The sequence below is a fragment of the Oryza sativa genome, chromosome 5 (genome assembly GCF_034140825.1).
Source record: "Oryza sativa Japonica Group chromosome 5, ASM3414082v1".
In the NCBI taxonomy this organism is placed as follows: Eukaryota; Viridiplantae; Streptophyta; class Magnoliopsida; order Poales; family Poaceae; genus Oryza; species Oryza sativa.
Genome location: NC_089039.1, coordinates 14,634,047 through 14,758,031, shown reverse-complemented (window position 1 = coordinate 14,758,031; position 123,985 = coordinate 14,634,047). Strand labels below are relative to the sequence as shown.

At 43.5% G+C, this 123,985-nt stretch overlaps 7 protein-coding genes, 2 long non-coding RNA genes, 1 other non-coding gene and 1 pseudogene across 13 annotated transcripts; 5 read left to right on the top strand and 6 right to left on the bottom strand.

Annotated features, from left to right (window-relative positions):
* Positions 1 to 13,653: 13,653 nt before the first annotated feature.
* On the bottom strand, positions 13,654 to 15,179 carry LOC4338394 (ethylene-responsive transcription factor 3). Its single transcript, XM_015782027.3, has one exon. The coding sequence runs from the start codon at positions 14,818 to 14,820 to the stop codon at positions 13,975 to 13,977; it is 846 nt and encodes a 281-aa protein (XP_015637513.1). The 5' UTR covers positions 14,821 to 15,179; the 3' UTR covers positions 13,654 to 13,974.
* Positions 15,180 to 17,976: 2,797 nt separating this feature from the next.
* LOC107280951 (verprolin-like) lies at positions 17,977 to 18,582 on the bottom strand. Its single transcript, XM_015783099.1, has one exon. It carries the CDS (start codon positions 18,580 to 18,582, stop codon positions 17,977 to 17,979), a length of 606 nt encoding a protein of 201 aa, XP_015638585.1.
* A 12,003-nt stretch (positions 18,583 to 30,585) lies between these two features.
* LOC136356468 (uncharacterized) lies at positions 30,586 to 31,394 on the top strand. Its single transcript, XR_010741302.1, has 2 exons — positions 30,586 to 30,693; positions 30,810 to 31,394. It is a non-coding gene; the product is annotated as an uncharacterized lncRNA (long non-coding RNA).
* Positions 31,395 to 55,572: 24,178 nt separating this feature from the next.
* Positions 55,573 to 57,811, bottom strand: LOC112939003 (uncharacterized). Its single transcript, XM_026025455.2, has 4 exons — positions 57,552 to 57,811; positions 57,354 to 57,477; positions 57,133 to 57,268; positions 55,573 to 57,029 (listed from the first exon to the last, which is right to left on the bottom strand). Exons 1-4 carry the CDS (start codon positions 57,721 to 57,723, stop codon positions 55,695 to 55,697), a joined length of 1,767 nt encoding a protein of 588 aa, XP_025881240.1. The 5' UTR covers positions 57,724 to 57,811; the 3' UTR covers positions 55,573 to 55,694.
* Positions 57,812 to 58,210: 399 nt separating this feature from the next.
* On the bottom strand, positions 58,211 to 63,776 carry LOC4338392 (uncharacterized). The gene is made up of 7 exons (XM_015785093.2): positions 63,554 to 63,776; positions 63,161 to 63,430; positions 62,982 to 63,054; positions 60,933 to 61,264; positions 60,028 to 60,169; positions 59,482 to 59,607; positions 58,211 to 58,848 (listed from the first exon to the last, which is right to left on the bottom strand). Exons 1-7 carry the CDS (start codon positions 63,633 to 63,635, stop codon positions 58,467 to 58,469), a joined length of 1,407 nt encoding a protein of 468 aa, XP_015640579.1. The 5' UTR covers positions 63,636 to 63,776; the 3' UTR covers positions 58,211 to 58,466.
* An 8,165-nt stretch (positions 63,777 to 71,941) lies between these two features.
* LOC4338391 (putative zinc transporter At3g08650) lies at positions 71,942 to 80,097 on the top strand. 4 transcript variants are annotated; one of them, XM_066310524.1, is made up of 6 exons: positions 71,942 to 72,146; positions 73,085 to 73,658; positions 74,240 to 74,524; positions 78,709 to 78,837; positions 78,938 to 79,035; positions 79,120 to 80,097. In XM_066310524.1, exons 2-6 carry the CDS (start codon positions 73,251 to 73,253, stop codon positions 79,931 to 79,933), a joined length of 1,734 nt encoding a protein of 577 aa, XP_066166621.1. In that variant the 5' UTR covers positions 71,942 to 72,146; positions 73,085 to 73,250; the 3' UTR covers positions 79,934 to 80,097. The 4 variants fall into 4 exon arrangements, with proteins under 4 accessions (XP_066166621.1, XP_015639768.1, XP_015639766.1 ...); XM_015784282.3 differs by having other exon boundaries at positions 71,942 to 72,206; XM_015784280.3 differs by lacking the exon at positions 71,942 to 72,146 and adding an exon at positions 72,679 to 72,801.
* On the top strand, positions 72,306 to 72,388 carry LOC112939144 (small nucleolar RNA Z159/U59). Its single transcript, XR_003242686.1, has one exon. It is a non-coding gene; the product is annotated as a small nucleolar RNA Z159/U59 (small nucleolar RNA).
* LOC107276963 (uncharacterized) lies at positions 76,708 to 78,317 on the bottom strand. Its single transcript, XR_003242267.2, has 2 exons — positions 78,175 to 78,317; positions 76,708 to 76,918 (listed from the first exon to the last, which is right to left on the bottom strand). It is a non-coding gene; the product is annotated as an uncharacterized lncRNA (long non-coding RNA).
* Positions 80,098 to 84,432: 4,335 nt separating the features above from the next.
* Positions 84,433 to 90,178, top strand: LOC4338390 (uncharacterized). Its single transcript, XM_015785075.3, has 8 exons — positions 84,433 to 85,118; positions 86,154 to 86,230; positions 86,668 to 86,836; positions 87,461 to 87,549; positions 88,407 to 88,571; positions 88,690 to 88,767; positions 89,042 to 89,145; positions 89,547 to 90,178. The coding sequence occupies exons 1-8, from the start codon at positions 84,515 to 84,517 to the stop codon at positions 89,650 to 89,652; spliced, it is 1,392 nt and encodes a 463-aa protein (XP_015640561.1). The 5' UTR covers positions 84,433 to 84,514; the 3' UTR covers positions 89,653 to 90,178.
* A 13,673-nt stretch (positions 90,179 to 103,851) lies between these two features.
* Positions 103,852 to 105,389, bottom strand: LOC107275914 (benzyl alcohol O-benzoyltransferase). Its single transcript, XM_026025830.2, has one exon. The coding sequence runs from the start codon at positions 105,332 to 105,334 to the stop codon at positions 103,901 to 103,903; it is 1,434 nt and encodes a 477-aa protein (XP_025881615.1). The 5' UTR covers positions 105,335 to 105,389; the 3' UTR covers positions 103,852 to 103,900.
* A 4,738-nt stretch (positions 105,390 to 110,127) lies between these two features.
* On the top strand, positions 110,128 to 111,007 carry LOC136356743 (uncharacterized; annotated as a pseudogene).
* Positions 111,008 to 123,985: the final 12,978 nt, after the last annotated feature.

Below are 123,985 nucleotides of genomic sequence, written 5' to 3'. Positions count from 1 at the left end.
GGGGCTAGGATCTGAGCTTATTCAACCAAGGCAAGTCAAAGTCCAAGAGCCTTATCCTCCGAGAAAATTCCTCCGACGACAAGGCTAGGGGCTAGGGAGAGTGTACGACTCAAACGACGGACTAAAGTCGTGAACTGAGAACACACTCTTACACACGACATCCGGAGTAAGAAAGATTTGTTAAGATAGATTTCTTTTCTATTTCACAAAATACTCCTTACAATTTTTTACACAAGTCTAAAACTATATTACACTTCTTCCTAAGATATCTATCACAGGGTACGAAGACTACCAAGAAGGCCAACGCCAGTCCATAGACTGGAAGACCTTCTCCGCCAACGGCGCCATCGACTTCGCCAGGTGGTCTATCTCCGTCTGAGTCCTCCGAGAACGAGAAAAACCTTCACGGAGAAAATCGAGGTCCAGGCGCGGGCGATGATCTCGTAGGCAAGCCAACACGTGCCCTCCAGCATATTAGCTCGATCGACGACACTCCTGCTTCAAGGCCTCGTCGATGCGTTTGCCGACGCCATCGAACTGAGCACAGGCCCCGTTCAGCCACGAGATGTATCCGGCCGCCGACTCCTTGGGATCCCCACGGGGTACTCGGAGCTCTCTACAAACCTTGGCCATGGATGTGCAGCAACTCTTCAAGTACGAGTTGAACCACACCTCACGACCTCGGAGCGTTTCCACAGCCTGCTCTTTCTTCACTGCAAGCATGGTTCTCTCGAGTTCCACTACTTCAAACTTTGTCTTCCAATATTGGATACGACGATCTTGACCAGCAAGAGCAATCTCGAGATCTGTTCAATGTGGGAACAACTAAGTCAAGCTGTACTCCTCTTTCGAGAACATAGCTGATCTAGTCGGAGGAGCAAAAAGGGATGAATGGACCACTAACCTAAGGAAGTCGTCGCCATCCCCGTCCCCGTAGCTAGGATCTGGTCTACATTGTCTGGCGACGCATGTGGTTCAAACGCGAGAGCCAGAATGATCGCCGGTGACTCAGGTTGCCCACGCTGCTGGACATTCTCGTCATCAACATCTCTACAAGGGACAAAAAGTACTCAAAATCAACATGCAAGAGTAAGCTAGGATAATAACTGCACGCACAAAGGCGGTTGAGATCCATCAAAGTTTTACACAACATGTCTAAGGAGTACAAGAGATCCTACTCTTCAAAAAGAGGGAGAACAGATTCCCCCAGATCGCCGACTTCTTCCAGCACCCCCTTACGCGTGTCGCTAGCCGCCCCCTGATCCAAGATCTCGCGCAGATCGAGTTCAGGATGCGCCAGCCTCACACATGCAAGGACGTGGCACGCCCCGGTGTAGATCCCGTTGGACGTCTCCTCCCCGATCCTAGCCGCATGCTTGGAGGGGATCTCCTCCATCGCCGCCGCCAGCTCCGCAAAAGAAGATGTCAGCGAGAACTCATCGGGATTCGCCGGGATGGTGGAATTAATGCCGCACTCCCCGGCGAGCTGGTGCAGACCAGTATAGGTGACCCGCAACGAGCCACGGATTTCCGACAGATTGTTCCCGAGCTTCGACATGCGGTGCTCGAGCCCCTGTCGTTGTCGCTCGTTGCCGGCCACCAACTCCCTCATCTTCTTGAGGTCTTCACGAGCCTCCGCCAACTCGTGTGCCAGCCGGTCAGCGCGCTCGGTCGCCGATGCCGCCGCCAACCTTGCCTCAGCAATCTTGCAACCAATGCCGCGAGCACCAGCTTCGAGGAGACGCCCCATCTCGACCTGGAGCTCCTCCCAGGTGAGGACAGCAGCCGATGGACCACGACCAGCCGCGAGATCGCTGGCTGGGCCACTTGGTGTCGCCTCGCGGCTCCCGGGGCAAGCACGACATCCGTCGAGGTCACAGCGGGAGATGCGCCGAAAGTCCCTCCGGACTCATCTTGCACCGCCTTCGCCCGCGCCGCCCTATGAGATAGCCATGGTTCAGACAACGCTCGAACAAAAGCACGAACACTTAGATTCATCCACTTACTTCTCGCCATGTGTCACAAGTTGTTGTCGTCGTGGAGGCGGGGGAGACGCGTCCGAGGCCTGGAGAACGGTTGATGCGAAGTAAGGCGAAATTGTTCTGGCTGTAAGATCAGACAACAGGATAGCTTACTGAGGGGGTAGATGCCTTGCGACGATGTCCGCTTACAGAGGAGAACTTCCTCCCCTTTGTCGGAACATTGCCACCACTTGTAGTAGCAGCAGTAGCAGCAGCAGCATCGGATGCCTCCTTGGCGACTTTCTCTTTCAATGACGCCGCCACCTGATGGTCCACGAGCGGCCCGACGATGTCAGTCAGAGGAAGAGCCTACGCTTCATAAAGTCACAAAGTGATCTCAGAAGAAAAACGCAGAATGTCTATTGAGTACACTTACATTGATGGCAGCGTCGTGTTCGGCCGCCCCCTTCTCACAAAGGGGAACGGGGATGTTACTCGCCGTTGTCGGGCCACTGATCATCACCTGGCCGACACGACGTCCCACGGTTTCATTGTTCAGACCTGTAAATCGAGAACCAAATTTCGATAAATCAGGAGGAACGTGCACACGAGCATGTCAAGATAAATGCAAGAAAGATACCCCGAGGAGAAACCCGGGTCGCGTCCTCCGGTCCGGAATAGTCAAAGGCTAGATGGACTCGAGCCTGGAGCGGCTGGATCCGTCTACCAACGAAGTCAGCAGCGATTTCATACCTCGACAAACCTCGTACTCGGAGATCGTCGACAATATCGATGAACGATTGAAGAGAAGGGGTCAAAGGGGGCTTTGCGGTCCAAGACAAAATCTTGTCCGGTTGTTCCTTAGGAACGATGAAGACAGGATCCAAATCTTCGATCTGAAGATAGAACCACCTCGTCTACCATTTGCTGCAAGAGGAAGGGCACTGGAAGGGGATATAACGCGACTTCAGGCCATCCCGAAGTCGGAACCCGACGCATCCAGATACCCTGTTGGACTCCATCCAACGCAGCTCATAGTAGAAGCGAAAGAGATCAAGAAAGGGCTCTACCCCAATGTAGGCCTCACAAAGATGTGAAAAAATACTAAGGAAGGCGATAGAATTGGGGTTCAGATAGAGCAAAGAAAGACCATAGAAGTTCAAAACCAAGAGAAGAAATTCGGAAGGCGGAGGGAGAAAACCGCAGAGAATGTAGTCCTCGATCGCAACCATGCGACCTAAGACGGGCTGGGGTTCAGTACCTCCTGCTTCCCTTTCCATGGTTCCACGACTGGGAAGGGCGCCGTCCTCCTGAAGCTTCTTTAGCGACGCGTTGGTGGAGGATGATTTGCCAAGATCCATCGCCGATCGGAGATCGCCGGAGAAAGGGCTAAGGTCGACGAGCTAGGGTTTCTTGTGGGAGCGGAGAAGACGAAGAACGCTTGCAGGCGGGATGTTTTCTTCACAGTAGGCGGACTTCAAAATGGATCCCCAAAATTCCTTTAAATAGACGCACTACTGACGGTGCGAATTCCAAGGAAAGGAGAGAGATGGCCGCCGGAAATTTCTGGGTCCGTTACGCGTGGTAGTTTCTTGGACTTCAGTTTAAATTCACTCGTGACCGTTGGGCTTCACATGGTGTTCTCGACTACGTCCTATCTCTACGGTCCTCACACCGGGAACAACAACAATCTCGACACAAGAAGTCGCAAATGGTTACACGAGTTCATTTAAGCAGAAGTCGGGGGCTACTATCAGGGTTACGAGTTAGGTATACCCTTTACCCTTTGATATACGTCGCATATCGGTATGGCATACCCACGCGCATACGGATACCCTCCGCATGCATTAAGGAAATCCTTCACGGAATTTACGGATGGAAAGAGTCCTACTCGGACCAGACTGGGTCGTCAACGTATCATGTGAGGTTTGATGTCTCCGAGTTCTACTTGGAAACCGCCTGACCTGCGATATAAAAGGGACCCCCCAAGGAGGACCTAAGGCATCGAATCTCAGAGCCAACACAACCCCCACAGCCTACAAAGTCGGAGCCTGCAGGAGCCAAATCGCCGGGGATTTAGTCGAACCAACTCGACTACGATCTCGCCAGATCCATCGAGTTCCATTGTTCCCTTTGTAACCTGTGTTTTCCATCATATAATCCCACATCAACTGGATTAGGGCTATTACCTATCAAGGGGCCTGAACCAGTATAATCTTCGTCTTTTGTCTGCTTGATGTCGTACTACGTAGACCCTTGTACCAACGTACCCCAATACCCTCTATATCCGGTCTACGGGTATCACCCGTCGACAGCCACCCTTTTACTTTCGTTTATTTCTACGAGTTCTTGCTTTCGGGTTGAGCTGCATCGATTCGATCTTCAACTAGAAGTAAAACTTGTTATGGCGGCTTGCGTTATCGAGGTTAATGCTTCCATCTCTATGATACTTTAACCCTGTTTATGTAATCCATCGAGTTATCATATACATGTTGCAATCTATGCTAGTGGCGCTATATAACTTGTTATCGGCTGGTTCTTATCGTTAGGAAACAATCGGTAGAGTTATGTTTTATTATTAATTTAGATTGTATCATATATCTACCATCTCTTGTAGATTTTCATCATCCTGCTTAGATCTCATACTTGTCTTTATGTTTAATGCTGCATCGGTTGAGTTCGATCTATTAAGTAGAATTCATAATTGTGATATCTAGCTTGTTTTATGATCATCGAGAGAGATAGTATCGGGGTTTCAGCCGATCTTACCTGACTTAGCTTTATGTTTTATATGCTTAACTAATATGCTAAGTCTGCCCTTTATATTAAGATTTTATCGCAATAAAGTATATCAGACTTCTGTTTGATATATTCTATCTGTTTTAATATCTTAACGTAGAGTAGTATCGGAGTACTAGCCGATACATGCTAGATCTATCTGATCGGCTATGCTATAAGCGTTTATAATCTTCATGTTAATGTGTATTTTGATCTAAGTGATTTATACTATCTCGGCATGGCGACCGATCTATCCCAATCACTTGATTTAAATATACATCGACAGAAAGATTATGTAGCGTTAATATCTATAGCCGATTGAGTAGATTTAGTCTTACTTTGCTTATTTACAATTGCCGATTGATTCACATGTGACACATCGGCTCGAGAATAAATAATATGTCGGCGGCGGCTGGCCAATCAGCTATCATTTATGGATTCAACCACGGTTTTTCTTGTCTCTCTTTCTGGTTGATTGCAGGATCAAATCAACTGGCACGCTCACGATCCTAAAGGCAAGATTTTGGACCTGCACTGAAGTTAAGCAAATCTTCTAGGCCAATGTATGTTTTTCGCATCAACAGCGGCTCACTTAAGCGCCCGTAGGCCACTTAAGGAGCCGTATGCGAAAAAAAATTTGAAAAAATTGAAACTAGTTTATCTCACTCATATGAAATCCAAATTAGATGGTTTTTTTTCCTAAATGTTTCTAAAATCATGCTCTATCATGTTATTGTGTTCTTACTTCTATTATTTGGGTCATTTTTCTTGTGACTTTATTTAATTATCAATTAAAAATTTGAATTTCAAAACTTCAAATAATATTTTGAAGCAGTAAATGATTTATGATGAAAAAGTCATCAACAACAAAGTTGTATAACTCATCAAGATCTATATAACTTCTATCTTGGTCATTTTTTCATCCGACAAAGTGATGGTAACATTTTCACAAAATTTATATATATATCTCTCTATAGTTTATAAAACTATATAAGATATGTACATTTTGTGAACAATGTTACAAATAACTTTGTCGAATGAAGAAATGACCAAAATAGAAGTTATATATCTTGATGAGTTATACAACTTTGTTGTTGATGACTTTTTCAGTTTAAATCATTTAGTATTTGAAATTGTTATATTTTGAAAAATCAAATTCAAATTGTTCAAATAAAGTCATATAGAACAATGACCAAAACAAAAAGTTGTAGATCTTGATGAGTTATACAACTTTGTTTTTAACACCTTTTTCATATGAGTTCATCTAGTGCTATAAAAATCGATTTGAAATTTAAAAAGCCACGTATAAAAAATCAATTTTTACATGCGGACGCTTAAGTAGCCCGTATGAAAAAATGGTCCCTCTTCCGCAGTTCAAAAAATTTCACACTTAACCCTATCTTATCCTCTCCTCTCACTTTATCCTCTTTGCTCCATGTTTCCAACCCCTCTCCCTCGTATTCCGTGGGCACGCTTTTCAAACTGCTAAACGGTGCATTTTTTGTAAAAAAAAATTCAAATTAATCCATTTTTGGAAAAAAAATTGTTAATACTTAATTAATCACACGCTAATGGACCGCTCCGTTTTTCGTGCGGAGGAGATGGGTTCCAAACCAGGGCATGCGAACACAGCCTCAGTCTTCTCTCTCACTCTATCTCTTCTCTCTCTCAGACCGAGAGTGGCGCAGGGCGTGGCGGCGGCACTGGCCAAGTGCAGAGGGAGCGGCCGCGGGCTCTGGTGCCAAGGGCGGCGGAGGCATGGATCCGGCGGTGGCGGCGCAACCTCGCGTCGATCCGGCGTCGGCGGCCCGTCTCGGCGTGGATCCGATGGCGGCGCGACGACGGCGTCGATCTGGCGTCGGCGGCCCGTCCCCGCGCGGATCCGCCGCCTCTACCTCCCTCTGTTGTCGCCGTCGATTTCCCCGCCCTCCTCTGCGGCGCGACGACGGCTTCGATCCGCCGGCGGCGGCGCGACCTCGTGTCGATCCGGCGTCTGCGGCCCGTCCCTGCGCGGATCCGGCGCTGACGACGATGGACGACGGTGGGAGCGGCGGATTGGCCGACGACGGCGACGAATCCGGCGGCGCGGAGGCCGGCTGGATTGGGCAGCAGTGGGCTAGGGTTCAGCTTTTTTCTTTTTTTTTATTTCGCTGAATTCATTTTCGCATGCGGCTAGTATAGGGGACCGCATGCAAAAATTGGATTTTTACATGCGGTTGCTCTAGCCGTATGCAAAGATGACGATCTTTGCAGGCCTAGCCGTATGCGAAAATCGTTGCCATCCGTATGCAAAGACGTATTCTGTAGTAGTGTCTGGACATAGATTTGTACAGATTAAAACACACAGTTGTACATATTAATTACATCCAGTTAGACTGAAGGACCTTTCAAGAAGCCATATAAGTTTGTACAGATTAAAACACACAGTTGTACATGTACGGATGTACCCCTCTCGATCAAACCGGGGTTATTAGGTAACAGCTTATTGCTAGATTAATTACGGATCACCGCCCATACATGGAACATGCTAGATATGAAGGTGACACGCACAACACAATATACTATGATTATTCCATTGCAGATTTGATCATGTCACTGTAATTGGATGTTAGGTTGAGCAAGATCTCAGGATTAGGACAGTTTAGCACTTTTGTGCCTTTCGTCGTAATGTCGTGGTTCCATGTCTCTGGTGACACTATAGTAATTAACAAGTACATTCCCATGCAATGCAAAAGGCCAGGCAAAGATAAGAACTATAGCTATCTAGCTTGGTAAAGTGCTTACCTCGAGAAATCTCGTGTTAGGTACTTGCATGCTAGGAGTTAGGCCTAGGTTAGTTGGTTTTCCTACCCACCCATTTTTTAACTGGCATATGTGCATCAAAACGTACTAAGGCTGTGTTTGTTGGTGGGGTTAGGAACCATCTCTCACGTACAGAAAACCAAGCGGTCCATTAGCACGTGATTAATTAAGTATTACTTTTTTAAAAAAAAATAAATCAATATGATTTTTTAAGCAACTTATGTATTGAAACTTTTTAAAAAAACATACCGTTTAGTAATTTGAAAAGCGTACGCGCGAAAAACGAGAGGGGGAGTTGGGAATAGGCTATAGATATTTATATATAACCATCGTACGAATAGGCTATAGATTGCCTATAAATGATTTGAATTAGTAGTTGGCTATACTATTAAACTTGCTCTAATGGAGTAGCATTAATCTCTGGAAGATTAATTACATGACCAATAATTAGGAAGATTATGTGATTGCTACAATTAACTTCAGAATGAGGTTATTCCTAACCCAATGACTAGAATGATATCCATAGCATTAAATAAGCTGCCATCTAAGATAAAAAAATGATATGACAAGTAAATAAATGAGGAAAGAGAAGGAAACCATGTCTTGCATGGGATTTGGTTTCTACACAACATCCAAGTCATCATGTGAAATAAGAAATAGTGGTATTTACATTGGAAGAGTAGTATATAGTACTAGTTTCTTGATTATGAGAAGTTTATGAAAATTATATATAGTGTTTTAGGTTGGGAATGGCTTGAGGGAGGCTGTGGTGTTGTTGGTCTCGGCGTATTTTTTTCTCCCATAATAATTAAAAGAGAATGGAGGGATATTCGACATAGAAATCACAATAATGGCCACCTGCTGTATAGTTCCACGAAATACGGCGAATTGTGTATTGTACACCACTCAAATTGAATTAACTAATTACCGGACCGCACGGGTCCAGCAACCTACAGCACGGTGCACGTACCATTCAATTTGCAGCACGTTCGCGCACACACCGTTATCTCCATGTGATGTGCGACGACGAACCAGAGGAGTTGCCGTACGTACGTGTCACGGCGCCACACACCCCTCGTCCTCCCTGCAACCTAAACCGTTCCACGCACATCCGCCTCGGTCGATGCTGCCTCCTCCTGCTTGCGTTCGGCCCTCGTATTCCGGCTCGACGAACCAGGACCAATATAAAAAGCTATGGCCTCAAGAAAAAGTAAATGTCAATTAGGATAAAACCATAATGTGATATTCTTTACCTAATATGAAGCCGAGCATTGCTAATTTGCTATACGTTCGATAAAACTTCATATGATCAGAGTACGATATTTCGTAGCCTCTGGTGTGTGCTGCAAATATGGGGCATAACATGTTTCCACCCAATCAAAAATCATGGATGGTAGGATCGTATTAAAATCCTACAAATATCATCGTACGCAAAGCAATTTCCATATGAAGCCATAGCCACATTATCTTTTCTTTATCCATGTCAATCGGTTACTTTTGTATTAAATCCTCACTTTTTTTTTCTATTCACACATGCAAGTCTAATAAATTAATAATCCACACCCTGAAAATCATATATAAGAACCCATCCCTTCCCTTTCATTCTACCTTTCCCTCATTTCTCCCTGTAACTCCTCTCTCATGTCCCACGGCATCACCACCTCTCCCCTCTCTAGTGGCGATTCTTTTCCCCTCTCTTTCATCAACAAGGCCACCAAGGAGACTAGATCGGAGACAGTGAGGGTGGATATCAAGACGGCAGGGTGTGGATTGAGGGGGCAAAGGTGTAAATCGGGGTGCCACAGCGTGGATCAGGGTGGTGACGATGGATCTGCCCAATGTGGTGGAAGGAGCGGTCGAATAGTAGGTGGCAGTGTAGATAGAGGCAGCGATGGCAGGCAGAGCTTCGAGGCGACGTCTTCCCGCAATGGAGCATCTCACCATCGTCCTCAATGAACCGTCAGGTAGGCCCTTTTTGACCTCATTTGTGATGGCGACGCGTAGAAGTTTGTTTGCAGCAACGGCACGGGCCGACGGCATGGGGCGAGGCCGCTTCCTAACGCGTTTCCTCGCATGATTCTCGCCTACCAGCAGAGGCGTGGCTATGCTGAGGACACATGGACCTCCTGCATGGTTCGCACACCTCTGTAGGGTGCAGTTTCTTTATAGTTGGCGTGAATATTTGTCTCGGATGGGGTAAGACAACATGCCAGCTAGGAACGTTTGGCATTGCCTTAGGCCATGTACAATGCATGGTCTCCGACTTGTGGTTCCATCCTCCAACTAGGCTAAGATGCCACAGTGGAGGTTCGAGAGTGTCTTCATTTGTTCTAGAATAACCTATAGATGTCACAGTGGTTTGAGGAGAAAAGCAGTGGTTTTGGGAGAAAAAGAAGTGGTCCAAGCCCCTGATCGGAAGCCATCTGAGAAAGTGCAAGAGAGAGTGCACCTCGTCTCACTGTTAAGGGGACTCCCACCATCGCCATCAGCGACTGCAAAGCTCGCCGACTGCGCCGGAGTGGGGATAGGAGAGGTGGGGGCGTCACCATCCACCAGATGCGCGGCGAACACCTGGGATCCCATCACGGTGACCAAGGAGGGAACCTTAATCCGCGCCAATAACAGTGACCGAAGGAGAGGCGGCAGGGAGGGAGCTCGATCGTCGTGGCGGCGGAGAGGGAGCTCGATCGTCACGGAGGCGGGGAGGGAGCTTGTTGTCCTCAACAAGCAGAGGCCGGATCCGACGACCTTGCGTCTAGATCCAGTGGTGAAGGGGAGCTTGCCATCGTGCTCCCACCATGTCCCTTCTCCCCCAGTGGCAGACGATGCTGCGGTTGATGGGAAAGGTAGAGATGCGGAGATGGATGACGAAGGCGTGGGCATCGGCGGAGGCAGCAAACATCATCAAAGGTGAGGGCAAGAAAAGGGGATAGGTGTAGGAAGGAGATAAGAGAGAGATTGTGGGGAGGGATAAAAAATATATGATGGGAGAAGATGACAGTGGGACCGTGTAAAGGCTAAGGGTACCTACGTACTCTTTTTGTTATTAGAAGATCCAAAATACAAATGTTGATAATAAAATATATTAGAAGTACTGACACGTAAATAAGTAGGGACTGAAACACAAATATACTTTACAGTGCTTTCCATAGTGAGTGTTGTGATATTTGTGTAGTTCTATCCTATATGACTTGTTGAGACTGCTGATAACAGTGGTCTTCGTTGTATGAATACATAGGAGTACATTACTTTTAATCTTTTTTAGTTATACATATGTTTTTTTGAAAGATACGAAAATATACGTGTACCGTGATGTGGAGGCGCGCAACCGGTTCACTGGTGCTGCGTGGACGTGCGGGACCGATGGTCCTGCGGCTTGGCCGCATGGCACCGCGCGGTGGCGCGGTCCGGTCGCGCGCCACCGGGTACACGAAGGCAGCGCACGCAGGCATGCATACATGCATGCACGTTAGTCACATACTCACATTAGTCGGCTGCACTCGGTGGGGCACGGCCAGGCCGCGGTGTTTTCCTAGCCGTTGGTCCCACGCGTCCACGCTGCGCCACATAATTTCGTAAATCTTTTAAAAAGACATGTATAAATGCAAAAAATTAAAAATAGTGTATATTTTTTTCCTTTGTCGTACATACCCATGGGGTGGGGGTTATTTAGTTGGTGAAGATGTAGTCGCCCGCGGCCGGTGCCAGGGATCACCCCGCCGCAGGGCAGCACTATCATGTTTTAGTGGGGAAAGCGACGGTGTCGATTGTAATTTTTGTACCCGCATATATATATAGAACAACTCGGCAAGATTAGTTCTTTTAGAAATAATATTTTTTTAATAAATAAATTGTAAAAATAGATGTTGATTGGCTAAAATCGTAAATTTAATACCCTGTCGAGCAACCGCAGTTTGACATCTATATTAAAATCTCCACGTAAATCATTTTTTTACCTCCTATTAGCTCTCACTTAGATTCAAGTATCCAAATAATAGTATGGCATAACTGTGTAAGGACAAATTAATGACTTATAACTGATGATATGCAAATATGCTATATTATATATTCAAATTAGTTCATTTAAGATTCCAAAATATATAAAATCACCATTTAAAACAATATTAAGGATAATATGGATAGTATTGTAAAGTTTAGGGACTGGATGTCCGGTTTGAAAGTCTTGGATGCTAGACGGATTTCCATTCAAAGTTTAGGGAGGGGGTACTTGGACTTTTTTATAAGGCCCCATTTAGTTCCCAAAAAGTTTTTCCCAAAAACATCACATCGAAGTTTTAGATATATACATGGAACATTAAATATAGATGAAAAAAACTAATTACACAGTTATGATGGAAATCGCGAGACGAATCTTTTGAGCATAATTAGTCTATGATTAGTCATAAGTGCTACAGTAACACACATGTGCTAATAACGGATTAATTAGGCTCCAAAGATTCATCTTGCGGTTTCCAGGCGAGCTATGAAATTAATTTTTTCATTCGTGTCCAAAAACCCCTTCTGACTTCCGATCAAACGTCCGCTGTGACATCAAGAAATTTTCATTTCGCGAACTAAACAGGGCCTAAATTGTAATCGTTAAAATGATCAAAAGAAAATTTATTTTCCTCCAACTTAGTACTCCTTTCGTCCTAAAATATAACAACTTATAGCATTTAAAATTTAACCCAAAATATAATAACTTCTTCATCCACGTTGTATTCTTAACCAATCACAATCATTGAACATTCATTTTTTTTCCACATACCTCCACTTTTCAACCAATCACACACCTCCTATCTTATTCTACTCACCTTTTAATAATCGTGTTTAATCCTAAAACTTTTATATTTTAAGACAGAGTTAGTAACATTTTGTTAAAATTATGGGACATGCTTATATTTTAAAATGGATATTTCCTTGATAAGAAAAACACTTCTAGAGTTAAATGTGAATACGACGATTTTTTTTTTTACGGAGTACCGACTTGTAAAAGAATCTTGGAGAAGACAAAACTTTTTATCTATCATAAAACCATTGTACCCGAAGAATCCTGTCCAGTGGAGCCCACCCGACGAAATCAGATCTCCTAAACCAACAAAAAGAAAAGAAAAAGGAAAAACAAAATTCCTTGTCTCTATCAGGCTTGACCGCGACTCCCCCACGAACCGGTGGCGCCTCCTTTCCTCGCCGCCTCGTGGGCCAGCTCCCAGGGGGGCATTCCCGTCATTTCACCTCGGCCGGCGTGGCGGGAATTGGCGCGAAAGCTGGCCTCACCCCCGGAGACGACGAGACACGTCGGGCGTTTCCCGCCCAATCCACACACCGCGCCGGAGGTGGGCCCCACTACCCGACGCCCAGGATCGCGCCACGTGGCGCGCCGACGCGACCGAGGCGCGGGGCCCATAAACCCGGGGAAGGCGCGAGAGTGGGGGAGCGGGTGCGGTGCGGAAACGTGGCGAGGTTGCCGCTTTGTCAGCTGTCGTCTCCTCGCTTCGCTTCTCCTGTTTGCGTTGTTTTTCTTCTCGTCGCAGCCGATGCGATGCGATGCGAGCTGTGACACTGACACATGCACACACCGCTGCCTGTGGCCATGTTCACTTGATCTGGCTCTGGCTGCTGCAAGTACTCGGCTTGTGGAATAATAACCTCTTCTGTTCTTCACGTTCTGACTTTTCTTCGCACGTTCTTAAAACACAATAATTCGAGACGTAATACTGCTAGTGATTAGTAAAGAAAACAAAATCCACTTGTTCGAAAGAAAGCTACGGAAGCGTGGAAGACTGTTGCTCCTCATAGGAGATTCATCCAGGAGACGGGACAAAAGTAGTAGTAAATCCGGACATCCATTTTCCCTCATCAGATTAAAAATCACCAACCACATTAACAAACCCCCGTTGCTGTCACCGGTCGTGACTCGTGAGACGACCAGGGTGTGTAATTAACAGCTAATCACCCGCATCAGCAGCCACTAGTCACACCCGATTCTTTCACTCCAACTGCGGCTGTGAGCGCTGACATGGTCTGACCACTGCGCACCACGTGAGACGAGAGACAACGCCACACCACCATTTAATTACTCCTCCCCCACTCCACTCCCAACAAAAGCAAAAAAAAAAAAGAAAGAAAAAATAAATATCTGCCACGCAATTACACTGTTCCGTTTCCACGCGGGAGACGTGCCATTCAAGGCAGCTCACGCACAAAGCGAGCGCCCGCCTTGGGCCCCACGCCACCACCATTTACTACTACTGCTCACTTCACTAGGGAGTACAAACTCCGCTGGGTTTTTTTTTACTGCCACGAAATAATAATAATAAAATTAATATAATACTAGTAGTAATAACATTGCTGCTGGTTGCTGCTGATGCGCCGTCTCCCGCCAACTTTTCCCGCCCCGAGAGCGCGAAATGGGTGGAGGGGGGCAGCGGCGTCATTTCACGCTGACGGCGTTGCTCGCCGTCAGCCCCGCCGTCACGAAGTCCTCCCCTTCCCACCACGGCAGCCAGTCGAACTCCGCCGCCTTGGTGGAAGGCGGCGGCGCCGAGAGGTCGCCCAGCTCGACGAGGAGGTGCTCGAAGGATGGCGCGGTCACCTCGTCCGCTGCCGCGTACCGGAGCACGGAGGTCGGCGACGCGAACGGGTTGAACGAGCTGTCGTTGGCGCGGTCCTCCTCCGGTGGCGCCGGCGTCGGATCGGGGACGGAGGCCTTGGCGGCGGCGGCGGTGGAAGAGCTTGGGGTCTTGTCCGGGGTGGTGTGTCGGCGAGGGTGGAGCTTCATCTGCTTGGCCTTGGCGGAGGGGGTGTCGGAGTCGGAGGGGAAGTTGGTGACGGCGTGGGAGCCCTTGATGCGGAGCGCGGCGTCGTCGTACACGGCGGCGGCCTCCTCGGCGGTGTCGAAGGTGCCGAGCCACAGCCGCTTCTGCAGGCTCGGGTCGCGGATCTCCGCCGAGAACCTGCCCCACGGCCGCCGCCGCACGCCGCGGAACCGCCGGCTCGCCGCCATCCCCGCGCGCCGCCGGGCCAGCGCCGCCGTCGCCGTCGGAACCAGCCGCCTCGGGTGCTTCGGCGCCGGCGCCGGCGAGGCGGCCCCGACGTCGATGTCGATGACCTCCCGGACGCGCGGCCTGGAGCGCTCGTCCCCGGAGGAGTCGGTGTCCGTGGCGTCGGCGTCCACGAAGTAGACGCGGACACGCTTGGGCCGAGGCATGCTAGCCCCAACACGGCGGCTCCTGCCGGCGGCGAGGGAGTCCGCCGGAGACATCGCCGGAGGACGCATATCCACCGCCCGCTACGAGGACGTCACCCCAAATCTCATCCAAGAAAACGCACGAACCAACCCAGCAAACAAACTCACCCGAATTGGAGGTAAAACCCAAACAAACAAGACCTCAAATTTCTCCTTCAAACTTCCCAAATCAACTTCAAAAAAACACAAAAGAAAATCCCAAAGATTTCTCAGATCTAAGCACTCCCCCAGTGAGTGAACTATCACTACCACCACTAGCTCACCGCTCACTCTCCAAGAACCGGGTCAAACAAGCAAAGGCACCCGGAAAATCCCAAACCCCCAAAACCTCAAAACCAGAGAGATCCAAGAACTCCTCAACCGAGGCAAAAGAAAACACGAAACCCTCCGTCGATCTCAGGATAATCCGGGGGGTTTTAAGAGGGGTTTTAGCTTTGAGGTTAAGGGCGGGAAAGGGAGAGGAGGGGGATTTGTTGGCTGTGGGAGGAGAAAGGGGTAAGACGAGGTGGAGGATATATTTATGGCACAGGTGGATACCACTACCACTGTAGTACCACTGTTCTTGATCTTATCACGCTTGGGGAAATTACTGTTTTGCCCACCTGCTAGGTCCAGCTGGACCGCGCTGAGAGTGAAACCGAGTGCAGGGGACAGTGTGGGCTTCGGTTCATGTGTTCAGTGGAAGTTTACTTCTTTGCCCCTCCCTGTCTGGTTCATTTATTGTTTTTTTTTTATTTCCCAAAAGAAACGTGTGTGGTTTTGAATTTGAAGTTGCTTGAATTCAACTTGATGATGTATTGATGTTCATAACCATGATCCTTCATGGTGTAATAATAAAATCCACTTCAATCAAGGTGTACTTGTTAGTACTCCTGTTTAAAAGACATGATCACGGGGAAGTTTCACATGTGCTCGAGGGATTTTCCGTGTGCTTCACCTCGTTTTTTGATGGCTTGTTCACATACAATGGCTTGAAACTTTTGTGTTAGGTAAGTGACTGGATTGGCATGATTGGTGAGTTTACAATAAAATAATTAAGTGACAGTTGTTTCTTTTTTTAAATACTATCAATATCGTAGGCTGAACCGGTAAATATAATTAACGAATAGGTGAAAAAGTTATATGTGTACAGCAAGTCAATAATTTCACGAGTAAAATGGCCATTAGTGCAACCAGAGGCACAAGAGGCACAAGACCCAAATGTACTTCTACTAAGACCCTGTTTCTTTCAGCTTGGTATTATTATAATCTAGATTATTAAGCCAGATTACTATAAGCTATATTGTTATAATCTGTAGTAGAATAAGCGACTAGTTGTTTTTTTTTCTAAATTATTATAGCCTAGATTATTGGGTTTGCAAGTCTAAAGAGTGAGTGGGGTGGCATGGTGGGTAATTTTTCACCAATAATCTGGAAAAAGCTTACCTAAATGAGCTTATCAGATTATAATAAGCTGGGCTCCAGATTATAATAAGCTACTTCAATAAGTTGTGTGTTTCTTTCAGCTTACTCCCAATAATCTGGATTATAATAATCCCAAGCTGAAAGAAACAGGGCCTAAATAATTACTCCATTTTTCAGTTCTTGATATAACGTTTGACTTTTCGTCTTATTTAAAAATTTTCTATGATTAGTATTTTTATTGTTATTAGATAATTAGATAATAAAATATGAATAGTATTTTATGTGTTACTAATTTTTTAAAAAAAAATTATATAAGACGGATGGTGAAACGTTGGACATAAAAAACTAAAAATGAAGTCAGACGGAGGGAGTAACTATCATCAAATATAAATTCTTTAAGCCCCATCGTTTTGCTTATCCTTATACTTATCCGCACCACTTATTAGCAAATTAAAAAAAGAGTAGTTTTGTAGCAAACTGAAACATATGTCGCTATTGTTGTAGCAAACCGATAGTTTTGTCACTAAAATTGTAGTTTTCTAAAAATTACTAAAAAAATTGTAAGTAAAACTTTCATACGTCTCCTTAGTGGTATAATAGCAAATGTTGTAAAATAAACATGATGAAAAATCACAAAATTAACTTTAAAATTTACATTTAAAATGTAAATTTTAGCTTATAAGTATAAGCATAAGCGAAATAATGATGGCCTTTCTGACTATAATGGTGAACTGTCCTCATATAAAACTTATTTTATTTTGTTTTCAAAACAAGTATAAACGCAGAAGCTCATCTGCACGTGTGCACACACTGAACCTTATGAAAGCACACCCTGTAAATTTATAGCTATGAAAGAGGACATAACTGAGAAAATATTATTCGCTTTGATTTCAAACAACCACCATCGCTGTCTAATTTTTTTAACTTTGACCATAATTAAATTTTAAATTATTATATCATTATGTATGAAAGTTTTCAGGACTGGAATGCGACCTATTTCGTTGACATGAAATATTTTTCAGTATTTATATATTCTCTTCAATAAAAAAAATTCGAGCAGACAATGGTCGAAGACAAATGGGAGTCCTATCTAGGAGTAGCAACAAGTATTTAAAGACGGACATACCAGTGAGTTACCACAGAGTATAGTGCTGCCGTTCTAAACACAACAATATATGTGCACTCAAACATGAAAAAGAAAATTAAAAAAAATTGATATGTGCAACATAATGCCATGTACCATCATTAAATAAAATCAACTCAAAATTAAATTTACATATATACAAAGAAACACAGATTAATTTCAGGCTCGAAGCGGTGCACAACACACACCACATATTCATCCCAAAGGAAAAAAAACAGCACATATTACTGTTAATAAAAACACATTTTTTTTTATTTTTACCAGCTACGTTCAAAAATACTTCATCTCTGGTTATTCACCTCACAAGTGCTTGTCCATGTGCATATTCATAGAAATCCTTTTAGAAAAATTGGTAATATATCAATAAGTTGTAACACGTCATATAATGGCATAGTTCCAATTTTCCCTATCCGTTTCATGTATACTAACTTTGGGACAATTATCTATTTGACCCTACTTTGAAGCTTAACTACCAATTTGACATCGTTTTTCCCAGTTTGCTTATTTGACCTCGTTTTTCAAAATTGAAGTTACCGTTTCACCCTGTTTCCAAAAACCGTCAGGGTTCCATTTAGAACAAATTAAAAAAAATAAATTTACAAGCCTAAATAACTAAAATGCCCTTATTTACTCATTTCTTATGCTCTGTATCCTCTCTCACCAGAGCACAAATGGCTGGAGGTGCGACGGTCATCGCGGCTGCAGCTGCGGCGGCTACGTTGGCTCCACGGCGGCGGCACGATGAGGAGGACCGCCAGCGGCAGCGGCGGCTGCAGAGGGGCGACGAGGGCTGGCAGACCATCGGCAGTGGTTGTGTCAGCTCGGGGGGCAGCTGGGCTCGACGGCAGCGGCGCGACGAGGAGGACCACCGGCAGCACGACGGCTACAGAGGGGCGAGGCGACGAGGGCAGGAGGACCACCGGCGGCGGCGACCGCGGCGACACGCGGTGGGAGCAGCGGCGGAGGCGATAAACCACGGTGGGAGCGCGACGGCAGTGCGTAGTGGGAACAGAGGCGGCCTCGGCGATGGTGGGGAGCGGGAGAGACGGCGTGAGCGGCGAAGGGGTTGACCCGCGGTGGGAGCGGCGGCGACGGCGTCGGCGTGCGGTTTGAGCAGGGACGGCCGTGGCGACGGCGGGAGCTTTGGAGGCGCCGACCCGCGATGGGAGCGGCGGTGACAGCGCCGGCGCACGGTGGGAGCATGGGCGGTCGTGTCGGCGCACGGCAGTGACCGCGTGGAGCATGGTGTGGGAGCTCGTTGGCGCGCGGAGGCCAGATGGTTGCCGACAGCGGTACATGCGAGGGCGGGCGGCGGCGCGGGAGCTTGTCGGCCCGAGGAGGCTGGGCGGCGGCACGAGAGCTCGCCAGCGTGTGGAGGGCAGAGCTTGGCGGCTCGGGAGCACGCCGGCGCGTGAAAAAAAAAATGTTGAATAAACAATTTTAGAAACTAGGGTCAAATGAGCAAGGGTATAAACGTCTATTTTTCCCTGAAGTTAACACTGTTAGCTTGCCCTTCACATAATACGGTTAGATCCGACCTTCATTTTTTAAAATAAGGGTCAAATGAGCAAACTTGAAAAATTAGGGTTAAATTGGTAGTTACACTCCAAATCAGGGGCAAATACGCAGCAAATACGCAATTACCCTAACTAACTTTTTATTTTTCATGTTTGAGTGCACTTGATGTATATCGGTGTAGTAGCACGCGCGTGAGATTCTCACCGTCAGACATGACGCACCTCGACTTTGGGGCTGTTCAAATTGATGACAGTTTCAACCATACCATTATTTGGTAAAATTGATAATTATGTGGTTATATTTAGTTTGTTACTAATTATTGGCAATACATATAGAATTTTGGCAACACTATTGAACTAATCCTACCAAAATTTTGACAATGTTATTAATTTGCCAAAATTTTGGCATTACTAAATTTTGGTAGCGTTCATTTTGGCACAAACTGAACAAACCCTTTATTTTAAGAGCAAGGGTTTTGTCGAATGTTTATTTAAATCAAGATTGTTCTTAAGGGGTGTTTAGATCCCACCCCAAAATTGTACGCTATGTCACATCGAACGTTTGAACACCTGCATGAAATATTAAATATAGGCTAAAAAATAACTAATTGCACAAATTGTGACTAATTTGCGAGACGAATCTTTTAAGCCTAATAGCTCCATGATTTGATAATATGGTGCTACAGTAAATATTTGCTAATGATGGATTAATTATGCTTAATAAATTCGTCTCGCGATTTACTGGCAGATTCTGTAATCAGTTTTTTTATTAGTGCCTGAACACCCTATGCGACACCCTATATAATAACCGATGTGACACGCCAAAACTTTACACCCCTGGCTCTAAACACCCCCTAAATGCAACTAGTGCATGTGCATTCATGCATAAATATCACCCGTACCACAGGCGAAGCCGACAATGAAACTCGCCAATATCATAGGGTGCTAATGCCACCATCTCAAAATAAGCAAACTTTTATATATTATCAGATTCATACATAAAAACTAGTTAAAATCAATCCACAAATCTTATCGATTTTGGATCACTAAATGTGCTTTACGATCCGTGCTCTAGACCCTTCTCCTCTATATCTGATGACCTCATCTTCTTCTCCAGTGTCAGTAACGTCCCAAACTCTCACGGAGGAACAGATTAAGATCCTAAGTTGGAATAGGGGTGAAAGGGGATGGGAGGAGGAGGAGTTCACCAGCTTTAAAGGATGACCATGAGAGACGCTGTACGATGGTGGACGCGCGGCAGAACGGGCCGGTAGTTAGACGGCGACATCACTGTTGAAGTTGTAGGGGTCGATGGTGGATGTTGGGATGGTGTTTGCGACGGGGATAAAGTGGGGCGAAAAGGTTAGGAGACAATGACCCATGGTGGCGAATTTGGTAGCGGGGAGTCATCGGAGACGAAAACGATGAGATGCGGGTATATCGCGGGCGTCAGCTCGAGGAGGATGAGAGGTGGGGAATGAGAAGAAAGGAGAGGGAAAGGGAGGCCTTACCGGCACGGCTTGCACCTTTCCGGCGTTGGCGAGGAGGAGAAGGGATCACGAAAACGGTGTTGCATAGTCGGTGGTGTTATGCAAGGGAAGTGTGACACACGCTACAAATCTCAAGACAACTTCAACAGTTAAAAATTATATAATTTAAATTAGGATTTTCTGTCATGTCATATAGGTACTCATAGTATAAAGTGAACATCGTGATGAACTGGATCGAGAAATTAGGAATTCTGAAAGAACGAAAACATTTTCGGATAATCGAGATCGTTAATTCGTTATCCACTAGAGGGGACGTACGTGCATGTAAACGTGGAAGCGCACTAGGCCCGTCGTACAGGAGAAGCACGGAAGCTACGGAAGCTGGAGCAGTGCATTAACACGCTCCAATTACTTCTCGTGTGGGTACTAATTAAATACGGATCAGTACTCCAATATTAATAGGGATCGATCAAAGATCACACGGCACGTACGCGCGTACCCTGCACTGCATCTGTACCGTCTGGCTTGGGATGCCCTCGATCCATGCATCCATCGATCGATCGGGTCCGGCCGGTCCGGACTGCCTGCTTGTACCTGCACAGGATATATGAGCAGTGACTGTAACTGTATTGGCTACAAATGACCTGGCCGGTTTCATTAACCCTCCCATCACATGTGAATCAGTAAGTGCGTATTAATTGTGCAGTAGTAAAATCGAACTGTACTGTTAGAAGCCTAAAAAAAAGCTTGATTTTAAATCATCTTAACTACATTTTCGGCACATGTCCTGAATGCATATATATTATATTGATATATATCATGTTAAGATGTACTGGTACGTGCTTTCAAGCCTAATTAACAATGATACGATAAAAACAGGTGTAAGACCTCTTTACCTACTCCCTCCATACCTAGGAAAGCTTATAATTAATATTATAAGAATTTGCTGGTTGGTAACCCGTTTTTATAATCTAAAGAAGTTTGATTTTTTAGTTTTCTTTAAGTTTATTTTCTGTATTCTACAACTATAAGTGTTTATATTAATACTTAATTTCCATTCCGAATTACTTACATAGAACCATTATATCAATTTTTAAGATGAAATATGGAGTTGTGATAAATTATGGAGCTGCCCCTATTAATTACAACATTAGTACGCCTTTGAGCTGGAGGAGTGGATTACAATAAAAAAGCAGATGCATTGATAAGGCGCAGAGAGAGAAGATATTAGCCAAATGTTTTGAAACATGGGAATGAGAGGTATTTTGAAAAAAAAAAGGAATGTAATTTGAGACCGACGGAGTAGCATTTCACAATTCCTTTTTACTAATTTCACATATATGTATTCATTTGGGCTAAAAAAAATTAATAATTTGCCACTAGTTCACATCACCATAATTTTTTGGGCAAACACGATTAATTCTCATGGTGGAGTTATAGGCATATAACTCTATTCATCAGGATTGAAATCCTAATATCTAAAAATAAATTGCGTGTATTTTTAGTTGGTGCACGTATTGAAAGTGATACTCCATATATATATATATATATATATATATATATATATATATATATATATATATATATATATATATATATATATATATATATATATATATATATATATATATATATATATATATATATATATATATATATATATATATATATCTATTTATTTGCACGGTCTTCAATAATATATTTTGACAATTAATTTATTTCATGTTATATCCCCACAAATATGAAATTACCATCACATGAAAGTAATTTAAAATATAAATCTAATGATATAATAAGTATAATACTGTTAGTATGATTATTAGTTAAAAGTTATTGAGTTTATAATTTAGGACGGAAGGAGTATTGTCATTATTAATAAAAAACCGAAAAAAAGATTGAGGACACAAAGCACTAGGATAGCCAGCAGGTCGGCCATGTTTGAGAGGACTCTCGCGGTGCATGTTTTCATGGATTGGGGGATTAGAGACGGTCTGTTATAGCAAGTATAATAGGGGCTGAAGAGCCGGCGATAACAAATTCAAAGGCTGAGTTGGCAAAAAGCTGATGAGAGAGAGGACCAGCCGGCGACTAAGAGCAAGGATAATAATAAAGCCCACTTTTTACTATTAGCCTATCTTAAAGTCAACATATATAATAGATTAGCTATAAGGTTGGCTATAATTTTCTTCTCCTCTCTCTATCTCTCACTTACACATTTAATGCATTTGTCTTGAAGCTTGTGATAAGCTAACTCTTGCATAAGAGCCAACATCCTTAATTTTTCACTACCTCTCTCCTCCACCTAAGCTTATAGTACGTTTATAGCTCACTATTATACTTGCTCTTCTTGCTCTAAGAGCAAGGATAATAGTAGAGCTTACTTCCTACTATTAGCCCATTTTAAAGCCAACATATATAATGGATTAGCTATAAGGTTGGCTATAATTTTCTCCTCCCCTCTCTATCTCTCACCTATACATTTAATGTATTTACCCAGGAGTTTGTGTTAAGCTAACTCTTGCATGAGAGCCAACATTCTTGATTTTTTTGTTATCTCTCTCCTCCACATAAGCTTATATAGTAGGCTTATAGCTCACTATTATACTTGCTCTAATTAAGCGCTAGCGTCACACTCTCCAAAAAACTCTCCAAAATAAAATGTGGGACCCGTTGCATGCTTTCTACACCATACAGAATGAAGATGTGATGTAGAATGAGAGAGAAGATAGAATAAATAAATAATAGACTATTGCAACTAAAAAAAGATGGATAGACTACTTGTTGTATGTATTAACTTTTTACCATGGCTATAGCAGACGTGGAAATTACTGGAGTAAGCAGCGAGCGCTTCTATTAACCTTGCTCTTAGATCAGGTACAATAGCAGGCTATAAGCCAGCTGCAAACATATTTTAATAAGATAAAAGATGAGAGAGAAGAGCAGCGGGCTACAAATCTGTAGCCAGCTGCAGCACGGACTCCAAGACGCAATGTGTGTATGACAGTGGGACCATATGCTAATAGTATAGTAAGCAACTATTGTATAAATTGGCTATTAAATTGGCTATAGATGAATTAGAGTTAGTAGTTGGCTATACTATTAACCTTGCTCTTAGCATCAGTATAGAAGCCCACTGTTTCCACAGATCGCTGCTCGACAAAGTTACTGCTATTAGCACTAGTATATAGAACAGAGTAGGGGTGACATCTTTTAAAAAGGAAAAAAAAGGGCACAATTTGCCACTGGATATATGTAATTAGTTGGAAGACAAAAAAAAAAAAGTGACACTGCCAATGGACATTATAAAATTTTATAATTTGTGTAATTAGCTGTAGTACACCCGAGACAATATTTTATCATTTCCGGTAAAAAAGAGGAGAGAGAAATTTCAAAAGGACAGAAATGCCCTCGGCCTCATTAACATGTACTCGAAGCTGAGCCCCACGGCACCGTCGCCGCCGCCGCAGGCCGCGGTCTGCAGGTTCAAGGCCATGGCGATGTTGTCGCCCCTGCCGTAGCTGCTAGGCTGAGCACGTAGAAGAAGCAACAAAGGCCGACAGTGACCACCATGGCGAGCGGGCTCCGGGTCCTGTTCTCCACCGACCCGTCGCCATGGATCCACCTCAAACCTGCACACACATCAACAAGAAACCAATCAACGGCAACAAATCGATCAAATGCAATGCACAAATCACAATGGCGATGGACGCCGTCGTGACGAGTTGCTCGTTGCCGTTGGAACTTGGAACGCCGGATCCATCTGTTGAGGTGGAGGCGGACGCCGCCGTGACGAGTTGCCCGCCGCCGCGATAGGTGGTCGACTTCCTGCTGGTTTTGTGCCGACTTGGCGCGTCCTCCTCCGCATGGCGCCCCGTAGGTGAGTGCAGAACGATGCCCAACAACAACAGCTAGCAGCAGCAACGCCGTGAAGCCGGAGATGGCACCGAGGCCGACGATGCCCTACGACCACCACCACCCGCTGCTGCAGCCGCTCTGCAATGCCGCCGGCGCCGCCACGGCGTAGTGCTCGGCCAAGTCCGCGCCACCGACACCGCAGCCGCACTAGCAGCTGCCCGCCGCCGCCGCGCACCTGTCTGCCACGGTGCACCTGTCCGTCACGCTGTGCGTATGGTGGCCGCCGCGCCTCGCCGTCGCCGACGGTGAGACCCTGGCGGAGCGCCGCCGCTTTTTCCGCCGCGCGCCGAGCCGTCCCGACTCGGGCCGTCGCGCCGGCCGCGCACCGTTTCTCCGCTCCGCCGCGTGCGTGAGGAAGAAGAGGATAGGAGAGAGATGTGGACCCCACTATGATTAGCAAATAGTAATCACCCTACTAATTACGAATAAATTAATCCATGACGCGTGGGCCCAGGTGGTTAAAAACCTATTAAAAATTAGATTAAACATACACTGTCCATGACACGTGGAACCCACCGAAGTTTAAAGAAGGAAAGAGAAGGGGCAATCTGGTCATTTAGATAAATATCTCACTCTTTTGACCCGAAAATAATAAAATAATGATACTTGTGTTCTACGGCTAATTACATTTTTTTAGTCTTCATCAGCCGTGTCACGTTTTCGCGGTCTCTCAGTCAATTACACGATTTTTGCATGCCGTGTGGTAAATTTTGCCAAAAAAAAAAAAACTACAGAAACAGAAGCTTTGGTAGCCTTGACAGGAGAATAGAAGAAACTACTACTACTCCAAAAGAGCTATTGTTCGGACAAGTGCACCATTAGGTGGCTTATATTATTATTATTATTATGCTTTCCATTTCAAATTACTAATAGAGTATCATTATAGCAATTTTCTGATAAAATATGAAGGAAAAAGATAAAATATGGAGTTCTGATAAATCACTGAGCTACCCCTATTAATTACAATAGTATTACGCCGTGTTTAGTTCCAAAGGATTTTTTCAAACTTCGAACTTTTCCATTACATCAAAACTTTCCTACACACATAAACTTTCAACTTTATCGTTACATCGTTCCAATTTTAACCAAACTTCCAATTTTAGTGTGAACTAAACACAACCTTAGTACCACTTTGGGATGAAGGTGGGGGTGGAGTATTGATGAGGGGCAAAGCATAAAATATGCTTTGAAATGTGAGAGTGATATATATTTTTAATAAAAATTTGAATGCTAATGACAAATAATTTGAGACGAATGAAATAGCATTTCATAGTTTTTTATTACTAATTTTCACATATATGTGTTCATTCGGGCTAAAAAAAACTTACAACTTCCTTCATTTTAAAATACATTGTTTTAATCTCCTATTAGGTTATTATATTTTTAGTGCGGATGGAGTACATATTAATTTGCTACTAGCTCACATCAGTAGAAAAAAAATATTTGGGAGGAACACAATTAAACATGGTGGCAGCCATGGACGTATATACGGAGTAGCTCTTTCCATACGGGTAAAGTTCCTAATATACAAAAAAAACTAGTATATGTGTATTTTTAGTTGGTGCAAATATCAAAAGTAATACTCATTACAGTATTAATTAAACTAAGGGTGCGTTCGATCCATGGAAAATGAGTGAGATAGCACATCTTTTTCCGCGCGCACGCTTCCCAAACTACTAAACGGTGCGTTTTTTGCAAAAATTTTCTATAGGAAAGTTGCTTTAAAAAATCATATTAATCCATTTTTGCAATTTAAAATAGTTAATACTCAATTAATCATATGCTAATGGCTCACCTCGTTTTACGTATTTTCCCAATCTTCTCAATCCCCTATTCCTCAAACTCACCCTAAGAGAATGTGTTGGAAGTTTATGCACAAAGTACTAGGACAGCCAGCAGGTTGGCGATGTTTGAGGGAAAGACAGCCAACTGCGCTGCCACAGTGCCACTCTCGCAGTGCATGTTTTCTTGGATTGGGGGATTAGACACGGTCCGTTAACATCAGTATACAACTAGAAGCCCGCTGTTTCCACAGATTGCTGCTCGACAAAGTCACTGCAATTAGCACTAGTACACAAAACAGAGTATGAGTAACATCTTTTAAAAAAGGAAAAAAGAGCTACACAAACAGATGCTTTGGTAGCCTTGACACGAGAGAATAGAAGGAACCACTCCTATTCCAAAATCCCTGCTCTCGATCTCCCAAAGCAAAATCACCGATCGATCAGGATCAAAACGTACGTACGTACGGTCTCGATCTCCCCCCTTTCTTTTTTTTTTTGCTCAGCTCTCGACCCAAACCTTTCTGCTTTTCTTTTCCCCCTTCTCTCCTCTCTTTGTGATGCTGATGATGCATACTGCTACGGTCCAAGACGTCCTTTGGCCGTCTGCCTGTCTGTGTTCAAAAGAACGAAAAAGCACGAGCCTGCCTGGCTGCCTGCCCGGCGTCCGTCCTGGGGCGCCGTATGTCACGCTCTGCGGCGCAGTACCAGTGCGGTGCATGCATGGCACGGCACGCGACGACCAACGCTACGCTGCGCAGCGGCTCGATCGCCGAGCGAGCGAGACCGTGATTGGAATCACCACCCAACCGCGTGCCGCTGCCCGCTGCGGCTGCTGCCCCCCCTACTACTCCTAGCCCTTGATGTCCGAAGAGGATTTGGATTGGATTGGACCGGTCGTCGCCCCAGGGGTGGGGGGCCCACGCCTCGCACTCTCGCTGACCTGGCCTAACCGAATCGCTGTGCCGACGTCACCCGTGCTGCTGCTCTGCTCTGCTGGGGTGTGAGGGTAGATGGGTCATTTCGCCGCGGTGGGACCCGTGGGACGTGGGACCACCTGGGCCCCTCTTGCTACCAGGTTTGCGCCCACGAGACTTTTCTGTTGTTTTCTTTCTCGCGTACTCTGTCCCATGAAAACCATTCATTGTTAGAGGTTATTTGGGAGCTAGTGACTAAATAACATCGGATATTTTGACACTAATTTAAAGTATTAAATATAGATTAACTATAAAACCCATTCCATAATCTTGGACTAATTCGTGAGACGAATCTATTGAGCCTAATTAATCCATGATTTGATAATATAGTGCTACAGTAAACATTTGCTAATTATGGATTAATTATGCTTAAAAATTCGTCTCGTGGATTAGTTCTCATTTATGAAATTAGTTTTTTTATTAGTCTATATTTAATACTCCAAATTAGTTTCTGCACATCCGATATGACATGTACTAAAAAGTTTTAGCCCCATCTAAACACCTCCTTAGTATTAAACGTGGATATATCCTAATAGTACAAATATAGATGTTTTTTAATTAAATTTATAGTACTAGCATATTCAATATCTAATACTAGATTTTTTTTTCTTATGAAGGGTGTACGGGGTTACGGTCAATCTTTCACATATTTCACGAGGGGTTACAATGTTGGGAATTTGACTCTCAGATTATAATAAGAAAGCAGCTACAATGCTAGGCCATGTTTTCGTTGGTTATTGTTGACGGTCGTTAACGATCAGTTTCGCCCGTCAATAATACCAAAATAGAGGAGAACTAGTTATGGTTGCAATGCATATCCATGTTAGAATAATAATATTCCACTAGTATTTGGATCACTAACCTTTTGCAGAGAATAACCATAAAATGGAGAGGAATCGGCATCAAACCAGACGATAAATCAATCGGACGATGTCGAGGATCAGACTTATGTATGAATGAGCCAAGAACTCAGAAATGACATGACCAATTAGGCTAAAATTCACAAGCCTGCAGAGAGGAGAAGTCTAGGAGGACGCTAGCCGAAAATGGGCTGGATTGGACTAGTCCATGGTTTGGCCGAACCAGGGGGTTCGGCCGAACCCCCATCTGCTCCGTTGGACATAGGGTTTGGCGTGGACGTCTAGGATTGCTCCCCAATGACGGTTAGAGGGCATTTCCGACCATTCCAACTGCCATGATCGTCATTGGGAGGCTATAAAAGGACTTCACTTCCTCACTCTTTTCACACACCTCAAACAAGAGTTCTCTCATATTCTCTCAAGTTAGTTTAGTGTTCTCAAGCTAGTGGAATAGGAATAGAGTAGAAATCGGAGTCCGGAAGCCTTCGGAAGAGTTTGGGTATGGCTCTAGTAGCTCTTCTCTTCTCTTTTGTAAGCTTTGTACTTTTTATTAGAATACTCTTCTTTATACATTTATGGTATTGGAATACTTTCCGAGTATATGAATGCCAACTTTACCCTATGTTCATGTTATACTGAGTATACTGCTAGCTTATCTGGGAGATGATTTGGTACGGGTATAGTGTTTGATTATGCAATTACTCTATGTCATGATGATGATATTAGAGTAGTATCTGGTAGTTTAGGAGTGGTTTCTAGATTACGGGATATCATTATTTAGGGTTATATGCTGCGGATGAGAGGTGGGCCGCTGATGGTGACAGATCAGTAAGGGTATTCCTTCGCGCGTGTATATAGTCCTAAGTTAATTTCCAGGGGAGGGTACTCCTCCGTATTTAGCCCCGGTTGTATGGTCATGATGGGCTGTCGTAAGGAACTCGACAGTCAGGGGTGGCTTCTCGAAGTACCAGGAGGGCATCGGATAGAGGGTATTAGCTAGTATGTCAGATAACTAGGATGTATGTATACTATGTATACTAGAAGTATATGAATAGATCCTCTTTCTCTTTTTCTTTCCACTTGGCTTAGATATTTTAGTATGAGAACGAGTAGCTTCCTGCTTGTGTGTCACTCTACCTTTGGATTTATCTTAACCCCTGCTTAGACTATGATTATTACAAGTAACATATAAATAATTAGTCAGGTTCTCTCTACTATGATCTTTCCACAGGATTAAATAAATACGATACCCTTGGAATACTCTCGGGTGAAATGCTACAATAGTATATCCGTGCGCTTGCGGATGAACTCTGTAACCAAAATATACCAGGAGTATTTCTGCGCCATTACTAGGAATTATATTTCTGGTAATGTCGTTAAGAAATACCAACAGTTATCATTTTTAACCTTAAACAATACTTTCATTTCATATTATGAAACAATTTAACTTCTTTCTAATCAAAGTTATTTAAGCTTGGTTAAGTTTTTAGAAAAATAGCCACATTTAAAACACAAGATTACATTTATTAAATCTAAAATTAATTTTGTTTTGATAGTATGTTTGTTTTCTCTTAAAAATGTTGCTATGTTTTTTTATCAATTTAATCAAACTTGTGTCAAACCGTCTTAATATAAAATGGAGGGAGTATTAACATATAATAAAATTTGGTAGTTCCATGCACCTCTATTTGTAAAATTAGTTAAAAAAACAACTAGCTTATTCCCACGCTCCAAAATACCAATAAGTAGTAAAACATATCCCTAGTTAAAATCCAATCACAAATTCCAAGCTGGATGCTTTTTACCTCTCAACCAAACAAACATTTTGCATCGGTAAACTTACACCATTATGGTCTTATCTTATGTTATGTTAATCCAATCAATAAGGGGGAAAAAATGATGGCTAGTCCACATGTCATGCACTTCTCTCATTTTCTTTCTCCGCATAAATTAATTCAAATTGCAAGATCCACGCAAAGCTACTCAAGTTCTTTTAAGATCATTCTTTGTTCATGCATCTCTTCCTGTCCCCGACTATTTAAGATCCTATTGGGGAGCTTTTGAGAGCTGATGTCGCTATCAGAATCTCTTTCTTGTCTATATATATTTATATTTAAGATTCTCTCTCAAGATATTACTCACTCCATCTCAGAATATAGTAACTTGGGATTGGATTGAAAGTTTTGTAGCAGTACGAATCTAGGATTGTACAAATCCTTATATAGATTTATAGTACTAGATGTGTTCAATTTAGTCTTGGGTTAAAATTTTTAAACAGAGGTACTAAGATTTGGTAGCTAGAAAATACAGAAAATAAACTGTGGCTATAAGTTTGAATGCTTAACAGTTAGCTGGCATAAGTCCATTTTACACCTGATCACAGCTCTTGCCTTTGTCTAAAATTTACTCTTCAACTCTAAAATCAGGCATCTAACACCTCTAACTATTAAAACCGTTCCATTTATCCCCCAGACCAAACTAAAGTGGTTTTTCATGGGCGTGCTTACGTGGTGTCTACATGTCAATCTTAGTCAGCATAACTATTAAAAGTAATAATGGCCTCACATGTTAAGGGACATCTCTCTCCCTATCTTTTCTCTCATCCACTGGTCCCCCCCTCCCCCGCTTCTTGCTAGCCTTCAGCGGCAATGACCGCCACCAACGTCCGCATCTATCTCCTGGACCTACCTCTAACAACGAGCACCTCTTGGCCATAAAATCGGTGTTGGCGAGCTCAAACTCTGCCTCTCCAAGAGCCTCTTCCATGCACTGGCGGCCTCGAGCTTTGACTAACCGCCTCCTCCTCAATGTGCCGGTGAGCTCGAGATCAACCTCCTCCCCACTCTCCCACCCCTCTGTATCAAGGTCCAACTTAGCCACTACGTCTGTTGAGCTTGCTGCCCTGGTCTTGGTGACGGGTCGCTTAAACAGGAGGAGGTGGCAGTGGAGAAGGAGCTATGACAATGCATCGAAGGGAAAAAGCAGTGTCGCCTGACTGCGTAGGTGCAGCATGGGGAAGGAGGTGAAACAAGCTGCTGCGGCAAGCATTGATGCAACCTACACTATCCTCCATTTCTAGGAGAAGATGGTCAGCTGCAAAGGTAGAGGAGACGGGGAGGAGGTAGCCAACAACGGAGGAGATGGTCGGCATCAAGATCCAATGCCAGCTTGCCCAACATTATCGTAAGCCGGAGTGGAACGAGCTCACCGGCCAATAGGTGAGATATAAATTGAAGAGGAGACGATGCGCAGAGTCACCTCCATCGAGCTCATCATGGACCCTCATGTCAGGGGCAGCAGGACAGAGAGGGGGGAGGGAGATGAGAGGAACAAGAAGATATGGTGGCAATGATAGGTGTGACCCCTCTCTCTCCTCGCTGAGGTGGACTATTGTGTACATGTGCATTGATATCCTACGTGGCATCCAATATTGTATAATACCACTACATAGATTTTTTTTCCAAACGAGAACCCCTATAGGTTGCTGGTGGACCATAATCGCTCTCGCCTGCAAAAATTGTTTTCAGGGGGAGGTTAAGGGGCTTCTTAAGACTCTTTAAGAGATCCGTCTACGAAAATATACTTATTTTCCTAGGCGAGACTCTTAAACAGCTGTGTGCGAAAATGTATTTTCGCAAACAGGCCTATTAAAGGCCCACCTACAAGTCTAACTTCCTCTTCCTCTTAGCACTTCAAAAATTTTCAAAGTCATCATCCTTATAATCTCCTCATCTTCTCTCTCACCTCCTCTCCTCCTCATATTATCTCTCACTCCTCTCTCTCTCTCTCAGTCTCTCTCTCTCTCTCTCTCATTTCTCACCTCCTCTCTCTCGCACGAGTTCTCCTCCCGAGTGGCAGCGACGGGTGGCTGGCTAGTGGCGGGCTCGAGCGGGACCGGGAAGCAGCGGGCTTAGCGGTGATGACGGCAACTGCGGCACCAGGATGGGCTGATCCGCGCGGCCGCTACCATTGGGGTGAGGAGGGGCAGTGGTGGAGATGCATGGAGGGGCGACAGCAGCCTCGGCGACGATGACGGCGATGGACTGCGGACTGCGGCGACGACGTCATTGACGGATGGGAGTTTGCTAGGGTTTTGAGTTTTGATTTTTTTTTCTTTGGAATTTTTATTTTTTCGGATATTTATTTTTGCATGTGTATGACATAAGCACCCGCATGCGAAAATCTGATTTTTGCATGCGATGCGCCACCTGCATGGAAAAACAACTATTTTTGCAGACACTTTTGGGCAGACGGATGGCTCAACCGCATGCAAAATTTGGTTTTGGCCACATGCAAAAATACTTGTTGCAGTAGTGAAACCGCTTCACAAGAGTTCAGAGGCGTAAAATGGACCTTTTACCTATCAATTACTACTTAAAATCTCCCGTTAAGACCTTATTTTTGGGAGCTTATAACAACTATACCTATAATTTTGGGAGCTTATAACAACTATACCTATAGACTCTAGTTCCTATGCTGTCAAATTCTTACTTAAGATTCTGAGACACACTAATTATAAAATCAAGAAATAAGTATATTAGTCATTAAGGCCTCCATACGACGGTCCTTATCGCTTCGCCTCAAAAGCTCTAGCGAAAGGCGATATCTCAGGGGAAAAAAAATCTTCGACTCCCAGCCCCTTTTCTTCCTTCTCCAATGGCCATACGGTTGTCAGCATGGGATTAGGGGAGGGTCTGGCTCCTTTATTCACTAGTAGAGATAGGTTTAGATTTAGTCGGGTCTCTCTCGTTCTCGGGTTCTACCTGTTCTTTGTGTAGCTCAAGAGGGTCGCCGACATTCGACTCTTCTTGTCTCAGCTTGATAGACATGGCAGACCTCGTCGGTGTTCTTGTCGTTGTCGTCTTCCTGCTCGGTGAATCCTAAGCTCATCTCAAACGCTTTCAGTTGGGAGTTTTGCTATTTTGCTTTTGGGTTGAAGGATTGTTCTCTAGCCCGTCGAACAGAAGGAGTGCACCGGCTTTTTGCTCCATCTTCGGTGTGTCCCGCACCTATGGTGGTCATCTCCAACATCAGTTCTGTAAAAGGCGGCCGATGATTTCTCCTATGGGCTAAGGTGTCTTCAACCTCTGTTGAGAGGCCCCATTTGGGTATGCTTTTTGGCTCTACCCATTGCAGTTAACCATTGTTCTTTTGCTCCTTCCGTCGCCGTGCGTGAGGATCTGATCATCATTGATGTAGTCGTTGCAAGGACCTGATTGCTTTTTTCTATATTTTCGCGTATGTTACGTTTGAAGTGTAATTTGCTCATCACTCATGGGCTTTTATACAAAACTAGTTGTTCTTTCAGCCTTACCCCATTGGGGAATGTAACTCATGTACTTTGTCCTTAATTATAAAACACATGAGTTTTAAAAATACATACATTAGTCAGATGCATTCTGTCATGGTATAAGGCATACCTCCTATCCTACGACTTATGGAATGTACGAGACTGGCATACCATCGTTCATATGATATATTTCCGTATGTGGTAAGGAAGTATACAAGATATTATGGGAAGTATCCTCATGGGCTGGTGATTAACAGAGTCCCACTCGGGAGGATTGGGTTGATTCTATATCATGCGGGATTCATTGTCTCTGAGTTATATTTGGAGACTAAGGCAACTCTTGATATAAAAGGCACACTCCCTAAGGGGTTCAGATCATCGAATCATAGCACCAACACACTCACCATAGTTTACGAAGCCGGAGGATGTAAAGCCAAATTCGCCGGGAGATCTTGTCGACTCCTCTCAACAAGAATCTCGCCGGTATCGCCGGATTCATCTGTTCTCTTTGTTCTCTGTGGTTTTCCATATGGTTTTTCATATCAATCACATATAAACTGGATATTAGGGCTATTATCTCACGAGGGGCCTGAATCAGTATAATTTTTATCTTTTGTTTGCTTTGATGTCGTATCGTGTAGATCCTCGTACCAACGTACCCTAATACCCTATTTATCCGGTCTATGGTACCCCGTCGACACATGCTAACTGCAACTTCTCTAAATTCTCTATTGCTGAATTCGCGGCAGTCGATCCTCAAAGTCTTCGGCACTTCTTAAACAGCCAATATACACTGTGTCATGTACTCTGTTGATATGTTAGTTTTGTGCTATTCAACAACGGTGTACCTTTTTAGATCGTGTGCTCTTTTCTTTAATAACAAATTATCAAATTACTTCATTTGGAGGTTATTTGAAAAATATCTCCTTTGAAAAATTATCTAATTACTTCATAAATAACAAATTAACAAAGTACTTTTTTTTAATAATAAATTGCTTCATCTGTACTATTTTCTGCTCTTTGAAAATTGTTTGTGAACAGACAAGATCTTAGGAACAATTTGGTTGATGCCTAAATTTACCATGAGTAACGTACTTTAGGCAAAATGTGGCATGACACAAGAGTAAAGCTATAAAATTATTGGCCACAAGTGTACCATGGTTCACTTAAAATAAATAGAGATAATCCAAGAAATGCCATTGACAAGTGTCCAAGTCCCATAAATGCCATCGACAAGTGCGAGTTCCAAAAAATGCCATCGTACAAACGACTTTGTCCTAAAAATGCCATCGCCGTTAGGGTTCCGTCCATTTTGCGCTGTTAATTTCTATAGGATGATCAGTGTATTTAACGGCATAAAATGGACGGAACCCTAACGACGATAGCATTTTTGGGACAAAATCATTTGTACGATGGTATTTCTTGGAACTCACACTTGTCGATGGCATTTCTAGGACTTAGACGCTTGTCAATGGCATTTCTTGGATTATCTCAAATAAATAAGTGAATAACATGTTGATCCAAATATAACAAAGTGTGACAAGTCTAAGTTGTGGGAGTGAAACAAATATCTACCTAACTGATGCATGAGTTCTAAAGAAAAACTGAGACATGATTAAAATATTTTTCACGAACGGGCAAAAGGATTGCACGTCAATGTATTAGAAGAAAGTAGAGTTTCAGTTGTACAATGCAAACGGCGAGAAAGACCATTGTCGGAGGACAAACATGATTAAAATATGGCTTGAGGAGAGGAGTAATGAACAAAACAACCCCTTCCTATACACATTGGTGGCTTACAGGCTTACCATTAAGGTGCAGTAACCTCTCTTCCCCTGCTAAGGTAAACCGTGGTGTAAAGTGACGGTAAATATTTGTTTTAGATTTCAATCGCTTTAATTTGTTTGGGGGCTAGAATAGCTGGATGCAATTATCACCTTTCAAAAGTGAAACTGATAACAAGACAATGATATGTCGGAGGAAGATGTAATAAGGTTGACGAGAAATAGTACAACAAGAGTGTACTACAGATATGAACAAAAATAATATCAGCTCGATCTGTTGGGAAGTTTGCTTTCTATTCGACCATTTGTACACACATGCATTGATGCATATGTGCACATATCTCTAGTCTTTTCCAAATCATGGACGAGCCATCATAATATCTCTTCGACAATTTGACGATGATATGGCGCAAATCATGCAAGATATTGCTGATCAGATTGCATGGTTGGCTATGTAGACCCAGAGGAATGATGGAATTGTACGTGCAGATAGGTGTTTTGAGACAATGACATGAACAGCAGCTACTCGTAACCCGTTGCATCTAATTCTGCACTTAATTCCTTTGCCACCTTTTAGGTTCTCGCAGCTTTTATGTGCGCTTTCTCTAAAGGCATGAGTCCCTTTTCTTGAAGGAAAGAATATACTCAACCCAGTCGTCAGTGCACGAATCGTCACGTACTACCTCCGTTCCATTGTAAGTGCAGTTGTGGGTTTTCATATCTAGTGTTTGACTGTCCATCTTATTTAAAAATTTTATGAAAAAATAAAAAAAATAGTCACACATAAAGTATTATTCATGTTTTATCATCTAATAACAATAAAATACTAATCATAAAAGTTTTCTAAACAAGACGGACGATCAAATGTTGAACATAAACAGTGTAAAACTACAATCTTTCTAGGACAGAGGTAGTACTATTGCTGAAGTAGTACAAAATCGAGTCCTGTGTGTCGTATAAAGGGCTTCGTTTTGCACAGTTCCAACTCCAAGTTTTTCTTTTTTAATTTTTTAAAGTTGGGTTTTCTAGTTCTAGAAATTGTTGTAGAGCTGTAGATAGATTAATGTTATGGTGAGACATTTTTAGTATCTTATACCAAAAAAGAAGATTAAGGAAAAAATATAATTGGCTACTATGCAAAATTTTAGTGGCACACAAAATAAGATGGACTATTAGCATATGATTAATTGATCATTAATTATTATATACTTAAAAATGGATATAATTGATTTTTTTAAGAAAGTTCTATATAAAATGTATTTAACAAAAATATACTGTTTAGCAGTTTGGGAAATGTGAAAAAAAAGAGGAAGTTGCTCAGTCCAATTCCTGAATCAAACTCAGCCTAAGCCACTCCTTTTTCAAAGCTAAATTTTTAGACCTCACAAAGATTAATCTATCTATTAGCAATACTACAAACATATCTTAAAAGTTGCCACCATGTTCACTTTAGAGGTTAGAAACTCAAAGTAAAAGAGGTAGCTAAAAACATTCTTTCCACCATGTTTGTCTTCTATACTCAATTTCTCCAGATCAAGTTTTCTTTAATTTGCTGGCAAATCAGTTTGACAATTGGCCATCGTCCTCTTATATATGGTTGTGCATAGAAAATATGTACCACTACCATGATCCATTGTGATGAGAAAGGCAGTATGGCAACAACTATTTATACCTAGCCGATATCAACTTTTAATGTTAGAGCTGGGGAAACTTAACTATAGCTAGTAGTATATAATTGCTATAAAATTTCTATTATAATTTTGTAATTATAAAGATATTAAATGAACCATTTCGTCCCCTCTCGACTCTCGAGGTGGCCACGAAGTGGATCCACCAGATCATAGAAGTTCTCTCAGTCATGTTTGTGAGTCTTTCTTTTTTCTTTTCCACGCACAGTTAAAATACCGGCAAGCCCAATTACTTCATCCATTTTTAATAATTGACATTATCAGTTTAAACATGCCGATCCTCCCTCTGTCCCACTCAATAAGACACGCATGAATTTTAAGATTCAACTATTTAAACATTTTATCACTAATTATTTTATTATAGGTTAAATTTTATTTAATAAAAAAATTATATCATTGGATTGATATTTAACTTTATTTTTATATAATTATAGTTTTGTGCTATAAAAGTTATAGTGCTATATGAGAAATTTAAAATCGAATATTAGTTTGGAGACCATGTCATGTTTGATCGTAACTTATTCAGTGGGACAGAGGGAATACTTCTCACTCTAAATTTAAGTAGAGTAACCAAAATACTCTCAATAGGTAAATAAAGGGGAAAAAGCGCAGTAAACTTGCATGTTAGGGTGAATTCAGAGAAAAAAAAGACTTGAAAAGTTGAAAGACGTGAATTGCCAAGTACCTAAAACCAAAGATAATAATCGAGAACATCAATTATTCGAAAATGACGGGCAATCTCCTCGAGCAAATAAGCATTAGGCTCAAACCAACCATAATGGCTAATGATCATCCGACATGGATCGCGTCTAACTTTCCCTGCATCGTCTTCCGAGACTGACCATGACCATGCCCACCATCATGACTTGATGAGAGCAGGCTGCGACGTCGTTTGATGAGAGGAGCGCCAGGCAAGAAGGGCAGAACTGGCAAAGGTAGAAAACCGACGAGGCTGTGGCTGCAGGGGCAGCGCCGTCATTTCGTGTGGTTATCTCTCCGCTCTAATCTGATAAACGGAAAATCCAACAGATACATTCAGAAGCATCATATTCCAACAAATATCATCGATGAAATTAATTTTTAAAATATACTACTCCGTTTCATAATATAACAATATAATACTAGATAAGATACTTCATAGTAAAACGAATCCGGATACGAAGATATAACAATCTAGTACCGGATGGGATAATTGATAGTACAATGAATTTAGACATGTTTCATGTTCGGATTCGTTGTATTATGAAATGTCTCATCTGGTACTAAACTGCTACTCCCTCTATCCCCACAAATATAAGGTTTTTTATCTGGATGTGACATATCGTAGTAGGATGTGTCACATCTAACAAAAAAAACCCTTGTATTTGTAGACAGAATGAATATATTAGGGATGGAAGAAATATCATACAACCGAGCGAACTTATATAAAAATACCATTGTTGTTAGGGTTCAATCTATTTATGGATAAGTTAGTTTGTAGCATGATATTTCTTGAGAGTTTGGTTTGAAGGAATTTTTTTTGAACAGGAAGGCCCCATTGTTTCCTCCATGCAACATCACCTGTTTGGCCGTTGCCAAAATTTAAATTTTAAGACTCAATTTTGATGTTGATTTGAGAAGTTTTTTTATCGAAATTTGTTTTTTAGCTTTAGTATTTAAGTTGCTAAGAACACATACATAGAACGTTTATCTGATTATTCTTTTGCTAATAAGTCAAATGACGTATTATCTGTATTTGGCCAAACTAAGCAAGTGATCAACTGATGATGAGGTTCCCACGTTGGCACGGACATGGTGGGTGGAAAGCCAATGCCCACTGGGGAAGAAGAAGGGTGCTGTTGAAGCAACAAGCAAGGAAGGAAGCAGTGTGTGAGGGTGAGGAGTACACGTGGCGCACAATGGAGGCTCCGCCACGTGGGTGCCGCATGCGGTGGCGCGCGACACGGACGAGACGGCGACGCACGGGGAACGGGACGGACGGGGGTGTGGAGAAACGGAACGTGACGCCCGTGGGCCCGTCGGCTGGACCTCTTCTGGGTTCCACACGTGCCCGTCTTCACGAAAGTGCTAGCCGTGTACCGTTATCTTCTCTATATGTTTTTCTTTTCCTTTTTCGGGAGTTCTACGTACAGTGACTTTTAAAGAAAGCCCATCCATTTCAGGAGGTAGTACTTACTATGTCCAAAAATATTCATCATTCTATTTTGTTTAATATCGATTAAGATTTAAGAAAACTAAACTATATTATCTATTATTAAATAATGTATAGCTGGAAGTAGGAAGGTATTCCCTCCGTTTCACAACGTATACTTTCTAGCAATGTAAGACATATGTATATATGTTTAGATTCATTAACATCTAATGAATGTGAGCAATGTTATAAAGTCTTACATTATTAATTATATGAAGTAATGAGAGATGATTAATTTGATAATTTCCGCTACTCTAAATTCAAATTTTACATCTAGAAAGATAAGTATTATAGAATGAAGGTAGTAACTCTTTCGAAAGATTAGGTGTGTAATATTTCTTTCATTTCTTAACTTATACTCTCTTATTTTTTGCATGCACGTTTCTCGAAATGCTAAATAATACTTTATTTTTAAAAAATATAAAAATGATTTAAGAATTATATTAACCTATTTTCAATTTTGTTAATACTTAATGAATCATGCGCTAATTTGTCCCGCGTTTTGCATGACGAGGAAGAGACGTTCAAAAAGAACATAGCCTAAGGAGCCTCATTTGCCCCAAAATTTGATTTCTAGAACTTAATTACTGAGTTGAATTTATCGTATTTTTGAATCGTTAAAAACACATATAAAAAGAACTTAATTATAGAGTTGATTTTATGGTATTTTTAACTCTTTTAAGTCGTTAAAAACTTATATAAAATTTTTACTATAATTTTTTATTGTTAATTAATCATTTAAAATATAACCAGTTGTTGGCCAATAGAGAGATGACGGGCTGGCTGGCATGATATTTTTGCATACGGACTCTTAACATGTATGCCTGCAGAAATAGCCTATTTTCTTAAGGGCATATACGAAAGTAGAGTCTAATATGAGCTTTCTATATTAATTAATGTCACTAAAGATTATCCTCTTACAATAGTAGAGACAATAAGATTTCTAAACCATTAATACACTAAATGATTTTTGGTTATACTTCTTTCCTTTTCTCCACCCTCATATAACAAATTTTCCGTTAATAAATGCTAAGAGTCGACTCTGAGACGTTGTCATGCGTAGCAACGATGTTTATCCTTCCTTCCTCCTCTTTTTTCCACGTCACCAAATTTACTTGCATGATAACAAAGAAAGTCCGTTATTACACAACATTGTACATGCCCTTAGGCAGGCCTTCTAAGAAGCCTAGCTACGAAAATCAATTTTTACATGCGGGCATTTATCACACATTGCTAAAATGCTTTTGAATATGGAAGTTTTTTTAAGCCTGTTCGTAAAAAATGAAGGGGTTGTCTAAAAAAACTTTTTTCCCTGTGTGTAATGCTTTGAAAAAGTAAAGTGTTATATGCTGTATTGGTGCATCTAACAGTGTACCGGTAATTTCAACTAATCAGAGAGCTCAAAGTAGTAGAGCTTACCTAACTTCTAAATTTAATTCCAGAAGTTAGGGTTTGAAGTGGAGTTATGAAGCTGGCCAAACCCAGCTCCACCTCTCTAGTTCATTTTGTGAGAGAGCTCCACCAGCTCTACTCCCATTTTAGGTGGGCTCTAGCTCCAAGAGAGATGGAGGTAGAGCTGGAGCTGTGCCAAACAAGCCCTTCACATGTATATTTATCGTACTATTGGACTGTCCTTTTCCAAAAACCTTTCATTTCAATTAATTAAAGATAAAAACCAAGATCGGTCCATGTCAAGGAGTGAACATTATTCCTTCTAGGAAAGCATCACAAAAATCAAACAAAACACCAAAAGTATATTAAATGGCTAGTGGTGATTCGTTTTTCTTATTCTGTTTTTAAAGATAAGAAAGAGTTGTAGAGATTTAGCTGTCACGTGCATGAACGATTCAGCCGCCAACATGATCTTTTGTCTAGGCCTAGTCATAGCGTCTTCGTCATTGTGAAAATAATCCCCCTCTCGCTTGGCGTTTAAGCAAGGCCATGAAAATCACTGAAGCCTCATCGCTTGCTTTACAGATTGGCGGAACCAGCGACACTAGCGATAAGCGATACTGTCGAGTCCAGGCAACTTATAGATTTTTTCGATGGCCAGCCATTTCTACTAACAATATTATAGGCAATCAACTATGGGTATCTCAGTTGGCCAGCCATTTTACTAGATATTGTAGGACATCAACCAGGGATACCTTTAAATTTCGGTTGCAGTTAATAAGCCAAAAAACAGACGATAGGAGGCATAACAAATATATGGATATTTTAATAATCTTTTAAGAAACCTATATATTTAGTGAAGCAAAAACCTATATATATTTATATGTAGTTCATATATCCGGCAACTGTAGGTAATGTTATAATTTTTTATCCGTCATCAAGAGTCACATGACTCACATCGGGGATTTTAATTATTTGTCACTTTTAGGATGAAGTTTAACAATTTGTTATTTATAGTCTATGACATGCGAGCCATCACGTGTCTACGATGAGTCCAGCAACGAATCATTAAATGTCACATCTAAAAGTGGTAAATAGTTAAATATCTCGCTCATATCAACTTAATTATTTCTATCCCTTGGTTGTGTAATCTATAATTCAAATTGTTTCCTTTCATTTCTTTCTCCCCTGAAGTCATGTCGTTCAATTCTTTTTATTTGAATAACCGATCTATATTCTATATTTAATCTAAATTGTTTATACAATTTCTAATGATTGATCAAAGCGTTAATTATATGAAGTAGATAAAATTTTATGTCGCTTAGTTAGAAAACAGATTCATCTTATACTTTATTTCTACCATTATTATACAATATTTTTTAGCAACTTGTGGGCCGGGTTCCTTTCTTCAATTTTCAGTTTAATTAAAAATTGATAAAACTTCAAGAGAAATAAAACTAGCTTAAAAGCATGAGCCAATAAATATAAATCCTTCATTATAATCTCAATGCAAGAATATTTATACAACTATAAATATAAATATATGTAATTAATTACTAAGATGCAAGGCATGAGAGTAAGCAGGATTTATAGAGATTCGGCAAAATAAATTTAATTAAGCATGAGTTCTAAAGCTCTTCTCGGATTGGCTACTTTTCTCGTTTACTGTAAGCATGTTTTCCTAATTGCTAAACGTTATATTTTAAAATAATTTTATATAGATTTTATCGACGTTTGATGTCGCGATTCCGGTATTTGCATGGTATGGGGATCGTCGGTACTAGGATATACGCGAGACTGAGGTAAAAGAGACGGGGACGAGGATTTTTATACAGGTTCGGGCCCCTGAATTGTCAGGTAATAACCCTACATCCTGTTGGCCGAAGCCAGTATTGCTCTTATTCACTATAATCACACCAGTACAATATTTGGGGTAGCCTATCTAACTGTTGTCGACATGGCGGTCTGAAGGTCTGACTCGTAGTCGACAATAGGGTAGTCTTCCTCCTCGAGTTCGTGCCCGGCGAGATCAGAGATAGCGTTTTCGTCTCTCCTAACAGTATCCGGAGACACCGTAGAGGACTAGCCGTGCTTATCCCTGAAGTTGATATCCGGCATCTTGTCTTGGTGTATGTTGGCTTGTATGTTGTGGCTTCTGTTGTTCCATGTATGTTGATTGTCCCTCCTCTCCTCCTAGAGGGCCTTGTATTTATACCCATAGGTGTCTCCTTGTCCAAGTAGAACTAGGGAAACCAATATGGATATAATCCGAGTAGTACTTATCGTTTCTATGTAGAACTCTGGTTGTCTTTCCTTATCCGGAACTCCCTCGAGGTTAGTTTCCATATAAGACATGGTATGTGGTGGGTCCTGCCGAGATTTAGTCAACTATTATTAGGTATGTGGTATCCATAACCCTGACAGTAGCCCCCGACTTCAATGCAAATGAACGGATTCATATTCTCAACTGCAGACCATGGAGTAACTGTTATCGAGCTCACGTGAATGTTCTCGGTGAGTTCAGAGATAACGTTAGACTTCCTTTATCAGCCTCATGCGGGCACCTAAAGGGTTTGTCTGAGTCAATCTCCGACGTCGACCAAGAAAGTACAGAGCATACGACTAATTCTCCCGTCTTGCTGTAATCGAGAATTTGGATTGAAGTCAAGAAATTTATCTCGGCGGGTACACCATCTCTTCATTTCGTATTCCTTGTCGAGATCCACCAACCGTTCTTGAGTAATCGAGTAGGCATAGAGTCTGCGACGGAGCCTTGTCAACACTTGTCGTACTCGCTTTAGTCGATCTTGGTATAGAACCATAGAGACATGGAGTCTTCGATAATGTCGAATAGAATTTTCCTGAAATCAATACTCAAAAAAGAATATTAGATAAAAATAGCCCCCGAGCGAATGCTCAAAGGGTGACATGTTATAATATGTATGGAAAACCGAAAATGAATTAAACTTACAGACCAATGTTTTGTATATGAGCGTCTACTCTTTTACCGATTTCGATTAGTCAGTTTGTTGAGTTATACACTCTCCCTAGCCCCTAGCCTTGTCGTCGGAGAATCTTTCTCGGAAGATAAGGCTCTTGGACCTTTGACCTGCCTTGGTTGAACAAGCACTGATCCTAGCCCCCAGCCGTGAAGTTGGAAAATCCATTTCCGATTACACGGCTTGGTTAATATGCACAGCGAGAACTCTTACACGACCAGATCTTACATGGTCTTTCATCTCTGAAGGATCCGATAAGGCCTTATCCGCTCTAGGCGTCCCCAGCCGAAGTTCCCTTAGGTTCCTCAGAGGCCTTATCAAGACGGCGTAAAGGGACATTAGGATAGGTTTCAACGCTAGGTGTCTTTTGTGGTAAGGGATCTCTGGGTAAAACACTTGGCATTATTGTGTACCTGATATCAACTTTGTTGAAGTAGAGGTAATGGGAGAATCGCTACACCTCTGGTCAAGAACCAGGTAGTAGTCGTAACTCAACCACTAGAAGTAAATGTACGAGAGATCGCTACAATTGACTGGTTGAGAACCAGTGAGTAGGTGTCTCTCGATCATTTGAAGTCGTGGTACGAGGACCGCTGTATTATTGCTGTAGTCGTACCTCGACTATCTGAGGTTGCGGTGCGAGAGATTGCTACGTTCTGGTTCGAGAACCAGCGAGCGAGTAGAATAATCTCTCGAACACCCATGGAGGTTGCGGTGTGAGAGATTGCTACGTACTGGTTCGAGAACCAGCGAGCAAGTAGAATCATCTCTCGAACACCAATGGAAGTTTGCGATGCGGGAGATTGCTACGTACTGGTTCGAGAACCAGCGAGCGAGTAGAATCATCTCTCGAACAACAATGGAGATTGTGGTACGGGAGATTGCTATGTACTGGTTCGAGAACCAGCGAGCGAGTAGAATCATCTCTCGAACACCAATGGAGGTTGCGGTGCGGGAGATTGCTACGTACTGGTTCGAGAGCCAGCGAGCGAGTAGAATCATCTCTCGAACACCAATGGAGGTTGCGGTGCGGGAGATTGCTACGTACTGGTTCGAGAGCCAGCGAGCGAGTAGAATCATCTCTCGAGAACCAATGGAAGTGCTAGAGTTGGTTTATTACATGTGCATCTCATGTGGCCAGCATGACTCACACACCCAACTTGTAGCATATCCGGATGTCCGTTCGCAATCATGTCGGGTGATCAAGCCGATAACGTTCACGAGGAATTATCCGTTAACAACCTTTTCTTGAGTAGTCCAGCCATGGCCGGTGCTATGAGATAGGTTGTCGGTCTTCGTTGGTAGGTTGGGCGCGGACTCTGCATTTGTCGAGATTGTTCTCGATAATGCGGTGTACTTGACCACAACCTACTCGAGTGCTCAATTGTTCCTGAATAATATTTTCTAGAAGACAAGATATATAGCAGATAATATCGAGTATGTACTAAAAAACTACATGAATCTTCTAGTATTATCAGGATATAACGAGCAGATTAAATATCAGGGCATTATGTAAACTGTAAACAAGCATGATTTATACAGAAGAAGACAGAGCGAGCCTCCAGCGTTAGATCGCAGTCGATTTAACATCGGGGACACCCGCGCAATAGTTATTGTATAAAAAACATACTCTAGGCAAACATAATAAAATTTGGATCTGACAATATTATATAGATCAGAAAAGTAGGTACGGTAAACTGAATATAAAATATTGCATACCTTTATAGATATATGCCGGATATATCTACGAAATTAGTAGATCAATTAAATTAATTAATCTACTAATTACCTTGTACCAACAGGAATATGCTTGATTGAAATTGGATTAGGCATTAATCTCGATTAGTATGCTTCGGATAATTATCCATCTCGATCTCCTGGTTTGCTGCATAATATTCCTCTTCCTTTGTACTGTACGCATGCATATGTGCAGGCGTTGACTGAGTTGGGCTTCGTGTGTACATGCAATCCGGTAGGCGTCGGTGATTAAACTCGTTAACCGTGTATTGGTCGGCACACGTGGTCTAGCAAGTCTCCTGATCATGGCAAACGATAGTTGTCCGACTCCCACAATGCATGCGAGCTCACGTAGACGTCTAGGATTCCAGGAGATGAGTCGTCCAATTCCATGGGTGACGGCGGCGATGATTCTGATCTGGTCGGAAAAGACACTCCGGTTGAGTTAGATCTTTCCATAGCCGAAGTCGTCGAGTAGTTGCTAGAGAATCCATCTCTTGAACCCATCTCGTCGAAATCCTGAAGCACCAAAATCCCCCTACCTGGTGCGCCACTGTCGACGGTGGGTACCCGTAGACCGGATATAGAGGGTATTGGGGTACGCTGGTACGAGGATCTACGTGGTACGACATCAAGAAAACAAGAGACAAAGATTATACTGGTTCAGACCCCTTAGTAGGTAATAGCCCTAATCCAGTGGTTTTGGGATTATATGGAAAGAACCACAAATTACAAAGGGAACAGTAGAACTCGGCGATACCGACGAGACCGTAGTCGAGTTGATTCGACTAGATCACCCGACGACTTGTCTCCTATAGTCTCCGACTTCGTAGGCTGTGGTTGTGGTCTAGGCTCTGAGATCCGATCCCTTAGGTCCCCTGGGGGGTCCCTTTTATATCGCAGATCAGGCGGTCTCCAAGTAGGACTCGGAGACATCGGACCTTGCACGATATAGTAACGACCCAGTCCTATACGGGTAGGAACCTTTCCACTGGCAGACTTCGTGATGGATTCCCTTAGCGTGTTCAGAGGGCGTCCGTATATGCATCGATATACCGCATTGCCGTGTAGCATACATCCAAGGGTAGAGGGTATACCTTATCCGTAACCCTGACAGATTTTTTTAAAAAAGACAGATAAATCAATTTTATAAGTTTGTACTCAATTAATCATATACTAATGTCTCGTCTCATTTTGTGTCACTAAAAGGCTAAGAAAAAAGACGTGTCTGGTGTATTACTATACTAAAACATTGGTAGTAACAAAATCTTGATAAATTTTGGTACTGCCAATGTTTTGTTAGGGTAGCATTGAAAATAAATGTGTTTGGATTGATGCCAATTAGGAGCCAAAATTTATATTATGGTGAAGAAAGTTCTAAAATAGTGCCAAATTGAGCATGAACATTATCAAACAAGCTTCAAACCAAACCACCACATTTACTATTCAAACTGAAAAATTTGTAGGGCATATTTGACATTGATCCAAACGTTTGTGCATAGCTCTTCTTTCTTTATATTGGTCGATCAGTACTGCTTCCAAATTGGAGTAATCAAAGACTTATCTTGAGTAGAGAGAATTGAGACAAATATTTGACGCAGAATAAGGGAAACCGAGCCATTTTCCATGCATTGTGGGTATATATATATATGGATCTCCACCACATATTTACCCCTTCCGTTGACATAATAGACCAAATGGCTAGTTTGTAACAAGACCATGGCTCCACTTTCTTTTATATTATAATTGATTGATACAATTTTGAATTTAGTTTGGTTATCCTTTTTGAATAATTTTAGGCAGCTCATTTTACATGTCTTACAGTACTACTCCCTCCGTCCCAATATAAGTGCAGTTTTGCACTATTCACCTCCAACGTTTGACCATTCGTTTTATTTAAATTTTTTTTATGATTAATATTTTTATTGTTATTAGATGATAGAACATGAATAGTACTTTATGTGTGACTAACTTTTTTTAAATTTTTCATAAAATTTTCAAATAAGACGGACGGTCAAACGTTGGACACGGATTTTTATTGCTGCACTTATTTTGGGACGGATGTAGTATCAATCATAAGGGAGTTGGGCACTAAAAGCAATGAAGAAAGGGCTAAAAACTAATCCATAATATTCAATCAACTTAATTATTTATAGATATTATTAAAAGTTTAACTATATGATAGCATTTTTACTGAGAAATCTATTAATTTATCTTCACATATCAAATCTTTTTTTTTCATATGTTATTGATTTAATATTTTTAGATTTATTCCCTTAAAAAAAGGGATGTTGAGGTTGAAGTACGACATCTATTTGTGAACATAGCAATTAAGTAATTATCATTGTAGATGTACCAGTGGTTTAGTCTTGCTGCCACTTTTGTAGTAGTTTGTAGCGTAGTAATCTATGATTTGAAAATACCATGTGTTAATTTTTTGACTTGGCTACCCGCATGCGGACAAGGAGACTTGCTAATCCATGTTTTGAAGATGAAGAAACAGGAATGCGTCATTGACAGTTGACAATAAATTATTAACTAGTTTGTCCAAACCATTTGGAAACTACATAATCAATAAATAGGAGTACCACTAGCTAGTTTGATTTTGTTTGTCTGATTAGTGACGATTTGGCATCTGCCCAGGTGTCTATCTTTTACAGAAAAGAAGAAGAAGAAGAAAAACCACTCTTCCAACCTCTCCCCGGCCATGATCTGTCGTAACAATTGTCACTTTACTTTTTAAAGAAACATACGTCTGAAAACTGCCACGTTTACCATAATTTATTCAGCTGAGGCCACGTCTTCACCGACATTGCTGTAAGGGGTGAAAAAACTAACATGTTTGGTTGGCTATCAAATTTAATTTAGTTTTGCTAATCAAAAGTGTGTCAAGCCATAGATTTTGTGGCTTAATTTCAAAGTAAGAAGCTGCCAAAAATTAAATGGGCTACCTGCCTCGAGCGGTAGATATGTCATATGTTAAGTTGCTTGTGGTCAAATAGTTGCCAATTGGTGATGAAGAAGTTTCTGTTGTGGTTTAGTTACCATCTCCAAAATGATCACTGTAGGTAATGGCAGAAGCGTAAACAAGGAGCTTTTAGAAAAAGAAATATTAAGCGAAGCAAAATGATGAGATAGAAGAATTCTGATTTCATCTTTGGATTGGATTCAGGACAAATGTGTCGTTAAGGGTTTTCATTTATCCTATCTTTCATGGAACGTATCATATAAATGCGTTGCTTGTCAAATCTATTATCTACCGTATGTGTATGTCTAATCACTGTTGTATGGATCATAATCCTCTCCTATATATCTAGCGTTGATTGGGACGGGCCCGACCCCCGAGCGAGGAGGGGGCAGCCGCCACTCTACCCCGGGTGCCACCCCCTCGAGGAAGTGCCACGTGGGTCTGGGGGCAGCCTCCTCCCTCCAAACTCGGTGCCCTAAGCTGGGAAGGGGGGGCCGCCGCTCCACCCAGGCGCCGCTCTCCTCAGGGGCGCCACGTGGGTTTGCGGGCAGCCTCCTCCCTCTAAACATGATACCCCTGGACCCATATCACCGACAGTAGCCCCCCGGAGTTAGCCTTGACCAAAACCTTCCCCAGATGGCCAGGGTTGACGCCACTCTCCTAGTCTAATGATATGTAGGCCCGGTTTTCTGTCCTGTCTTTCTGGGAGTTGGGCGGTTGGAGTTTAGCCACGTTCATACGTTGCCTTAACTTCCCAGTTCCTTCCCGGTTTCCGAGGCGCTGTGGGCACGGGAGCGGAACCGATACACATGGGTTTTTTGCTCAAAAGACCCCATCCTCTCCATGATTCGCTCCTACCGAGCCCTAGCTCCTCTGCTTTTCCTTTTTCGTCGCCACCAATCTTCTCCTTTCTTTGCTAGCACTAGGGCCCATGCGCCTTTTTCGCCTCAGCTTGAGGGCGACTCTCCAGCCGTACCTTAGGTTGTGAACTTATTTTCTATATATATTTAGCAAACGTTGTTAGATTCTCTCAGGCCCACGACCTCATGCTGCACGCCTCGCTTGCCCCTGCCTTTTGTTAACCTCTGTTCATGTTCTACTTCATCTACTCAAACGATTATTTTCACGTGTGAGGACTGAATTTTCCATAGCCAGCAATCTTCACCCGCGATCAAGCCAAGCTGGGCGCCGTTGCCAGCCGGCGGGGCCAAAGCCAGCTGCTACGGAAGAGCCAGCACAGGGGGCCCCGGGCGTCCACGGTGACTAGAGCTCGATGCAGGGCTAGGATAAAGCTAGGAATCGTAGCCCCCACGCTTTTAGCAAAGAATCTTTTGAATGGATGAAGCAAATACAAACTTTTTGTTACCAAGGAGGGTAAACGAGCGCGCGACACGTGGGTACCGCGGGACCGCGAGGAAGAGATAGGTGAGAGATAAATATAAGCCATAATAACTTTGCTGATAAGCATGAACAAAGTAGATATAAACTTAAAGGAAGTATTACAAATGCTATGCTCAAAAAGATCCCCCGGCCAACGCTGAGCTTTCCCAGAGAGGCCGGCTTTGGTTCGGGTATTGCAATACCTCCTTTGTTACCTTTGTTTATCCTTGTTTGCATGTCGCGACTTTTCAAACGTTTGGCTCGAAGAGGGCTCCCCACCCTAGGCTCCGAACCCTTTCGGGAAGCCTGCGACCACTTAGTAAACGAGGTCAAGTTCCCACGAGCCTGCGCCCCACACTACACATTTTGTTCGCTCTCTCCTTTCGGTGGCCTCCTTCCAATCTCTTTTCCTTCTACATGGACGATTACTTTCGCACGAGTGTGAGAGCCAAAAAACTCTAAGGCCAGCAATCCCCGTCCACAGTTGAGCCGGGCTGGGCACCGTAGCAAGCCAGCGGGACCAAAGCCAGCCGCTACGGAAGAGCCAGCAGAAGGGATCCCGAGCTTCGACGGCACTCGGGGCTCAACTTAAGGCTATGATAAGGCTAGAAAACTTAGCCCCCACACTTAGCGAAGAATCATTCATGTAGATGGGAGAGAGGTTGGGCTCTTACCACCGAGGGAGCAACAAATGCGCAATACGCGAGCGTCGCAGGGCCATGAGAATAGAAAGGGGGAAATTAAATATAAGATTTCAAGCTGATGAATTGAAAATTTGAAAAATACTTGAAACTTAAAAGGATGATCAATGCTTGAAAGACAGATGCCTTTATGCATGGATTGTGGTGGTGACAGGGTCTCCTCTTTGGCAACCAGCCTACAAGATCCGAGCACAGAACGCCAGCAACTAAGAAGGGACCTCTCCGCTGGAGGAGGGGACTTGTAAATTACACAGTCATGTCGGAGCACGGTGTAAGCCTGACTTCCCATCTTAGCGAGCGTGCGACTTGTGGTTGGCGCCAGGTGACCTTGTGCACCATGTGGTTTCGGCAGGTTTTCAAACGCTTGATACCTACCTGCAAGAGTCCTCTCAGGAGTGGACCGAGGCGGGCAGCAGGTTCATGAGCCAACCCCACGCTTGGCCCCTGAGGGCCATGGGGAAGAAGCTCGCTATGACCTAGTCTTCACCCCACCCCACCCCCCCGGCGCCTCTATGATTGTCGTGCAAATCTGGAGGGACTCGGAGGGGTTGACGCCACCGTCGTACTTCTCGGTGAGGTTGGGCCCGAACTTTGGGGGCCATCGGACATTCCGAAGACTCGCCACAAAGGTCTGTCCGTTATCCTTTTCCAGTGAGGATGTAGGGGCCTAGCCCCCTGCCTGGGGTGGCGCGGTTCTCCTGAGGAGGCTACGCCTTCCCCCGCATTGGCGGCGCGACGATCATCACGCCGGCGCTCGAAAGTACCTCAAAAATCACGAACACGCCCCCTACCTGGCGCACCAGATGTCGGAAGGTGAACTCCTCCACCAGGGAACCGTGAGACCCCCTTTTGTTTTTTGGTTCGGCTGGGGGCAGCGGGTGAGATTCGAGGACTTGGTGAGCGAAACTGTGCGATCTTGAGGGGGTTAGCCCCTCCAAGACGATTAGACAAAAGGGGTTTATACAGGCTCGGGTCGCTGAGAAGCGTAATACCCTACTCCTGTGCTATGTTGATTGTGGGAGAAATTGCAAGATCTCCTTGTTGGAGCCAAAGATATTCCTCATGAGCGGCAGAAGCTGCTCTAGAGATTAAAATGGCTCGTCCCCTTCCGCAAGTAGGCATGGAACTCCTTTTATACCTTAAGGGGTTACCACATAGGCCCAACAACCTAACTTAGTGGAGAAGTATTACAATCTTTGCATTAAATGCATATCTTGTCTCAGCGCACGTCATCTTGATGATGGGGCCCATCAAATCTTGCCGCCTGACATGGGGGTGCCCCTATCAGTCGCCATTTAAGGGACGAAGACTTCTGGGCTCCTGTTTGACTAGAGCGGATAAACTGACTCCGGCTATGATGAGAGACTAAAAAGCCTCTCATTATGATGTGACGGGGCAGAGCACGCCGCACGCCGCCTAGCATACTGACAGGGTGGGGGTACACAGCCACTGTCCTATCGGTCATTCGACTGGTCACGGACCGATCATAGATCGGTTGAGTGCACTGCACATCACATTAAATGCGGCGTGGCGCCACCGCTCAGGACGCCATAAATGCGGGTAGGTGGGCGCCTGGAGGCGGCTGCCTAATCCACCGCACGTGGTGACCTAGAGAGGGGGTCGGAGGAGCCCGACCCCTAGTCGCAGGAGGGGGCGGCCACCACCCTACCTCGGGCCCGATCCCTCCTGGGGGGAGGGCCACGTGGTGCCTGGGGCAGCCTCCTCCCTCTAGTCTTGATCGGGACGGGCCCAACCCCCGAGCGAGGAGGGGGCAGCCGCCACTCCACCCCGGGCGCCACCCCCTCGGGGAAGTGCCACGTGGGTCTGGGGGCAGCCTCCTTCCTCCAAACTCGATACCCTAAGCTTGGATTTGGCGGCCGCCGCTCCATCGGAGCGCCGCCCTCCTCAGGGGACGCCACGTGGGTTTGGGGGCGGCCTTATCCCTCTAAACATGATACTCCCGGACCCATATCACCGACACATTGTATCTACATAAATTTCTTACTGTACTTGTTATTCCCGGTCCGGATTAAATCAGGGCGTAACCGAACAAGGCCTTAGCCGGTCAATAGTTGCCAGATATTTACACAATTAAAATGTATCCATATCCAGATATTTACACAACTAGAATGTATATATCCATATCCGAGCAAAATACAAGATAGTATTATCAATTTATCATAGAGTCAAAGTGTCAAACAATTCGAATAAGGACGAAAACTGGCTTAATCACATTTATTTTCATAATTTTCTCTATTATTATCGAAACGGAAAGGAATACTCTGGACATGAAAGGAATACACGAGCTAAAATGAACTGGAACGATATATATCTCACGAGCATTTATCAGAACATGAAAACCGATTAAGACTCAATAAAGAGATATTGCTAGTCCTTTATTTATATCAACAAAAAATATTAAATTGCCTTCTAATTTTAGCAACCGTGTCTACATACATATAAATACTGTAGATCACTACCTCTTGGATCACGCCCTTGAAAATACTTCATCCGTCCCAAGATAAAAGAAGTTTTAGAGTTGGACACGGTTATTAAGAAAGCAAGTAGAAGTGAATGGTAAAGGGTGATTGGATGAGTAATGGATGTATGTGAGAAAAGTGAATGGTGAAGGGCTGGGATTGGTTGAGAAGAAAATGTTGGTGAATAAGTTGTTATATTTTGGGACATATCTTGAGAGCTAAAAGTTATTATATTTTAGGACGGAAGGAGTATATTATAGTACCTTTACGTACGGATACTCCAATCTATTATATTATTAAGATAATATTAAAATAAAGCACCACATTCGCTACAAAGATTAAAATACCCCACATTAGTTTAAAAAAATAGAGTTCACATAAAAATACAATTGAGAATAACTAAAATTCAGAATAAAAATGAAGAAATATTAACATAAAAGTTCATCCACAACATACCACGAGATTAATTAAAATTTATAATAAATTATGAAATTAGAAAAAAAAGGTTCAAGTAGGAATACTATTAAGAAATAAGTAAAATTCGGAATAAAAGATAAAAAAAATGAAAGAAGAGACCATTCACAACACACCACTAGATTTAATTAAAATTAGAATAAAAAAATAAATTCTGAAATTATAGAAATAGAAACTAAAGAGCATGTAGAAATATAATTTATAAATAATAGAAATACATAATAACAATTTCGATAACTAGAAATACAATTTAGATATAACTAGTATTTCAAAAATATTGAAAGAAACTAATTAAAATTTAAAATAAAAATAAAACAATTTCCAAAATTATAAAAAGAAAAATGAGAGTTCAAGTACAAATACAATTTTAAAATAACTGAAATTCGGAAGAAGAAGAGAAAGAAACATTAAAAGAAGGGACCATCTGCAACATAATACAAGATTAATAAAAATTCTAAATAAAAAAATAAGCTCTATTATATTATTAAGTAGAAATATAATTTAGAAATATCTGAAAATATAAATGAAACATAGGAATATTGAAAGAAGAGACCATAAAAACACAACACGAAATTAATTAAAATTCCAAATAAAGAATAAAATGAATTCTATTAATAAATTATTAATTGAACAAACTAGAAATACTTCAATTTTGAGATGGAGTATATGTAGCACGTAAGAAAAGATCAATCGTCGCTGTAAATAACGGAAATACGGAATCGATCCGGATTACGGGGACAACAGACGAAGAGCTCTTCGAGTACGGAATCATCTTCAATTTTTATAATAGATAAAGATTTTCAAATTGAGGTATCATCCGAATAAAAAAAATAATTCATTTCCGAATTGAGTTATCATCTGAACTGACATGGTCATTTCCAAAGATTATCAAAATCGGTTTGAAACTATCCGAACTGTTTACGCGAGGTCCTATCTACGTAGAGAGAGACACCGTCTCGTCTCCGATGAGTCTACTTGATAGATTTCAATGCACAAAAATCCATATAGGCCGTGTTTAGATTTATTTTTTTTTCAAAACCATCCCATCGAATGTTTGGATATATGTATAGAGCATTAAATGTGGACCCAAAAAATCATAGGAGTAGCTATATTTATGGCGCCATATTTTTTACCAAAAAATAGTCGGCATGTATTTACATTGTAAGTCCCTAAATTACATATGTATTTTTAGTGTATTTTCAATGTAAGTCCCAAAATTACATATGTAAGTCCTAAAATTACATATGTAAGTCCCAAAATTACATACTAATTTACATATGTAAGTGGTGTATAAGTGGGGTATAACTACTGTGTAAATTTTATTTGACGTATTTTTACCTAAAAATTTGTCACCATATTTTTATAGTTGCTAACGTCTTGCATCATTGTATCGACTGTAAACAAGCAAAAAATGTGGCGACAGTATTTTAGCGAAACTCAAAATCAATTGCACAATTTACATGTAAATTTTCAGACGAATCTTTTGAGTCTAATTACGCCATGATTTGACAATGTGATGCTACAGCAAACATTGCTAATGACGGATTAATTAGGCTTAATAAATTTGTCTCGCAATTTACTGACGAAATCTGTAATTCGTTTTATCATTAGACTATATTTAATACTTCAAATCGTATGTCCGTATACTTTAAAAAATTTTGGCCAAGTAACTAAACACAGCCATATTTTCAGTCAATATGATGCTTACGAGGGAATCTAACTAATTTAGAATTTGACCATATTTTTTTATGAAACAAGCTAGAAATACTTCAATTTTGAGATAGAGACATGGAGTATATCTAAATTGGGACAAGCTCCAGCGTGGTCACCTATTCTCAGCTACTCCCTCCGTACTTGTAAAGGAAATCGTTTAGAACAACGACACGGTCTCCAAAACACAACTTTAACTTCTTGTTTCTATAAAAATATTTATTTAAAAGTGATATATGTATATTTTTATGAAAGTATTTTTCAAGACAAATCTATTCATATAATTTTTACCTTTTCAAACTCAATAACTTGAGAGTTATTTATAATTTATATTTCCAAGGTTTGACTTAAACATTGTCCGGTTTGACTTAAACATTATCCTAAACAACTTTTTTACGAGTATGGAGGGAGTACGTCTGTTTGGGCAATTGAAGGTGATAAGTTCATTACACGTAAAATGAGATAAGCCATTAGTGTACGATTAGTTGAATACTCCATACTCGTAAAGGAAGTCGTTTAGGACAATGTTTAAGTCAAACCTTGGGAATATAAATTGTGAATAACTCTCAAGTTGTTGAGTTTGAAAATATAAAAATTATATGAATAGATTTTTCTTGAAAAATATTTTCATAAAAGTATACCTATATCATTTTTTAATAAATATTTTTATAAAAACAAGAAGTCAAAGTTGTGTTTTGAAGACTGTATCACTGTCCTAAACGACTTCCTTTACGAGTACGGAGGAAGTATTAATTATGGTACACTTGATAAAATAATAAGTTTTTTAAAATTATTTAAAGAACTTTTATATAAAAGGTTTTAAAAGCACGTCGTTTAACGGTTTGAAAAACGTGCTATCGGAAAAAATCAGCCTCAATCAGCGTAAAAGAATCCTTGATGCATCCCACAACGCAGAAATAATTCGTGCTCCTCAAATGGGAGAAAAAGAAGTCCATGTACAAATAGTTTGCAGTACATACATACGGAAATACGTAGTGTCCTCCTAAATCACGTGGCTGCCTTTACAAATTGGCGCCAAAATTCAAAGTCTTGCCGCCGTGCAGCCCCGTGCTGCTCAACCCGGCCGGCACGTCGAACGACTCCAGCGAGGCCTCGACCAGATCTCCACCGTCGATCTCCTCGCCGTCGTCGCATCCGTGCAGCCATGTCAGGTTCCTGGGGTCCTCCCGGAGCAGCATGGCGTCGTACCGCGAGCTCGGGAACGCGTCCCCCGCGGCCACCCGCGGGGAGGATGCGGCCGCGGCCGCGTCGGCGGCGGGCCTGCCTTTCGCCGGCGTGGACCGTCGTCCAGTGGGCGTGGCCGAGATGTCACCGGAGGAGGCGGCGGGCGTGATCCCCAGGCGGCTTCTTGACGCCACCGACGAGAGGCCACCGCTCCGGCGGGTGGTGGGGGTTGCGTCCCGGCGCGCCGCCGCCATCAGGTGCCGTGCCGCTGCTCCCTGCCATAGGCTGCGCTTCGCGTCGGTGTCTGTCGACTTGTTCCGACCGCCGCCGCCGCTCGTCGGAGAACCGCCGCTCGCGCCGCGCGGGCTAGAGAGGTCAGCAGTGCGGCGAGCGGCGGCGCTGGTGTTCGCTACGTCGATCTTCCGGCGACTGTCGCTGTTTCTTGATGATTCATGGGTGACCGCCTCCTCCCTCCGTGCGTTCCTCCCGGCCGAGCGCCACCTCTGGGCTGCCGTGCTCGCCGCCGCCATGCCGTTGCCGTTGCTTTGCTTCCCCGACGCCGGCGCCTGCCTCGGCTTGCTGCTGGACATGGGCGGCGGCGCGACACGGGACGCGCCCGCCGCAATGCTGACGTCACGCGCTCGCGGCGAGGGCGACGCGGCCCGTGGCGTTGACCCCGAACGTGCCACGGAGTTGGCGCCACGTCTGGTCGCTGCAGGTTGCTGACACGCCGGGGCGGTTGACCTCGGGCTCGACGTGCCGGCGGCGCCGGGCGTCGCGCGCTGGAGCGCTCCGCTCGACGGCGCCGTCAGCGAGGGTCTCGACCTGGACACCAGCGACGACGCGCTGGGTTGGCCGGCGGCGGCGGCGGCGCCGAACACGTGCAGTGCTTGTGTTCTGTCCCTGTGACGGGGCCAAGCCGCCCCGGCCGGCGCGCCCCTTGCGGTGGCCGGCGTGCGTGGGCTCGTCGACGCCGACGACCCCCGCGGCGTCGAGCCCACGGACGTGCTGCTCGCCGTGTTGATCGACGACACCGACGCCGACGACAATGTCCGGCGGCCGGAGAACACGGTGCCCGGCGCGTGGGCGACGGTGGAGAGTTGCGACGTCGCGGAGCTGCTCCTCGACAGCCTCGACGCCGGGGGCCCGTTCTCCCGCCGTGTCAATGGCAGCTGCTTCGCAATCGCAAGGGGGAGAAATGGGGGATCAAACAACAATTTGCAATTGCAAGAGGTGAAAATTTTGATCGGGTAGGGCGAGAGCGCATGCACATACCCGTGAATTCCCTTTCGCGTATGGCGCCGAGCTAGCTCTTTCCAGCCGGCTCGGCGGCGGCGCGGCGGAGACATGGTGGCCTGCGGCGGCGCTCGTCGCCGGCGACCAGAGTGGCGACGCCGGAGGTGTCAGAAGCCTGCCAACGCAATTCGGTAAAAGAAAAACGTAAGACAATTTTTCATCTACATTTCGGGGTCAATGCACCACCGATTCATCCGTACCAATCGTAGTCATGCTTCTCGGTTCCCGTCGACAAGAGCTTGCCGCCGCCGCCGGCGTCTCCACCGGCGGCAGCGGGGGCGGAGCTCTTTGCCTTTCCCCTCCCATCCGGAGCTCCTCCTCCCCCTGCATTGCAGAAATTTCCTCGTTCTCAGCAAGAACGAGGAGGGATTGAGGAGCGGACAATCTCAATTTCTCACCGGCGTGATCGGAGGCGGCGCCGCGGCGATCGGGCTGGCTGCTCCGTAGCTCGGAGAAGAACTCGATGCTCTCGTCCTTGGCCGCCTTGCTCCGGCCGCGCCACCGCAGGAGAAGCTTCGCCACGGCGGAGGTGGACGGCGACGACGACAGCGGCTTCTTCTTCGTCGTCATTCCCGGTTCACGATGTCGCAAAATCGCAATGGATTCTTTGATCGCTTTTGGGTTATTTGGCTTTATTGCAAATGAGAGGAGAAAGGAGGCGTTCAAGGAGGACAGGGCGTTAATTTATAAAAGCCGTTGAAACTGTCCTCAATTTGGCATTAGGGATTGAAACTGTCCAAAATCCAATATGAAATTCTGATCGTCTCTAATCTTTGAACCATTTCTCTAAAAATGATTTAAAAATAAAGAATACCATAACCTGTTTCTAAGCCTCACACTTTAGTACTTTACGCATCTTGAAAGAATTGTGCCGTCCGTGGCATGGGTTTGGAGTTTAGACTCACGCCGCGTCGCCGCTATGGTGTGATAAAAAAAATCAAAATGTTTATATTTAAAATTGATTTGCACGTACGTTTCTTTTTATGCTTTCAGCAAATTATTTTAAAATTTCATCTGAAAATTTCAATGCCAGAATTAAAACACCGACACAATTGTCTAAGGGAAAGTCTTCACAACTGATTTGATTCATGCCCGAGCAGTTGTTACAGATATGATCTACATGGACGAAGCCCTAGTAATAGAATACGAGGATACAGCTTCTGTAATGTAAAAAATGCATAACACACAGGGTTATGCTTATTCATTCAACCCTCTTTAATCTTCGGTTTTGCTATAATTATACACAAGCCTTACTCCGTATGTAATACTATAAAATACTGCACACTCGATTTTTGTCACATGGCAAGAAATAACTAGTTCCGCAGCCACTCAAAGCAACAGCAGAGGCCCCAGCAGAATTTCGAAGGATAATCTCTTATGAAAACATCCCTATTGTAGCCGACGACGTAGAAGCTGAAACATTGCTTGCGATGAGCCATTGTGACACGGATCACAGGCACGACGGAGATGATGTGCCTCTCGGAAATGACCCTCGCGGACGGTGGAACTGGAAGCCGGCTAGCTACGACTTCTGAGGAGAACTGGTTGAGCTGGTACGAATCGGCGAAGAATGCAGGAGTGCACTGGTACGCCTGTATGTTGCATAGCTGAATCCCCTGGGCTCTGTGGAATACTTCGTCAGGCACAGAGGCAGCTCCCCTAGTTGCGCTCACTTTTCTTGCTGACAGTGTCTTCCTAGAAACAGGAAAATTTCAAGTTAGATCAACGCATTACGTAATTATTGAAAAAAAAAACGTAAAGTATTTTCTCCAAAACATGAATAAAAAGCATAAAAGAAATTTCCTGTAGAAATCATAGAGGCGTTCCTTCAAACCATAATGTGCATATCATCACGTTATAAGTGTACAAATTGCTTTGCTTGGTTGATGGCAAATCATGGAGAAACGCCTTTTTCTACTATGCCATGCATAAGTTACAGATACACTGATAGCTTTAGGAGATGCGACTGTAAAGCATCCAGCAAATGAAACATTAATAAATAAGTTCCCTGAACATCACCGAGGTATTTTGTATGAATCAACTAATATGCTAGGACTCTCTCTAAAACAATGAAACTAATATGATAGGCCAAACTCACAATTAAAGCATCAATTCACAAGATCTACAACAACAAATTCTCCACTACGCTTTTTTTTACCACATTTGCAGGATTACTGAACTATTAAACCAATATTATCATGATATAAAGCATTGTAGCAATTATAAGTTCCTTTCAGCCATCACATATTTTGATTTTATTTTCTTGTTACTATACATCGTCTCAACGTAAACACTAAAACAGCAACAGCAGAAAAAGAATCAAATTACCATCGAACATGAGCAGTGCTTTTTGCGAGAAGGGAACCATAGCCACTACATGTCTTGCATGTTACTAGGCCACGCGATCCACATGCTATACAAGGCAACATTCCTTTACCACTGCACATTCCACATCTGTTACAAATAAAGATACGCACAAAGTGAGCATTTTCAACAGAAGTGGCATACTTTTACCAGTAGATGTAAAATATCTCAATAATAGGAAAGCATTTTTCAAATTTTAGAGTACTATTTTCTATCTAATCAGGCATGAATTAAAAACTTAAATAAAATAGCAACCATTGACATGTAAATACAAATAAATATCTAGTGGACCAAAGAACAAATGCAACAATACTGCCTTAACATGTACACAATTTTACCAACTCAAATTGAACAGGCAACCAAAATTAGGTGATTAATGTGGTGATGTGCTTCTTTAGTGGCCTTTAAATTAGGTGCAAATGTGAACTATTTTTTTAGATAATGACACTAATGTAAACGGCGAGATGTAGAACTAAAAAACAAAGTTAGCAGCAGAAGTGCAGGACTAACACTGTATCAGATCCATCTTGGTGAGCAAGTAAACCCCTCCCATGACATGCACTGCAACGGGTCATCTGATTTGCCTTGTAAAATCCGTGCTCCTGACCAGCATTGCAAATAGGACATGGTATCTCTCCACGACTCTCGCAATCTAGGAGAAAATTTAGATCAGAAACTAGAATATTCAAAATAGAAAAAACAATGATGAATAAATTATGATATGTGCCGTGCAAAACATATATACCATCATACTGATAGGACAATTATAGTATAAAGGAAGAAGCCAGAAGTGTTTGATAAGAAAAATATATTTAAGGAGTCCAACTACAAATAATTTTAAGAAAGCCAAAGGTCATTCCGAGTCTTTGTAATTGTAAGACTTGTTTATTTGCAAGGTTGGGGTTTTCTGCCCCCTCCTCGTGTTTCTTTCTTGCTTAATGAAATGATACACAGATCTCTTGCATCTTTTAAAAAAAAACTATCTCCTATTATCTTTTCTCCTGTTTTGGTGAGTTCAAGTGTGTAGTGTCAGTGTTGCAATTCCTGGGTGGGTAGGTGCCAGAGTTTATCTCTAACGCCGTCCACCTTTTTCCCTCTATCTTAATGAAATGATACGCATATCTCTTGCGTGTTCTAAGAAAAATGATGTGTGTTAAAAAACCCAAATAAGTGCACATATCGATTCCTATATAACATCATAACAACATAAACGAAAAGAATTAAGGTGATGATATACGATGGGACGAAAAATATATTTCAGAACTTTAGCTGACGCTTAGAAGGATATTTGCAGAATAGATAGGAACTAGGACAACCGCAAGAAACACAGTAGTTGTAGTTGGGAAGTACAGATATTACACAATCGGCAAAAGAAACTATATGACTAAATGAGTGCTTCAGAATGAAAACCATACCTAAGCATTTTTCAATTACTTCTGAGTGAGGGATCTTGACCATTACTTCTTTTTCTGGTACAAACAGTAGAGGAAACTCAGACCTCAGATCAAGTTCCCACACTGCAAGCACAGGACCCTTGTCTCTTCCATCTATTTTCCCACCATCATAGGGTTCCTTGTTAGTTACAGTGTCCCTTTCCTCGATGAAAGTTTCCAAAGTTCCAACATATACATTGCAATCCTCAATAGAGGTAATTTTCCATGTGCGAGCAGGCCTACTTCCCCAGCAGCACCGATGCCCAACATGATCAATAAGGAGCTGCCGGATCTCTACCTCATCCAGTACATCCCTGTCAGCATATTTCAATCATTCCATGTGAAGAATTGGTATGATCTTGGGAAAGAAAGCATTGCAGGAAAAAAATGGAACAAAAGGGAAATAATGTGCAGGTTAGCTATGGTTCCTTTCCTTTTGCCATCAGAGAAAAATGAGGAATCATTATAGATATTAGTGCAAAACTAGTTATTCCAATGCTCCACATCATCAATCTCTTTTTATCTGTCTAACAATCTGGTACTTCTACAAATATTCTAGGTCTTTTTTTCTCGAAAACACAGGAGAGCTCTGTTTCATTTCATTAAGAAAGCAAATATATGTACAAAGAAGGGGTCAAGGAAACAACCCCACTACAACCAACCCAAGCGATGCTCAATAACAAATATTCTAGGTCTCTAGAGCTTTCTTCCTTCAAGATGCATTATCCCTCAACTACAAGTACCAAGTCATTCCCATCCCAAATCACTTCTTGCCACTCTTCAAATTTGCACAGGACAACAGACCAAGAGCAAACAGTGTTTTCATTTTTATGAGATTTGGGGCCAACGGACAAACCAAGTATCAATCAGCTTACATAAGTTGGTCACAAAGACAATAATTTAGCTGTTGCCATGTACTTTTTTAATACTGGCACAAATTAAATTAGGCATGTGTGTGCTGTTGAAAGCTAACTGCTTGAGCAGAATGCACAATGGTATAACTAATGTTTGGAAATATGGATTAATTGTGATTTGAATATTTCAGCTGTGCGCTGATGTACTGAGAATCTGAGGTTATATAAGCACCAAGAGAACTATTTCCAGGTTGACTTTTGGATGCAGCCAGTATTTTCTCTGTTGAATCCTATATGCTTATAGTGGAATTTATGGTTTTTAGTGAAATAATATATTTCTGGTCAATCTTATCAAATACAGTATTTTGCATCCCAGTGCTTATTGCTCATTCGCTCATTTTCCAAGTTTTCCCCCCTTTTTTTCCGAGAATTTATTCGAAGGAAAATTCAACAATTTCATATTAGTGTGCACGGGCATTATCTCTTCATTATTATTCATGTTAAATTATTGGTTTGTAGATGGAGTTGAAGGCAAGATCAGCTAAATCAATAAGAGGCAACCCAACAGATATTTATTTTGGATTTTGGAGGCTAGAAAGATCACTGCACTATTTGACCATCATGTGAATACTACCTATTCAACAATAACTGGTAAAAGGAGGTGGCATGCATCAGGCTACAATCAGAAAGATGACTGAATTGGCCCTACTTACAATCTGAGTATGTGTAATTGGCACTACATTAGCTAGCAAATTGTCAAAATCTTTCTGGCCTGACTGTGCCATTTGTGCAGACATATCGTTTCGCAATATTATCCAACTGGCCACTGCAACACCAAATCAAAATATTGCACATTCCGCTTGCTAAATATGAGAGATAATCTGGCTACTGCTTGCCAACTAGCTGGCTACTCTTAAGAACCTTTACAAGTACCTGGCATGGGAAAAGGAGGCGCAAACAAGTTCAGAAGGGGACATATAGGAGCAACTGGGATTCAAGTAGGGTGGATATCTCACGCGTTTTAATGGACACAGCGCCTCTCTCTTATGTTCGTCTTCGGTCCCCAATTTCTTACCACGTTCACACTTCATACTACCCATTTTAGTTATATGATCTTGCGGCAGCAGGATCATAACAGCTAATCAGCAAATACCCGATTTCGATTGGAAGTGCTCACCTTCTGCCATCATGAGAAGGCTGGTATTCGCCGCCATACGGGTACGGCCCTTGAGGAACAATTGCTAATCCTCCTGCAAGGTATAACCAACTGATGTTAGGGTCACGGACACAGCTGATGCGATGCGAAATGCAGAGAGACGAGAAGAAGAAGAAGAAGAAGAGGCGATGCGGAATCACCGTGAGGGTGCGGAGCAGTAGGGGCAGCTGGCGATGGGGACGGGGAGTGGATGTCCGGCGGGTAGACGTCGTGGTGGAGAGCCGGCGGCGGTGGGTAGTAGCTGGCGGAGGAGATCGACGCGGCGGACCTGACCTCCGCGGCGCTGACCTCCGGCCCCACGCCCCAGCCCGCTCCTCCTCCTCCTCCGCCACCGCCGCCGCGCAGCGCCGACGAGCTGCTGCGGCCCAGGTACTGGTACTGCTGCTGGTGCTGATGCTGATGTTCCGCCGCTGCAGGGAACGGAATTCGACGAAACGAGGCAGGCAGGGTGAGACGATCACGAGACGGAGCCTGAAATGGGGGATCGGGGAGAGAACGAGGGCGGACGGCGAAGGCGGTGGCAGTACGCCTACCTGGCGACGGTGGCGGCGGAGAGGAGGAGGAGAGGAGGGGGCGGCGCTGCTCCTCGCCGTCGCGCTCCGCCTCCATGGTCATCGTCGAGTTGGGGGTTGGTCTCACTTGGCTCGCGAGTCGCGAGGGGGATTATAACGGCATGAGCTGCCTGCAGCTCTGTAAAGCCTTCGCCGCGAAGGAGTCTCGGAGGGAGGAAGTCAGGCGGCCGGCGTCCTCCCGTCTAAATCAGATGGGCGCGTCGCTGTCTCCAATATGTGATTGAGGAGGACGACGACGAAGACTTGGCCAGCTGGATGGGCTGGCCGCTGGCCTGCCTGTCTGGGAATTCACTGCAGCCCGTTCAGTATAGTAGTCTCAACTCAAAGTAAAAAAAAGGAAAAAGTACACCGAAGGTCCCTCAACTTGTCATCGAATTACAAAATCGTCCCCCAACCGCAAAACCGGATACAACGCATCCCTAAACTTACAAAACCAATGCAAATTTGGTCCTTTGGCGGTTTTGATTCCAGTTTTATCCAACGCGACAGCTGACTCAGCGTGAGACCCACGTGAGACCCACACGTCAGGGTGTCCACGTCAGCACCCTACTCTCTTTTCCCCTCCTCTTTCTCTGTTTCTCTCCTTCCTTGGCCCGTTTGGTTGGAGGGAGTTTTTAGGAGAGATTGGGAGTTTAGAGGGATGAGGCTATTAATAGTTTTGTTTAGTTGGGAGACATGAAAATTTTGGTGGGATGAGGATGGGGAATTGAGGAAGGAACTCCATCCTTTTCAATACCTGGGTAGGGGCAGGTAATTGGGAGGGAATTCCTCCTTTACTTTGTTTAAGCAAATCTCAGCCATCCGTTTTTATTAATGACCTAATCTCCAACTAAATTCCCTATCAATTTCCATCACCTCTACCAAACAAGATATTGGGATTAAAAATCAAATTCCCATCTTAATCTCATCATCAATTCCCTCGTGTAAACTCCCAATCCCCTTCCCTCGAGTTACCAAACAAGCCAGCACTCTGCTCTCGCATGGGGACGGCGCTAGGGCTGTGTCACGCCCAGAAATTCACGAACCAGAATTTCTAAGCTGAATGTGTATTAAACCCCTGTCCAGGACCAGCCAGGGTACACAAACGACAATTGTTGACATACAGATCCACGTCTTACGAAAATATAAAAGATTACAAATGCAGCGGAAAAGATAAAACGAGCTAGACTTGGAAACTTGACTTCTGTAGCGGGGCGACTCCACTCCACAGGCAATCATTGACGTCAGCGACGAAACCAACTTTGACAAGACAGCTCCCACTAGGAAGATCTTCAGCTCTGGTGTGGGGGAAAAAGAGCAAGGCTGAGTACTACCCACTGTACTCAGCAAGTCATACCGGGAGAGGAGGTATGATGCAGGATATATCCAAAGGAGGCTAAAGGCTCATTTGCATAAAGCTAGCATTTAAAAGCAGTAGTTGAAAGCAGTAAAACAGCTGTAGTGATTTATCAATATTAACCAATCACTGTCCAACGCTACCCACGTTGCAACAGGCCCAAACCACCTCCTGAACTAACCAGTTCCATAAGCTAACTAGGGGTGAGACTAATCACGGTGAATCTGGTCGACCGCCCATAACCGCGGGCACGGCTATTCGAATAGTTTTACTCTGATCAGAGGTGTACAACTGTACCCACAAGACACAGCCCCACGACACGTTCCCGTGCGCCGACATGCCACCACGACATACCGGAAAGAGGCCGTGACAGGACCCTTCGCATAACCCCCTCTAACCGATAGCACCACACCTTAGGGTTCACCCCCGTCCCCAGCAGGCAACGGGCAGCCCCCCTTTCGTGCCGCGGTGAATCCGGAAGCCGATCAACCGGACACCCCGGCCGACCCAACTCCATCACGCCCACCCTCGCCTGGGTACGTCGACTAGAGAAAAGCTACACTACAAGCCCAGCCGTTGCCCACGCTGGCTTGTGGTAAGTACGGTAAGTTCTTCCAGGGCATCCCGCGAACCGGTCCTTAATCGCCATGGGCACGACTAACAAAACCATGCACCCACAGCCCACCATGTAGTGTATTTTAATTAACCAACACCATTACGGTGGCACTAAACCAAAGCTATGCCAATAATCAAAGTCTATGCTTTAATGTGATCCCCTTTTGTGCACTAGTTGAACTAAGCATGGCTAAGCATCTCCTAAACCAACATCTAGTCATTTTAATACCCAAGTTATCAATAGCGTAAGGGAAACAACATATAGCTGAGTAATAGGACCCATCCCACATGATATTGTAAAACAATGCAATATTTAATAGAAATGCGGGACATTTGTAAATTGGGTACAATATGATCAATTGTAATGTATGACTAGCCTTGCTTTCGCACTGATGAGACCACAGCAACTTCTTCGAGAAACCGTGGATCGACGAAACGGCCGAAATATACACGACAGACAAAGCACACAAGCAAAACAGGCTATAAGACTACTGAAAGAGGAAACAAAACCATTTTTAATAGATTCTGTGCATTTTTATGAATTTACTGATACTTGAATGGACTTAATCGGAGCTCGAATGAATTAGTTATGATTTTTAGAAGATTCTCTGTGTTTTTACTATTAAAGAAAAGCCTTAATATATTTATTGCGCAATATTGCCCCAGGGCTGACGTCAGCAAGGGAGGGGGCGCCGACATGCGGGCCCCACTTGGCAGTGGCTCAAGGGGCCGGTCCACCGTGGACTAGGACCACGCGGGTGGTCCACCGCCGGTCCACGGGACCGACGGCCCAGATCGGCCCGGGGCCGATCGGACGGTGCGGGCGGCGGCCTGGCACGGCTCAGCTCGGCACAAAGCCGGCCGACCGGCCATGGGGTGCGGCGGCGGCGCACGCGACCACCGGCGACGGCAAGCGGCGGCGCGAGTGGCGGCGACGGATGGTGCACAGGTCGACAGTGGCGGCTGAAGGTGATGGCAAGCGCGCGGAGAGCGGCGGCGCGAGCGGGGAAAAGTGGGAAGGAGGGAGGAGAGGGGCTCCTCACCGGAGGGCGGCGACCGGAGCGGGGATGAAGGTGGCGGCGACGACCTGGCGACGAGGAGGGGCGGACGGGCGGCGGCGGCACCTAAGGAGGGAGAGGAGAGGGGTTAGGGGATTGGAGGAAACCCGCGGCGAGAAAAATGGCCGGCCGGAGTTGAAGGGAATGGAGGGGCTCACCGACGTGCAAGGAAACCGGAGCTCCCGAGGGGTTCGGGCGATGTGAGGCGGTGACCGAGGTGCTCCAAGCGGCGGTGAAGCTAACGGCGGCGGCGGCTTGGCGCGGTGGCGGCTCCAGTGGCGGCGGCGCGCAGCTGGAGGCGGCGGCGAGCGGCGGCGCGGCGGCGAGCGGCGCGAGCTCAGTAGGAGTCACGGGAGGGAGCGGCGAGAGCGGAAAGGGGAAGAGGAGGGCACGGGGAACGTTTTATAGGCGGAGGGGGAGGCGGACGTGGCCGGGAGGACCTCCGATTTCGCCGGCGACGTGGGGAGGAGAGAAAGGAAATGTGGGGATTCAAAATGCGAATCCCGCCCCTTTTCGGGTGCACGCGCGGGCCGGGAGACGCGGGGAGAGGGCGGCGTCGCGGGGAAGACGCGTGGGGCGACGCGGCGTGGGCGCGGGAGGAGCGGCGGAGGTGGGCGCGGCGGTTTCGGTGGCGGTTGCCGACGTAGGGCGGGCGGCCGGAGGAAGGGGATGACCCCGACAGGTGGGGCCCACCTGTCGGCGTCCCGAGGAGAGAGGGAGGGGCGGCTTGGGCCGGCCCACAAGGAGGAGGGCGCGCGCGGTGGCGGGGTGGACTGGGCCGACGGCCCAAGAAGAGGAAAAGGAGGGAAAAGAAAAAGAAAAGGAGGAAAAGATTTTCCCTGGGATTTAAAGATTGCAGTTTGCTTATTTTAATTGGTTAAAATTATTTCGAGAGCTCTGAAAATCCCACTAAAAATCTTGTTAATGTATTGGAGCATGGGGAACTCAAGAAAAATTCCACCACGCCGAATTTGATTATTAAATGCATTTATTAGTTAAGGATTCAACTCTAGGTTAATTCAACAATTTCTTTAGGCAATTTATTTAACAAATTTTAAAGCTGGAAAGGGGAACTTCAGGGCGTGACAGGCTACCACCCACAGCAGCGCGCGCGGCCGGAGGGTGGTGCAGCCGGCGGCTCCCGGGTGGTGGCCGTGTGCTCAGGGCGGCGCAAGCTCGCCGGCTTCCCCAATCCCCTCGTGCGGGTCGGCCGGCGGGGCGAGGCAGGAAACGGGCAGCGGGGTGGCGTGGGCCGCGTAGCGACGCGGCGGCGGCGGCGTGCTGGGCGCAGGCAGGCGCCACGACGATGGGTGAGGAGGTGGAAGTAGGCGCGGGCGGCGGTGGGAGTAGCCACGCGTGGGCGGGTCGAGAGAGGCGCAGACGCTGATGGCGGCGCGGTAGCTAGCTTTACGTCGTCGTTGATCTCATCGATGCGTGGGGTAGCAGGTAGCTCATGGACACGTTCACGACCAGAGCGATGAGGAAGGACATGATCATGTTGAACCCAAGCGCACGGCACCCTGCAGGATCAGTCGGTGCATCAATCATGGTCGATGACAGCTCCTCAAGGTTGCCGCGGACGGGGCACTAGATCAATGACTGGCGACTACCGCGCGACGATGGTCAGGGAGTCCTTGGCCTCCACGCGTGGGGGAGACCCTCCTGCTCCGGCGGCGTGGGAGGGCAGGCGCGGGAGGACGAGGCGGAGGCGGATGGCGCCAACGGGGAGAGGGAGGTCGTCGCCGTCGTCATCCATGGCCGCACGTGGAAAGACGACGGAGGCTGGCGGCGTGGGAGGGCAGGCGCGGGAGGACGAGGCGGACGCGGATGCCGCCGACTAGGAGCGCGAGGAAGCCACCGTCGTCATCCATGGACGTAGATCTGGCGTCCGCACTATCGGCTGCAGCGGCGAGGGCGGCGTGGGGGGAGGCCCTCCTGCTCTCACGTCGTCGCGGCCGCCGCCGGTCGCCGGCCTCCCGACATCCTCCTCTCCTGCCTGGCGCCCTCGCTGCGCCGGCTTGCCCGGACTAAGAAGAAAAAGTGAGAGAGAGGAGGAAGGGAGAGAAGAGGGAAAAAAGAGAGAGAAAGTGATGACGTGGTCAACCTGACATATGGGGCCCACGTGGGTCTCACGCTGACTCAGTTGCCACATCGGATAAAACCAAGGTCAAAACCGCCTGAGGACCTACAGTGAGTCGGTTTTGTAAGTTGAGGGATGACTTATATCTGGTTTTGTGGTTCGGGGACGATTTTGTAATCCGACGACAAGTTGAGGGACCTTCGATGCACTTTTTCCTAAAAAAAAAGCAAAAATTGCAAAAACCGCCCAAGATATCAAAGTATGGGAAGCAGATCGTCTGACGTTGGGCGGCCAACAGAGGGACGTCGGGCGTCGATCCATCGTCCGATCGGCATCTCGCGGCGTTGTTGCTTCCTTCGTTCCGCATCGCACGAGCGCAGCGAGGACGACCCATTCAGCCTATTTACAAGCAACCGTGGAGGGAGAAGAGGGAGAAAAACGAACGAGACTGCTCGTCCACTGTCGTACAAAAAAAAAGAAAAGAAAAACCAATCCCAGCATGGCTGCCCGCCGCTCCGTTGAGGCTCGCCGCCTTCCTCGACACGGGTGTGGGAGGAGCGGACCACCGAGGAAGACTCCTTCGACGTCGCCCTCCTCTCTAGCCCTCGGCCCCATGTCCTCCCCCACGTGAGAGCTTCTAGGCATCGGCGTCCTCGACAACGACGGCTTCTACGGTGGCGGCGGCGGCGCCAAGCTCTTCACCACCACCCACGTCGGAGGAATGCCAAGAGCCGCACAAAAACAGGAGAAAGGGTGACCACTGCTGCCTAGCCCAGAAAAGCTTCAAAAGCCCTGAAGTTTTATGATTAAGTGCAGAAAAGCTTCTTGTTGTTCATTCACCATCTTCATCGCCATAAGAACAGCAGCCGAAAGGTCTTTTTTTTCCCTCCATCCGAGTATATTGGTGCCCTTTTTTCCCTCCAGAAACAGAGCAATGAACGGCGGCGGCACACGGCAATGAGGATGCTTGTGGGCCATTTTCACTGGCGTGGGCTGACTGCGATCCTGTTTGACCGCCTTATTCGTTGCGCTCGTGCGATACGGAACGAAGGAAGCAGCAGCACTGCGAGATGTCGATCGGACGATGGATCGACGCCCGACGTCTCTCTGACATTGGCCGCCCAACGTCAGACGATCTGCTTCCCAAAGTATGAGATTCCCCTATAAAACGATTGGTTACAAATAGGTCCTCCTAACTCATATTTATTTGATATTTCTCTTCACTTATCATTATTCACGTGTTATTTTTCTCTTTTACATATGTTATATGATTTCTATTGATGAATACGACTCTAGACACATCTTTCAAAAAAAATGGACCTTGATCGTGTTGAGCATCTTTTTCACTTCGAATCTACCAAAGAAAATAAACACAATCAAACCCTATGAGGCGACCATTGGCAGGTTTGATCCAACTAAAAGATCGGTGTGCAATCGGATCCACAGAAACTGGGTAAAACTGGACTATTAGACCACTGATTAAACCGGCAGGTCTGATCCAACTAAAAGATCAGTGTGCAATCGGATCCACAGAAAACCGGGTAAAACCGGACTATTATACCACTTATTGGGAGGAAGAGTCGTATAGCTGTCCAAGGAGGCACGTGTCAGGTATCGAACCCCCCAACCTCCCTCTGGAGGCATGCTTCCACCACTAGGCCATGTATGTGTTAGTGATTTTAGTACATATCTCATTTTAGTTGAACCGGGTTGAGCCAGTGGTTCAATCGAGCAAACCAAGAGCGAGGCTTAGGGTGATATTTGGGATGTTTTTTTTAACTAGCATAAGGGTGTGAACTATAGGATAGGATGGGATGTTGTATGTTAGATTAACATATGGTAATAAACTGTTAAATATGAGTATCATTTATGATATGTTGGATCTTTCGGTGACAGATAACTATCTTTTTGGGTAGGGAATGACGTTGATGATGTGGCTACAATAGGTTTCACTTGCATGAACATCAACCCTCAAAAGAGGGGGTGGAGAGTTCAATAGTCCATTCATCAATGGATTGGTTGTTACTCACATATATTTGAGTACTAGTAAAATGCTCATGCTTTGCTATGGGTAAAAGAAAATGCTATATTATAATATGTTATAAACAAAAATACATTTTTTTATTAAATATGTTAGAATCACTTGTTTGCTTATTTAAATATATGGTATTCACTTATTTTACACAAACATTGGACTATAGATTAGAAATATCGAGGGCTACTTTTACAAAGGGTTAATTGGATCCATGCCATGCAATTTTGCTGATTTGAAAAAATATCACTACTATTCATGATATCGGCTATGTGCCGCTATAATTTGAGGGAATTGGAACAGTGCCACCTCGTCACAATTTAAATTTCTATTAAAAACCTCCGTTAGCCCCAACTGCACGTGTGGCCTAGCAGTAATAGAGTCAAATGTTTTTATTTTATTTACGTGAGAGTCAAATGCTTCTTAATGTATATCTTGTTAAAGTCTAGCGCTTATCAAATACGTGGTTGCATGCCCCATAATCGATCAGGTTTCGTAACCGTTTGTGTTAGAGCAGATTCTTTGTCCCAGTAGTCTAAAGAATAACTTCTTTTTCGATCGATGGGGAAGAACTCGATAAGTCGTCTTGCGAAAAGTCTTTGGCGGCGATGCATACTCTTGTTTAGTAGGAGTATGCACTCTAACGTTATTAGCGGCTAGTATTCTCATTAATATAGTAATAGGTTAACACTACGAAGGATATAGAATATCTTATGCTTTTAAATATGGTTAGAACATAATTATTTATTTAATTTGTTTCCTATTTTTAGCTTATGGAAAAAAAAGATTTGCAATCTGACCGCGTTGCCGCTGCCTACCTACACTTCCCAGTTCCACTGCTTCGAGCCCAGATCGTATATATGTTGCTGCAACCGGGACGCGCACCAGCACCCGCACACCATATGACATGGCACGATGGACTTCTCGTAACCACGCCAGACAAGATCTCGTGACTCCACCCTCCCTCCCCCGAGGAATTTGCATATATGCCACTGTTAAAAACTGGCTTCGCTCGAATGCCATCCCTAAAATGGGATTCGCTCTAATGCCACTGTTAAGATGTGGGCGTTCGCTAGAATGCCATTTTTCCCGTTTGTTGCAATTGCAAAACATTTTTCATCAAAATATTTTTTTCTTGGGCCTTTTTCATCAAAATATTTTTTTCTCGGACCGTTTTGCCCCTGGACCAAATCAACATCTCTACCAGTATCGTTCTCTCGTCTGTTCCAGGCGTGAAGACACAGATCGAGGAGAGGAAGAACAGATGGCGACGACGCCGGCGCCCGGCTGGCGCGCCGCCGCATCCACTAGCTAGCGCGCCGCCGTCTTCCCCCACGTCGGCCGCCGCTCTTCTTCCCCACCTCGCCGGCGCAGCTTCTCCCACCGCGCCGCCTCTCCTCTCCACCACCCAGTGAACTCCGCCGCCATGGAAGGCTCTCTCTCTCATCCTTCCAATCGATCTCCTCGACCTGCTATGCTCATCCCGTCGAAAAGTTCGATTCTTTTGCTCCGATCGTTTCGCTGTAGATTTGGTTTTGTTTTATTTGTGTTTTGCTTTTCTTTTGGTCTCTCTTTTTTGTTGGATCGATCTTGTCTCCGACGATGTAAATTTATACTTTCGTTCTTCTGAAGTTGGCAATGTGGAAGAACTATATGGAGACCTGAACTGGGGGTTCCCATCGATCAAATCTTATCATTTTTTTTGGTTTTTTTAGTTGAGATTTGGTCAGGGGCAAAACGGTCCGAGAAAAAGTTATTTTTATGGAAAATGTAAGCGAGCGAAACCAGCTTTTAACAGTGGCACATATACAATTCTCCCCTCCGCCCGTGACGGTTTCGGCGACAAAACGAAACCCGCCCCCACCCCCACACCCAAAATCCGTGTGCGCCGCCCCGCACGGCCGCGCCCCCCGTCCTCGCCCCCGTCGCCGCCTATATCACCGACGACCCTGCTTTGCTTTCCTCCTCCTCCTCCTTCTCAGCGCGAGTTAGATCTCCACAGGAGAGAATCCCAATCGGGCCCCTCCTCCGCCCCTCTCCCTCTCCCCCCTCACCGTCGGCCTGCCGGCGACGGTATATCGAATCGAGGTCAGTCTTCTCGTGCTCCAGTCATTGGGGTTTCCTCTGCGGAGGGATCCTCCTTGGGGTTGGGTCGTCGGATGTCTCACCCCAGAGGGATTGGGGCGGGGGATGTCGGGTTGGATCTTTCCTTGTTGCTGTCGTTAGCTCGTTGCGTACGGGGAGGTGGGGGAAAAAGACGGAAGTAGCTATGCGTTCTTTTTGTGTTAGCTTGCGTGTTCTGTTGTATTCCTTCCTAATTGGTGCGGAGAATCGTGCTAAATGTGTGTGTTTGTGCTCCTTTCTGTCGCAGTGCTGGAGCAGCTCTCCATGCAGGAATCGTGAACTGCTGGTCTGTTTTGCTGGACCGAGACGATTGCTTTGCTTCATGATTCTTGCCGATGCTGACCGTGTTGCATTGATTGGACCGGGGCATGGGAATCTCTGAATCTGAATGAGTGCCTTCCATTAGAGTGAACATGGACTCAAGAGTTGGAGTGGTCCTATTCTTCCTGCTCTTTGTCCTTGTCCGCGATGTCTCAGCGGTCGCTGAGACAGAGGTTGGCGTTGTGCGCGTCGTGCAGGAAGCGCCTGATAGGAAGCTTGAGGGCGCAGGCGGGCAGGATGGGTTCAAGAGCGGGAAGGTGCCGGTGTCTACGGTCGCGTGGTCGACGCTTGCAATGGCCGCTGCCACCGGTTTGGGTGCTCTGCCATTCTTTTTCCTGGAGCTAGAGGCCCAGTGGGCGGGACTTTGCAATGGACTCGCGGCAGGGGTGATGTTAGCGGCGAGCTTTGATCTTGTGCAGGAAGGGCAAATGTATGGCAGTGGGAGCTGGGTTGTGTTTGGGATTTTGAGCGGAGGGTTTTTCATCTGGCTTTGCAAGAAGGTACTTCCTGTTTCATTCTCTTCAGTTTTCTGTGATATCACTTATGGAGTACTATTTAGTACATTAGCATTTTCACTAATCTACAAATATCAAATCATGTACAAATGTATTTAAACTTGACGGAGCTAGTCATGGATGTCATAAAGACCCATTCAGTTCATATGTTCATTTAAATGGCATGTACAATGTACATATCAATACATTAACATAATTAAGATTGCAATTCACTTATACACATATTGTTGTGGTTCGTGGTAGCTTCTATGTTAGAACACTGGCATTCAAAAGGGTTTTCCTCTGTCCTAATATATGTTGGCATACTCATAATTTCGTTGTCATTTAACCTACTTATTCCTGACTCCTGAATCCAAGAATCAGATTCTAATAAATTGAGGGCGTGCAATATTCAATATTACATGTTGAAAGTGCATTCACTATTGTACTTGCATATTAAGTGCATTCACCATCGTACCAGTTTGGTTTGATGGTTGTGTTTTGGGTTGTCGTCAATATATTTCTTTACATGTATTTTTGTTATTTATCTCTTACTTAGATATTTTGTATTATTTCATTTTACACAGTTTCTTGAGCAATATGGAGAAGTAAGCATGCTCGATATAAAAGGTGCAGATGCAAGTAAAGTTATTCTTGTTGTCGGAATAATGACACTCCATTCTTTTGGGGAGGGCTCTGGTGTGGGTGTTTCCTTTGCTGGCTCAAAAGGATTCTCTCAAGGTCTTTTAGTTACTATAGCCATTGCTGTACACAACATACCTGAAGGCTTAGCTGTAAGCATGTTGCTATCATCCAGGGGTGTATCCCCACAAAAGGCAATGATATGGAGTATCATAACATCTTTACCACAGGTGCACTTGCTCTATCCTTGAACTGAAATATGAGTTACCTGATAAATGTCCTTGTTCTTGAGTCAACATGAAGAGTTCTCTATTTTTTAGTTATAGACTTATAGTGGTTCATGTTTTGTAGCCAGAAAAAGTGAAATCAGTTTTTTTCCTTTTGCAAAGGGGCTACAATCTGAATTTCCTTTTCTATAAATTTAGTTACTATACTATTTCACTTTTGTGTCTGTGTGTACATGTGCTATTCTTTCAGTAAATTGCATTGGCGGTACACGAATTTGTTAGGTGAGTGCAATCTAGTGCATAAACTTGTAAAATGCTCGTTTTGGTGTACGGACTTGCCTGGTGGTTGTGAACCAAGGCCAAAATAACATAGCAAGGCTAATTTTACCAAGTTGGACGTTGATTAGGACGTGATATGCACATATGAGATGGGTATGAGATATGCTATATTTATAAACTCGGTTCCTACATTAACCTTCTTTTTGTTTACACCCTTGCATCATTACTCAGGTTTTTTATGTCTTTCTCTAACAACAATCATGCCTTATTTTACCTTTTATTGAACATATATATGTCTATATTGCGTCTTCTCACTTGCATGTTTACATCGCATCCTAATCACCACTTAAATCGATGAGATTAGCCTTATGGTGTCCTTTTGGCCTTGGTTTGCACGCACCAGACAAGTTCATGCACCAACACAAACATTGTACAAGTTTATGCATTAGTTTGCACCCACCTGACAAGTTCGTGTACCACCAATGTAATTTACTCATGTTTCTTTTGTGCAGCATAGCACATTGGTGCATGCATGCGCATTTGTGAAATGGAGTTACTTTTATGAATAATATATGATGATCTTTGTCCACTGATTTTTTAAATTGGAATTCTTCCATTGCTATGATCGTTACTTATTAGTGCAATTATAATAATGGTAGCAAGGGAAGGGAGCATTCTTTGTGGTGGCATACTCTTCACAATTTCCTATCTTGCTTGCATATCTGGTAGTTCCTCATTTATGTTTGGTGGCCATCTGTGAAGCTGGACATGCTAGGACTTAAACGCCCTAACCTGATAAATAAGAAAACATGGCCATCTCCAAGGTCCTAACATTTGTTCGAGTAAAATCAGCATTTAAGACTTAGAAACTTTTGCTGAATGCCTCTCTACCGCTCCTTCCATTCTTTTTCAGTTGCAGTTCAGGGCATCAACACTTCTCCAATACACATGTCTGATTGTTGCCTTTTCAAATCATATATGCATGAGAATTATTTTAAAAATAACTACATGAAAGTACTTTTTTGTGACAAATCTATTAATGTCATTTTAACATATTAAATCTTAATGTTTTTGCATATATCATTGAATTAAGAGTTTGAGATTTGATTGCACGCATTCTAAAGTGTCATCTAATTGAAAATGGGAGGTTGTAAACTTGTGAGAAGCCATCAAACTTATCACTAGCTCGTTATGCATACTTCTGTAGATTTTAGGAAATTTAGCTCAGTAACATCACAAAGAAGCAAAATTAGAGATAATATTGGCGCATCACAAAGGATCTCAAGTGTTAAATGAAATATCACGACCATATTGTGGAAAATAACAAAGCCATAGATAATCACTTAGGCTATGTTCGGTTCCTTGGGATTAAACCCCCAAGGGGAACCTATCCAGGGAGGGATTGAGTGGATCCCTCCCATGTCACTTAATCCCTGTAGGATGAATTCCCTTGATTTTCCTAATCCCTGTCTTCAAAACGTTTGTTCGGTTTTGGCTTGGTGCGCCTGCTTAAATCCCGTGTCAAGGCAGCAATAGGCAACAGCAACAACAGAAGGACTGGTGCTTTCCTGCTTCAACGTTGCACGCTGTCCATTGAGTTTAGAATAGCAAAATTGATTTTCAGGTTGGCAGTTTAGAATAGCAAAAAAATATTGCAAACCGATATTTTTGTATAAGTGAAAAGTGCAACATGAATGAAATTACACTTCAGTAAAAAAATATTGCAGTAACCTCATCAATTACGCGAAAACCACATTGATTAATCATTAAAACAAAAATATTGCAGTATCATCAAGGCCTGTATCCGGTTTAAGGCAAGGAGGCATCACCCAACAAAGCTTGAGGTCACTTGACAATACAGAGACAACTAAATACAGTCATAGAAGTGAAATTTGACAATAAAAAAGGAAAAAGATGAAACTATGTCATGATTCACTTGAGCTATAAAAATAAATGTGAGCTGCCACACCAGGACTCCTAGACCAAATGGTTACATCAGCAATATACAATGGTTCAGAGATCAACATTTGTTGCTCCTGCAAAAAGCCATCATCTTGTACATGTCTGCTCATTCACTCTGTATCTGAACTACCATCCTCTCAGACTTCCTCCCAAAGCCTGTACAGAAGAAAGAAGTTTCCTTCAGTTTTCAGTTGTAAAATGCAATAATTTAGGCAATGCTTTCGTGCAGTGAGCAATTGTCTCAAATTTCCTGAAACCAGCCAACTATTGATCCTGGGCAACATTTTTACCAAGTTTTCAGTTTGACAAGTGATTGTTTGTAAGCTGTATTGTGTGCTTTGCCTAATAGCTAGCAGTGCTAGAAACATGGACATGCATATGAGACTACTGCTAGCAGTGCTTCAGATATCAAAATGAAATTAGGACACATATAAGATTGAGCAAGCAAAAAACTGAATTCAATAGTAGCTACAGTAGAAGCAAAAATCAGTAGTCTGCAGATTAAGCAAGCAATAGCTGCAAAAATCATGTTTTACATCCAGAATTTCTTCATTAGATGGTTCTAAAAAAGATCTACTAAAAATGGACCAACCTAGGAAAATTTTTAGACCATTTGAACCATGTACCAAAATAGTTCAGTTTAAGTAAGTTGTATTCTGCCGACTGCCAAGAGCTTTTTACAGGCCTGAACTAAAGCTGCACATGACTCATTTTTCTTACTACTTCAATTTGAACTTTGTACTTTGTTCAGAAAATATGGCATGTGGAATGGCTCATTGATCTACTTGTATTATGGGCACTGTCAAGTATGGGTGAGATTACAAGAGCAGACAACTTGTTGGAATCACTTCTGATGAACAACAGTTGTCTAGTATTTCTGAAAAATGAACAGCATTCACTTCTGATGCCTCAATATTATTACGCACTGCATGTTTTTGTGGCATTACTATTACCTGCCAACTAATTTTTAGAATAAACCATTTTCATAACCTTTATGTACAAATTTAAAACAACTCACAATAAGAATCAGAAAACGTGGTCTTTCAACTACTCAACTACCAGGAGAATCAGCATATTCTCACTAGGGCACTACAAACAGAGGATCAGATCCAGGAAGGACATGATCAGAGCTTCAGACTAAGTTAGGAATATTACTCAGAACAAATCAAGGGAGAAAGAAGAATAAATCAAGAAACCTTGTGAGGAACAAAGAACAGATCCATGTCTTCCTGCTTCTCCTTGCCATAGCGCTTAGAGCTTCAGTGGCGCCATGGTGAGGGGGTGTGATGCTGCGGCGTCCCCCGCCATGCCTGCCACCGTCGTGCGCCGCCGCAGTAGCACGAGGCCACGGGCGCAAGAAACCCTAACACTAGAAGAGGAGGCTAGGGGAGATAGGAAGTGAAGGAACTCACCGGGGAGAAGGTGGCCACCGGAGGAGTCAACTGCCGGAGGAGAGAGCGTGCCGTCGCCGTCGCGTCGGAGTCGCGCTGCGCTGTGCAGCTGTCCCCGCTGCAGCGCCCCCTCTCTTTGTGTCGCTGCGTCGAGAGGATTTTTTTCCTCGCCACCAGAGAAGCTGAATATTTCCCGGCCTATGACGAGGGGAAAACACCGGGGTGGGCCGGGATAAAATCTCGCCTGGGCTTAACCGAACGCCTATACTTGCGTGGGCCGGTATCCTTTCCACGCCGGGATTTTCCACGGGGATTGGGCTCCGATCCCGGCCGAGAACGGCCCAACCGAACAAGCCCTTAATGGGGATTGCCACTATTATTTTCCTTTTACTTGCCAATAGTGCAACTTCCTGTCAGTATTTCATTGTGAGCGAAATGTTTGTCTACTTGTATGCAACAGCATACCAACTTGGTTTCAAGCTACATTTTGGTGCTGACATTCTTTTGCCTTCCACACTACTCTGACCATGTGTTCATTTTTCTTGGTTAATACAGCCAATTGTTGCTGTCCCTGCATTCCTTTGTGCCGATGCATTTCAAAAGGTGCTTCCCTTTTGTACTGGTTTTGCTGCTGGATGCATGATATGGATTGTAATTGCTGAGGTTCTTCCTGATGCTTTTAAGGTGAACTCTAATCATTTAGTTAGAAGATCTGTTAATGGCTGAATCTTCTGTTCCATTGATTTGTAAATGCAGTTTTGCTCATCTTTTCCTTTTCATGCAGGAAGCTGCTCCATCTCAAGTTGCTTCTGCCGGAACGCTTGCTGTTGCTTTCATGGAAACATTGGGTACAGTGCTTCAGGGATTTACTGATGGCCACAAGTAAGTTTCCTCTATACAATTCCGGAGTACTATGTGGGTACTTTGAATTTCTGATTGATGTTATTAATTTCTTCTGATCTGCAGCTCAGAAGATACAGCAGGCTTTTTGGTATCACTTGTATTTGGACTAGGTCCTCTTTTTGGAGGAATTGTACTTGTTGCATTCTCTCTTACTTTCAGCATGCCACACCCTCTTTTGACTGGTGTAGCATCAGGCATAGCCTTCCGTCTCGCAGCATGGAGACCTTTACAACTTCTAATGTCATCGAAGATGGGTCTATTTACCACCTTATTCCTCCTAATTGGAGGTTCTCTCATTTACCATGTCGCCACATCAAACATCCTTCAGCTAGTTAACCGCAAGAAATCTTCTGTTAATGTAATTACATCATCCTCAGGCCTCTCACTTAGTGTCCTCACACTGCAATCGCTCCTTGCTTGCGGTTCTGTCTTCCTTCACGCATATGCTGAAGGTCTTCAACTTGGTGTGGCTGCGCGCAAGGCTTATGGTCTAGGGCGCTACATGGTTCTTCCAGTTTCCCTTCATGGTCTACCACGAGGTGCTGCTGTTGCGAGCTGCATATATGGTGCCACTGATAGTTGGCGGGCAGCCTTGGCAGCCGCTGCTTTGACCGGCTTTGCAGGGCCAAGCGCTGCCATCAGTGCAATCCTCGCGAAGATTGACTACAGTGGACTAGACTACTGGATGGTCATTGCCTGTGGTGCTTTGATTCCAAGCTTTGGCCGAGTCTTCAAACGCTCGCTAAGGTTGGACATGCGGAAGAGCATCTGTGGGCTTTTGATAGGTTTCGCCTTTGCCTCTGTATGCCTGATGTCGACCAGATTCATTTGCTTGCACACTCCCTACTGCAACTCAGCTCCAGAAGCAGTCACATAACCTTTCTTTTCTTTGCTGGTACAGTTGTAGAACATGTAATATCAGTGTAATGATGATACAGGAATGGAAAAATTATTACCGTTCAGGTTGAGGAATTCCCTTGTATGAACAAATCAAAGGGAAATAGGCATGGAATATATACCGGTTTAATTTTTGTCTTTTCACCTGTTCGTCCTGAAACCGTGGATTGTTGCCAACCTTGAAAGAAAAAAAAGGTGGTGTGCAAGTTCTGGTTTACTCAACTTTTTATGGTGCCAGGTGGTACTATACTGGATTACTGGCAAAGTTATTGTAAGATCTGCTTTATTGATTGATGGATATCTACTTTAGGGTAAAATGGACAAACTGTACATCTGAACTCATTCTGGTGGATAAAAACCATTTAGTTTGCAGGAGATTAAACTCATTAACCGTAGCAACTGATCAGCTTTTCTTCTAGTTCAAGCTCAAATCTAGCAACCGTGTTTATGGCATATCCCGTGTTTTACTGTTTATAATAAATAACAGCTTCTTCGTACCTCCAAAAGTTGCATGAAGGACCATGTACTGAAGCAACATAATTCCAAAAGTTTCTCCAACTCATAGTACTTGATACTTCATTCCAGTTTTAAGGGAGAACCCAGGACACTGCACTAGGACAAGCAAAGTTTGGAATTTTTATGGTGATGTGAAGACAGAGAACATGAGATGGAGTGATGGACAGTAATGTGAATTGTAAAATAGACCAGGCATATGAAAGTGTTACCGTGAATCGTTGCAGCAGTATATTGAATTTCCATAGCAGACTTATTTCAGTGTCACAGTATTTAATAGACCCCGATCCAAATAAACAATTTGACAATCACAACATAATGTGGTGATGTTTAGCGTAATGGAGGAAATTTCACAAAGAATTTAACAAGGAAAAGGTACAAATATCATAAAAGTTTAGGATGATATCCCATAACCTCTGGGTGAAAATTAGGACATATACTATAATTATTTAGCCATATGCATTGGTTTTGATGCAATGACCTAGACTTTAATGAAATTATTTGGACTTTCACACACAACTTTTCTTTTTACCATTATAAATGTTGATTTAAGATCTAAGGGTTCTAATGCTGCTAAAACATGGCAGCCACATGTTAGCCCCATGTTGCTTCCTGAGCACTTTTGTAACCTTGCTAATTGCGGACAAATAGAGCGGCTTTTACCAAGAAATGAGTCTTTTGGTTCATAACAATATTTCATCAAGAAGGTCGTTCGGCCTCCACTCTTGGTCATTATACCATATTTCAATATTCTAGTCATCATACCACCTTTCAAGATCTTGGCCATTGTCATGCCCACTCTATTTGGTTTCATCCATTGTCTCTGCTCTCATGTTAGTAATGTCATGCTCTGGCTTGCATGTTAACTGAGAGGATATATCTTGGCATGCTCGCTCGACAAGGTCTTAATCAACTAATGGTAGAGAATAATGTTAGGCGATGCTTTTCATTTCTGAAGGCATTAGGAAAATATTTCATTAAGCCTAGAGCATTTTAGAAAATTATATGAAAAGGGTTTGCACTTTGTTATCACCTATGTTGACAATTGACAAGGAACCCATACAAGCGAACGCTTTTATCGTGGTAGATATGTCAAGCATGTAAGGCAAGAAAAACCTACTTGAAGCGCTCACAATTTTTATGCCTATAAAGTTCATGTGATTTATGATGTTCCATACAACGGCGTAATATGCCTACTCAGAATTTGTATCGATGAGAGGTCATGGAATTTTTCTTAAAGGCATGGATAAATTGGCTTTAAAAGAGCAGTCGTTTTATTCATCTAGCAACTATGATGCTATTTCACATTCATGGTAGACGTTTTATTAGGAGTGTGTATGTTTCTCACCAAGCTCGCTTTACGAGACGAGGTGATCAAGACAGGCAAGCTGAGGCAAAGTCTTCCTAGGGCTCCAAATGCAACTTATGTTTTTTTTTCTTTTCCTAATTAGTACGGTTATACAAATAGCCCCCCATCAACTTAAGTAGGATATCATGTAAGAATAAGGCAATTATGAATGTATTATGTCTTATCTTCATCTCTGTAGCATCTTAATCAAAATTTTCCCATTTGAGCATACCAAGCTAGGGCTACCCTCTATATCTCAACCTAGAGATCAGACACGGTCAAGTAGATGCTACTCTTTCATTACATTCCCTGAACCCTCTTCTACTTAACTATTTTATAATTAAACAATTATTGCTAGACAAAAGGACTTGATCCTTTATACCCTAAATTTCCTCATAAATGTTTAGGTTAATTTAAACTTTGCATGAATATAGAATGTGATATATTGTTTTAGTAATTTAACTTTATTGTTTATTTGCGAATCAATACCAAGGATTTATTTTTGGATCATAGGTCGTTTAGACAAAACAATGTGCAACCGCATACCCATTAATATAAGAGAGAATCCCTTATATACCACTCCAAATTAACCGGTTCCTTATATGCCACTTCAAATTGGCTCCTCCCTTCTATGCCACCGGTTTAAGTTTGTCGTCCCTTTTAAGCCATTGTCGTCACTCCACCGTCAGTTGACCGTTAACTTTATAGTAAAAAGACGTATTTGCCTTTGAGAGTTGGTATACAACCAATGATAGGTATTTTTCATTTGATAGAGAAGTTGGTACAACATATAAAAATTGATTATTATTTTTTTTATCACGTGCAATTTTAGCCATCACCATAACAAATGAATTTTTAATATAAGCATGAAACATAAAGCTTCCCAACAATATTTTTAATACAAAGAGCATTTTTCACTGGTTCTGACAAAATTTTATTCACTCAAAAAGGATTTAAAATAAATTAGTTATGAATTTTTGAAGTTTACACTTTTTTTAGTTGGGAGGGCATATTGGTCATTTAAGAAAAAACTAACATTTGACTAACAGTCAACAAACATAATAGTGGTGGGAGTGGCATAAAAGGGTGGAAAAACTTGAACCAGTGGCATAAAAGGAAGAAGCCAATTTTAAGTGGTATATAAGGGAACTGGCCAATTTCGAGTGGCATATAAGGGATTCTCTCTTAATATAATCATAGATAGATGGTGAAAAAATATACAATTTTGCCTCTTGTCCATTCTTTTCCAAACATAACACTCAAATTACAGAGTTTTTATTCGTATATTTATTCACTCCATTATATCATACTCATTCATATGCAGATACCAATATAAATCATCACCTTTTATTGTTTTTTAAAAAACACAAGGATGCCTAAGTCATATTTTCATAACAGTAATATCCTTATATTCATGCTAGTTAATGTACACTTTATTAGATGCATATAGGGAATACCATTCTACTTTCTCAATAATACATAATGTGAAATAACTTTAGGAGAAAAAAAAGGGATGGGGACAACACCAATTAGGATTCAAGACTAAAGAGGTATTAGGAGTTGGTTATTGAGATTTACTCTTCTAGCATACTTCATTCGTCTCTAAAAAAGGAATCTAGAACTGAATATGACATATCTTAATAATACGAATTTGGACATACGTAGGCTGTGTCACATCCAGTACTATGTTGGTTTTTTAGGGAAGGAGAGAGTAGTAGGGTATTTATTGTTGTTAAACGTGTGATGAGAAAAAGGATAGGCTCTGAATAATCAAATCATGATTAGAAAAGGGTGAAAGATGAGGAGGGAGGGGGTATCATATACTAGTTAAAAAAAGAGATCAAATGCACATTTCAATCTAAATGTATAATTATTCAAAATTTCTTTAGTCATGATCTGAGGATATCGTCTAATGAAAATGTTTGAATTTTTTTCCAATGGCATTTAGCATGCAAATAGCGCAATTGCTTAATAATATCCTAGCTATTATGTCACTTATCTTTATTTTACTTGTTAAACATGAGGCCGAAGATTTACCGATGATCTTCGTCCTTAGAAAATGTTAAGAGGTTATAAATATCCGTATACGGTACATGTACATGATGTTACATGCACATGTGATGTGTCTTAGTAGTGATATGTGTTACGGTTACGTATATAACCAGAAGACTAATTCTAAATCACTAAGGTCCTCTTTGTTTAGGCTTATAAGCCAACTTATAAGTCAAAAAGTCTAAGCCTAAACAAATAAGCAGCGTTTTCGTTTGGCCTTTTTGAAGCCATAAGCCACTTTTACACTATTAAGCCAAAAGCTAGGTTGGAGAAGCTTTTTTGACTTATATGAGTTAGATGTATGACTCTACTACTAAACTTAGGATATTAAATTCACTGCCTTATAAATCATATAAGCCAATAAGCTGACTTAAAAAACTAAACCAATAACCCTAAGCCTAAACAAAGAGGGTCTAAATCAAAATAAAACTAGCATAAGAATTAAGAACAGAAATACAGGCCGAGGCCACCACCGGCACCGGGGCGAGAGAAGCAAGAAAAAAAAAAGCCAAAGAAACCAAAAGGAAGGCAGGCAAAGTAAACCAACCCAAGCAAGGGGATCTCTCGAATCTCCCCATTCCAGGGGCCTCGTCTCCTCCTCCTCCGCCTCCGCCTTGTAGGGTTTCGCCGCCGCCGCTGCCGCCGGCGATGGAGCCACCGGCGGGAGGCTCCTCCGATCATCGCCGGGGTGCCGGGACCGGCGCGGGCGCCGGTGGGGCCGCCTCGCCGTCGGGCCTCCGCCGCTACGGCTTCAGATTCTCCGCCTCCAGCCTCCTGCAGGCCCCGCTCGCTGCGCTGCTCGAGTACTCCGGCGTCGTCCCCTCCGGCCCCGGCGCCCCGCAGGCGGGGCCGCCCTCGGCGCTGTCGTCCTCGCCGTCTTCTTCGTCGTCGTCGTCGGAGGCCGATGGGCTGCTCTCCGCGGCCGCGGCTGGGGACGGGGAGGTCTCGATCCGGATCCAGGGCGGCCCCGGGGAGGCCGACGCGGCGGGCGTCGCGGGGGCGGCCTCGTCGGGGGAGGACTCGATCGAGGCGACCGCCGCCGGGGACGTTGACCCGGCCTCGGCTGCCGCGGGGAGGGGTGGCGGCGCCGACGCGGAGGCGAGTGGTGGGGGCGCGGACGGCGCGTCCGGGAACGGGGGTGGGGACCGCGCCTACCAGCGGTATGACGTGCACCATGTCGCGAGGTGGATCGAGCAGATACTGCCATTCTCGCTGCTGCTGCTCGTCGTCTTCATACGGCAGCATCTCCAAGGTCTAATACTCATTCTCTTGTGCTCGTGCCATTGTGTGATTATAAGCGGTGTGACTTGTCCAAAACAAAATCGATTTTCCTTCATGTTGATGTCCATATATTGTTTATTACAAATGTTTAACCAAAAAAGGAAAGTGATTTTGTGAGTAAAACACCTTGACTTAGGCGAGTTAATGTTTGTGATTAGGCTGGTCTATATTATTATTATGTGTTAACTTAACATCTATGTTAACCATTTGAGTTCCTGGGATACTATTTTGTTTGTTATTTTTTTTATCATTATGGTTTAGAGGATAATATGATCACTTGATTATAGTCGACTTATCTCATATAGTGGGTTTTAGCCTGCTTTATTAGATGAACCTAATGGGGAGATATTTATAGCTTGGTATTGCTAGTTAGCTGCCCTAACTTTAAACAGGACTTGCTCAAGCCCGGCTTCTTATATTAGGTTGGAACTTCTCTTTGTGCTACATTATCTGGAGGATATTGTGGTTGGGTACCAGTCCTAACTCCTAAGTTATGGATCAGATGACATATCTGCGTTTAGTTGTTTACCATGACATGAATTTTCTGCTACATGATTATCTCCTAGTGGTCTTGAAATGATGATTAAGACGCATATATCATATCAGGTTCTTAGCTTTTAACATTTATTCCTTTGGAGGCCGCACCAATCAACTCATAATTTATGTGTTTATGTGCCAACCATTTTTTTGGCAAGGCCTAATGATGATACATTAATATTCCAGCAGCTAGTTGTATCCAATTATGCACCGCTTCAATTACTTGCAGTTCACAATCTTGGATGTTATATTCATCTTGCCTTATCCATTCATACTATCCTTTACTTTTCAAAGTGCATGCCCTCTATCATTTCTGCCACTACAACCAAATTGTTTTTTTCCTGTCAAGAAAGGTCAATGGATTGAGTTAACATATAAATCCATCTTTCAATTGCATATCTATTTTTGCTTGTGCAATGATTGCCATGTAAGCATTTCAATACACACTAAAGGAAGGGTTGTTGTGCAGGTTTCTTTGTCACAATTTGGATTGCTGCTGTAATGTTCAAGTCAAATGATATATTGCGGAAGCAAACTGCTTTGAAGGTCTTATTTCTTGATGCATCACTTTCCAATTTTGCAATGAAATTATTTTAGTATAACAGAATCAGAAGACTACTGGCCAGACCTTTCCTTCTGGTGTCATAAATTTGAATGCCAATGACTACATAACAATATAATCATGCATTGTACTAATGCAGTGAACATCACATCATTGTGAAATGATGAATTTCCTGAACTACACAGCACTTTATTACCCAGTTTGGAAAGTAGTAAAGAGAATAACATTTTTATCTACTCTTAGCTTTTCCTGGATCACATTTACCATTAATTAATCTAGTAGCAGGTTAGTCATCCTATCTCTAGTAACAGTTAGGTCAACCTATGTACCATATTTGTTGTGAAACTAGTTGAAGCTACTTGTTAAATTGCTAAAATACTTGTCAATAGCAAATTTTTCATATTTCCAACTCTTTTTGCAGGGCGAGAGAAAAATTGCTGTGCTTGTCGGGATTACAGTAATCTTCATGATTCATGTGTTTGGTGTCTATTGGTGGTACAGGAATGATGATCTTCTCAGACCTCTGTTCATGCTTCCGCCAAAAGAAATACCGCCATTTTGGCATGCGATTTTTATCATCATGGTCAATGGTACTGATGCTTCCTTAAAGGGTTTCTTGAATTTGCTCGCATGCATTTCTCCATTATCTGATAGTGAACTCTGACCATATACATAGAAGTACCTTTATTGACCTGCTAGATTAAAATTTATTGCCCTTTGTAAATGTATGTACAATGAGCAATTTTGTCTCGTTTTTCATATCATGAAAAATCATTCAAAATGACCTTTTTTTACTTCACTTTCTGCTGCTTTTTAATTCAAGGCTTTGTGTTGAACTCATTAGTTTCTCGGTTTGTATTAGCCTTTCGAATTCCCAGCAAATTTAAAGATGCTCTTCAGTTAAATGTGTGATGAAAACTAATCATTTAATAAATTTATTTGTACACTTAGATCATTAAATGTGCTAGAAATTTTTGAATGCCTGAATGGCACAAAATTTATGGTGTTCAATTCATAGTTTCAAACTGCTAAAATTACACAGGCAACATAGATTTGTTTTAGCCAAAAAAGGTTCATATTAGCTGTATGGCACTATCTTCATTTACTTAAAGAAGTATGTTTTCTAGGATTGCAGGGAAAAACATTTTAAGTTATCTGTTAGCACAATTTATTTCATGTTGCAGTTGGCATTTCTAACCAAATGCCACTTGCAGATACAATGGTTCGCCAGGCAGCAATGGCCATTAAGTGCATGCTACTTATGTACTATAAGAATAGCAGAGGTCGTAACTACCGTAAGCAGGTGACATTTTTTTCTAATTGTCATAAATTTATTTTGTGATTTTATCATCATGTTTATAGCATCTTGCCTTTAGTTGTTGGTTCTACCTAACTTCTAATGATAATCAATGCAGTGATTACTATGCTGGTTAGAGATTGTAGAGATCTAGCCAAACTAGTGAAGTGATCGCAGCCATCAAAATTCAAAAGTACCAACACTTAGTATATGTGGGTGCTTTTGTGACAGCACCCTTTCTCCCACACTGAATTATCTTTATTTCCACATATCCAATACTGAGTATATATTGACTAGAAACTAATCATAATAACTGAATGCTGAATGATATTGTATTTCTATGCTGGGCTATCTTTATTTAATAACTGCATGTCTATGACTATACAATTATTTTTATCCCCTTAAGTTTTGATCTACTGAATTAGTCTGTGTAGCAGCTCAATGCTTAGACATCTTCAAATGTGTCCACTAGAAAGGGGTTCTATATCCCAAATACTTAGCTAAGAATGGTAGTTTTTTCTCCATAATTCTGAAACAGTTTGAAAAATAGTTTAGTAGATGCACTACCAAATAGTCAAGTATACATCATGTATTCCTATAGTTCTGTTGGCTTCATGTGCCATGTGTTCGCAAGTAACACTAGGATATAACTTATTTTGGAAAAAAAACTTATGAGGGTCTTTTGCATGAAGTGACTAGTTTTTCCATTGTTACTTTCTTTATCTTTGTTATTTTATTTTGGTTCTAAAGGTGCATGTCTCATTATCTTGAATTCTAGCTTATTTCTTATTTTAGATCCTTTTATAGTTGCAAGCTTAGTAGTTGGTTCTGACTTCTGAGGCTCAAACTTTCTGTTTTGCTAGGGTCAAATGCTAACCCTTGTGGAATACCTTCTGCTCCTATATCGTGCCTTGTTGCCAACTCCTGTTTGGTACCGTTTCTTTCTGAACAAGGAATATGGGAGTCTTTTCTCATCTTTAACCACTGGACTGTACCTGACCTTCAAGTTAACTTCAGTAGTTGAAAAGGTACTACTTTTACTAGTTACTGTAGCTCACATACAAAATTAGTGCTGTGAACCTATAAAATATATATTTTTTCCATTCCATGCATGCTTATTTTCTCATTGTTGACTGTATGTTCCAGGTTCAGTCATTCTTGGCTGCAGTGAAAGCATTGTCACGTAAAGATGTGCATTATGGGTCTTATGCGACAGCAGAACAGGTAAACGTTCATCTACTGGCAAGTTGCTCAACTTAAAAATGCAATATGCCATAACTATTGATAAATCGTAAGCATTTGTAGGATTTTGTAATAGTACAATAAGATACTATCATTTTATCGATAAACCATACAGCTTTCAGCCATCAGGCTTATTTGTGGAGCCAACTGTCCATTTAACACGTATTCGCTAGTTGGTACTTGGTAGCAGGATACCCCCTTGAACTCTCACTCTATCTTGTTTAAAGAACTTGTTTTTTGCTGGAACCTGGTGCAGGTAATTGCTGCTGGTGATATGTGTGCCATCTGCCAGGAAAAGATGCATGTTCCTGTCCTCCTCCGCTGTAAACATATTTTCTGTGAGGACTGTGTCTCTGAATGGTAAATTCTTTTCTTATTTTATACTTTTTTACATGCTTTATTTGGTTCTTTGGGCCTTTGTTTTGAATTGAGCAAGGTATCTTGTTGGATATGGCAACATATTCATGTTTATTCTTAACATTGGCGTGAAGCAATCTAAGAATGGCAATTAGATTTTATAGTATGAGAAGAGGATGTGGAGTGATATTTCTGTGGCATCTTGTCACAGTCTTGCCTTTTATATGACTACTGCTTTTGGTGATGCTGCAGAAGATATATTCCTAAAATGACTAATGAGAATTCAGTTGCATGAACATAAATTCCTTATCAGATGAAGTGCCTCAATGCTTAGCTTTTCCTTTTTTTCCCCTTAATTTGAGCAAGTATCAAGAAATGACAGCTTTTTCCTGGTTCTGTTTTAGGTTTGAGCGAGAACGGACTTGCCCCCTGTGTAGAGCATTGGTAAAGCCTGCTGATATTCGGTCATTTGGTGATGGTTCTACAAGTCTTTTCTTCCAGTTGTTTTAGACACCAAATGGGAAACTGCTAACATATAACAATGGACAAGCAATTGCTTATGAAAATCCAAGTGAATCCTTTTTTTCTTTATCATGTCATGCCGTCTTCCCCTGCACTGATGTCAAAGTGAGAAGATTCGCAGAGATTATGTGAGCGCAATATGTCTGATTCATCTATATGTTCGAGAAATAGTTTAGAGAACTGGTCTGTGGTCAGTTGCGACGTTAGCATAGATTTGCAGCAAATCTTTATGGGCCTGGTCGGTTTCTGGAGGAATGATCAATCCTAGTGCAAAGCCCTGGTGTGTGTGATCCCCGCCACGCTATTGGCTTGCATAATGTAAAAATTTGGAATTTTTGCAAAAGTATATGTACCCCGGCGCAACTGGAGTGAACAAGTTTTGCTTCTTAGCAAGACGAGGGAAGGCAGTGGTAAAATTGTAACCTGTAAAGCTTTGATACGTCAAAATGTTGAAACCATATATAAAATGTACTTTTTACTAAACAGTAAATAGTACCAGACCGCAATGTTAACATGTCTTGTATGTTATTGTACAGTTTTATAACGCTTCATTTGAGAAATAACTCAGGTTTTATGTTTCATTTAAGCAATGGAATGAGATGGTCTGTCACTTTTTCTTCCGGAAAAAAAAGCGGAATTGGGTCCCATCGTTTTATGGAGTGATTAAATTTTGCAGCAACTCAACCATTTGCTGCTTCCTGGTACAATATTAGTCAGTTTTGCCGTTTAAATGGTAAGCGTCAGCATTTTGTTTGACATTCATTTTGTATGACACTGATTCTTATTGCCGTTTTTATTATAGTAGTTACAACTACAGTAAATGCTTTATTTTCTCCCTTATAATGCTATCATTATTTTTAGTATTTTTAGTCGCACTCCTAAAAAAAAATTCACCTGAGTAAGTTGCAGCCCTGTGCTGCGCCCAGAAGACAATCTCTTGCTTTGCACGGCCGAAAGAGATCCAGGGTGGTACACTACATTGCAATGCAGTTTTTTTGGCACGGTTGATTTCTTCGGAAAAGATAATTCGCGCGTATGTGCCATTAGGGTGAGGATCCTCTACCATAATGTTATTATCATCACCGGTACGTGGATCTCAACCTTCTTGTCCCACATGTAACTAGGGTGAGGATCTTCTACCATAATGTCATTATCATCACCGGTACGTGGATCTCAACCTTCTTGTCCCACACGTAGATACCATGATAGTACCATTATGGTAGAGGATGTGAACCCACGTTGCTAGTGAAAATCAGTACACGCGCGTGTGGCTTCCTTGTGTGACAGGCTATTCTCCGGGTGATTTTTTTAATCATATGTGTATATAGCTTTTTTACCCGATTTTTAAAAATTTTTCGCGTGATTATTTTGTTGATATTTTTAATATGCGTGAATTTTGAGTCAAAGTTAAGTTTGAAAGTTTTTAAAATTTAAGTTGAACGTTTTTAATTTTAAGATGAAAGTTTTCAAATTTAAGTTGAAAGTTTCAAACCTTGGGTTGAAAAATTTTAAATTCGGGTTGAAAGTTTTCAAAAAATTTAGACGTGAAAGTTTTGAAAACTGAACTGAACTATTTTTTAAAAACTTTTAACTGAATTACTTATGTATTTTTTAAGAAAAACTCCTAAAATTACCATTAACACTAATTAGCGTCATTAGCCCTAATCAACGCTATTAGCGCTAGGCATGAGGGCCCCGCGCGCGGCTGCGCGAGCAAGCCTTTAGGAGCCCCCTGATTTCCTATCCTTGTGAAAGAACTAAAGCCTTTGCATGGACGAAAGAGATCCAGAAATGCAGACGAGTTGCATACATTTAAACAGCCCAAAAACAACTTGAAAATGCAGTTCGCGGGATCTCGCAAAATACATATGCTCACTGGTCAGAAATCATAAGGCTGCCAGTTCATCATCGGTGCGAAATGCAGTTTGTATGTATCCTAAATGTTGGGAGATGAACTGCTTGCAGAGGTTCAACCACGACCGGATAGATCTTTGATATATTCTTTTCCTTAATAATTTGTGTGTGTGTGTGTATAGATAGAGGGGGATTTAGCAAAAATATACCTAACCCGTGGATCGAAAACGCGGAACCGCAAAGCAGGCGCGGCGTGGACATGCTGTCCCTGAACAAGCACAAAAAGGCAGTGGCTGATGAACCCCGCTCACAATGGTGTCGCGGACTCCTACTCCGTGCACGTCCGGCCAGCGAGCTCCTCTCCCGCTTGCCCAGCTGACGACGCTTCCTAGCGCACGGCCTCCCAGCGAGATCCTTCCCAGCACGAACGTTGGTCGGCCGGCGAGCTCCTTCCCACACGCTGGGACAAGGGGGAGAGAGGATGACACGTGGACCCACAGTCAGTGGGTCCTACAATATATTTTTTTATGTGAATGACAGATGAGTCCCACATATATTTTTTAATTCTAATGTCACATAAGCGCCACGTGAGACAAACACCAGGTCAACACTGCCACATCAGCAAAACCGTCAAGGGAGTCAAATTGCACTGGTTTTAATAGTTTGAGGAGTTGTCATATCCGGTTATGTGGGTGAGGGGTACGAATTAGATTTGGTCTATTTTAAGGCAGTCAAAGTGAAAATTTTTTAATTAGGAATTGACTGAAATACTACTTAAAAAAAGCATTATCGCAAGCGGCCAAAAAGGGTCTTCGCAGGCGGGGCGACCGTCCGCCTGTAAGCCAACGTCTGTGAAGATCTCCAATCTTCGCAGGCGGGGCGGCCGTCCACCTGCAAAGATAATTTTCGCAGGCGGACGTTGGCTAGTCCGGTCTGCCTGCGAAAATAGGAATCGTCCGCTTGAAAACAAAAAAACTTTCGCCTGCGAAGATAGGTAGAAAATATTGAAATTTAATAATAATTTGCCCGTAAATTACTTTTAAATTATTTAATAGAAATTCTTGCAGGTAGATTTTTATGTACATATATTGGAAGATTATCAAGCATTTGGTACTAAGAAATCTACATATATTGCATAACTCAAAAGTGTTGCCAAAATATATATATTACAATATTTTTTTACATTGTCACTTCAAATAACGTCATCTAGTTACATTATGGCATAGCAGTGTTCTACTCTCGAAGATCCTTAAATTCGTCACTTGCCGCTAGGGCACCCTCTGGGTCGAAGAAGTCTCCTTTCACATGACAGCACTCATGGTGGATGAAGTGGCACAGATCACGCTGGACATTTGTGATACCTGTATCGTCAAAGCTTGTTCGACATTCTAATCTTGGCAACTGCATGCATTGAAATTAATCAATATATTAGTATCATAAATATGTGGAGCTGTCTAGTACATAGTATAGAGACTTACATCCTCCGCGTTAGTCCTGTACCGTCCATTAACCCTAAGGAATTCGCACGCATAATACCCGCAAAGGACCGTTCCTCGCGGTTGCTTGTGACACTTCAGGACATATTATAGAAAAAAGTAGTTAAAATTTGCAATTAGTGAAACAATTGGAATACATTAAGTGAGTGGAGTATTACCGGCCAATAGGTACGTACTAGCAGCTTCTCCCGTGTTCGGGTCTGTTCTCCACCCTTGAACTTGTAGTATTGGTATGCACTGTATGGATGTCGTACCGTTTCACAGTAAGGAGGATATTTATTTATAATACATTCATATACAAATGCAAGAGTCATAATAACTTACTACTGTAAGATTGTTAGAAATTCTTTGTATTGCTTGTGACTGTAATCGAGAGGGTCCAAGACTACCACGGTTCCGTCTTTAGGGTGGATGAGTAAACAGATATAATGATCGCTACATATTAACAACATTATAGTTAGTTAGTACTAGCTAAAATAAGATATATGTGTACAAGATAAATGTATTGGACTTACTTAAAATTATAAGTGGCCATGACGACTCTCTTATTTTGAAAGTGCAAGAAGGCTCGTCCAATGTACTGTGCGACAGTAATCAATTTCTCCTTATGCAAGCCCTTCTTGTATTCTGCTATCTCTTTTGGATTCTTGCCCTTCAGCTGGTTTGACCCTGGTGCTAGCGTCACGGCATGCTGTGTTTGGCAGATCCGAGTTGGATCCAAGAAGCCGATGGGTTCTTTTTTCTTCTTAGCATCCATGTATTGCATCCTACAGAAGAAGTTTGTTAGTAACAATCAGATGGATTTGTATTGTACATATTTTTCATCTAATTAATTAAAACTCATACTCACATGCACCAAACACCGACGCAGTTGACGTCCATCTTATCCCGACGATATATGGAGTGGAGATATGAGAAATCTAGCCATACGTAACCTTCTTCGCTGAAACAATCTGCCGGTGATCGAGCTGTTATATTGCCTAAGCCTTTCTTGCTGGCCTCCATGTAGAAGTTATGTAACCTTCTCATCTCCCATGGTGCTTCTTTCAGTGCCCATTCCGGCAAGAGTGCTTTCCCATGTTCGTACTTTTCCGGGCAATCATCGGTTGCGAAGTATGTTGGCCCGGCTAGTTCAGCAGCTTTCTGGGGGTCGTCATCTCTGAGCTTGGCACGTTCTTTACCCCCTCTGAAGACGGTTACCATGAACTTCTCCTTGTTCTCATCTTTGGACTTGGAGTCGTGGCTCCTAAGCACTCGTGGCACCTCGGGGTCTTTCGCAGGAGAAGGGTCTTCAAATATTTCTGGCTCTGTACCGTCCCATTCCAATCCTGGTACTTCTTCTTTGTCTGACCCGACTGATGCCACAAATTGCACCTCTGGTTCTGCCACTGTAATCTCCATGGGCACATCCGGTGGTGCAATCTCCATGGCTGCCTCCGGCGGTGCAATCTCCATGGCTGCCTCCGGCAATGCAATCTCCGGTGGCACTTTCGGCACTGGATTTTCCTTTTACATCTCTGGTTCCTCCGCCTTATCAGTCACCTTCCTCTTAGGAGGCCTCGGAGGTTTTCCCAACCCCGGTTTAGGCACCACAGGTTTTTGCGTGGCGTCGGTGCCCAATCCAAAGGATATGTCATTCTTGTGCCAGAGAATTACAAGATCGACTGCATCCCCAAGTACGGATACACCATCTGCAGTCGGGAAGTCAATGTCGTAGGACTCAAACCCTTCGTGGACCACTTGCGGCTGCACCTTGGCATACACAGCGGGTATGAACTCTTCATTGTATGTTCTCCCAGGGATAGCAATGGCTGTAGCGGCCTCAAGAGTTTTCCCGGAGCGTCCAATGGGAACGTGCAATCTGCAGGGTGTATTCTCCTTGAGGTTATCGAAGGGGTAATCTGGCTCAGGTTCTTTGGTTTCGGGGCGAGGCAAAATCATGTGCTTGACGCAGAAATCCATCATTTGCCTTTCAAACTCCGCAGTCCCTTCGTCTCTAAGTTTATCCTTGTACGCTTCACGCTTCTTGTAGGGGTCATTTTTGAACCCTTCCTTCCAACTCATCTTACTCGACGCACCTTGAACCCTTCCCCCATGCTCAGGAGTACCCAGCGCCGTACTTAGCACATCTTTCTCCCTTTCAAGCTTGAAATATCCTTTCTTTTGTGAACTGGATAAATTTTCTATTTTATCGGCAACGCTCTGCAGCTCCGGATTTTCAAACGATACTTTTCCTTCATCCGTGATCTTTGGAGTTCTAGCTCTTACCCAGTTCCTTGATCTCTGTGTCTACTCCTCCATTGGTACCGGTTGCCCCTTCTTCCTCATTTCCTCCTCCTCTTTTGTCCACTGCTCCACCAGTGGCAGGCCAATACCAATACAACTAAGTTTAGGAGTGGATTTCATTTCGTACCTAGTTTTGGTGGGCTAAACAATGAACATTATATCCGTAAGGACATTCTTGAAGAATCAAAGCTTCTAAACCATTCCACTCACCACGCGTATCCCGCGGAGCCTAAGCGATGAGGAAATTTGTTCTTCTTGGCCAACTCTGCATACTTTTGGCTCCTTTGAATTTCTTCTGGGGAGTTCTTCAAGGTCAGAAAGTCGTCCCACTGATTGGGGGTTATGTTGGCATACGTCGAAAATGGTGTGCGTCCAGTCTTCACAAATTTCTTGTTCAAGGTGGTTTTCCAACCACGCCAAGACTTGGCCATTGTTTGCAGTGCACAATTTCTTACTGCTGCCTTTGATCCATCCGGGAACTGGAAGATTTTCTTCAACTCTTTCCATAGGACTTCCTTATCCCCATTCGATACATAATCCCAGTACTTGACCGTGATGGGGATCTTTTCCCTTACTATTATGCCACACTGTGAACTGAATTTCGCACGTGCCGTCTTAGGGGCGAGCGGCTCTCCTTTAGGCGAAACATGGGTAACAACATGGAACCCTTCATCCTTTCTATTCACGCTTCTCTCGCCCTTCCTTTTCTTCGTGATTGCTAACCGTTCGATTTTCTTTGTGCCGGTTGTGTTAGCTGGTACGTCGTCGTCTTTGGACGGAACTTTTTTCTTCGGCTGCCGTTTTGATCGCCGTGGCGCCGTTTCCTACGAGAAGGTATACATGGAAGTTTCGAATTAGCTCGGGCTAATAGTTATCACGGTGAACATTTTACATATTAAGTTTACTTACCCCTTCTTTAGGGGGAATGTAGTCCTTGTCGTCTTCTTCACTGTTGCCCTTTTTCCTTCTCTTCGGGCTTGGGCTTGGACAAGGATCGCTTGGCGACGAGTAATCCTCGTCTTCATCACCAACGTCGCAGTTGGAACTACCTTTCGGTGGGACCGTTGGTTCCGGAGCAACCACAACAGCAAGGGACAGCTCCTGCTCCCCTAAACCCTTCTCTTCAGTCCCTTTAGTACTATCGGCCATCGTTTCAAACCTCTAATATAAAAAAAAAGAGTTATCGTCCACATTTTAAATTACTCAAATTAGTATAAACAACTTTGTACAAAAATAAACTGTATATTAACAATATGTCGTATGAACAAATTTAAATTCTCTGAGATTTCCAAATTTAACTATTATACTAAATTAATTAGTACAAACTAATTTAAATTGCGAAATATTATTAATTAGTACTTACTATTATGCTAAATTAATTAATACAAACAAATTTAAATTGCGAAACTAATGACTACTTACTATTATGCTAAATTAATTACTACAAACAAATTTGTACAAAATTTGATATGTTATTATCAAGTAGTGCACTAATTGACTTCCTTATTTCATCAACATGTTGATTAAAAAAAATGGAAAAGGCAAACATATCCTCCACATTTTTTTAAAAAAATGTTAACATACCCTCCAACATGTTATTTAAAAAATTTGACAAATTCACATATCTTGCAAAATTGAACGTACCCTCCCAATTTCATTCACATATCACCCACATTCCCAAATTCACATTCACAATCAACATAAGCCCTCATTCACATATCAGCCACCCCTCATGCCCATTCACACCCACATGCACACACATATAAAAAGAAACACCCACATGCACACACGTCCGTGTTCGACGAACGGCCGACGACGAGCTTCGGTCGTGGACGACGAAGGAAGGGCCGGCGACGAGGTTCGGCCGTGGACGACGACCGGCTTCGGTCGTGGACGACGAACGGCCGAAGACGAGGTTCGGCCGTGGACGACGACCGGTCGAAGACGTCGTTCGGCCGAGGACGACTTCGCTCGTGGACAACGATCGGCCGATTAAGCCGTTCGGCCGCGAGCGAGATAGAGGGAGAGGTGGCGGCCGGCGGCGGTGGAGGGGTGGCCGACGGCGGTGGAGGGGCCGGTGGCGGTGGAGGAGCTGGCGGCGGTGGAGCGGGCGCGCGGTGGAGGGGTCGGCGGCGGCGGCGGCAGAGTGGTGGAGGTCGCGCGCGGTGGAGCGGCGGCAAGGGGCGGCGGTCTCGGTGACAGCGCGTGGACAATGACGGTCGGTGGCGGCGGAGGACGACGGTCGGAGAGTGAAGGTCGCAGGCGGGCGGCGGCGGAGGACGGCGAAGGCGTGCGGCGGCGAAAAATTTCGGCAGCCTGACGGTGCCAAAATTTCTAGGGTTCCCGCCTGGACTTAGAAATTTTGGCGCCGCGGGCTTGCCCTTATATTGGGCAACGATCTTCGCAGGCGGGCGGTCCGCCTGGGAAGATGCGAAGATCTTTTTTACTATCTTCGCAAGCGGGCCGTCTGCCTGCGAAGATCTTTTTTCCTATCTTCGCAAGCGGGCCGTCCGACTGAAAAAATTTGTACAGAGTTGAATATATTTATTCCAAAATATACAAATCTTAATATTATTACAAAATGTACAAACCTTAGTATTATTACTTTTCAAATGTATAAATGGTAATTGCACATAAAAATAATTACACTTTTCAAATATTACTAATTTTAATTTTTTTAACAAAATTTTTACACTACAAATGGTAATTGCACATAAAAATTAGTACAAACTAATTAATATGCAAAATGTTGAGTACAATTGTTCGTCAATTTGCGATATGATCACACATCACCTTACATACCACCATTACATAACTACTAACTTCTTAGATGCTTACATGCCACTCAACAATCATTACCCTTTAACATTTTTGCCCACACCGTCCGTGCGTATGTAAGGCTTCATGGTCTTCTGAGTAGATGTCTCGACATTCTTAATCTTCTGTACAAACTGACTATAAAGTGGCATACTATCGTATTGGTTGTAATCTTCGACATCTTCAACCCCATCCACTCCCAATATCTTTTGTTTCCCTGGTAGCACTATATCTTTCTTCAAATTTGAAGGGTCTTTCACATAAAACACTTGTGCCACATGATTGGCGAGTACCCAAGGGTCATCCTTGTGACCCACACTCGCCAGGTCAACAATAGTAAGACCGAACTTATCAACATTGACCCCGTTCGGGTATTTTACCCACTGGCACTTAAATATGGGGAATTGCATTGTGTGCCCATAGTCGATTTCCCATATTTCTTCAATAAACCCGAAGTATAATTGTTTTTCCCTGGCTTCATTAATTGCCTTCACACAGACACTGCTGTTTTGCGTACAGGTCTTATTATCTCGGGCTCTTGTGCTAAACGAGTATCCATTAATGTCATATCCCTGCCAAGAATTTACTGTAGGTGATGGACCACAAGCCAACCGCTTCATAGTTATTTCATCGGTAGTTTGTCCCTCAGGTAAGTCTAGGTCTCGCAACCAATCTATGAAGAGACGCTTGTGTTATTTCATTATCCACTTGGTGGTGCGACCCTTATTGTTAGCTCGTATTAGTTCGATATGTTGATCGATGTACGGCTCGACGATAGCAAACTGATGAAGCACGCTGAAGTGAGCTTCTTGGAATGATTTGTGATCATGGGTGAAGAATCTCTTCTTTCCTATCGTTCCCCTGCCACTCAATCTGCCCTCGTGTCGGGGCACAGGTACTCCAATTGCATATCCATATTTGAGGTAATCGATACAACACTCGACAACCTCTTCAGTACTATAACCCTCAACCATTGATCCCTCTGGATGTGCACTATTTCAGACGTAACACTTCAGAACCGCCATGTAACGCTCGTATGACCACATTTGATGGAGGTACAATGGGCCAAGTGCAACCATCTGTGGCACTATGTGAACAATGAGGTGCTCCATCATATCAAAAAAATGACGGAGGGAAACACATCTCAAGTTGGCACTGTGTCTCATGTGCGAATATACGGAGATTTCCTAACTCTTCGAGACTAATGACCTTCTATGACACTGCGTTGAAAAAGTAGCACAACCTTGTGATAGCAACCTTTAAATGCTCCGGTTTTATGGCCCTTATTGCAATTGCAAGAAACACGGTGAGCAAGACATGGCAGTCGTGTGAATTATAACCAGATACCGACAAATCTTTCATTGAAACTAGTCGACTGATGTTTGATGAGAAACCTATGGGCACTCTGACATCACGGAGTGAGTTGCAAAATGACTTCTTCTCCTCAGGTGTCAGTGTGAAACAGGCTGGTGGAAGATATACTTTGCCATTCTTTTCTCCTTCTTGAGGGTGTAACTCTTCCCTGATTCCCATCTCGACTAGGTCCATTCTTGATTGCAGACCATCTTTAGTCTTCTTCGGCATGTCCAACAATGTTCCAACTATGTTGTCAAACACATTCTTCTCTAGATGCATGACGTCTATGGCATGCCGAACCTCTAGATCTTTCCAGTACGAGAGGTACTTAAAAAATATGGAATGCTTCTTGAATGGGGTAGGGAGTTTATCATCTGGCTTCGAACTGTCATCTTGCTTCTTACTATCCCCTCCCTTCGTATTCTTCTCGGGTTTCTTGCGCTGTCCCCTTTGATGGTTTCTTAGTCATTTTTCCAAACTCGCAAACAATTTTCTCTGTCATTGCACACACCTTTTCTCCCGATGTAGTTTTTGGTGCAGGATCAGTCTTTTCAGTACCATCGAACTCCGCCTTCATCTTGCGGTACTTGTGATTTGTGCGTAGGAACCGCCGGTGCCGCATGTACACAAGCTTGTTGGAACCCAGGAGATACCTATAGTACGTTCCATTCAAGCAGATCACACATCCTATTTTACCTTTAATTTGACCTGAAACTGAAAACATTGCTGGATAATCGTTAATGGTCACGAAGATGATGGCCTTTACTGTGAAGTATTCCCTTAAGTACTCATCCCACACTTTCAATCCCTCTTTCCATAAATCAACCATATCTTCCAACAATGGTTCAAGAAATACGTCAATATCAATACCAGGCTGACGGGGTCCCTGTATGAGGATACAGAGTAGTACGTATTTTCGCTTTTGACAAAGCCAGGTAGGAAGATTATACATGGTGAGAAGCACTGGCCAAGTACTATGTGAGCTGCTCATGTCTCCAAAAGGATTAACTCCATCAGTACTCAGGGCAAATCTAATGTTCTGTGGGTCTTTAGCAAACTCTCTATACTGAGTATCAAAGTTTATCCACTGACGAGCATCTGTCGGGTGTCGAATCATCCCATCCTTCTTGCGCCCTTCTTCATGCCAGCGCATTAGTTCCGCATCTCGCGGGTTTGAGTATATCCGTTTAATGCGGTCTTTGACAAGAAGGTACCACATCACAAGCTGCGGGATTTTTCTCTATCGTCCCTCAGTTGCTTTAGAGGGTTCTAGGCCAGTATTGCTATTCGACTTGTACCGGCTTGCACCGCATGTTGGACATTCATCTAAAGAAGCGTACTCTTTCCTGTACAGTATGCAGTGATTTACGCACGCATGAATCTTTTCCACACCAAGTGAAAGGGGGCATATGAGTTTCTTTGCTTGATATGTGCTGGATGGTAGTGAGTTAGGCCTCGGGAGCATTTTCTGCAGAAGTTCTAACAGACTGTCGAAACTGGTATCAGACCATCCATGTCTCGCCTTTAACCTCAAAAGTTCAAGAACTGACCGGAGTGTTGTGAACTCACTATCACAGCCCTTCGACTCATCGTACAAAACTTCCTTTGCTGCCTTCTGTAAAGCTTCAAAGTTATTTAACCCTCTAGCCGACCCCATCAGCACCTCGGGTTCTGCATGACGTAACATTTACTCTAGGTCGATTTTGTCCTCAACAGAACCATCGTCATGCACCATGTCTTCAACTTGTGTCGGAACTACATTTTCTGGCCCGTCCACTTGTTCTTCGCCATGACGTGTCTATATTTCGTAATTGTCCATAAATCCACGAGTTACTAAGTGCTCCTTTACTTTAAAAGCATCGTCAAAGTCCCAGGCTATTTCATTCTTACAGTCAGCACATGGACAAATTATCTTCCTCATATTATTCTTCTCAGCGTGTGCCTTGGCAATACCAATAAATTTAGCCACTTCGATTCTATATGGAGACAAAAACCTCGGCCAATGATACATCCATTCCTGACTTTCCATATCTCTAAAAAAATACACGTAAAATATTTGCACAATTAATACCAAATTTGTAGGGTTTATTGAAAAAAATTATCGCTATTCAAAACTAATTAACTAAAGGTTAAGGTTAAGTGTAAATTAATAAAAAAATCAAAGTTTATTTCAATTTTTTTTACATAGACATGCCAAATCAGTACATTAGGAAAATCTAACAAAATCATATCATCGGCATATTACAAAATACTATAACTATTTTTTGATTGCACCGAATAAATAGACATTTAAAATTTTATTCTCTCTCTATATATGACAAGATCTAGATCTAGATCTAGAACTAGGTGGTGGATGTGATAGCAAAAATAAAAAAAATCGAGAATTTATGTTACCACATTAAACCACTACAACAAGAGGCATCAAGTATTACACATACATCTAACATCAACATATCAAAAGAAATAAAATTAAAAAACATGGAGCTCTTCCTTCACAATTTTGGATGCATAAATCCATCACAAATTAAGATCTAAAAGCTTAAAAAATTGCATACCTAGTGTGGAAATGAGTAGATCTAAGTACTGTAGAAAAATCCCCCGAAGATTTGAAGTTCAAAACCTCCCCCTATATTTAAGTCACTTTAGGAGAGAGAAACGTCGGGGAGAATGAACAGGGCTCGGGGAGAAAGAAGACTATATAGGGGCATCTTTGCAGGCGGGCCATATAAGCGACGCCTGCGAAGATCGATCTTCGCAGGCGGACCATATAAGCGTCGCCTGCGAAGATCGATCTTCGCAGGCTGCCGCTTGCGAAGATCGATCTTCGCAGGCGACGCTTATATGGTCCGCTTCCAAAGATCAATCTTCGCAGGCGGACCGCCCACTCCACCCCGGGTACTTTTTTTGCCGGCGGGGTTTTGGCTCCGAATTACATGCCCGCCTGCGAAAATCGATCCCCTACGACGCCGAAAAATAAAATCAGACGGTGCCTACCCAATGTGTATGAAACAGCCATCAGTCTCACATATGAAGGGATGCACATGCGAGCATCCAATAGAGTGTAGTTTTAAATATTGAATGGCTTGAAATGATTTGTTTTCTTCTAAATTACTCTCTCCTTCCCAAATTGATCATCATATAAGTTTATACACCAAGACTAAGGACAATTTAAATTACATCAATCAAGACACCATGCATATATTCTCCCACAATGCATGCATGGATTAAAACCTCATGCCAATTATACCCTAGCATACACACATTCTCCCATACTCCATTAATTGTATTCTGACGAAATCCGTATCCATATGGTTATATGATGATCAATTTGAGAAATTTTAGATTCTATTACATGATGTGGTTATATATTTGTTATAATTAAATTTTAGAACAAGATCTTACTAGATTATATTTTAATTAAGAAACTATATATGTATGCACAACAACATATATAACGGTGTTGCAACCAACTTTTTAAAGAGAGAATCTATTCTATACCATTGAGTTTATTCGAGTTCAATAATTTGCCATTGACGTTATCTCTTTTTATAATATACCGACGACTTTATCAATTGTTTTACAATGCACCATTGGATCGGACATTCTTTTAAAAAATTCAAAAATACCCTTATAGATACAAGATTAACAATTGATTTATCTCATTAGAAGTTTCGAAAAACTATGAAAATTTTCATATGGCCTCCTTACACAATATGAAGTTTGTATTTCTACATTTTTCAAAAATATAACTTATCTGTAATATGCTATATAAAATATTTTTTTGGTGTTTTTAATATAAATCATCATTTGTGTAAGCAAACTCTCTCTCATATACCACACAAAAATAATTTTTCTAGAAAATAAATATGTTAGAAAAACTTGAAACTTATATACAAGTTTCCATGTTTTGTAAGGAAGCTACATTAAAAATTTCATATTTTTTATGAAACTTCTAATGAGAAAAAATAATTGTTAATCTTGTATGTCTCTAAGGGTATTTTGGGTATTTTTTTTAAAAAAAGTCCAACCCAATGTATATTGTAAAACAATTGATAAAATCACTGGTATATTAGAGAAAGAGACAATGTTAGCGACAAATCATTGAACTGTGACAACTGACAAGTTCAGTGGCATGGAGTAGATTCTCTCCTTGTTAAAGTAAATACATTTTACCAAGTGCTGAAACATTTTGTACTAAGTAATGAAACATCTGAAACGGTTATAACCATGGGATGCAACACCGGCCGCTATTTAACAAATATCGGGCATCTAGTCATAGTTGCCCCCAATTATCAACAATACAATTATTATTATTATTATTATTATTATTATTATTATTATTATTATTATTATTATTATTATTATTGAGAGCTGCTGTGGTCGTGGCGTACATGCAGTCCGTGGTTCGTACTCCGTCGAGATGAGACCTACAATTTTGCTAGAACGTAGCCTTCATCAGGCACCACCCTTGCTTTTGCGTCGTCTAGCACGGCAGCAGCTCCGGCATTGAGCCCCTTGTCCACCTCCTGGATCAGCCTCTCCATCACCGGACTGGGCAAACTTATGGGCACCACGATGCCTGCCTCGCCAGCCTCGTTCCTCCCCTGGAGGTGAAACGTGGCCAGCATCGTCGTCGCCGGCCCTCCGTACACCGGCTTTCCCCAGCCGAAGTCGATGTCCGTCATCCCTGCCCGCGTCATGTCCGAGATGAAGTAGGTCCTGGCGCCCTTGGGGAACGCCGGCCTCCGGCGAGCAGCGTTGAAGCTGGCCACCGACTGCACGTACCCGTCCTCCCACGCCCGCGCCTTCGCCTCCACGAGCAGCCGCAGCGCGTGGCCGAGTGGCCTCCCGCACAGCTCCCCCGCCGGCGCCGACGCGCTGGCGAACACGATCGCGTTGCCGTAGTAGCCCCTTGGCACGGGCCGGTTCCTCACGCGGGCGTTCACGAACATGTTCAGGCGGACGACGTCGCCCCGGCCGTGCCGCAGCGCGGCGGTGCGGCACCGCCACATGAACGCGCCCACCAGGTCGAACCGCGAGCAGGCCGCCACTACCTGCGACCGGAGCGCCGCGATCTCCCGATCTCCGAAGAAGAAGACGTGGTGCGCGTACGCGTTGGTCGACGGGGAGAGGGAGAGCAGCACGTCGTCGTCGTCGTCGTCGACGGGCAGGGGCGCGTACTCCACGTGGTCGCGCGTGACGGTCGGCGGCCACGATCGGGTGGTGAGCGCCTCGCGCTCCCACACCGGCGGCACCGTCGGGGCGCCCGGCACGCCACGGGCGAACTCGGTCACCGCCGTCAGGAACTGCACCATCCCGGAGCCGTCCGCCATGCAGTGGCATATGTGCATCCCGAACACGAAGCCGCCGCACGCCAGCCGAGTCATCTGAACAAACAGCAGGGGGCGGTCGACGACATCTGCCGTCGGGCTCTCCGCCTCGCACAGCAGCATGTCGTAGCACGGCACCGGCGGCGCAAGCAGCGGCGACGACGTCGACGTGCCGTCCCCGAGGTCATCCATGCGGAAGCTGGCGTCGGCCTCGACGAACACGACGCCCTCGCCGGTGCACTCCACCACGAGCTTCCTGGTGGGCCGCAGCTCGCGGAGCCGGCCGGCGAGCGGGTAGAAGTGTACGAGCGCCTCAGAGAGCGCCGCCCTGATCACCGTGACAGGATCGACGCCGTCCTGATTGGGGTTGTGGCGGTAGAAGCTGATGCCGGAGCGGTTGAAGCGGAGGATGTCCTGGTCGTCGATGTCCGACAGCATCTTGAACTCGTACGGCGTCGGTCTCGCCGGCGCCACCAGCTCGCGCTCGCGGCGCCTGACGGAGAACCCTAAGCTCGTCGGTGCTCCGGCCATTTGCACCCTAACTACGTACTTAGACAATGATCAGGTGCGTGGGGACTACTTGATTCTAAAACAGCATTCGTTGGTATGGAGTCACGTTAATTTTGCTCTCTCTCTATATAGACGTGGCGCGGCGTGTGAGCCTACAGAGAGTGGATAGATTCTGATCCATATTCGACGTGGACAGACGAAAAGTATAAGTTGGCGAAATGATGGTCACAACTAAATAACTCGAGACTATTAGCCTGGATTTTAAACTTTCTAATTATTTGCATATCATATCTTAACAAAAATTAGAGGATATATTAATATGTGTTATATCACCTCATAAACATACATGTTAATATTCAACTTCTACAAATTAAAAATAAATAAATACTTAACGTATATTCACATTAAAATTTGTTTTTTTATTACAACATGTTAAATTTGACATCGCATGTTTATGGAGTGATGATTTTATTTATATTAATCTTATTGATTTTTTTTTAAAAATATATCCGTTTGAGTAACATGGAAACGATAAAGGATGTTTCCTCGCGAGAGTAGAATAATTCCCCATAAGCCGAGAGAATGATCTATGTTGGGAACTAAACATAATGTGAACGGTTTTTTTGCTATAAATCACAGGGGTGATTTTCGTTAAGAAATCACACGATTTTTTGGTCTCATGAGTTGCTCCAGGATTTGTGCTAATATTTAACTAGATTAGATCGTGCTATTTAGCTAGATTTGCTTTAAGATTTATGTAACTGCTTAGCTAACAAATAGAAAAAAAAACAGGATTGTACGGGTTTAATCGATCTCTCACGACCTGTTAATTGCCACAACAAGGTCTTTACCTTAGCAACACAGCCGTTTATGGAACTACATACCATAACTCACCAGAGATAGAGAAGGAGATCGATATACCGTTTATGAACTTTACTAGAAGGTATGATGTTGCTCGTTTACAAGTTTTGGTCCTAGATCCATCTTTGATCCCAGATGTGGTTGATGTGGTTATTGGGGACCACTTGTACGAGTTATCTTTTATAGTGGAGCCTGACAATGGGTCTGACGAGCCTGTACCAATGGATATGGAGAATCTGGATGATGGGACTTTGGAGAAGGAGGAGGGGAATCTGAACCAGGATTTGGGGAAGGGATCTGGAGGTGATCCTGGTAACGATTCCTTAATAGGTTCTGGTGGTCAGGTTAGTGAGAGGGGTGGTCCTTCTATACCGGCTGCTCATTTGAGTCTGATACCTGAATCTGATGGCTTGACTGTATCTGATGAGGAATTTGATGGCTTAGATGAGGATTCTGTAATGGTTAAGAAGGTTAATACCCAGCAAAGTCTAGGGGAAAAGCTCGCTGCTATTCCTGAAGCAGTAATTTCTCCCTCCAGGAAGAGCAAGAGAAGGGCAAGTGACAGTGATCAACTTGTTCTCCAAAGAGCTGAGAAATTGAAGGCTGATAAGAATTTGGACAACTTGCAGGCAAAAGGTAACTTTCATGATAATGTTTCTTTTTTACAATTTACAAATGAACAAATTTCTGCTGCTCTTGATAATCTTGGTGTGATCACTTTGGGTACGAATTTTATCTTAGATGATGTTAAAAATGATTTAAAGAGTATAGAGGAAAAGAGGTTAAGTAAATATGTTAGTTCTTCTGTTAATCAGGTACATACTTCAAATGTTGATAGTGAGATATTAGATGATCAGGTGGATGATAATTCTCTACTTCAACATTTGTGTGGTGAATTAATGGAGGAGGTGATGGATTTTAGTGCTGTGGATGATAATTATTCTCAGACCACTTTAAATTCTTTAGATACCTCTCCTAATAGTAAGAAAAAGACTAAAAGGGGAAAGAAAAAAAAGAATATTTTTAAATGAAAGGGTTGTTCTGGAATTGTGATGGGTTTAAGGACCCGAAAAAACATAAGTTTATTTCTGATTTAACAAAGGAACATCACCTTGATTTTATTGCCTTGTCAGAGACTATTAAGAAAGATTTTAGTCCGGCTGTTCTTAAAAATCTATGTGCTGGCAAAGAATTTTTGTGGCATTGCAAACCTCCTAGAGGTAGGTCCGGTGGTTTGCTTTTGGGCATCAATTTAATTAATGTTGATATTGGTTTGATTGATGAGGGAGATTTCTACATTAAGTTTCATTTATGTAATAAAGTTGATAAGTTTAAGTGGGCTTTAGTTCTGGTGTATGGGCCAGCACAAAGTGAATTTAAGGATCAATTCCTTGCTGAATTAGTTAATATGTGCAGTCATGAAACCTTACCAATTCTTATTGGCGGTGATTTTAATATTCTACGTAGCTCTGATGAAAAGAATAATGATAATTATGATGATATATGGCCCTTCCTTTTTAATGCTATTATTGATGGGTTATGTCTCTGGGAGTTACAGATGTCTGGTAGGAAATTTACTTGGGCAAACAATTTAGTGAATCCAACATATGAGAAACTTGATAGGGTTTTAATGTCCACGGAGTGGGAACATAAATTTCCTTTATCTTCTGTGGTGGCTCTTAATAGAGATATTTCTGATCATACTCCTTTACTTTTAAATACAAACACTTCTTCTTTGAGTAATGCTCAACATAGTTTCAAGTTTGAACTTGGTTGGCTTTTACGTGATGACTTTGTTGATATGGTAAAGGAGATATGGTCTAGTGTTGATGAAGGCAATTCTGCCATGGAGCGGTGGCAGGCGAAAATTCGTCGTTTAAGACAGCATCTTAGGGGTTGGTCTAAACATACTAGTGGCTTGTACAAAAAAGAAAAAAAAAAGGAGATTTTAGATAAGTTGGATTTGCTAGATAAAAAGGCAGAAACTATGCTTTTGAGTCAGGAGGAATTGGATTTTAGATGGTTTTGTAGAAATAGATTATCTACAATTCTGAGAGAAGAGGAAGTTAAATGGTATCAGAGGGCGAAATCTAAGGATATTTTAGAGGGTGATTCTAACACAAAATATTTTCATTTGGTTGCAAATGGAAAACATAGGAAGACTAGAATTTTTCAATTACATGATGGTGACCAATTAATAAATGGTGATGCAAATTTGAAATCGCATATTACCACTTATTATAAAGGTTTATTTGGGCCTCCTTATGATTCTACTCTTCAGTTTGATGAGAATAAATTTGCTGACATTCCTCAAGTTTCTCAGTTGGAGAATGAGGCTTTAACGCAGGTTTTTACTGAAAAAGAGATTAAGGAGGCGATCTTCCAAATGGAACATAATAAAGCACCGGGTCCTGATGGATTTCCTGCTGAATTTTATCAAGTTTTCTGGAATGTTATAAAATGTGACTTATTAGATCTTTTTAAAGAATTTCATAATGGTACTTTGCCTTTATACTCTCTTAATTTTGGTACGATCATTCTTTTACCTAAGTGTGTTGAGGCTATGACAATCCAGCAATATAGGCCTATTTGCTTACTTAATGTTAGTTTTAAGATCTTTACCAAAGTTGCTACAAATAGAGTCATGACTGTTGCCCAAAAGGTAATTAGTCCTACTCAAACTGCTTTTATTCCTGGGAGAAATATTATGGAAGGTGTGGTTATTTTGCATGAAACTTTGCATGAGTTACATCGTAAAAACAAAAGTGCTGTAATTTTTAAGATCGATTTTGAGAAAGCTTATGATAAGGTAAAATGGTCATTTGTACAACAGACTTTGAGGATGAAAGGCTTCTCTCCTAAATGGTGTGAGTGGATTGCCTCTTTTATTCAAGGTGGTCATGTTGGTATTAAAGTTAATGATCAAACTGGTAATAATTTTCAAACGCATAAAGGGCTTAGACAAGGGGATCCTCTATCTCCAATTCTCTTTAATTTAGTTGCTGATATGCTAGCTTTACTAATTAAAAGAGCTAAAGATAATGGATCTCTTCATGGGGTGGTTTCTCACCTAGTGGATGATGGTTTGTCTATTTTGCAATATGCAGATGATACCATCATTTTTTTAGAGCATGATTTACAACAAGCAAAGAATTTAAAATTGATTTTGTCTATCTTTGAGAAATTATCTGGCTTGAAAATTAATTTTCACAAAAGTGAGTTAATTTGCTTTGGTCAGGCAAAGGAGTGTTATGAGCAATATTCTAATATCTTTGGTTGTAAGTTAGGGTCTTTTCCAGTTAAATATCTCGGTATTCCAATGCATTTTAGAAAGCTGTGTAATAATGATTGGAAAGTTATCGAACAAAGAATAGAGAAAAAACTTAGCAGCTAGAAAGGAAAACATATGTCTGTTGGGGGTAGACTGGTTTTGATTAATTCTGTCCTTTCAAGTTTAGCTATGTTTATGATATCTTTCTTTGAGATTCCGAAAGGGGTTCTTCAAAAGATTGATTATTATAGATCTCGTTTCTTTTGGCAAGGAGATGACCATAAGAAAAAGTATAGACTTACTAGATGGGATATTATTTGCCAACCCAAAGAATAGGGGGGTTTGAGGGTTCATAATTTAGAGATTCAAAATAGATGTCTTTTGAGTAAATGGTTGTTCAAGTTAATAAATGAAAATGGTGTTTGGCAAGACTTATTGAAGAGAAAGTATCTTTATAATAAGTTTATAACCCAAGTTGACAGGAAACAAGGTGACTCCCATTTTTGGTCAGGACTCATGAAAGTCAAAAAAAACTTTCTTAACTATGGGTTCTTGGATTGTGAATAATGGGGAACACATAAGATTTTGGGAAGATAGATGGTTAGGAAATACGGCCTTTAGAGAAAAGTATCCATCTTTATATGCTATTGTCAGTAGGAGAAGTTCTTCTGTTGCTAGTGTGATGACTTCTGTTCCGCTCAATGTTTCTTTTAGGAGAGCTTTAGTTGGTCAGAATTTAACACTTTGGCATGAATTGTGTGCATCTATTGTTCATATTCAATTGAATAATACTTCTGATTATTTTAGATGGAACTATCATCAGAATGGCCAATTCTCAGTTAGATCAATGTACTTAGCCTTAATTAATAATGGTTACATTGACAGAAATAAGTTAATTTGGAAACTCAAGATGCCGCTTAAGATCAAGATCTTTATGTGGTATTTGCTTAAGGGAGTTGTGTTAACCAAGGATAATTTAGCAAGACGGAATTGGACTGGTAATTTAAGATGTTGCTTTTGTACGAAAAATGAGACTATCCAACATTGTTCATTGATTGTCATTTTGCAAAGTTTATTTGGAGGGCAGTTCAGTTTTCTTTTGGTTTATATATTCCTACTAGCATATCTCATATTTTTTATGATTGGCTTCAGGGAGTCATAAACAAAAAGAGCAAACTGATACTTGTTGGAGTTTCTGCCTTGTGTTGGGCACTGTGGCTGAGTAGGAATGATAGGGTTTTTGATAAATCACCTACTATTACTTATATGCAGGTCATTTTCAAGGCAACATATTGGCTTCGTCTATGGGCACAGTTACAAAAGTGTGATGAAGATGCAGATTTCTTAATTGTTGCATGTCGTAAGGTTGAAACGACGGTTATGCAACTGTTTGCCAATCATGGATGGAGATTTACCAATAGACTGGAATAATGTTATTTTGTCTAGTTTGGTTGGTGTGTTTGCTTCTATTTGAACTTCACTATTACAGAGTGCTAGTTTGTAATAATTGGCTGTAGCTCTTTCGAGTAAAGGCCGGGATGCTATTTCATTCCATTATCTAAAAAAAATAAATTTGGCACAAAGGTCAGAAATTCGGTCAATTTTTCTTTCTTTTGTTCCTTTCCTTTTCTTCATTCCTTTCAGTCATGAATTAACGTATTAACTGTTTGCTTAATTACTTTAGAAAAAAAAAACTTCCGCTGGTCCTAGCAAGGAAGATGAGTCCGAACCAGCTAGCTCTCCAAGATGCAACAACAAATACATTGACAACTACACCACGCCCATCCAACTGTCCCATAATATGTTGTAATGTTTTAAGAGTTATTATATTAGCTCGGCGCCATTAGCTTTGTCATTATAAGGGCTATTTTTAGCTATATCAATTTTTTTTTGGTAAAAATAACAAACATGTAGATATATTTAGTTTGTTATCAAATATTGATAATGTCTAGAGGATTTTGATGATGATGGATTGAATGATGATGATGACAATGCCGGTGACGATGACTATACATCGCACCGGATGCTGATGAGATCGGCATGTCACAGCTGCCCGATGCGCCTCAGGCGTCGTAGCCCACTACATACAACTTATGTCCCACTCAGCAAGGGAAAAAGAGGTACTCCGTACTTCAATGATACAGTGCACTTACTATTATCCATGATGTGTTATTGCCTCACATTGTATTTTGAAATGTTGGTACACTCCCGAGTCATGGGCTCTTTGATGTCAACGGAAGATGTGAGTTTGATGACGTACTAGTACTTCTCATGTTTAGACCATTTTTTAACTTGTGTGATGGACTTGGGTTATGTATGAAGTTGTGAACTTATTTGATGGACTTCGGTGATGTATATATGGACTTGTGAACTTATTTGATGGACTTCGGTGATGTATGGGCTTGTGAACTTGTTTGATGAACTTTGGTGATGCATGGTCCAATGTGATGAATGAACTTTTGTATGTCATGTGTGATATGCATTTTTTGAACTTGTGGACTTGTTCGATGGAATTGGGTCATGTGTGGAGGTTAACAATTATGTCATGTGCGAATAATTGATTAATATGCTCATTGCGAGTTGGTTGAAATGTTTGCATTTGATACAATATCGAATTGTGTAAATTATTGGCTTATGCGCGTCAATTTGCTACTTTACAAGTTCGGGATGGGAGGATGCCAGTATTGTTGGCGCTATGGTCAGAGAGGGGAGGGGTCGCTATCTAGCTACGCGAGGTAGGAGCGAGCCGGGTGGGGGGGGGGTGGAAGGGGGCGGCGCCTGGGTTGCGTTGTGGTGGTGGGGTAGGGGGGAGGGCAGTGCCAGCCCCACGATGGAGGCAGGAGCGAGCTGGCGGGGATGTGGTGGGCGGCAGCATCTGATGTGACCATGGCTACTACAGATACAACCATTGCTCACATCATGGATGAAGAAGAAGATATCAAGATCAAGTCTTCCAAGTGCTGGAATCCGATTCGGCCACCTGCTACACTGCTGACTTCAAATGGCTGCCGAATTTGCATATGACCTCCGATTTTGGCCCGTGAGTACTTGATGGAAAGCTCTCGGAGCCCTCTTTCCAACGGATCCAGCCTCATTGCCAAATTCCATGATGTTTGGCCACAATCACATAAACAAGGTGCTGCGTCACCTGTCTTGGGCCTATAGGCTTGTAACTTTGTTTAGGACCCCGGCCCTAGTGGGGCTCATGTGGAGTGCGCCCCAACCAGGTGGAGAACAACCCTTGGCACCCCTTGGTCGTCCTCCCACCCCTATAAATAGGTAGATACCCCTTCAGGGTTTCTTGGGTTTTGTTTAGATAAAAGTTTAGCCATTGCTACTTCCTTGCAGCGCGCGTGTCCTGCTAGACCGTCGTTCTACTTGTATTCGAAACCCCAACTTATCATTTGTATTCAATTTCTATTTGCAATATCAGATTGCTTTTATGTTGTTCTTGCTTGTTTCTGTGATTTGTTTGCAAGAATAGGGTTGATCTGCACCGGCAAGATCAACAACCCACGAAGAGGTGTATCGATCACTAAGGTGCAACGCAATGTCTTGTACGGTTGTAGTCGGATCATCAACGTTTCTCCCAAATCGTAGTTATCTACAACTCACCAAAAGATCAGGCCAGCAACAGCCTTGAGTGTCGAGTGGAACTCAGGGTTCATTAGGTGGTATTAGAGCTTTCGTTGCTCGGAGAGTTTTTTTTATCTACCTATAACCAGAAAACTGCTTTACAAAAAAATTGCATCCTGTACCTGGCCATATTTGTGCCATTGCATTGTTCATTTCAGTTTTTGCTTTGTTGAGTTTTGTGTTGCATCGTTGAGTCGTGTTGCTGGTCGTAGTGTCTAGTCCGTTTAGAGTTTCGAGTTCTAGTCACGGTTAGTACCACTGTCATCGCCGCCACCGTGTGATTGTTGTCGCTGGGACCTACAAAACTTGAATTGTCTTGTCGTCAGGGTTCCATTTTTCTAGTTTTCAGAAGTTTTTATCGTTTGGTCTTGGAGTTGCTGAGTTGCATCTAGGGTTTGCCATCTGCATTCGACCATGCTTGTTCTCTTCACGCAAGGAAGAAGATCTGATGTGCGCGGTTAAGGAGAAAGGAAGGATAGTAGATCGCTGTTGCGCGCAGTTAAGGAGAAAGAAAGGATAGCAGATCGGTTTGTGTTAAGATCGGATTTTGTTTCCTTTCATGGGAGGTACCGGTTTCTGTTGAGATTGATTTTGTTTCCTTTCATGCGAGATACCCAAACTTTCAGCCGAGATAGTCGGTTTCCCACCTATCCGACTCCCTCCCTCATTTCAATCTACACCGTGACTTGCCGTACAGCTTGGTGAATTTTTGTTTGGTGTCGGTTTCGAGATCCGTTTGGAAAAACATAACCAGCATAAATTCAGCATTCCATTTTTTTTTATAATTTCATTTTTTGGATTCGGACTTTTACACTTGAGTCCCTGTATATTTTATATTTACAATTGAGTCCATGTAATCTTGCATTGAGGTCCTTGAGTCATTTTTGCAGAAAAAAATAAATAAAAAAAGTAAGAAAAAGGCAGGAAGGTGCATAAAAAAGAAAAAAATAAAAGAAAAGCCGCATCAAAAAAAAAGAAAAAAAGAAGAAAAGAAGGAAGAAGAAGTAAGAAAGAAAAAAAAATCAGTTGTATTTTTGAGCTGAATTTGATATATCAGAGTGTGCTTGAGTTGTTTCTAGTGCTATTTTGTGTTATGTTTGTGTCTAGGCTCGCGTCTCTAGTACGTTCTAGCCTAGGACCAGCATGGTACTCGACTTTGAACAATTGCTCAACTTTGCATTATCTGATTTGAGCATTTGCTATTCATTTGCTACATACTTAAGCCTATCCAGAGCTCCACAGATTTGATTGCAGCCGTACGACAAGTGTTTGCCAAGGCATCGATACATCCAACCTCCATTTGGGTGCTTGGTTGAGTCGGTGTATGTCACCTTTCCGCTTGCATTGGTAAGAACTTGTAAGAGCTCGGTAAAAGCTTTGAGTGTGTGTGATATTTGAGTTGCCACTACCTAGTAGTTGATAGGAGCGTGCATATTCTTGTGTATGTTTCTTGTTTTCTACTAACAATGACAAGATTAAGCAAGCGAACAGGGGACCGTCATGCTCAACATGGATATCTTCATCGGGACATGAGAAGTGATCAACATGACCAATATGAGGTAAGTGATGTTGTTCTAGGTAAGATCGAATCTGCACTACCTTATTTTGAAGGAAATTATGATCCTCATGCTTACATTAATTGGGAGCTAGCGGTTGATAGCGAATTTAAAAAGCATGGATTGTCTGAGAAACAAAAGATTATGTGTGCCTCTAGTGTTTTAATTACATATGATGATTGGAAACATCTTTGTAGGCATAATAAAATACAACAATCTTGGAAAGACATGAAATGATATTTGAGAGATGTTTATGTTCCCATGTATTATGCTGACATTCTGTTCAACAAACGGCAATGTTCCAAACAAGATACCAGAACTGTTACTTCATACTATCATGATATGCATGCTTATTTATTATGTTGTGATTTAGATGAATGCGAAGAAGCTATAGAATTGAGCTTTTTACGTGGGCTTAACAAAGAAATTCAAGACATGCTTGATTGTTAAAGATATACATATCTTTCTCATTTGTTACAACTTGCTTGTAATGCTGAAAGTAAAATAGAGGATATGAAGAAGCAACATGCTATGTTTTTGTCTTCTATTACTAACCATTTGCAGGAAGTACATAATCATGAAATGGAGGATAGAGACATGAAAGAGCCACCAGTCCCATTGTTCACACTCAAAGTCAAGGCACCTCCATCATATGAAGAGGGCATTAAAGGTAAACTTAATGGTGCTGAAATTATTCAAGGTGAGTGTGTTGTTAATGAATTGAATTTGTTCACTTTTCATGCTATAGTAGAGCAACCATTAGTGGAACCAACCAACTGATGAGATTCCTTTGTCACAAGTTGATTTGTTTGTTGTTCCTTGTGATAAAGAAGAGTTGTGTGATAATGCTTCACTTATATCAATGCCACAACTAGTGAATGAACATGCTATTTCTAATGTCAGTTCTTTATGTGATAATTTTAAGCATGTTATTCATTTTGCTAATGAAGTACAACAACGTGAATTGACATCTTCTTTAAATACTTTGGGCTATGTTCAGTGTGATGATTTTTGTGAGCTCGATAGTTTGAAGGAGAAATTATTTGCTAAATATTATTTGCCATGTCCAACTAATGCTATTTTTCATATCTTTGGTGAATATAATGATAGAGAAATATATTTGGTGTATACAGTTTACATATGTTCGGATTTAGAACCTCCTGTACATGTGTATAAAACTTTCAAGCCAGAGAGACATGCTATTTATAATCATATTACTTCGAGTTTCTCTTGTTTTGATTGGATGAAACAGGTTGTTTTAAATCGACCACGCAATGAGCACCATATGGAAAAACCGAGAACGATTTTTCATGAAGAAGGGGAGGATGATGTGACCTTGGCTGCTACGGATACAACCATTGCTCACATCATAGATGAACAAGAAGATATAAAGATCAAGTCCTCCAAGTGCTGTAATCCGATTCGGCCACCAGCTACACTGCTGACTTCAAACGGCCGCCGAATTTGCATACGACCTCCGTTTTCGGCCCATGAGTACTTGATGGAAAGCTCTCGAAGCCCTCTTTCCAACAGATCTAGCCTCATTGCCAAATTCCTTGTCGTTTGGCTGCAATCACATAAACAAGGTGCTACATCACGTGTCTTGGGCCTATGGGCTTGTAACTTTGTTTGGGACCCCGGCCCTAGTGGGCCCATGTGGGGTGCGCCCCAACCAGGTGGAGAACAACCCTTGGCATCCCTTGGTCGTCCTCCCACCCCTATAAATAGGTAGGTACCCCTTCAGGGTTTCTTGGGTTTTGTTTAGATGAAAGCTTAGCCATTGCTACTTTCTTGTAGTGCGCGTGTCGGCTAGACCGTCTGTCTGCTTGTATTCGAAACCCCAACTTATCATTTGCATTCAATTTTTATTTGCAATATCATATCGTTTTTATCTTGTTTTTTTGCTTATTTCTTCGATTTTCTTGCAGGAATAGGGTTGATCTGCACCGACAAGATCAACAACCCACGGAGAGGTGTATCGATCACTAAGGCGCAACGCAACGTCTTGTACGGTTGTAGTCGGATCGTCAACGCTTCTCCCAAATCGTAGTTATCTATAACTCACCGAAAGATCGAGCCAACAACAACCTTGAGTGTCGAGTGGAACTCAAGGTTCATCAGCGTCGGTCAGGCATCACATGATGATTGGCGCCATGTCGTCGGGGTGGGTGACTGCCACTACATGGGCTGAAGGGAGGGTGGTTGCAACCAAAGAAACAAGGGAAGGTGGCGCCGGTCAGCGAACGCATGAGAGGAGCCTGGAACAGTGTCGGAGGAGATGAAGTCCAATGACGTCCAATGACCGACATGACGAACTAAAGATTCCGATGAATTCCAAAGGTCTATGGCATACACGCATATAGTTCAATGCAAGACATTTCAAAGTATCGGTATTACATGCCTTAGGGAATCGAATTTTGGGTTAGAACTTCCATCGCACTATTGGGTGCACGAGGGTACTCGCCCTTCCTTGGCACTTCCGTCCCCGCCTCCTTCACACGCTGCGCCCTAGCCACCTTCCTCACCCAATCAACATCACCCTCTTCCTTCTCCCAGTTCTCTATTGCCAACTCCCTCTCCCTCTCAGCCTTCTGTATTGCAGCACACTCGCGTTGGCGCTTCTTAGGTTCTTCCTTCCACTCGCGCCAATGTCGAATCAAACTCGTATGAAACTCATTCATCTCCTTGTCAATCCATTCCACAAAAGTCACAAAAAGGAGGCGGGATCTTCATTGCCTGCACATTGCAACACATTATATGTTGATGGCAGAGTTGCATAGATTCAAGGTGGTACCATATAAAATAAATAAATTTACCTCCACTGGCTTCTTCGCCTTTCCCTTCTTTCCTTAGGCACAGGCTTAGCCTTCTCTGGACTATACGCATAGTTCTGGCACATCCAATACCTCTAGACGTAGGTATCTCCGTCATCACTAATCTGAAAACAATATTCATCCCCGCACCAACCCATAGGGCGCATGTCGTGACCGAGAAAATTTGCATTTTCCCGACCGCTAGTGTATTAATCCCCGTCCCAGGAAAAGCCGGGGTACACCACACAAACATGATACAAACCGCACATCTTTATTATATCGATAATATTTACATTATTACAAAGGCACTTCAGGCCTGACAATCAAAAATAAACAGTAGCGGACTAGCGGGCCTACGGCTCCATCTTCACAGGCGCTCAACTGGGGTATAAGCCAGGACTCCACCTAAGACTTCTTCTCCAAAGCTTCTCTTACTGAAGGGGGGGAAAGATAGAGCAAGAATGAGTACAACCACAGTACTCAGCAAGTCACACCGAGAGATGCATGATTAATGCAAGGGAGTACATGGGGTAATAATAATAGGGTTAGGTTTTGCAGTAAAGAGCATTTAAAAGTCAATTAGTTGCCCAAAGCTATTTTATAAATACGATCCTAGAGCTACACAGTATTATTAATCGAGGCCGTGGACCCACACGAACCTGCCTTAACCCAAGGCCTACGATGATTCAGACCGAACTGGCAACCCGACCTGGGTCCCAGCTCGTCCCAAGCCAACCCAGGCCAACCATTCCATATTTTAGTTGTTAAGCAAATTTTAAGAATTAAACCACTAACTTGGGTACATTGCTAGGCTTGCCCATATCCGAGGGCACGGCTATTCGAATAGATTTACTCTGATCAGAGGTGTACATCTTTACCCACAAGACACATCTTTACTCCGCATTCCATGGCCTTGGAACCCGTCGTAAACATGTGACATAACCCTTCACCCATCCTAGCCGTGAACAAAAGTACCGACCCAACCCTGCCTACGGCCGGTATCCCGGGACAGGCAGGCCAGGATTGAGCCCCTAGCAACAGGATCTAGACCGGGTGCACCACACGCATAGGGATGAGACCACCCGCGTACTAGTCCAGTGCCATGGCATCTCGACTAACGGGCACCGACCCGTGTAGTCTTCATTTGCCTAGACATCTCGATTACCGAGCCGCAGCTCATGTAGCTTTCATTTGCCTCAGAGATATCCATCGTCGCAACGACTTCATCCATCTCTATCCGTGTCCTTTTGTTCAGGACTAGACTGAGCACCGAGTTAAGCCTTACCCATTAGACATGTGGTTAGTACGGTAGTGCTTTGCAACAGAGGCCCGAGCTTAATCCTTATATTGTCCGGGGTGCTACTTCCCACAACTGGCATGCACCCAAACCCCACCAGAAAACAGGTTTTAGGGGTTTTGAAATAGGAAGAGAGGGGTATGTCCAATTCCACCATAAGCCAACCATTCCATAGTATCCAAGTGATATGAGAATTCCTAAAGTCTAAAGTTATAAAACCACCTATTGTTACCTAATTAATCAGCGAAGCATCTACCTAAATTCATACTAGTGGAACCATAAATAGAGTACCCACTAGTTGGGGTTTTGTTTATCCTAGGGTGAACAAGGTAATAATAACAATAGCAATAATAATAAGGTCATAACAAAGGTAAATAGGCATGGCTAAGTAAAACAGTGATAACGCGGGAATTTAAATAAAGCGGTAATGCATTAATTTAAATCAAAATAATTTTATAAACTGGGATTCATTATGCTCAAGGATGATGTGACTTGCCTTGCTCAGAGAGAACGGCCTTCCGAACCTTTGGCGACGACCGCAAACCATGCTTCGAGAACCTTCGGAACGACAGAAGCTACGCGAAGCACACAAGCAAAGCTACAAGCCTATAAAGAAGCAATAACAATACATAAAAAGAAAGCACACGGTTCTTTAGGTTATAACAAACATTAGGAGACTTGAACGGGTCGATTCGGGGTTCGTATGACCAAGATATGATCATCCGAAGTTTAATGCTGTTACATGGATGTCGCGTCCCAAAACGACTCTAAAATACATCCTCGAAATTATGCCTAGAATAATTAAAATCCGTGTGAAAGCCTCCAACAATTAAAATGTGCAAAGTTAAAAGTCAAATAAGGCTTGGAGGATTTTTGTATATTTCCTAAAAGCCTAAAATGCGTAAATAAATTTTAGTGGAATTTTCGGAGCACAAATAATAATTAAGAAGAAATAAACAAAGTTAAAAAGGTTTTATAAAAAGAAAAACCCTAAAAAGTCCTTTCCCCCCCTCTTGGGCCGGCTCGGCCCATCTCTCTCCCTCTCTCTCCTCTTTCCCGCGGCCCATTCGGCCCCCACCCCGCGCGCGTGCCGCTGACGGGCGGGCCCGCCCGCCTCCCTCGCTGACGGGTGGGGCCCACCCGTCATCCCCTTCCTCCCGCCGCTCCCGCCGCCCCGCCCGCGCCCTAGCGCCGCCGCCGCCGCGAATCCCGCCGCCCCCGTCCGCCCCGCGTGCAATCAAGAGGGGGGAAATATTCCCCGTGATTCCCTCCCTCTTTCCCCCCATTTTTCCCTCCCTCTCTCCCTCGGATTCGTTTGGAAACCTCTCCCCTAACTTCGCCGGCGCCATCAATGGCGACCGGATCTTCCGCGCCCGTTTCCCCCTCGTCCGGCAGCTCCCTCCCCCTCCCAATCCTATATAAACCTTCCCCGTGCCTCCCTCCACCGTTTCCGCCACTCGCCGCCCTCTCTCCCCGTCGGAATCGAGCTCGCGCCGTCGCTCTCTCTCTCCGCCGTCGCTCTCTCTCTCCGCCGTCGTCGCCCCGGACCACCTCCCGCCTCGGCGTCGCCACCTTCGGCTTCACCGCATCCCCGGCGACCTCGTCCACCCCTCCGCTCTGGTCGCCGTTTCTGTCGTCGCCGTCGACCCGGGGTGAGCCGTGGACCGCCGCTTCTTTTCCCCCTTCCCTTCCCCTCTCTCGGCCGCCGCTCCGCCGTGCCTATGGCCGCCGCCGGCGACCATAGGGGCACGGGCGCGCCGCCTCCCGCCGCTGCGCCGGCGTGGCCGCCTTCGGGCGCGCCCCGCGGCTGCCGTGTGGGGCCCGGCTGTCAGCCGCCCGCGCCCTTAGGTGCGGCTGACGCGTGGGACCCACGGCGCCGGCCGGTGCGAGCCCGGGTGCGCCCGGTCCACCGTGGGCCGTGGGGCTGCCGCGTGGGCCCCACCCCCGTGGACCCGGTCCGCGCGCCCCTCCCCTCGGCTGACGCAATAAATCCATTTTAAATTAAAATTTAAATGAAGAAATTCGCAAATATTCATTTAAAGAGCATATAAACTTCAAATGGCCATAACTTGGCCATTTGAACTCGGAATTGGACCGTTCAAGTCTCTAATTTTTCCTTAAGAAGTCAAGAACCCATTTTTGTGCTTTGTTTCTGCTTGTTATATGGAGTTTATTAGAGTAAAAGCCTTTTCTTTTCCGTTGGTCGTGTAGACGCTGCAGCTTCGGAAGATCCGCTCTTCGTGGAAGTTGAAGCCGGCGTTTGGGAAAGCGAGCAAGGCAAGTCACATCATCCTTGAGCATATTGAATCCCAGTTTATAAAATTATTTTAATTTAAATTAATGCATTACCGCTTTATTTAAATTCCCGCGTTATCACTGTTTTATTTAGCCATGCCTATTTACCTTTGTTAAGACATTATTATTGCTATTGTTATTATTACCTTGTTCACCCTAGGATAAACAAAACCCCAACTAGTGTGTACTCTATTCATGGTTCCACTAGTATGAATTTAGGTAGATGCTTCGCTGATTAATTAGGCAACATTAGGTGGTTTTATAACTTTAGACTTTGGGAATTCTCATATCATTTGGACACTATGGAATGGTTGGCTTATGTTGGAATTGGACACACACCTCCCCCTCTATTCAAAATCCCCAAAAATGGTTTTAGGCTGGGCTCGGGGTGCATGGTTTTGATAGTAGCACCTCGGCCATATAAGGACCGGTCTTCGGGCCTCTGTTGCAAAGCACTACCGTACTTCCACATGTCTAGTGGGTAAGGCTTAGTTTGTGGCTCAGTCTGGTTATAAACAAAAGTACACGGATAGAGATGGACGAAGTCGGGGGTCGATGGACATCTCCAGGGCAAATGAAGGCTACACGAGCTGCGGCCCGGTAGTCGAGATGTCATGGCACAGGGCCGGTGTCCTGCTGCTGGGGGCTCAGTCCTGCCTACCTGTCCCGGGGGTTCCGGCCGTAGGTGGGGTTGGGTCGGTACTCTTGTTTATGGCTAGGATGGGTTGGGAACTATGTCACGTCTTCCGTCCGTATACCGTGGTGGTATGTGGCACGTGGTTACACGTGAGGAAGATGTGTCTTGTGGGTAAAGATGTACACCTCTGATCAGAGTATAATCTATTCGAATAGCCGCGCCCTCGGTTATGGGCAAGCCGAGCAATGTACCCAAGTTAGTGTTTTAATTCTTAAAACCTGCTTAACAACTAAAATGTGGAATGGTTGGCCTGGGTTGGCTTGGGACGAGCTGGGACCCAGGGTCGGGTTGCCGGTTTGGTCTGAATCATCGTAGGCCTTGGGTTAAGGCAGGTTCGTGTGGGTTCACGGCCTTGATAAATAATATTGTATAGTTCTAGAATCGTGTTTACAAAATAGCTTTGAGCAACTAAGTATCTTTAAATGCTGTTTACTGCAACCCTAACCCTTTATATTATAACTCCCTTGTACTCCCTTGCATTTATTATGCACTTGTGGGTGTGTCTTGTTGAGTACGGTGGTTGTACTCAGTCTTGCTCAATTTTTCCCAAACCCAGAAGAGGAGTCTCTGGAAGATGAAGGTTTTGGTGTCTAGCTTGTGCCTGCCGTCAAGCGCCTGTGGTCGTCGCCCTAGTCTTCCGCTGTTTCTCGTTTGTCTTTGTGTGTGTTGGGCCTTCGCTGCCCATGTAATAAATTAACTATTTACGCTTCCGCTTGTTGAACTCTGAATTGTATCAACTTTTGGTATACCTTGCCTCCTGGGACAAGGAATAATGCACGCACGTAAGGAACGCCCGTTGGGTTATTTCCGGTCGTGACAATGGAGATTTACGGATTATTGTGATTAGGTTTTGCAATTATAAAACATGTGTAAGCGCTAGCCTGGAAAAGACAGGAAGGCTGCGCCGTTGACATGCAGACCCCACATGTCAACCTAAAGGACCACGGTAGACCGAGTACACAGAGATGGTCCACGGGTCGACGGAAGCGGATCCCGTGTGTCAACCGAGGCAAGTGGTCGACAAACGGACTCCACTAGACACCACACGGGCTGCACACGTGGAAACCACGAGGCTACCGAGCGGGCACACTAACACGGTCACCACACGCACAAGCGAACGACTACCGACACCAGTACACGGGTACTGGGGTCGACAACCGCACAACGGGCACGGGCGATACCAAAAGGACGAGGACGAGGGCGACGAGGGAGAGATCCTTACCACCACGCGACGAGGCGTGGGAACGACAACGACGAACGAGCGCGGCGGAGACGGCTCGGGGACGACGGAGGCGAACGGCGAGGGAACGACTTCGGCGGCGATCCTTGCACGAAGGCGAGACGCGGCCGGCGCAACGCTTGGTGACGCGGAGGCGAGGACGAAGACGATGACGGGGCTGCGGCACTACGCGGAGGCGAGGACGACGAACGAGAACGGCTTGACGGAGGGACGAACGCCACGACGAGCGAAACCGGGAACGACGAGAGGACGACGACGACGACGACCGGGGCCGATGAGGAGACGACGATGGCAGCCGGCAGCAGCTGCACAGAGGCGAGGACGGCGTGGAACACGCTGCTGTGAATCCGACGACGGAGGCGGCGCCGTGAGACGACGAGCCGGGCGAACGATGGGACGTCGATCGGCGAGGACGAACGGTGAAGACGATGACGGACACCGGCGGTGTTCGGGTGGAGGGGAGGTGAGGCCGAGGGCGACCTTGCCGCTGCGATGCCGGAGGTGGAGACGGCGACGTCGGCCGGTGGACTGGCACGGCGGAAGGGGCTGCCGGAGTGGGTGTCGACGAGACCGAGGGAGAGGCGGTGCGGGCGACAGCGTTCCGGCGAAACAGAGGAGCAGCCGGAGGAGAGGACGACGCTGCGACATCGACGGAGGAGACGGCGACGTCGGTCGGCGCACAGGAGACGCGGCAGAGGCGGCCGGAGGCAGAACAGTGGCGACAACGCCACTGTTGCCGGCGGGGGCGCACCTCCGGGGGTCTCCGCGCGAAACGGAGGGCAGGCCGGGGGAGAGGAGGCTGCTGCGATGCCGAGGGAGGCGACGGCACAGCCGACTGGCGCGCGGGCGAGGCGGTAGAGGCGGCTGGAGGCGGTCGGCGCGGGGGAAAGAGAAGGGTGACGGCGGGGAGGGGTGATACGACCACGGGGAGGCTCGGGATGAGGCTAAAACGATAGAACGGAGGATGGGGATTCCATTTTATAGGCGCGGGGAGGGAGCCGGCAAC

What these genes read in the sequence shown, in the direction of transcription:
- LOC4338394 (XM_015782027.3), bottom strand. Translation starts at nt 14,820, where the DNA reads ATGCGTCCTCCGGCGATGTCTCCGGCGGACTCCCTCGCCGCCGGCAGG.
- LOC107280951 (XM_015783099.1), bottom strand. Translation starts at nt 18,582, where the DNA reads ATGCTCCACGCGGTCACTGCCGTGCGCCGACACGACCGCCCATGCTCC.
- LOC112939003 (XM_026025455.2), bottom strand. Translation starts at nt 57,723, where the DNA reads ATGACGACGAAGAAGAAGCCGCTGTCGTCGTCGCCGTCCACCTCCGCC. An exon ending in CGCCGCCTCCGATCACGCCG is followed by an intron (nt 57,478 to 57,551) that starts GTGAGAAATTGA and finishes TCTGCAATGCAG; the next exon opens with GGGGAGGAGGAGCTCCGGAT. An exon ending in GAGAAGCATGACTACGATTG is followed by an intron (nt 57,269 to 57,353) that starts GTACGGATGAAT and finishes TTGCGTTGGCAG; the next exon opens with GCTTCTGACACCTCCGGCGT.
- LOC4338392 (XM_015785093.2), bottom strand. Translation starts at nt 63,635, where the DNA reads ATGACCATGGAGGCGGAGCGCGACGGCGAGGAGCAGCGCCGCCCCCTC. An exon ending in AGTAATTGAAAAATGCTTAG is followed by an intron (nt 60,170 to 60,932) that starts GTATGGTTTTCA and finishes ATTTTCTCCTAG; the next exon opens with ATTGCGAGAGTCGTGGAGAG. An exon ending in AGCACTGCTCATGTTCGATG is followed by an intron (nt 58,849 to 59,481) that starts GTAATTTGATTC and finishes TCCTGTTTCTAG; the next exon opens with GAAGACACTGTCAGCAAGAA.
- LOC4338391 (XM_066310524.1), top strand. Translation starts at nt 73,251, where the DNA reads ATGGACTCAAGAGTTGGAGTGGTCCTATTCTTCCTGCTCTTTGTCCTT. An exon ending in TCATCTGGCTTTGCAAGAAG is followed by an intron (nt 73,659 to 74,239) that starts GTACTTCCTGTT and finishes CATTTTACACAG; the next exon opens with TTTCTTGAGCAATATGGAGA. An exon ending in TCATAACATCTTTACCACAG is followed by an intron (nt 74,525 to 78,708) that starts GTGCACTTGCTC and finishes TGGTTAATACAG; the next exon opens with CCAATTGTTGCTGTCCCTGC.
- LOC4338390 (XM_015785075.3), top strand. Translation starts at nt 84,515, where the DNA reads ATGGAGCCACCGGCGGGAGGCTCCTCCGATCATCGCCGGGGTGCCGGG. An exon ending in GGAAGCAAACTGCTTTGAAG is followed by an intron (nt 86,231 to 86,667) that starts GTCTTATTTCTT and finishes CTCTTTTTGCAG; the next exon opens with GGCGAGAGAAAAATTGCTGT. An exon ending in CTTATGCGACAGCAGAACAG is followed by an intron (nt 88,768 to 89,041) that starts GTAAACGTTCAT and finishes AACCTGGTGCAG; the next exon opens with GTAATTGCTGCTGGTGATAT.
- LOC107275914 (XM_026025830.2), bottom strand. Translation starts at nt 105,334, where the DNA reads ATGGCCGGAGCACCGACGAGCTTAGGGTTCTCCGTCAGGCGCCGCGAG.